Source organism: Camellia sinensis, chromosome 5, assembly GCF_055761805.1.
Source record: "Camellia sinensis isolate YWXY chromosome 5, ASM5576180v1, whole genome shotgun sequence".
Taxonomy (NCBI): Eukaryota; Viridiplantae; Streptophyta; class Magnoliopsida; order Ericales; family Theaceae; genus Camellia; species Camellia sinensis.
In genome coordinates this window covers 99,437,525-99,581,703 of record NC_138965.1, presented here as the reverse complement: position 1 = coordinate 99,581,703, position 144,179 = coordinate 99,437,525, and the positions used below count along the sequence as shown (strand labels likewise).

At 37.2% G+C, this 144,179-nt stretch overlaps 4 protein-coding genes and 2 long non-coding RNA genes across 7 annotated transcripts; 4 read left to right on the top strand and 2 right to left on the bottom strand.

The window, feature by feature from the left end:
* Positions 1 to 67,440: 67,440 nt before the first annotated feature.
* On the bottom strand, positions 67,441 to 67,928 carry LOC145790165 (uncharacterized). The gene is made up of 3 exons (XR_014328813.1): positions 67,823 to 67,928; positions 67,656 to 67,718; positions 67,441 to 67,546 (listed from the first exon to the last, which is right to left on the bottom strand). It is a non-coding gene; the product is annotated as an uncharacterized LOC145790165 (long non-coding RNA).
* A 13,814-nt stretch (positions 67,929 to 81,742) lies between these two features.
* On the bottom strand, positions 81,743 to 94,332 carry LOC114277817 (uncharacterized protein At1g28695). Its single transcript, XM_028219776.2, has 3 exons — positions 94,008 to 94,332; positions 93,038 to 93,418; positions 81,743 to 82,522 (listed from the first exon to the last, which is right to left on the bottom strand). The coding sequence occupies exons 1-3, from the start codon at positions 94,140 to 94,142 to the stop codon at positions 81,980 to 81,982; spliced, it is 1,059 nt and encodes a 352-aa protein (XP_028075577.2). The 5' UTR covers positions 94,143 to 94,332; the 3' UTR covers positions 81,743 to 81,979.
* Positions 94,333 to 95,839: 1,507 nt separating this feature from the next.
* LOC145791558 (uncharacterized) lies at positions 95,840 to 97,338 on the top strand. The gene is made up of 2 exons (XM_082871919.1): positions 95,840 to 96,950; positions 97,037 to 97,338. The coding sequence occupies exons 1-2, from the start codon at positions 95,840 to 95,842 to the stop codon at positions 97,336 to 97,338; spliced, it is 1,413 nt and encodes a 470-aa protein (XP_082728045.1).
* A 1,017-nt stretch (positions 97,339 to 98,355) lies between these two features.
* Positions 98,356 to 101,942, top strand: LOC145790164 (uncharacterized). Of its 2 annotated transcripts, XR_014328812.1 has the most exons (8): positions 98,356 to 98,436; positions 98,833 to 99,160; positions 99,434 to 99,625; positions 99,725 to 99,964; positions 100,193 to 100,292; positions 100,510 to 100,983; positions 101,635 to 101,736; positions 101,855 to 101,942. It is a non-coding gene; the product is annotated as an uncharacterized LOC145790164 (long non-coding RNA). The 2 variants fall into 2 exon arrangements; XR_014328811.1 differs by lacking the exons at positions 100,193 to 100,292; positions 101,635 to 101,736; positions 101,855 to 101,942 and having other exon boundaries at positions 100,510 to 101,017.
* Positions 101,943 to 104,063: 2,121 nt separating this feature from the next.
* On the top strand, positions 104,064 to 105,246 carry LOC145788801 (aspartic proteinase-like). Its single transcript, XM_082867988.1, has 4 exons — positions 104,064 to 104,623; positions 104,744 to 104,804; positions 104,941 to 105,035; positions 105,153 to 105,246. The coding sequence occupies exons 1-4, from the start codon at positions 104,507 to 104,509 to the stop codon at positions 105,234 to 105,236; spliced, it is 357 nt and encodes a 118-aa protein (XP_082724114.1). The 5' UTR covers positions 104,064 to 104,506; the 3' UTR covers positions 105,237 to 105,246.
* Positions 105,247 to 106,258: 1,012 nt separating this feature from the next.
* Positions 106,259 to 106,882, top strand: LOC114305191 (uncharacterized). Its single transcript, XM_028250294.2, has one exon. The coding sequence runs from the start codon at positions 106,259 to 106,261 to the stop codon at positions 106,880 to 106,882; it is 624 nt and encodes a 207-aa protein (XP_028106095.2).
* Positions 106,883 to 144,179: the final 37,297 nt, after the last annotated feature.

Here is a 144,179-nt window from a genome sequence, read left to right as displayed (position 1 = left end):
CTAATTGGAACTCTGACGATGTCGCGGGACGATCATTATCTAGGAAGAAAATTCGTATGTGTTTATTTGACTACGTGCTTATATGGAGTGAATTACTGTTGTCCATTGCCTTAGGACGTGAGTGAGTCAACTTCGGCACATTTGTAAATGTGCTAATCTCTTTTGTTACCTTTATTATGATGTCAGGCGTAGACGTGGGCATTGCAGGCGTGGTAGGCCTAGACGACATGAGGTGCTGTTATCAGATGAGATGTCGGCGCAAGAAGAAGAGGTTGGTCAGGCCAATGCGGACGAACCAATTGGACAGCAAGCTATGGGCACTTTGGCCCATGAAATGGCTAGAGCTTTGCGGGAATCTATAGACATTCTCAAGACTGAGAATCAAGTCCAGGCCCAAGTTGCTGAAACAGGGCCATCTTTCTTGAAGAGGGAGTTCTTTCGGTCCAATCTGGACAAGTTTTTGGGTGATCCTAAGGAGCCATTGAAGGCAGATGAGTAGTTAAAGTAGATGGTGAAGACATTTGAGATGCTTGGCATCAAAGACAATAGGCTGAGAGTGATCTTGGCATCCTTCCAGCTAAAAGGAGATGTGGGTCAATGGTGGAAGTATGAGCGTGGGCTCAGTGGAGTGACTTGGGAGGCCTTTGTCAACGCCTTCCAAGACAAGTTCTTGCCTCCCAGTGCAAAAGAAAAGTTAAGGGATTAGTTTCTGAAGTTCAAGCAATTTAGTTTTTCAATAGCCGAGTTTGAGGCATCTTTCACAAGCCTCTCTAGATTTGCACTAGAACTCATGGCGACTGAAAAACGTCATTGTATCGAGTTCAGAAGAGGTTGAGGACCGAGCTTCTTTTTAAAGTAGCTAGGTTAATGATTAGGGACTACAGACGCCTTGTAGAAACGGCGGCTCATCTGGAGACCTGTGGTTTAGGCAAAGGAAGAATAAATAAGGGGCTCCAGGAAGAGTAAGGAGGTTCAGGGGGAGAGTCAAGATAGTAAGAGGTAGAGGGGTTCCGACCCACAATAGTCCCAGACTGCACAGTCTAGATCTACCTTTCCTGTGCCGAGTTCAGGTTCAAGGAGAGGTAATTAGGGAGGCTTTTCTTGTTTTAAGTGTGGCTAGTTGGGTCACAAATCTCCAGCTTGTCCGTAGAGACGAGGAGGGCAACAGTCTACACCGTCTTCGACTCGCTCTCAGAGCCAAAGTCAGGGGAGAGGGCAACCACTTACCAGTTATCAGTGTGGGTAGTCAGGGCATATGAAGAGGTTTTACCCTTAATTCGATGGCACACCTGGTGCGTTTGGTTCGAGACAAACATAGAGTTTTCAGCCTACCCAGTCAGTACAGGCCTCGAAGACCAATCAGGAAGCCTCTTTGGCTCAGTCAGTGCATCAGACTTATGCTCCAAGGGGTAAGCAGGTAGAGTAGTGACCTACAGGACATGTGTATGCTATTACTGTCATGACCCGAACCCGCCCCTATGGGTTAAGGACACAGCCGGCCAGTAATCCTGAGATTACCTACGGCCTCAGACCAAAAGAGACATAACCCGTCAGAGTAAAGGGGCCAAACGGAAGCAATAAATAAAAACTTTGTCCATTGAGCCGTGCTTATATGCACATCAAACAAACCATACTCAGATACGTTAATAACCCACATCAAAAGTACAGTTTCACAAAAATCATTACAGACAGGATCAACCAAAACGAGTCAACCTATGACAGACTATTTACAGATATACATAAAGTCCTTGCTGGCAAGACAAAACATAATTACATAGCAAAAAGGCAAGGATAGGTCTCAAGAGTGAGACGCAAGGCTGACTTCCTCAAAACTCAGATTTTTCCTAGCGGACTTCACTGGGGCTGGGTTTGGACTTCCCTTGGCTCACCTACAAACACATGAATGAGCGTGAGCGATAGCCCAGTGAATAATATCAAATGCAGAAATTACATAACAATGTAGAACAACATGTTCCAAACGGCCTTGGGCCCAATTCATACTCCTATTCATGGCAAAACGGCCTTTGGCCCATTCACTTATGTCGAAACGGCCTTCGGCCCATCCATTTTTGTCAAAATGGCCTTCGGCCCATTCATTTATGTCAAAACGACCTTCGGCCTACTCGTTCATGTCAAAACGACCTTCGGCCTACTCGTTCGTGTCAAAACGGCCTTTGGCCTACTCATTCATGTCAAAACGGCCTTCGGCCCGCTCACATGTGTCAAAACGACCTTTGGTCCATTCATTTACATCAGGACGACGTTTGGTCCATTCATTTATATCAAAATGACCTTCGGTCCATTCATTCACATCAGGACGACCTTCGGTCCATTCATTTATATCAAAACGACCTTTAGTCCACTTATTTACATCAGGACGACCTTCGGTCCATTCATTTATATCAAAACGACCTTTGGTCCACTCATTTATATCAGGACGACCTTTGGTCCATTCATTTATACCAAAACGACCTTTGGTCCACTCATTTATATCAGGACGACCTTTGGTCCATTCATTTATACCAAAACGACCTTTGGTCCACTCATTTATATCAGGACGAGCTTTGGTCCATTCATTTATACCAAAACGACCTTTGGTCCATCCATTCATTCCTGTCAGACTTTTGTCCACAATCCCAATTAACAACTCATAAAGTTTAAGGGAATAAACAATTGGACATTGACAAGCTTTCGAATAGTTATATTACTCACAGTGGTCGGCTTGTGGATTCGCCCTGGAGCTTGACCCTACACATTCCATGCACACAAAATGGTCATTACAATTCAATCCATTCCTTAATTTACATATTACTCTTTAGGCTTTATTCTTATCTCATTAACTCATTTATAATGTTTAACACACGCCTAAGAGTGATTACAAGTGAAAGAGAACGGAAAACGAAACACAGAACGCATGAGCAAAATTCCAGAAATTAGGGTCCCCGCTCGAGCGTCATCTTAGCCGCTCGAGCGGACCCTTAAGGCCTGCAAAAGTACTGGTTGCATGAAAAATGCGCTCGAGCGTGGAATAGAGCGCTCGAGCTGAAGGCCCGTCTACAAAACTCCACGCTCGAGCGTGAGGTATCCCGCTCGAGCGGACATCCAACTCTGCAAAAGTGCTGGGAGCACGATTTTCCCGCTCGAGCGGACATCAAAATTCTGGGTTTCCCAGATTGTGTTCTTGAGCTCCAAATCGGTTTTCCAGCTACATTACTTGCATGCAATGGCCCAAATTACACATTTACACATGCTAACATGCTACTAATACAAGATTACAACATTATGAAGCTCAATTTCTTGATTTATCCGTATGCATGTCCCAAAATATGTCAAACTCAACATCAATATAACAAATTCATGCATTCAAGCTCATATCTTCTCAATTTGTACATGCATGTGATGAATCAGCCACATACTCAACTTAGATGACACAAATGGTGATCAAAACATGAGTTTCAACTAAAACTCTACATGAATCATGTGTTTCAAGCTCAAACATGCAAATTCAAAGTAATTTCTTACATGCATGAGTTCTAAGACTTCAAACTCAACAAAAATCAACTTATTACAAGCTCTTGATCACAAACAACTCTTGAACTCACCAGATTACAAGTTCAATTCATAATTTCAAGAGTCAATGGCTTACCTAGAAGTCCAATTCTTCAATCTATGGTCCAATTTGAGTTGGACTTCAAGATTCCAAGCCCTCAAGATCAAACACAGATTTCTCTCTCTTCTCTCTCTCTAATGGCCGGCCCTCTCCTCTTCTTAGAGTGTATATCAGCCAAGTGAGAATTAGAGAGGGAGTTTAATTGAGTAGTGCTTATATACAACAAGCCCCACTAAGTCAATATAATAATATAATATAATGGGGTACTTAATTTATTATCTTAATCAGTTTAAATTGACCAGAATCAATTTTCAATTAAATTTCACCGTAGGCTCCAAAAATTATGCCAATCATAATGGCGAAATCAATTTCGGGTTCTGTGGCCGATAAGGCCTCCAATTTAATTTCCAAAGCTGATTATTCAAACAGATATTCCTACGGTGAACAGATAAAACTTTCAAAATCACCTATATTCACATAATGGCACATAAAATCATGGTAAACACATAATCACACTCAATTTAAGGACCAATTAGCATATTACAGAACAGGGGTATTACAGTCTTCCCCCCTTTAGGAAGTTTGGTCCTCCAAACTTAATTTACCTTCGTCGGGAAACAAATGTGGATAGCGTAGACGCATTTCCTCCTCTTTTTCCCATGTAGTATCTGTCCCATAGTGTTCCTTCCATTCCACTTTCACCATTGGAATGGATCTGTTTCTTAGTTCTTTCACTTGTCGGTCAACAATTCTTTCCGGCCATTCAGCATATTCCATATTTTCATCAATAGCAACCCGGTGATAATCAATCACATGCAACGGGTCTCGGAGGTAACCCCTCAACATCGACACATGAAATACGTTATGGATTTGCTCGAATCCCGGTGGCAAAGCAACTCTATAAGCAACTGGGCCAAGCCTCTCCAAAATCTGAAACGGCCCAATGTAACGGGGCGACAACTTGCCCTTTTTCCCAAACCTGACTTGGCCTTTCATCGGAGAAACTCGGATGAACACATGGTCGCCGACCTCATACTCAAGAGGTCTTCTCCGAACGTCTGCATAATTCTTCTGTCGGTCTTGAGCTGTTTTGAGCCTTTTCCGAATAGTTTTGATCTTTTCAGAGGTGTCTTGTACAATTTCAGGCCCAAGCAAAGCTCTGTCTCCGACCTCTGTCCAACAAATAGGTCATCTACACCTCCTACCATACAAAGCCTCGTATGGTGCCATACCGATGCTGGAGTGGAAGCTATTATTATAGGCAAATTCTGCAAGTGGCAAGTAATCTTCCCAACTCCCCTGAAAATCCAAAGCACACATGCAAAGCATATCTTCCAAAGTCTGTATTGTTCGTTCTGACTGCCCATCTGTCTGTGGGTGGAATGCAGTGCTGAACCTTAGTTCTGTTCCCATAGCTTCCTGCAAACTCTTCCACAATCTAGATACAAACTTCGGATCTCTATCCGACACAATGGATACTGGAACTCCGTGTAAGCGGACAATTTCATCAACATAAATAGTAGCCAACCTGTAAGCAGTAAATGTAGTTTTGACAGGCAGAAAATGTGCAGATTTAGTCAGTCTATCAACTACAACCCAAACAGAATCCATACCTCGGGAAGTCCGAGGTAGGCCAACAACGAAATCCATAGTCACATGTTCCCACTTCCACTCAGGAATGGGGAGAGGTTGAAGTAGACCGCCTGGTTTCTGATGTTCAGCCTTAACTTGCTGACACTGAAGGCACTTGGACACATATTCTGCAATCTCTTTCTTCATTTTAGGCCACCAATAGGTTTGTTTCAAATCCCGATACATTTTATTGTTACCCGGATGCATAGCAAATACGGATCTGTGGGCTTCATCTAAGACCCTCTTCTTTAGCTCCGGAATAACTGGAACACATATTCGGTTTTGAAATTTCAACATTCCATTCTCGACACTGAACTCTGCTTTTGGGCTGACTTCAAATTCATCAATTACCTTTCGGAGGAACTCATCTTCTTTCTGTTTCTGCTTGATTTCATCAACAATTGCCGGTTCGGCTGTAATGGCGGCTATCAATCCTCCCGGTTCACATACCACTACCTCAATTTTAGACTTCTCAAAGTCTTGCAAAATCTCCCTTTGTTCAGTAAGCAAATAAGCCATACTCCCTGTTGATTTTCTGCTCAAGGCATCAGCCACTGTATTAGCTTTCCCGGGGTGATACTGAATTTCTAGGTCGTAATCTTTTATCAATTCTAGCCATCTTCTCTGATGCATATTCAACTCTTTCTGCGTGAAGAAGTATTTTAGGCTTTTATGATCTGTGTAGACTTCACACTTTGCCCCATACAAATAATGCCGCCAGATTTTCAAGGCAAAAACAACTGCGGCCAATTCTAAGTCATGTGTTGAATAGTTCTTCTCAAGTGGCCTCAACTGTCGGGAGGCGTAAGCAATAACCTTTCCGTTCTGCATTAACACACAACCCAAACCCTTATAAGATGCATCACTGAAAATCACAAAATTTTCCGTACCTGAAGGTAGTGTCAAAATTGGTGTAGTGGTCAATCTTGTCTTTAATTCATGAAAGGCTGATTCTCTTTCACTATTCCACTCAAATGGTTGTCCCTTACGTGTCAATTGGGTAAGAGGCACAGCTAATTTCGAAAAGTCTTTTACAAACCTTCTGTAGTACCCAGCTAAGCCCATGAAACTGCGAACTTCTGTCACATTAGTTGGTGTAGGCCAATTCACAATTGCTTCTATTTTCTGCGGGTCCACTGAGATTCCTTCCTTGTTGATCACGTGCCCTAAGAAAATAACCTCATCCAACCAAAACTCACATTTCTTTAACTTAGCAAATAGTTTCCTTTCCCGAAGTATTTGTAAAACAGTCCTCAAATGATGTTCGTGTTCAAGTCTATCTTTAGAGTATATCAAAATATCATCGATGAAGACAACAACAAACTCATCAAGGTAGGTTTTAAAAATTCTATTCATTAAGTCCATAAATGCTGCCGGAGCATTAGTCACTCCAAATGGCATAACAAGAAACTCAAAATGACCATACCTCGTTCTGAATGCGGCTTTCTCAACATCTTCTGCCTTAACCTTCAGCTGATGATACCCGGATCTCAAATCAATCTTAGAAAACACCTGTGATCCCTGCAACTAGTCAAATAAGTCATCAATACGGGGTAAGGGATATTTATTCTTTATCGTTACCTTGTTCAATTCCCGGTAATCAATACACAGGCGCAAAGTACCATCCTTCTTCTTTACAAATAACATTAGTGCACCCCAAGGCGAAGTGCTAGGCCGGATAAACCCTTTATCAAGAAGGTCTTGCAACTGTTCCTTCAATTCTTTCATTTCGGCAGTAGCCATTCTGTAGGGAGTTTTAGAAATAGGCTGGGTGCCCGGCACGGTCTCAATAGTAAACTCTATCTCCCGGTCTACCAATTCCCCTGGTAATTCATTTGGAAACACATCTGGGAACTCTCTAACAATGGGAATATCATTCAATTCAACATTCACTGATTGTTCAGTCAATACATAACACAAATAACCCTGGCACCCCTTCCTGATCAATTTACATGCTTTCATTGCAGATATCAAATATGGTGGAGGCACTACCCCGTTTCCCACAAACACAATTTCTTTCTGTTCTGGTGGTTTAAACACAACCCTCTTTGTCACACAATCTATAGTGGCACAATATTTGGTCAACCAATCCATGCCCAAAATTACATCGAAGTGTCTAAAGTTTAAGGGCAACAAATCTACATATAGGGTAGCATCCTCAATATGCATGTCACAAAACCGATATATATAGTCACATAACACAGATTCCCCCAATGGAGCAGACACACACAACAAATATGGCAACAGTTCTAGGGGTCTTTTTAGTCTAGATGCAAATGTATATGTCACAAATGAGTGCGTTGATCCAGAATCAATTAACACAAAAGCATCCTGATTACATATTGAGATAGTACCTGAGACAACGGCATTGGCGCTCCGTGTATCGCCCGGAACGAGTGCAAAAACTCTCCCTTGTCGCACTGTATCCCCAGTAGTAGTAGATCCCAAAGTGTTTCCTGGCTTTGGGATCGATGCAGTGGAGCTAGCAGCTATCTTCCCACTATTCTGATTACAATCTCGGGCTATATGCCCTTGTTTTCCACACTTAAAACAGGCTCCCGATGCACGGTAACAGACTCCACGGTGCCTTTTGCTACAAATGTTGCACATGGGAGCTGTGTCTCGGGAAGAACTTGAAGTAGTGGAGGAGCCCGTGTTTTGCTTTTTCAAAAATTTCTTCTTCGGAAAGAAGCCTTGTCTTTTGTTGCCTTTCCATTCTGTTGTTGGCTTAGCTTGTCTAGCTATGTTAGCCTCTGATATGATGGCCCGGTCAAGCACCCCGATGTAGGTCTCCAACTTCAGGACATTCACTCGCTCTAGGATGTCACTTCGGAGCCCACCTTCGAAATGCCTTGCCTTCTTATAATCAGTATCAATTACGTGTGGTGCAAACCTAGCCAACTCAGTAAATTTGGCCTCATACTCAGCTACAGTCATGCTGTCTTGCTTGAGTTCCATGAACTCTGCCACTTTCTTGTCCCGGACGCACTGCGGGAAGTACTTGTCATAGAAGATTTCCAAAAATTTCGCCCAATCCACATCTCTGTGGTTTTCCCTCATCAACATCCACCATCTTCTCGCTTCATCTTCTAGCATAAAGGTGGCTAGAAGCACTTTCTGTGTATCCGAGCACGGAAACACCTCAAACAGTTTTTCGATCCCAAGAACCCAAGCCTCAGCTTTCAAAGGGTCTAGTCCTCCATGGAACTGTGGTGGTTTCATTTTCTTGAATTCCTTGGTGAGAGCTATTATCCGGTCATCATTTTGATCATCTGGCACGGGTGGTGCCGGAGGTGGAGGTGGCGGGTGTGGTTGCTGCCACTGTTGTTGCCACTCCTGTTGCTGTCTCAAAGCTTCTGCCATTTCTTGGATCAGTCTTTCCATTCTGTCCAGTCTGGCAGTAGAAGATTCCTCTAACTCATCACCTCTGGTCCTCACCATCTGATTAAACTTACATTATATTTCATACAAAAGGTACACAAGTATGCATGCACTAAGAAGCACATATTTCCAGATAATTTGTAATGCAAGTAGTTCACAACTTACACATATAACTATTCCTAACAAAACATTTAAGCATATAACCAACGCTTCCAAACTCGTATTTATCACATGAATGCATCCTAGATCTTATCTAGACGCTTATTGCTCTATTTGGACAAGTGTGTGAGTTATTAACTCGTGCTCTGATACCACTCTATCATGACCCGAACCCGCCCCTATGGGTTAAGGACACAACCGGCCAGTAATCCTGAGATTACCTACGGCCTCAGACCAAAAGAGACATAACCCGTCAGAGTAAAGGGGCCAAACGGAAGCAATAAATAAAAACTTTGTCCATTGAGCCGTGCTTATATGCACATCAAACAAACCATACTCAGATACGTTAATAACCCACATCAAAAGTACAGTTTCACAAAATTCATTACAGACAGGATCAACCAAAATGAGTCAACCTATGACAGACTATTTACAGATATACATAAAGTCCTTGCCGGCAAGACAAAACATAATTACATAGCAAAAAGGCAAGGATAGGTCTCAAGAGTGAGACGCAAGGCTGACTTCCTCAAAACTCAGATTTTTCCTAGCGGACTTCACTGGGGCTGGGTTTGGACTTCCCTTGGCTCACCTACAAACACATGAATGAGTGTGAGCGATAGCCCAGTGAATAATATCAAATGCAGAAATTACATAACAATGTAGAACAACATGTTCCAAACGGCCTTGGGCCCAATTCATACTCCTATTCATGGCAAAACGGCCTTCGGCCCATTCACTTATGTCGAAACGGCCTTCGGCCCATCCATTTTTGTCAAAATGGCCTTCGGCCCATTCATTTATGTCAAAACGACCTTCGGCCTACTCGTTCATGTCAAAACGGCCTTTGGCCTACTCATTCATGTCAAAACGGCCTTCGGCCCACTCACATGTGTCAAAACGACCTTTGGTGCATTCATTTACATCAGGACGACGTTTGGTCCATTCATTTATATCAAAATGACCTTCGGTCCATTCATTCACATCAGGACGACCTTCGGTCCATTCATTTATATCAAAACGACCTTTAGTCCACTCATTTACATCAGGACGACCTTCGGTCCATTCATTTATATCAAAACGACCTTTGGTCCACTCATTTATATCAGGACGACCTTTGGTCCATTCATTTATACCAAAACGACCTTTGGTCCACTCATTTATATCAGGACGACCTTTGGTCCATTCATTTATACCAAAACGACCTTTGGTCCACTCATTTATATCAGGACGAGCTTTGGTCCATTCATTTATACCAAAACGACCTTTGGTCCATCCATTCATTCCTGTCAGACTTTTGTCCACAATCCCAATTAACAACTCATAAAGTTTAAGGGAATAAACAATTGGACATTGACAAGCTTTCGAATAGTTATATTACTCACAGTGGTCGGCTTGTGGATTCGCCCTGGAGCTTGACCCTACACATTCCATGCACACAAAATGGTCATTACAATTCAATCCGTTCCTTAATTTACATATTCCTCTTTAGGCTTTATTCTTATCTCATTAACTCATTTATAATGTTTAACACACGCCTAAGAGTGATTACAAGTGAAAGAGAACGGAAAACGAAACATAGAACGCATGAGCAAAATTCCAGAAATTAGGGTCCCCGCTCGAGCGTCATCTTAGCCGCTCGAGCGGACCCTTAAGGCCTGCAAAAGTACTGGTTGCATGAAAAATGCGCTCGAGCGTGGAATAGAGCGCTCAAGCTGAAGGCCCGTCTACAAAACTCCACGCTCGAGCGTGAGGTATCCCGCTCGAGCGGACATCCAACTCTGCAAAAGTGCTGGGAGCACGATTTTCCCGCTCGAGCGGCCATTACCCCGCTCGAGCGGACATCAAAATTCTGGGTTTCCCAGATTGTGTTCTTGAGCTCCAAATCGGTTTTCCAGCTACATTACTTGCATGCAATGGCCCAAATTACACATTTACACATGCTAACATGCTACTAATACAAGATTACAACATTATGAAGCTCAATTTCTTGATTTATCCGTATGCATGTCCCAAAATATGTCAAACTCAACATCAATATAACAAATTCATGCATTCAAGCTCATATCTTCTCAATTTGTACATGCATGTGATGAATCAGCCACATACTCAACTTAGATGACACAAATGGTGATCAAAACATGAGTTTCAACTAAAACTCTACATGAATCATGTGTTTCAAGCTCAAACATGCAAATTCAAAGTAATTTCTTACATGCATGAGTTCTAAGACTTCAAACTCAACAAAAATCAACTTATTACAAGCTCTTGATCACAAACAACTCTTGAACTCACCAGATTACAAGTTCAATTCATAATTTCAAGAGTCAATGGCTTACCTAGAAGTCCAATTCTTCAATCTATGGTCCAATTTGAGTTGGACTTCAAGATTCCAAGCCCTCAAGATCAAACACAGATTTCTCTCTCTTCTCTCTCTCTAATGGCCGGCCCTCTCCTCTCCTTAGAGTGTATATCAGCCAAGTGAGAATTAGAGAGGGAGTTTAATTGAGTAGTGCTTATATACAACAAGCCCCACTAAGTCAATATAATAATATAATATAATGGGGTACTTAATTTATTATCTTAATCAGTTTAAATTGACCAGAATCAATTTTCAATTAAATTTCACCGTAGGCTCCAAAAATTATGCCAATCACAATGGCGAAATCAATTTCGGGTTCTGTGGCCGATAAGGCCTCCAATTTAATTTCCAAAGCTGATTATTCAAACAGATATTCCTACGGTGAACAGATAAAACTTTCAAAATCACCTATATTCACATAATGGCACATAAAATCATGGTAAACACATAATCACACTCAATTTAAGGACCAATTAGCATATTACGGAACAGGGGTATTACAATTACCATGCCAGACTTAGTACCAGGGCCTTCAGTTGTGAGAGGTACTTTTTTGTTATGCAATTCTATTGCCAATGTGTTGATTGATATGGGTACATTTCATTCTTTTATTTTGTCTTTATTTGCATCGGCATTGGGGTTAGAAGCTCAGTTAGCATCTCCCTTCAAGGTAAAGTCACCAGTTGGTGGTGAAGTTGTTTTGGGCCAAGGGTGTTAGGGTTGTGATATAGAGGTTGCCGGTCATAGACTTCCTTTTTCGTTTGCATTGATTGACATGTCGAGTTTTGATGCCATATTGGGTATAGACTGGTTGTCATCATATCGGATTGTCATAGATTGTTACCATCAGAGGATTACTATATGTACCTCGAGCGGTGATTGTTTTCATTTCATGGGGGATAGAGTCGATAGAGCCTTATTGTTTTGTGTGTGATCCGCGTGGTTGGGGTGAGCTTAGTTTCTTTCTTGCTACATTCTTAGGTGTTGAGAGTGATTTGGTCCGAGTTGAGTTACTGAGGGTAGTTTGTGAATAACCGGATGTCCTTTCCAAGGATCTCACTAGTTTACTACCTCACCATGAGATTGAGTTCTCTATTGATTTAGTGCCTGACACAGCACTGATTTCTATGGCACCGTATAGATTTGCACTTGCTAAATTGAGTGAGTTGAAGATTTAACTCCAGGAATTGCTAGATAAGGGTTTCATCTGCCCTAGTACTTCACTTTGGGGACCACCGACTCTCTGTGCCAAGAAGAGAGATTGGGTTATCACCAATTGAGGGTAAGGGAAGAGGATATCCAAAAAACAACCTTCCATACGCAGTATGGCCATTACGAGTTCCTAATGATGCCTTTGGGGTTAACCAACGCACCGACTATATTTATGGATTTGATAAATCAATTCTTTCGTGAGTTCCTAGACCATTTTGTAGTTGTTTTCATTGATGATATCTTGATTTACTCAACCTCTAAGGAGGAGCACGAGGAACACTTGTGAGTTGTGCTTGAGTTACTTAGAACCCACAAACTGTATGCTCAGTTCAGGAAGTATGAATTCTAGTTGAAAGAAGTTAAGTTCCTAGGCCATGTGGTATCCGAGGAAGGAGTGACTATAGACTTTTCTAAGATAGAAGTAGTATAAGATGGGAACGACCTAAGAACGCCTTTGAGATTCGTAGTTTCTTGGGATTGGCCGGGTATTATAATTAGTTCGTGAAGGATTTCTCTAGATTAGCCTCACTTTTAACCAGGCTTACGAGGAAGGGAATCAAGTTTGTGTGGAGTGAGACTTGTGAGAAGTCATTTCAAGAGCTTAAGGTTAGACTTACCACTGTTCCAATGTTAATTATTCTGTAGAAAGGTTTGGGCTATTCTATATTGTGATGCGTTATAAGAAGGTTTGGGTTGTGTTTTGATGCAAGAGGGGAAGGTAGTAGCTTATGGCTCACGTCAGTTGAAAACACATGCGAGGAACTCTCCTACCCATGACTTAGAACTAGCGGTCGTGATATTTGCCTTGAAAATTTGGAAACATTACCTTTATGGTGAGAAGTTTGAGGTGTTTTCTGATCACTAGAGTTTGAACTACCTGTTTTCACAAAAAGATATGAATTTGAGGCAAATAAGGTGGATGGAGTTTATGGAGGATTACGACTTTAAGTTACACTATCATCCGGGGAAGCCAAATGTTGTGGCCGATGCTTTGAGTAGGAAGTCTATTAACAGTGTAGCAAGTATTGCCATCTGAGAATGGGAGATATTGGGTGCTATTGGCAAGTTTGACTTGCATCTTGGCGAGTCCGTTGAGTCGACAGCATTGTTTTCGATAGTTGCAAAACCTACACTGGTAAACATAGTTATAGAAGCACAAAGGGGTGATCTTAAGGTAAAAACCCTCTGGGAGAATATCCCTAGTGGGAAGGTAGAAAGGGGCAAGAACATGTATTCTGACTTGAGTGTTAGATACCTTGACTGTCTCTTCGTGCTGGAGTCTTGTCGAGAGGAGGTACTCCGAGAGTTTCACCATTCACGTCTTGCGGGGCATCCAGGAGGCACAAAGATGTGTCACGACCTTAGTTGCCAATTTTGGTGGAAGAGAACTGAGAGGGTAATTTATACGAATATTGGGCCGAGCTGGACAATGGGCCGGTATGGGCCACAGTACGAAGGGCTGAGTAAAAAGGCCTCAAATCCAGTCCGGTCCAAGCAGGACTTAAAATTAAGACCGGTCCCAGAAGTGCATTGTTATCTTGGTCTGGGAGAGCGCGGCAGTTCGGTCGCTGGGTCACCACCCTCAGAGTTAGTCCGGTCGCAACATATTACAGTTAGCTTGGTCGTGTCTTCTAAACCGAAGTATGATAAGCCTTCTTCAAGATACTTTTGTGTTAGTTCGGTTCGACACTTCTATGGATAGCTCGGTCTGGGCATGCGAAGCCGAGGTAGAAGCAAGGAAAAGAAGAGCTGGACTGAAAGTTAGATCTGTCATACCTGCATATCTAGTAAGGCAATGGTATTTCGGTCCCATAGAAGTCTGACCATGGTAAAACCATCTCACTTGGTTTAAGCAGTGAGGAGGGTGTTGAAGGATAAGCATTATCTTTCAGGAGTATGAATCCTAGGAGGACTCTGCATGGAGGAGTAGAAGTCCTATTAGGGCTATGCCACACGGAACCCATAAAAGCTCACAAATATCACCTATGGAGAGGTAAAACACAACTTTCATTCCTGAATACACAGAGTTTTTGTCTACTTGTCTATTTTGCTGACTTAGGCATCAGAGAGGTTTCCGGCACATACCCGCCGGCTAGCTCGCGTTTGTGTTTTCAGGGACTAAAGCGACGACGTTTGGAGGAGCGCAGACTTGATCAATAGGATTATACGAGAAGATTATTTCGTGCACATACAATTGGCGCCGTCTGTGGAAATTGCGGACTAGAACAAATCCTCTTGATCAAGCTTTTCCTCTTTAAAAGCAATAGCACACAACGAAGATTTGCCGCAGTCCGCCATTGACGGACAAACACCAGAGGGGGGTGCAAGGTGCGAAGGCCTACCTTCTATCCCTCCCATGGTGGACTTGGAGCCACAACGACAAAATCCCAGGAGGGATGCAAGGGGGAGGAGGCAGACTAACAGCCCTCATCACTCTCATTCACAAAGTCCTGACAGACAAAGGCGAAGAATTGGTCCTCAAGTTTTGGAGGACCGTGTAAAGGAGCAGGACGAATTAATATGACGGATGGCGGCAGACATGGAGATTATGAAATGCCAGATGAAGGGAAAAAGAGTGGCAACAGGAGAGGGGCGCAAAAACAAGACGCCCCCTCGCCGCTCAGAAGACCGTGGAAGGCATTCCACACCATCACAAGCAGAGAGTAGAATCCTCAGTACAGGCGATACTCAGTCCAGAACCTCCAAAACTCGTTACCCCAGGTCTAAGAGAACAAGATCATTGAGGTCTTACATTGAGGGAAGTACCTATCGACCCTCGCACTCGCACTAAACATCATCCAAGCAGACGGAGTTGCAAAGGTCATCCGATTTGCGGATCATGCTGGAAGAAAAGGCACGATGGAAGGAGGATACTAGGGCGCGCAACCCTCACAGGGTATCTGCCCTTCAGCGGTTGGCTCCTCGGACGCATGGAAAGGTCGACGTCGGAATGCCGTTATCACGCCCTGCCTACGAACCAACGGACAAAGCGTTAGCAAGGCTACAGACCTCGCCGTTCATTCCGGCAATTGAAAACGCGCCCCTACCTTCAGGCTTCCTTCAGCCCAAATTCACTACGTACGAGGGGAAGACGGACCCCTACATACACCTAAGCCACTTCTGCCAAGTTGTGGCGGTATATCGGCGAAACGAGGCTTTGATGTGCATCCTCTTCCCATCAAGCCTTGGTGACCTAGGCTTGACTTGGTTCGAAAAACTTCCAGAAGGCAGCATAGCCTCCTGGGCACAATTGGCGGAGGCGTTCGTCACAAGGTTCAGAACAAACACCAAAACCCCAGTGGAAATTGACCAGTTACTCTCCATCGACATGGGTGAAAAGGAGACACTAAGATCCTACAATAGTCGCTACTGGGAGACATTCAACCAGATTGGGGACTGCCCCACCAATCACCCTATTGCACAATACAAAAGAGGCCTTCCAGTCGGAAATAGACTAAGGGACTCAATCACCATGACACCGCCCCTCACCATGGAGGCCTTGATGGAAATAGTGCAGCAGCACATCAGGGTGGAAGAGGATGGCACCCGTGCCAAAAAAAATCTGGCACGACCGTAGTACCAGATAAAAAGACCGCAACAAAGATCAACACGGTAGAACGTTCGAACAAAAACGGACGAGGCAGGCGAGACAATGGTGAGGACCAGGATAAAAGATGGCTGAGAGTCTGCACTGCCATAACCACGGTATTCAAGAAACCGATCTACCAGATTTTGAGTGAAATATGCGATGAACCTTTCATCAGATGGCCAGCTAAGCTAGGAGAAGCACAGAAAGACTACAACGAGAGATCACGATGCACCTTCCACAAAGAAAAGGGGCACCGTACTGAAAATTGCATGCCATTAAGACAGCACCTGGAGGAGTTGATGGCAGCTGGTCACCTGGATAAATACATTGAAGGAGGGATGCAACCAGCCCCCCAGGACCACAATAACCCCAATGGAATGCCAATTGATGCCCCACCTCAAGGAGTAATCAATGTGATACATGGAGTATTAGAACCTGAGCATGTATGCGAGCTAAGAGGGTCGATCAAGAAGGCTGAGCACTTAAGGGAGGTACTAAGTGCCCAACCTACCATAAAAAATGGGAGAACAGAGGCCAAGAACGTCATGTCTTTTTCAGACAAAGACTTGGAAAGAATATATTGCCCTCACAACGATGCACTGGTCGTCACCATCCGCATCAAGGACTACGACGTCAAACGAATTCTGATAGACCAAGGTAGCTCGTGTGAGATAATGTACTACGACACCTTCAAACAACTGAAATTGGAGGACAAAGACCTGGCACCAGCTGTATCCCCCCTGATCGGATTCAACTCAATGCCAGAATGGCCAGTCGACAAAATTATCCTGCCAGTCAGGGCAGGGAGTGTGACAAAACAAGTGGAATTTGGGGTGTTGAAGGTCCCTTTCACTTACAACATAATCTTGGGAAGAACATGGCTCTATACCATTAAATCAGTAGCATCATCCTACCATCAAGTAATGAGGTTCCCCAACGATGCCGGGGTAATTGAAGAGGTCTTTGGAGACCAGATTATGTCCAAGCAATGCTTTGTCATGGTTAATGGCAGCCGCGCTGCCAAGGGATATATACATTCGGTGGAAAAACCTGAGAGCAATGAACTATTCACAGATTTCGGCAAAGCAGCTGATCAAAAAGTGGTGGAAGACTTGGTAGAGATAAGAATAGATAAAAAGAACCCGGATAAGTTCTTTTTGCTCGGTTCGTCGTTGTCCAGCACTGAGAGATTAGAGGTCTTGGAATTCTTGACCTCTAACATCGAAGTGTTCACCTAGACACCCTACGACATGCCAGGCATTGATCCAAACGTCATCTGTCACCAACTCAATGTCCACCCATCCGCCAGACCAATCATTCAGCGCACTCGCAAATCGGCACTCCACCACGCCGAAATAGTGGCAGAAGAAGTGGGAAACCTGCTGGAGGCAGGAGCAATCAGAGAGGTACATTACCCCATATGGATTTCCAACACAGTCGTGGTACCAAAAAAGAATGGAAAATGGCGTGTCTGCGTCGACTACAAGACAGTCAACAAAGCATGCCCAAATGACAGCTTCCCCCTACCACGGATAGATCAATTGGTAGACCTAACGGCGGGGCACAACCGACTTAGCTTTCTTGATGCGTACAGAGGTTACCATCAGACCGCTATGTACGAACCAGACCAGGAGGTCACGTCCTTTACAACTCCAAGTGGACTGTATTGCTACAAGGTCATGCCTTTTGGCCTAAAGAGCGCAGGGGCAACATTCCAGAGAATGGTCACCAAGATGTTTGAGCCGTTGTTAGGCAGAACAATGGAGGCTTACATCGATGACATGGTGGTCAAGAGCAAGGATGAGAATGACCATCTAAGGGACCTAGGTGAGATGTTCTAGATTCTAAAGAAGCACAAGTTGTGCCTTAATGCATCCAAGTGCGCGTTCGGTGTAGGATCTGGCAAATTCCTGGGCTTCCTAGTGACCAACCGGGGTATTGAGGCAGACCCCTCCCAGATCAAAGCAATTCAGGATCTGGAGAGGCCTAACTCAGTAAAAGAAGTGCAGCATCTCACCGGCATGGCAGCTGCACTCAACCGATTCATTAGCCGGTCGTCAGACAGACTACGACCATTTTTTCAAATATTAAAAGACAAGTTCGAGTGGGATGAAGAATACGACCGCGCTCTAGAAAACTTAAAAAAATACTTGTCTTCTCCACCACTCCTTGTCACCCCAATACCTGGAGAAGAACTCTTCTTGTACCTGGCAGTCTCTCAGCACGCAATTAGCATAGTATTGGTCCGTGCGGAAGGAATCCAACATCTGCCCATCTATTATGTCAGCAAGACATTACTGGGCGCCGAAACGAGGTACTTGCCACTGGAAAAACTGGCCTTGGCCTTAATGATGGGCTCAAGGAAGTTGTCGCACTACTTTCACGCCCATACCATAGTCGTCCTCACAGCTTTCCCGTTAAAAGCTTCGTTTGAGAGGGCGAACTTTTCTAGGCAAATCTTGAAGTGGGCAGTAGAGTTGGGACAAGTCGACATCAAGTTCCAACCCAGAACCGCGATAAAGGCCCAAGCTTTAGCAGACTTTGTCGCAGAATTTACCCCGGGAAGTCATCATATCTGCCCAATCGACCTGACTAACACAACCAAACTAGGGGTGGAAGTTGACGCCGGAATAGCGCAACCCCCGGTGCAGGATACTCAGTCGGACCCCAAGGCAGACCAGAATAATGAAAGCAAGGAAAAAGTGAACCATGCTACACCTAGCCAAGACTCACCAACAAATAGAGACTAGGTACAATCAGATAGCGAGGGGCAGACAGTAAGCATGGACCTTGAAGAAAACACCAGCAACATTCTTGACCCCACGACATCATCTGACCCCTCCACTTGTTGGAAGCTGTTCGTTGGAGAGATGTGGAAGCTCTTCGTGGACGGAGCATCCAACCGACATGGTGCAGGACTTGGCATAGTCTTCATCTCACCAGACGGCCTGGTTGTGGAGCAAGCAATCAACCTTGGCTTCCCAGCATCAAATAACGAAGCGGAGTATGAAGCACTTCTTGCAGGACACAAATTAGCATTCTACATGAAGGCCACCGAATTAATGGTCTACAGCGACTCACAGCTGGTGGTAAACCAAATTTCTGGCGACTGTGAAGCAAAGGATGACAGGATGGCCAAGTACCAAGAATTGGTCAGAACATAGATCAAGAAATTTGAAGTAGTAAGGATAGAACAAATTGGCAGGGAGGAAAATAGCAGAATAGACGAATTAGCAGGCTTTGCGCCAATGGCAGGTACATCCATCCCTCATCCACTACTAATTGACTACTTATCAAGACCAAGCATTGAGAACCCCAAAGTAGAAGAGATGTGTTGCGCCGAATTAGGCCCATCGTGGATGGATCCCATTATACTGTTTTTAAAAGACGGCGTCTTACCAGAAGAAAAGAAAGAAGCTAACAAAATTAGAGCAAAGTCGCAGCGATTTTGGCTCTCTCCATCTATGGCATTGTACAAAAAGTCATTCTCTGGACCTTATTTAAAGTCTGTCCACCCCAGCAAAGTGGAAGCCTTCTTGCTCGAAATACACGAAGGAGTGTGCGGAAGCCACCAAGGTGGAAGATCATTAGCCTACAGAGCCATTTCACAAGGATACTGGTGGCCATACATGCAAGTAGACTCAGAGAAATATGTGAAGAAGTGCAAGAAATGCCAGAAGTTCGCACACCAAATACATCAGCCGGCCAGAGAACTCCTACCATTGACTAGCCCATGGCCTTTCACAATATGGGGCTTGGACATAGTAGGACCACTTCCAACGGCACCCGGTAACAGGAAGTTTTTTCTCGCAGTAACAAACTACTTCACAAAGTGGGTGGAAGCAGAAGCATTAGCATCAATCAAGGAAAAAAATGTGAAGAAGTTCGTTTGGCATAATATCGTCACTCGGTTCGGCATACCTAAAGCCCTAATATCAGACAATGGCACTCAGTTCGACGGTAGAATCGTTAGAGGCTTTTGTGAAGAATACAAGATAGAGTTCTACAAATCTACACTGGCATATCCTCAAGCAAATGGCCAAGCAGAAGCATCAAACAAGGTTGTCTTGGATGGACTGAAGAAAAGGTTAGAGAAGGCAAAAGGCAAGTGAGCGGAGGAACTTTCTCATGTTTTATGGGCTTACCGCACCACACCTCGACGATCAATAGAAGAAATACCATTCTTCTTAGCCTACGGCATGGAAGCAGTAATCCCATTGGAAGTTGGCCTCCCCACAATTAGAAGCAAAAACTTTGATCCAAACTTGAATGGAGAAGCCATAGCATTAGAGCTCGACCTCGCCGAAGAAAGAAGAGAAAGAGCAGTGGTTCACATTGCCTCATACCAACAAGAGTTATCCAGGAAATACAACAAAACAGTGCATCCAAGGCAATTCAAGATTGGAGATTGGGTGCTGCGCAAAGTGATGGGAAACACCTTGGTACCAGGAGATGGCAAGTTAGGGCCTAATTGGGAAGGACCTTACAAAGTGGTCGGATTAGCTGGCAAAGGGGCATACCACCTGGAAGATGAGGACGGCAAAGTCATTCCTAGGCCATGGAATACTGCCAATCTCAAACTATTTTATTTTTAGCTTTTTTTTTACGAGTATGTGTAATTTTCCTTTTTCTCAATAAAACAAAGTTGATTCTTTTCAGCATAGTTGTTTTTTGTAAGAGATTGTATTAGTAAGTTAGGGACATCAAAAGCAAGGTTGGCCGGAATAACCAACACCCCTCCTAAGCCCAGGATAAGGATCCAGGCTGCAGGACATTTGGTCAGAATAACCAAACACTTTACTCTAGGATTGGCAGGAAAAAGCAATCTGGAGGTTGGTTGGAAAAACCAACACCCCTCCTAAGCCCAGGATAAGGATCCAGGCTGCAGGACGTTTGGTCAGAACAACCAAACACTTTACACTAGGTTGGCTGGAAAAACCAATCTAGAGGTTGGCTGGAAAAACCAACACCCCTCCTAAGCCCAAGATAAGGATCCAGGCTGCAGGACGTTTGGTCAGAATAACCAAACATTTTATTTTAACTTGGCAGGAATAACCAATTTAGAGGTTGGCTGGATTAAACCAACTCTTAGTACTCTTTAGCCGAAGTAAGGACATCGGCTAAAGAGTGGTTGGCTTGACTAAACCAACTCTTGTACTCTTTAGCCGAAGTAAGGACATCGGCTAAAGAGTAGTTGGCTGGACTAAGCCAACTCTTGTACTCTTTAGCCAAAGTAAGGACATCGGGTAAAGAGTGGTTGGCTGGACTAAACCAATTCTTGATACTCTTCAGCCGAAGTAAGGACATCGGCTAAAGAGTGGTTGGCTGGACTAAACCAACTCTTGATACTCTTCAACCGAAGTAAGGACATCGGCTAAAAAGCGGTTGGCTGGACTAAACCAACTCTTGATACTCTTCAGCCGAAGTAAGGACATCGGTTAAAGAGTGGTTGGCTGGATTAAACCAACTCTTAGTACTCTTTAGCCGAAGTAAGGACATCGGCTAAAGAGTGGTTGGCTAGACTAAACCAAATCTTGATACTCTTCAGCCGAAGTAAGGACATCGGCTAAAGAGTGGTTGGTTGGACTAAACCAACTCTTGGTACTCTTCAGCCGAAGTAAGGACATCAGCTAAAGAGTGATTGGTAGGTGTAGTTGCAATTGTTTGCAAATGTTAAAGACCAATATAAAGTATCTCGGCAAGAAAATATTAGTCTGAATACAAAATAAATGCAAGCATGGCAGCAGACCGAACTGAAAGTTGAAAGGCTCTTCATTCAAAATTCAAAAGTACAGAGAAAAGAGTTCATTCAAAACCAGTTCAAAAGAATGTTACTTCAGCCAGGTTACAATTGTCCAAAAGCAGAAAAGAAAAGAAAATACAAAATCAGTTAAAAAGATCATCTATTTCGGCATCAAGATCAGCATCAACATCAACCAGAAGACCGGTTTCAGACGGGAGCTCGGCTTCGATCGGAAGTATGGTCTCTGTTGGAAGCACGGTATCAGTTGGTTACTCAGTAGTCAGGTCTTCCACTGTGGGCTCCGCCCGAGCTAACTGATCGGCAGGATCATTGACGATCGGGGTGTCGTTAGGCTCGGTTTCATCATCATCTGAACCCTCAAGGAATTGTTGCTGAAGGGTAGCAGCGTACTCCACTAGTGAGCTCGGTATAAAGTATGAAGGAGGATTGAATACCTCGGCTTCAGGTCCATGACCGAGCTGCACCACGGGCCCCCTCCAACCGCATTTGAAGAACAAATCCTTAGCTGCCTCACATTGTTGCATGTAAAGGGTCTCCCCCTCCTTGAAACCTACAGCATTCGCATCATCCGCCTTCTTTTTTAGCTCGGCGATCTCTGCATTTTTCTTTCCTTCGAGCTTGGCCAGCTCACGCAGGTACTTGTCCTTTATCACGGTCAGGGCCTTTTGTTTGTTAGCATTAGCTGAGGTAACTAGTCCGATTAGACGGGCTACCTCAGTCTCTAGCTCGGCTGTCCTCTTTTGGGAGTCTTTTAGCTCGGTGGTTTTTGCTTCAACTTCGGCCATGGCTTGCCTTACTGTTTTACAAAGCTCCAACACACGCTTGTGTGCAATTTGACTCTTTTGCATGGCCTGAAAAAGAATGGAAAGAAACTATTGACCAAACTAAGCAAAAAAGTTGGAAAAATTAAGGAGACCAGAGGGGCTACTTACCAGGATCATTGATTTCGTTGCTGACCGGATAGCCTTGAACTCGGTCAACTGGTTGTGATGCTCCATATCAGGGGGCAGACATACACTCTTAGCCAGATTGAAGGCTAGTATATGGTCTTTGTCAGCCACCACTGAATCAGTATCACGGATAGCGCGGTTTTGAAAAGTCATTTTTGGAGCCCACTTGGAGGAACTAGCCCGGTCAGAACGCTCCGGCTGAGGGCTCGGTGGAGGGCTCGGTGGAAGGATGGTTTCATCTTCATCAGCAAGGCGTTGCTCGGTTTGGGTAGTCCGGGCGTGCTTGCTTAGGCGTGATGAAGAGGGTTGTTGAGATGGAAGGGCCACCACTGTTTCCTGAGTCTAGACTTGTGGCGGTACTTCGGCTCGATGGGTTTTGGTTAAGAGGACCCTTACTCTGTTCCTCTTCGCCATTTCTTTTTCTTTGGCAGTACGAACCAAGTTAATTTGTGGCAAGTTGGGGTCCGGTTCGGGAGAGGCTTCTAGTAAGAAGTCTGTTATTCTGGCTTTACGTCGGCTACTGTATCTGTACGTCAGCTTAAAATTCAGCAGCTTGGCCCAACTTCTTTCTGGATATCGTAATGCGGCGCGGAGAGTGTTCAAATTGGGGTAACTATATAGTGATTGAAGATGGGCTGAATCTGCATAAAAAAGACAACTGTTAGTTCGGTTCAGGAATAGGAAACCGAAATAAAATAGGAGTATGCAAAGGAACCAAAGTAATTATACCGGGTGTTCCTTTATTCCAGTTTATACTGCGGCCTGGGATCTGGGCTTGGTGGTCTTCAAAATTTCCAGATACCCAGAAAAAATTATCATCGTTTAAGTCTTTGTCTGGTGTGTTCTTTATTATTTTCTCATGCCGGCGGCGTATTCTTAAATAATAAACCCACCTGTCTTCTTTTGAGCCTATAGAATATTGGTGAAATAGTTTGGCTAAACCGAGGTTAATACCAGCACGACGGTTTAGCTCGGCTATACCATTTATTATGCGGTATGAGTTTGTGGAAAGCTGAGTTGGGCATATCCTAGTTTGCGTAAGGAATTCACAAAGCAAGGGCTATACAGGGAATCTTAGGCCGGTCTCTACAATGGAAAGGAGGGTGAAGGGAACAAAACCAGGGTTCCCCCAAGGTATGATATCTTGTTCGGCTAAGGTGAGATGGACGTCATCAGGGATGTTATACTCCCTTCAAAATTTGGCCAAGCCACCAGGTGTTTCTACTAAAAACCTATATTTGCCTATTTACTCTTAAGTTATGTATAATTTAACTATGATAGCTCGGTTAAAAAATGACGCTGAGTAGCTCGGTTGAGCATGCGAAGGAGTGCCTGGCAACCTAAGTCTGCAAAGTGAAAAAAGAAAGGGGTTATGCACAGATCGATGGACCGTGCTAAAAAGAAATCAAGGTAAAATAAATGAAGTCCTATCTCGGTTATGTGTAGAACTACGGGTGTTAGCTCGGTTTCAGCAAGGGGTCTGTTAGCTCGCTTTGAGCAAGGCATTTGATAGCCCGGTTGAGCCTCAAGGGGCAGTTTTCTTAGTTCGGTCTGAACTTGGAAGGCTGGTTTTGCCCCTAGATTCAGCTCGGGCATAGTTAAGGATTTCAAGGCTTGACTTGTTAAAACTACAAATATAGCAATAAAGAGTTAGCTCGGTTGGTTGGTCTGGCTAGACTGACATCCACTACAAACAACTTCCTAGTTCGGTTATATTGTGATTTTGGATCAAAACTAGTGTTTTTCATGATATTTCTTGAATCAGAGGGGCTCTATTACTAAATTTTTGCAGAAGATGCATGACAAAGCAGAAATGGAAGTAAAAAATGTTTTGCAAAAACACATAAAACAAATGTTATGGGCTAAAAAAGTGCGAAAGCTAGAAAAATAGAACAGATTTGTGTTACTCACCAAAGTAAGAGGAAGGAAAGGGAAGTAGAAAACAACCACAAACGCAAGCTTTGCAAAATGCAAAACAATGGAGACGTAGGCAAGAGAGAGAACAAGAGGAGAGAAGATGAATAGTGTGGTGAGATTCAAAATGAATAGGTTTGTTTTATTTTGTTGCAAAAACCAGAGGCGGGAACTGTTCAAAATTCACAAAGTACGAAGACGGCGTGACAGCTGCCTTGGGCCAATCAGCGTATGCCACGTGTCATGGAAATGAGAAGGGATTCAGTTGCTGTGATTGAAGAGATGTTTTGACCGGACAAGGAGAGCCCAGTGTGGAATTAGCTCGGCTGGGTAGGCTAAAAGGTTTTAGTTCGGCTGGAAAAGCTAAAGGGTCTTTAGTTCGGTTGAAAGGCTTAAAAACCATAGCTCGGTTGGTAAAACAAGTAATCCCTATCATGCTACGCAGATGGAATTAAGGGGCAATTGAAAGGGTAATTTATATGAATATTGGGCCGAGCTGGACAATGGGCCGTTATGGGCCACAGTACGAAGGGCTGAGTAAAAGGGCCTGAAATCCAGTTCGGTCCAAGCAGGACTTAAAGTTAAGACTGGTCCCAGAAGTGCATTGTTATCTCGGTCCGAGAGAGCGCGACAGTTCGGTCGCTGGGTCACCACCCTCAAAGTTAGTCCGATCGCAGCATATTACGGTTAGCCTGGTCGTGTCTTCTAAGCCGAAGTATGATAAGCCTTCTTTAAGATACTTCTGTGTTAGTTCGGTTCGACACTTCTATGGATAGCTCGGTCTGGGCATGCAAAGCAGAGGTAGAAGCAAGGAAAAGAAGAGTCGGACTGAAAGTTAGATCTATCATACCTGCATATCTAGTAAGGCAATGGTATTTCGGTCCCATAGAAGTCTGACCATGGTAAAACCATCTCACTTGGTTTAAGCAGTGAGGAGGGTGTTGAAGGATAAGCATTATCTTTCAGGAGTATGAATCCTAGGAGGACTCTGCATGGAGGAGTAGAAGTCCTATTAGGACTATGCCACACGGAACCTATAAAAGCTCACAAATATCACCTATGGAGAGGTAAAACACAACTTTGATTATTGAATACACAGAGCTTTTGTCTACTTGTCTATTTTGCGGACTTAGGCATCGGAGAGGTTTCCAACACACACCCGCCAGCTAGCTCACGTTTGTGGTTTCAGGGAGTAAAGCGACGACGTTTGGAGGAGCACAGACTTGATAAACAGGATTATACGAGAAGATTTATTTCGTGCTCGTACAAGAATGGAGAAGGATGTAGCTGTGTTTGTGTCGAGATGCCTTACTTATCAACAAGTAAAGGCAGAGCATCAGAGGCCAGCAGGTTTGTTGCAACCCTTGTCTATAGCTGAGTAGAAGTGGGAGCATGTCATGATGGACTTTGTTGTGGGTCTTTTGAGGACTCAACGGGGTAATGACACCATTTGGGTGGTAGTTGACCGATTGACAAAGTCAACACACTTTGTACCTATGAGCACGAGTGACTCAGTAGATTATCTAGCTGACATTTATATTAGGAACATAGTTCGACTTCATAGGGTCCATGTGACTATTGTTTCAGATAGTGACCCACATTTTATGGCTCGGTTGTGGTAGAGCCTGCAGAGTGCCATGGTGTAGACACCCCATTTTTGACCATCCTCAAGACTTGGACGTCATCGTTTGAACACTCGATGATCATCCATGTTCGTGTTTGTCTTGAGTTCTCGGAGGTTTCGGTCGTGCGCCTTGCCTCAAGATCTCTTAACTTGCCGGTTCTATGCTTGGTTGTGGACCAAAAACTTTTTTTTTTTTTGCTTCTGAGGGCAGAGAATGGCTTGTTGGTCATCCCCACACCTCACCGGCCTTGGCTTGAGGCCACCGACCCTATTTTGTTGCTACCGGCCATTGGTGAGGCCGGTCGGCATTGTTTTTGGTCAGCCGGCCGTTTGTTTGGTCAATCAGCCATATTTTCTGGCTGGGACTTCTTTTTTGCCTTTTTTAGGCATTTTACATGCCAGCTGCGCTAGCTGGAGCACACGTACATGTCCTTCATACACGTGTATGAAGGATTTGCACCCTTTGCACCCTTTTGCTCTAGCTTCTTGAGGAAACTTGAACCCTTTGCTCTAACTTCCTCAAGAAGCTTGGACCTTTGCCTTAGTTTCCCCAAGAAGATTGAACCTTTGTTCTAGCTTCTTGAGGAAACTTGACCCCTTTGTCTTAGCTTCTCCAAGAAGCTTAGGCCCTTTTTGTTCTATAAAAGAGGACCTCCCTTCTCTTTTAGAGGGGTTGAGCAAATCAAAGGTATATATCAGAGATATATATCACATATATATCACTCCCTCTCTATATCTTCCTCTCTCTCTCCATTTGTGTGTGGAATAGTGTTCAAAAGGTGCTTTTGTTCTTAGTTTTGCACTAAAACACCTAGTGTTGCACTATACTTAGGTTACTAAGGTGTTGAGGGACTGGTTTCAGAGCTTTTTGGTTGGTTTTGATCAGAGGAAGGGGCTGGGGTTGGTGTTCTTGAAGTGTTCTTCAAGGGTGAGCATTATTGCTTTATATTTTCCATTTTTGTATAAGCTTTTAACCTATCTTGCATGCTGTTTTGAGCTTTAGGTATAACTGATAAAAGTTCTGATTTTTCATGTTTAAGATGTTTCATTAAGGTCTCTTTTGTGTTTGGGGTTGTCAACCCCCTCTTAGGCCTTGTTTAGCCTTTTTTTTTCTTTTTTTTTTTTTGTGCCTTTCTCTTTGAGCTTTGGGACCCCTTTATTTTGACTTTCCACCACTGAGGATTTTCAGTGGTGGAGAAGTGGTTTTGAGGTCATGCATAGGGGAGGGACACCCCTCTCCCTTTGTGTCTCCTTTGCTTGTGTTTTTGGCTCATAAAGGTAGCATGCATGCTTAGTCGATTTTGGCTCCATTTCAGAGGGCTTTTGGTGTTATTTGATCATATTATACCTCTTTTTTTGGTCGGATTGTTAGTCCATTGCATGCATAATACACTTGCCTTCAATTCCTCTATTTTGCCTAGAAATGCATCATGCATTTAGACCACCATGCTTGCATGTTTTGACTTAGCTTTGTGAAGTTTTTAGTCATGTTTTACCATGTTTAAGCTCTGATTGGTGTCGATTTGGTCATGCTTGCCATGCTTTGTATAGCCACCTTGCATTTTGGCTTGCTAGCCTTGGGTGTGTGAGTCTTGAGCATGCTTCATTTGGGTTATTTCAGTGATTTGGAATCACTTCTCATGCCATTTCAGTCCATGTTCCATGCTCGTATGCTTGCATTTAACACCCTTTTAATGCTTTGAAGAGTTGTTGTCTTATACTCTATGTTTAGGCCATTATGCATGCCTATTTGTTTAAGTCTTCAGGCTGCCATGTCAGTGGGTTTTGGGGCTTATTTTGACTTGTTTTAACTCTGACTTCATTAGTCTAAGTCATGCCATGTTCGGTTATAAGAGGTGTAGTGCATTTGCCCTTTTAGGCCTTGTATGCGTTTTGTTTTGTGCCTTTCTTCATAGCATGTTTTGGCTTTGTTCCATATGAGTTTTAGCTTCATTTTGGTCTGCCTCGGGACTATTTTGGGTCGCCTCGACCACTTGGGGCTTGGTTAACATAGTCATGGTTTAAGTTTCGTAGCTAGCTTTGAGCTTTAACTCCATTAACGTGCCATGTTTGCATTGTGTAGTCGATTTGGCGCCTTTCTTCACGTCATTTCAGAGTTTATTTGCAATCCCACATCCTCATATTTATCACATCTTTCTCATGTTTGAAGGTTGTGCTTCGTGGCCTAAATTGATGGACCAACATGTGTGCATGTTTATCTTGCATTTTGGTGCCTTAATTTTGGTATTTTGGCCACTGTTTTGGGATTGGCTGAGGTCTCCCCATTTCGGTTTAAGCCCATCTTTGCATATAGTTGCATGTTTGACATGTTGCATTTGTGTGTTGTTGCATGCTTGCATTATACCGTGTTTGCGTATTTATTATATTGCATGTCATCTAGCTAATTGCATCACATAACCTTGTTGCATACTTGGTGTGTTTATGTTACATTAGCTTATCTTGCATGTTAGGTCACATTGCATTGCATCATGCATGCTTAGCACATTGTACATTTGCATGTTTAGGTTGTATTGCATTTGGCATGCTTTGCTAACTTAGCCTCATATTGCATACATGAGCCATTTTGCATATTTGAGCCATATTGCATACATGCATTGCATTGTGTTTGGTTTGGGGTGTCAAACCAAACATGAGGTATGAGGTGGGTTCGTACTTAAAGTGACGAAACACGCCTCAATCCTCGGTCGCCGACACTCTTCATCCCAACATGATAGAGTGTGTAGCATTCATTTATTTTTGTTGCATTCATTTTACATTGATTTGCAAACTTGGCACCTTCGGCCATCATGCATCGAAATGTGTGATTGGTGGCCAGAGGACCGAGAGCCAGGCTCCCTTGAGTTCATTGCATGATAGGGAGAGTGGCTATGCATACATTGCCTTGAAAGTACCCTGTCCTCTGCTGCAACAAAACCAGTGTTCTGCTGGAAGAATGGCTGGTCGGCAACTTTCAGTGCCGGCCGATTACAAAAGTCTAGCCGGTGGTTTCACTTTTGGTCGATAACTGTATTTCAATGGCCGGTGGACTTGCATTATGGCCTGTGACATCCCACGGTGCTATGGGAGTGTTCCAAAAGCATCACAAGTATTTTCACAGTTCTCAGAGGTGCAGAACAGTGCTAACAGAGGCAACAGTGGCATGTCGACGGGTTTCCGAGGAAGGCGAATCGAGCATACATCATCCAAGCATTCCGAGGCGGGGCTGTAGCAGCCTCCCTTTGTAACTAATTTGTTAATTAATTTAGGGTTTTGTAATATTTAATTAGCTAGAGTAGTTAATTATTTATTTGTTTTGTATTATTTATTCGGACCCTCTGCGAAAGGGCAATGTTGTAATAAGTGTGTGTGCGTGTGATGTATGTCTTCCAACCCCACGTCTTTCTCCTTTTTATTTACTAGCTTTTGATGGTTAGTTTAGGGCATGTTTCAATTAGCATACTTATGCTTGCATGTTTGCATCATTCATCTGTATTGCATGCACCGGGCTCGGTGCATCATGCTAACTGCATTGTATTTCAATTCCAAGGTTGCATACATGTTATCTGTTGCATTTCATATGCCATGTTTAGAATAGTCGAGCCCATCCTAGTTGCATTTTTGCATGTGTTGCATTAGCCACCTTAACATGAACTAGGATCATGCATTGATTACTAACTAGTTTCTGTTTTGGCTTGGAGTACTAGGTAAGTATTTATGCTTTAGCATCTTGCATGTGTGTGAGTGTTAACATGACAGCATGCTTGCCATGAGGCTAATTGCTTATGTGATATAACTACTTGAATGCCCGTGGGTGAAGGTTGGATTACTTGAATTGGAATAATTCATTGAAATCCGTGTTTTAGCCTACTTGCGAGTAGCAAATTTCAAACCATTTCCAAACAAAACGGATATGCGATGCTTTGTTCCAAATTAGGCGATCTAGTCTATACTTGTATGTTGTACGCATCACATAGTAAATTCTAGCTAATTAACCGGAATAAGAACATATATGTTTTCAAAAAAAAATATCATGCTTAGTACAGGCCGATCTTCGGATCGGGCGAGCGGGGGTGCTCATAGCTGACCTTCCCCAATCGTACCCAAGTTTCCGAGCCGAGGCAACTTTGGTGATGACGGACACGTGGCCTTAGGCATGAGTCAGGGTTTCCTAAATTTCCCAAAATAAAATATTTAGGTGGTGACTCTGTATCTGGCAAAGCAGTCCATGTTTGGCACCTCTTTCTAAAAATCTGTTTTCCAAAACGATTTGCCGGACTTGGACTGTTTGATGATTCATCGGTCTTGCATGGCACTCTGCGAGATTAGATACAGGACCGTGACATTGAGTTTGAACTGTAGTAAGCCCAACGAACAAAACGGGATTCCCTCCCGGGACGTTCAGGGACGTCTACAGTTTCTGGCGACTCTGCTGGGGAGTTAGAGAACTTGACTCGAACTCATGATATCTTGTTTTGATTACACTTATGTGTTTCTTTGCATTGCATTTGCATTGGTGCGCCTAGGACACCGTGTTTGACATCTGCTATTCCTGAACGATTTGCCGGAGGCTCGCTTTGAGAAGCGTGCCATAAGGCTGACCGGTTATTGGCTCTGCCACAATGAGAACACAAACCCCATTTTTTACCGGGGCACCCTTTTTGACCATTCGATCTAGTACATATTCAGAATCCATAGTGACCATTCCAAACTATGACAGGTTGTTTACCCGATTGTAGGTTGTTTGAAACTATTGTGTGCGTAATGAAACCCTAGCTCCTGACAAAATAGGACCAGGAAACCCTGCCCCAACATAGGGGTGTTTTTGGGTCTCACTTGCTTGCTATGTGCTTTTAGAGTGCGTCTCTACAGGAATGCATGTATCAATTTGCAAGTCTGGGCATCAAGCCTGCGGGCATCAGCATCAGTATATTGAGAATCAATTATATCTATAGGTATTAGATTTAGTTTTGGGGGAGTAATTTGGGGAGCAGTGATCAGTGTTCGAGCACAGTCATTCAGCTATGCTCAAATCTGTTCTGTTGAAATTGGGCTGAGATGCTGCATGTTTTCCCTTTTGCTAGGTAGTCTTGGAACTGTAGCTTCAGAAGACTCCAATATCCCCCAAGGTTCATCGGACTTGTGCTGATAGACTTTGTCAGGTCAGAGATTCAGTTCAAGGGAAATTAATGTTCCTTTGCCAGAGGCAGGGTAAAAGGGCCAGTCAGGCACAGATCACCAGCTCAACAATCCTTAGATCAGCGGTCATTATCCATCTCACCTGTGCGCAGTTGGGTTGAGATATCTGCTTTTACCTTAGGGAGATATACCACTTGTTCAGTTAGATCAGTAGTTTTCAGTTAGTATGGAGGAGATGATGCGTCAACTCCAAGAAAGTATGAAAACCATGCAGCAAGACGCTGTTCGTCAAGCCAAATTTGCCAAACAACAGGCTAAGGTCATGGCTCAACAGGCAAAGTTAATTGCCAGGCTACAACAGCAAACCGGAGCATCTGCTTCACACCAGGTTCCTCCCCCACCAAGAGTCTCAATACCCGGGGAGACGGCGAATGTCCAGAATGTCCAGGAGGATACAGACATCTCAGCGGGGCCACCTTCACCCCCGATTCTACCTCAACTATCCAAGGCACCCACGCCTATCAATCTACCGGATTCCCCCTTTGAGTTCGAGGTGGACCCCACGGCATTAAAAGTGAGCAAGCTTGAAAAGCTGTTCAAGAAATCTCAAGGTGTGAAGTCCATTCCGGACATTGAGGATGGGTATACCGATGTTGTCGTAACTTTGCCGGACCGGTTTAAGATGCCACATATTGACCGCTTTGACAGATCTGGGGATCCCATGGTGCATTTGCGGCTGTTTTCGGACATACTAAGGCCGATGGGCCTCACTAGATTACAGAAGCTTTCTTTGTTCGGTCGGACCCTGTCGGGTGTAGCGGCCATTTGGTATGCAAAATTGGAAGATTCCGTCAAAAGGAACTGGGAGGAGATGGCCGAGGCCTTCGTAGCTCAATACTCCTACAACACACAGATCGAGATCATAACTCGTGATCTTGAGACGACTAGACAAGAGCCGAAGGAGTGTTTCTCCGATTTTGTAACCCGATGGAGGGCTAAGGCCTCGATGATGACCATCAGGCCTGTTGACAAAGATCAGATTAGGATGGTTGTGCGCAACCTCCAGCCCAAGCTCATGCAGAAGATGATCGTTCTCCCCCTCCCCACCTTTGCAGATCTGCATGAGATTGGGTTACAGATCGAGGACGCTATGAAGCAGGGCCTCATTGACCAGTGGTGATGCAGCTGCAAGATCTTCTGAAGTGGGCATGGTCACCACCACCACATCAAAAACAGTTATCCCATTCACCGGTGCGTCCGAAAGTAGCTCACAAAAAACCAAATATCCACCTCGAGTCAAGAGGGTTTTTACCCCACTTTATATGCCTTTGTCAAAGGCTCTAGGGGCCTTACTCCGAAAAGGATATCTGAAACCGTGGGAACAACGGCCTCTACCCGATCCTATCCCTCCAAAGCATGACCAGACTAAATATTGTGCCTACCATCAACAAACCGGTCATGACACTGACAATTTCTTTCGTCTTCGCCATGATATATAAGATCTGTTTGACAACTAGGTCATCGCCGCACCAGCTCAGCAAAGTCTATCACCGCTGGATCAGTGAACATGAGGGATAGTACGAATATGTGATCAGGGGATGAACCACCTGCGGACGGCACTCAGTTTACTCCAGATGCGGCGTATGGCACGCACTGCTTTGAGCATTTGTGAATGCTGGTTTTTGTACTTTCTAACTCGGGTATTGAGTCAGTTTTGTTATGCCGTTTAGAGTCTGTCCAATTGTATACAGTCAGACTTTTCATACTGAGTCAGTTGGGTTTGTCTTGTTACACCGAGTCAGTCCTGTTTTGTTGGAGTCGGGTGATTTCGGGGATGTTACCTCGGACATCACTTGCTTGTTTTGTGTTTGTCTTTTCGTTTTCTTTTGAGTCTATTTCTACCTTGGAGCCAGTAATGCCAACAGATTTGAATGAACAGCAGTGATTTGCACACTCTTGTGTTTGCTTCTACCTTGTGCTAGTTGTGCCAGAAGTTCTGAATGAGACGGTAGTATTTGACTAAAAAGCTGTGTCTTTTTTGTGCTTTGAAATCATTACATTGACCTGCATTTTTCAAAACTTTTTGAACATTGTAATGAAAACAAAGAGGAAGGAATTCCTCAGGGTTTGCAAAAAAAATTTTGATCATTTGAAAAGAAAGAGAGGCATGCTAATCCCTTAATGATTGAGATCATGTTTGTTAATGTGAGTACTGAGAAGGATCCTGGCTTGATCCATATTGGTTCTGCACTGTCTTCAGCGCGGGCAACTAGTCGCTTTCTTAAAAGATTTCAAAAAATGTTTTACGCGGTCCTGCGAAGGCCTGTGTGGAATCGCTCTTGAGATTGTGCAAGTTAGGATCGCTCTCAGCCTCAAGACTCAACCCCTTTGTTTCCAAACCTTGAACCTTAATTCAGAATGTTCAACGGTCAACTACAATGTGAGGCCTGTGTGGCCAGATTCGAAGCAGCCCTCGAACTAAGGGCAGGGAAGTCAGATCAAGAAGATCAGATGTCATCAAAAGAAGCTTGCAAAGCTAGATCAGAAGCAGCCCATGAACTAGAGGCAAAAATGTCAGATGCGCTCGAAGAGTCAAAGATCAGCAAGAATGCCAAATCCCAGAAGGGAGAAAAGAAGAAAGTATTGCAGAAGGATAACCGAGTTCCTATCCACAACACTAGGGGCAAATTCAGTCCCCCATTAGATGGACTCCTGCATCGTTAGCGAACAGCAGCCATTCTCCTGGATTCATATGACTTCAAGATCTCAAAACCATTTGACATAGACAAAGCTACACTTTTACCCTTGAGAGGCTCGCTGGGCCGAAAACCTGGAAGGGCGACCCAGGCAAAAGTTAGAGAAAGAAAAAGAACAAAAAGAACAAAAAAAATAAAAATACAAAGAATGAAAAAAAGAATTAAAAAGAAAAGAAGAACATAGCTCGCAAGGTTGAAAACCCAGAAGCGCGGCCTTGGCAAAAGTTAGAGCGCAAAAGGAGAGGTTAATACCCGAGTGTACCTTAACCCCGAACTACATAAGGCTTGATTCCCATGTTTGGGATACGTAGGCAACTTCAGTCTGAAGTCCAACCGTAAAACACTTCAAATTTGATTGTGTCCATGTATTGGTTTTGATCATCTTTGCCTTCTTTGTATCCGAGAGTTCGGTTGTGATCGTCACTCTGAGGACTAATTACAATGCGTTGCGGTGCTATCCAAACAAGGGGCAACTTTTCGTTGCCATACAGTGTGCTGTGGTGCTATTCAAACAAGGGGCAACTTTCCGTTACCATGTAGTATCCTTCAGACAAAGGGGCAGTTTTCCATTGTTTTGGATTTGAGGTTGTGTATCTCAAGAGTAGGTTCCGTGCTTGTCGAGCAATGGCCGTTTGAAAAAATAGTTTCTGAGAATTTTTACTGAGGTTGACTAATTCTCTCAAAAATTATTTCATTCTTCTAAAACTGGACCATTTTCTTGGACCCAAAAAGGAAAATTTTCAGTGCTCACAAACTAACTTGCATGATTTCAAATCAGAACATTGAACAAGCATGTTAATCAAACTTTTATATTGATCAAAATTGTTTCAGTTAGAAAAGCCAAAACAAAAAAAAAATGGTCAAAATGATGAGATAGAGGGCACAGTTGAGTCAGGCTTCCTGTCTTTCCCCCGTTGTCAATGCATTTGCCAGAAAGGGCACCATACTTGCCGGAAACGGTACCCTATTCGCCAAGAAGGGCACAACTGAAGTTAACAACAAAGGGCAGAAAGCTCTCTCATCCTCCAACCAGCGAGGTATCAAGCCAAGTGCGAAGCATGAATTGGAATGGATCAAGATACTCCACTCCTTCATCTGGGGCATCGACTAAATGTCACCGAAGGAAATAGCCACGAGCTGATAACGTTGGGCATTAACCCGCAACTTCTTGTTTATCCATCAACCACCCAGGGGAGGGATAAAAAAATGAGAGATTGAAGAATAGAGAGATGTGCGCTGAGTGAAAAAGTGAGGAAAAGGGCTTTTTTAAAGAAAAAAAAAGAGAGAGCCTGAGGGCCGAGTGATGTGAGAATCACTTATGAGAAAGGGTGGGAAACAATACCCAGAGAAACAGGCTTCCTGTGCACGTTAGAGTGTCGTGTCTTTTTGTTTTATCTCGATTCTTGCTTTGAGTCGTTTCGAGTGTTACTCGATGTGTTTAGGTTGTTTACCTTTTGTTCTTCGTTGTTGAGTCGTAGCGCTGTGTTCAGTCGTAGGCTCAATACCCTGGTCAAGAACTCATCTCTCAATTTCAAAAATAAAATCGTTTGCATTCCGAGTGCCGTGCCATTCTCCACATCTGTGCAAAACAAGATTCGTTCTTTCGTAAAATCGCAGGGTTCAATCCAAGTCATGCGGGAATAGTAAAACCAGGACCTATCTAAAGCTATATAGGTTCCAGACTGCAAAGCAAAAGAAAAGAGGGAAAATGTCAGGTATCTGAGTTTGTTTCAACTTTAGTAAGTTCCGAGACTACATTCCGTGTGTACCTCTTCAGATCTTGTCAACGCTCTGAAGTATGAGTGTGCCTCTACCTCAAGCTCAAGATCAAGTCTGCTTCAACCCAGAATGGCGATCAAAAGTGCTCTCCCTGAGTACCATTCCCTGCTAGAGGCATCTTGGTTGTGTTCGCAATGAGTTCCTAAGAGATCAACTGTGACGGTGGAAACTAGAGTTCGAATGGCTGTTGCCTAGAATGCAAAGGTTCGGGATTTCCGAGACTGAAATCTGGTTTAAATACCCAGAGGCGTGTCCTCGGCTTGAAATCTGTATAGAAGCCCCATAGGTTGAGATAGCGTGTATGCACCTCAATTCTGGATACTGAACCAACCTAATCTGTCACCCCGTTGGAGAATAGGGAAAGTTGTGAATATGATCAGGAAGAAAGGCGGCATCCAAGGTGTTCTACGTGAAGAACCCTTGTCAGCGTTTCAGAACCTTTGTACTGTAAGTTGAAGGTAAGTGTTTGAAGAGCACGAGGGGAGATCCCCGTCAGAGTAGAGCAGTTCATCGCCACTCACCCCAGGAGGTGCTTTCTAAAGCGCCGCTATGCTTGTTTATTGCGTTCCTTAAACATCATGCATTGTATTGCATTGTATCCATCAAGTTTCTTTCTCATTCATGCACGATATTGTATGTACGATTCATTCAAAGAAGTTCCGTTTGAGATCATTTATTTAGTGTATCAATAACACTTCATTCAGTTAGTGTATCAATCACACTTCATTTATTTAGTGTATCAATCACACCTCATTCACCCTTAGTGTATCTATCACACTTACTTCATTCAGTTAGTGTATCAATCACACTCTCTTCACTTAGTGTATCAATCACACTTCTTTCATTTTGCATATCTATCACACACATTCTCATTTTCTGTATCTATCACACACATTCCCATTTTCTGTATCTATCACACATATACTCATTTTCTGTATCTATCACGCACATCCTCATTCAGTATATCTATCATACTTTGTTCACTTAGTGCATCTATCACACTTTGTGTTCGCCTTCAGTATATCTATCATACTTGTTCACTTAGTGCATCTATCACACTTTGTGTTCATTTTTAGTGTATCTATCATACTTGTTCACTTAGTGCATCTATCACACTTCATGTTCACCTTCAGTATATCTATCATACTTGTTCACTTAGTGCATCTAACACACTTCGTGTTCACTTTTAGTGTATCTATCATACTTGTTTTGTCGCGACCCGAACCCGCCCCCATGGGTTAAGGACGTAACTGGCCAGTAATCATGAGATTACCTATGGCCTCAAACCAAACCAAACATATTTTAGCAGAGTTAATGGGGGCCAAACGGAAGCAATTTAAAACTTTGTCCATAGAGTTGTGCTTACATGGCACATCATAACAATCATACAGATACATATTAATAACTCACATCAAAATATGTACTAACACAACCTCTTTACATACAGGATCATTCGAATCTAAGTCAGCCAAGCGAAACTATATACAGACGTAAACCAAAGTCCTCGCCAACATGAAAAAATGACACAAGATAGCAAAACGGCGAAGACGTGTCTCGTTCGTGAGACGCGAGGGCTGACTCTTCAAAACCTTGGTTGTTCCACACAAACTTCACTAAGGCTGGGTTTGGACCTCTCTTGGCTCACCTACAAACAAATGAATGAGCGTGAGCGATAGCCCAGTGAATAATATCAAACAAAGAATTCATACAAACGATATGTAGAACAACATACTCCAAACGGCCTTGGGCCCAATTCATACTTCTATTTAAAATATATATATACACCATTTTAAGTCAAGTGACCGTGGTTCGTATCAGGCAGACCTTCAGCCCATTTATACTTTCATTTATGTCAGAACGGCCTCTGGCCCATCCATTCGTGTCAAAACGGCCTCTGGCCCATTCATTCGTGTCAAAACGACCTTCGGTCCTTTCGTTCGTGTCAAAACGACCTTCGGTCCTTTCGTTTATGTCAAAACGACCTTCGGTCCATTCATTTATCTCAAAGCGACCTTCGGTCCATTCATTTATCTCAAAACGACCTTCGGTCCATTCATTTATCTCAAAACAACCTTCGGTCCATTCGTTCATGTCAAAACGACCTTCGGTCCATTCGTTTATCTCAAAACGACCTTCGGTCCATTCATTTATGTCAAAACGACCTTCGGTCCGTTCGTTCGTGTCAAAACGACCTTCGGTCCATTCGTTTATGTCAAAACGGCCTTTGGCCCATTCACACTTTCGTGTCAAACTGGCCTTTCGCCCAATCATTCATATCGAAACGGCCTCTGGCCCATTCATTCATACTTGTCAAAACAGCCTCTGGCCCATTCATTATTTCTTGTCAAAACGACCTCTGGCCCATTGCAAACTTTCATATCAGACATTGTCCACCATTCAAATTAATGAACTTACAGACTTACATAGAGGTAAGCAATAGGACAACAACATATTCAAACATCTTTTGTTAAGATATTACTCACAGTGACCGGCTTGTGGATTTGCCCTGGAGCTTGACCCTACACATCAAATAACATATATGGGTCACAAATTACTCAATCCATTCTTTAATTCACACATTCCTCTTTAGGCTTCATTCTTATCTCTTTAATTCAATTACAATGCTCAAAGTATGCCTAAGAGTGCTTAGAAGTGAAAGGGAACAGAAAACAGAACACAGAATGCATTTTCAGAATTTCAGAAAATAGGGTCCCCGCTCGAGCGGACCCTTAGGGCCTGCAAAAGTACTGGTTACATCAAATCCCCGCTCGAGCGTGACCTCGGCCGCTCAAGCGGAAGGCCCGTCTACATAGCTCCCCGCTCGAGCGCCAACTTCCCTGCTCAAGCGGACACCATGTCTGCAAAAAGTACTGGGAGCACGTATTTCCCGCTCGAGCGGTAGTTCCCCCCCTCCTCCGCTCAAGCGGACAGCAAAATTTTGGGTTTTCCAGAATGAGTTCTTGAGCTCCAAATCGACTTTCAACCAATTTTTCTTGCATACAATGGCTCCAATCTCACATATATTTGTACTAACACTAGAATACGTCAACATGGAGCTTAATCTCATGAATCAAACGCATGCATGGCTCATTTTCCACCAAACTCATTACCAACATAACAATGTCATGCATTCAACCTTATAATTTGTACATGCATGTGATGATTCTCAACTTAGATAATACAATTGGTGATTACATCATGAGCTTTAACCGAAACTCTACATGAATCATGTATTTCAAGCTCAAACATGCAAATTTAAGACAATTTCTTACATGCAAGCACAATTTAGCCTTCAATTCAACAAAACCAATTCAATTTCATCATACTCAATTAAATTCATGTTCTTTATTCTTATTCAACTCTGAATTTACAAATAGCAAACAAAAACCCATGATTCAAGGGTTAATTACTCACCTAGGAGCCTTAAACACTCAAGTTCTAGCCAAATATTGAGCTTAATCTTCAAATTCCCAAGCTTAAGCCAAAAATCACACAATTCTCTCCTTCTCTCTCTCTACAGCCAGTTCTCTCTATTTTGAGCCCCAAATTCAGCCAAAATGAAGTGAAAAAGAGAGAATAGAGAGTGTAGTGACTTCAAAACAAAACCCACTAAGGCCAATATAATATTAATAAGATAATTGGGCTCTAATTCACCGATTTAATCGATTTAATTTGACCCGAATCAATTTTCAATTAAATTTCACCATAGGTTCCAAAAATTTTGCCAATGCTAATGGCATAATCAATTTCAAGTTCTGTGGCCGATAAGGCCTCCAATTAAATTTCCAAAGCAGATAAATCGAACAGATATTCCTACGGTGAACAGATAGAAATCCAAGACCACATAATGGCACACAAAATCATATTAAACACAATCATACTCATATTAAGGACCAATTAACATATTACGGAACAGGGTATTACAGTCTTCCCCCCTTTAGGAAGTTTGGTCCTCCAAACTTAATTTACCTTTAGCCAAAAACACTTCGGAATACCTTCTTATTCAATGGTTCCAATCCTTTTGATAGTTGTCTACTTAGTTTCAAAATCAAGCAACACTCTGTTCTCAATCAGTCAAAGACTTAAATTTTCCTCCTTACAAGACTTGTATGGTGTCACACCAAAACTAGAGTGTAGGCTATGGTTGTAAGCAAATTCTGCCAACAATGGATAGATCTCCCAAACTCCCCGAAAAATCTACTGCACGTATTTGGAGCATTTCTCCCAAAAGTTCTTTTTGGTTACATTTCGATTTTCGGATGGAAAGCAACGCCGAATCACAATTCAGTTCCCATTGCCTCTTGAAGGCTTGTCAAAATTCAGACACATTTTAGGATTCCTGTCTAAACAGTAGACACTAGGATCCCATGCAAATGAGCAATCTTATTGACGTAAACAGTTGTCAGTCTATAAGCATCATACAAAAATTTCACAGGGAAGGAATGAGCAAACTTAGTAATTCTATACACAATAACCCAAACGGGACTTATACTTGGGCGTCCAAGGCAGCCCCACAACGAAATTTGTAGTCACATATTTCTATTTCCATTCCGAAATAGAGGTAGAGATTGCAGTAGTTCTGCCAATATCTGTTATTCAACTTTGCCTTGTTGGCACCGAAAACATTTAGATACTAATTCAACAATTTCTTCTTCACAATAGGTTGCCAACATATTTATTTCTGATGCTAACTAACTTTACCCCAGAAGTTTGGTTCATTTCCTTGTCACAGAAGTTCAATTCGTTCTTCAATAATCCTGCAATTTACAACCTAACTCTGTACTTAGTTTAGTGACTCATCACAGTCATCCAAGGTCAATCAAAAGTTTTCAGGAACACAAAGTGGATCCAGAAACAGATTCCCGAACCAACAAAGGATAACAATAAAACAATCCACCACACGACATACGTAACTCATATATCCCTATAGAACCAATTGTAAAGCACAAGAACATCGAAGCAGTCAACTTTTAACACAATACATGTGTTCTCAATTCATTCAATTTCCCGTTCCATCAAGTCTCTCCATATTATCTGATAGTTGTCGAAAGCATAAGGCAATTCACATATTAATCCCCATGTTGTCAAAGGTAGTATTAAAAACAGTCAAACACACGTTAAACACAATTTACACATCCTCAAAGCCCCAATTGCAAAATATAATGGCACTGAGCAGTTATTTACACAAGGCGTACTGAATCCACACACTTTCGGATAATCAGGGTTTTTCAAAGCTTCTTTGGATGTTCATAACATCTACATGATCTGAAGAGATGACATTTGGGACGAAGCAAACAAATAATCGCCTCGGGACCAAAGCACACCCGTTCATGACCGTCAGTGGCCGGCCCGAGATCGATTAGACAGACCCACCCGTACAAGACCGTCGGTGGCAAAAGATATATCTCAACAAAGGTGCTACATAGGCTTAACGTCCCCTAGCACGAATGGACGCTCCAAGAATGTCATCAAAACAAACATAATACCATTTACTTTAACCTGATTTCCCAAAATCTGATAACATTGAAACAACTACTCTTCCTTACAAAATATATTCTGATCAGTCAAAGACAAATGTTCAGTACTGCTTATAATCAAATCAATCTGCCATCATCGGTCCCCAGAGCGTCAACCAACAAGGATGGGACAATACACAAGCATCGTTCCTTAAGACACCCAATCACGGGATTTGTACAATTCGGCTCATTTTCAACGCATATGTCCTCGATAGTTGGGGGTTGGTTCTTAATGGTGTTCATGGTTAGATCAATCTATCATAGCCCACAAAAGGTCTTTCAAATAGGTCAAGTACTCTAAACAGATTCAAGTTTTGGGTCTATTAACTTTTCTGCCAAGAATATTATGGCTATTTATTTACAGGCAATCCTCAATCCCTTTTTACAAAATTAAATTAGATAGGGGGTCTTATCAAGCCAATCCCGACACAGGTCTTGCCAAATTAAATCAAACAAAGGTTCTATCAGATTATATCAAATGAGGGTTCCATCAAGACAATATCAGGCAAAGGTTCTATCAGATCGAATCAGACAAAAATTTTCTCAAATAGGGCACATTCAGTTCTGTAAGGCATACTTCGTCTGCTTAGGTACATGGATAATGGTTTCTCAACTGGCCTAAGTTCATCAGTTCTCAAGGTCATATCAGAATCATTCACCACAATAGTTCATATAAAAGTGTTTCAAATCAGGTACAATACGGTATTGTCTACATAAACTCGGGGGTAGTCGCATATACATGCAGTTATTCGTATCGGGAGGTACGTATCATAATTAATATAACAGTTCTCAAATAAGTCTTATATGCAAGAACATGGTGCACAGTAACACATTAAACAGAGTTCCTCAGGTACACATAGTATAGGATTGCTACGCAAAAGTTCCAAATTAGCCACAAAAGCATAGGTTTATGAGTCTAGCCCAGTATAGTCACGTAATCCAGTCAACTTTCTACCAATCAAAATACATGGTCTCACAATTATAGAGTTCATCATTTAGGGTGTTCAACTCGGTCACACGATCACAGAATCATACTTCCAGTGGTTTAGTCATTGAAACAGTAATATAACAAATCACCCTAAGCATAGGTTCAAATGTACATGTGCATGTGCAGAGTTAATCGATACCCCAATATGCATTTCACAAATTTCCCCAAATGGAACATACACATTCAATGAATACGGTCTCAATCTTGTGGGTCCAACCAATCTAAATACACATGCGGCAGATACGAAAGGATATTCCGATTCGAATCAAATAATATCCCAAGCAAAGATGTACACATGTACTAATTCAAAATCAATCAACACCTAAGCATTCGTTTGTAAACAATATAGATACCCGGAATAACAATCACAGTATTCTGAGTGCTTTCTGGGATGAGTGTAATTACTCTATCCTGAGTAGTAATTCCTACCACTGGTACGAATTTAGCTGAGCCAGAACATTTATTCACATTGCTCAGCTCGGGAACAATCCCTTACCATATGGTCCATTTTACCACACCTATAACAAGCCCCCGAAATTCGACAACGACCCCTCGATGTTTCTTACACTGGTGGTGGCAAAAGTTCTTGCCATAGCAGCAACTGACATTGTTATCTTAAGATCTCTGTCATTTCTTGTACCATTCTTTCCAGTCTATCAAGTCGGGCTGTGGAAGAGCTTTCCAGTTTGTATGCCCTTAATTTAACCACCCTCTACACAAACTCTCATTAAACCTTGCCAATTACTGGGATGTCCAATACAAAAATAAACACAAATACACATGGGTACATTCGCGCATAGGCACATTGTTATATTCTCATTTCACATATCGTACGCAATAAATCACATACGTAACAGATAATTGCATACTTATCAAATATCGCATGCTGAACATTTACTAAGTAATTATATACTCAAATCATGTTCATGTTTCACATAGGCACCCATTGGCAGAATCGAATGCACATAAGCAACTTTTCATGGTTCATATGTTCATGTATGTGCACTATAACAAAACAAATTTTATTGTACACAATAGTGTAACAATTCATATCTCATATTCAAATCATGTGTGGTATTTCCTCTAGCGTAACATATCATGTTGGTCAAGCATAACAAGTTTCATAATGGAACCTTCGGTACCGGGTAACATATCTCATTCATAAGCCACGGTATTGTTTCCCCCGGGCGAGGGCTTCCGCTAAGGATACCACAATTACATTCGAAGAAAATTTAGACAGTCATTCACTCATGCAAAAAATAGCATTCAGGGAACTTGTCATTTCATATCATCAGAAAATAATTAAAGTTCACCATTTGATTAAACTTGCATTATACTTTATACAAAAGATTCACAAGTATGCATATACTAGAGAGCATACATATTCCAATGGTTTACAATGCAAGCAATTCACGAATTTATAACACATAATTGTTCATATCGAAACAATTAAGCATATTCTTGATGCTTCTAAGTTCACATTTATCACGTGAATGCATCCTATATCATTTCTAGATGCTTATTGCTCATTTGGACAAGTGTGTGAGTTATTAACTCATGCTCTGAAACCACTCTGTCGCGACCCGAACCCGCCCCCATGGGTTGAGGATGTAACCAGCCAGTAATCATGAGATTACTTACGGCCTCAAACCAAACCAAACGTATTTTAACAGAGTTAATGGGGGCCAAACGGAAGCAATTTAAAACTTTGTCCATAGAGTTGTGCTTACATGGCACATCATAACAATCATACAGATACATATTAATAACTCACATCAAAATATGTACTAACACAACCTCTTTACATACAGGATCATTCGAATCTAAGTCAGCCAAGCGAAACTATATACAGACGTAAACCAAAGCCCTCGCCAACATGACAAAATGACACAAGATAGCAAAACGGCGAAGACGTGTCTCGTTCGTGAGACGCGAGGGCTGACTCTTCAAAACCTTGGTTGTTCCACACAAACTTCACTAAGGCTGGGTTTGGACCTCTCTTGGCTCACCTACAAACACATGAATGAGCGTGAGCGATAGCCCAGTGAATAATATCAAACAAAGAATTCATACAAACGATATGTAGAACAACATACTCCAAACGGCCTTGGGCCCAATTCATACTTCTATTTAAAATATATATATACACCATTTTAAGTCAAGTGACCGTGGTTCGTATCAGGCTGACCTTCAGCCCATTTATACTTTCATTTATGTCAGAACGGCCTCTGGCCCATCCATTCATGTCAAAACGGCATCTGGCCCATTCATTCGTGTCAAAACAACCTTCGGTCCTTTCGTTTATGTCAAAATGACCTTCGGTCCTTTCGTTTATGTCAAAACGACCTTTGGTCCTTTCGTTTATCTCAAAGCGACCTTCGGTCCATTCATTTATCTCAAAACGACCTTCGGTCCATTCATTTATCTCAAAACAACCTTCGGTCCATTCGTTCATGTCAAAATGACCTTCGGTCCATTCGTTTATCTCAAAACGACCTTCGGTCCATTCATTTATCTCAAACGACCTTCAGTCCATTCGTTCATGTCAAAACGACCTTCGGTCCATTCGTTTATCTCAAAACGACCTTCGGTCCATTCGTTCGTGTCAAAACGACCTTCGGTCCATTCGTTTATGTCAAAACGACCTTCAGTCCATTCGTTCGTGTCAAAATGACCTTCGGTCCGTTCAATCATGTCAAAACGACCTTCGGTCCGTTCGTTCGTGTCAAAACGACCTTCGGTCCATTCGTTTATATCAAAACGACCTTCGGTCCGTTCGTTCGTGTCAAAACGACCTTCGGTCCATTCGTTTATGTCAAAACGACCTTCAGTACGTTCATTCACGTCAAAATGACCTTCGGTCCATTCGTTTATGTCAAAACGGCCTTTGGCCCATTCACATTTTCATGTCAAACTGGCCTTTGGCCCAATCATTCATATCGAAACGGCCTCTAGCCCATTCATTCATGCTTGTCAAAACGGCCTCTGGCCCATTCATTATTTCTTGTCAAAATGGCCTCTGGCCCATTGCAAACTTTCATATCAGACATTGTCCACAATTCAAATTAATGAACTTACAGACTTACATAGAGGTAAGCAATAGGACAACAACATATTCAAACATCTTTTGTTAAGATATTACTCACAGTGATCGGCTTGTGGATTTGCCCTGGAGCTTGACCCTACACATCACATAACATATATGGGTCACAAATAACTCAATCCGTTCTTTAATTCACACATTCCTCTTTAGGCTTCATTCTTATCTCTTTAATTCAATTACAATGCTCAAAGTATGCTTAAGAGTGCTTAGAAGTGAAAGGGAACGGAAAACAGAACACAGAATGCATTTTCAGAATTTCAGAAAACAGGGTCCCCGCTCGAGCGGACCCTTAGGGCCTGCAAAAGTACTGGTTACATCAAATCCCCGCTCGAGCATGAACTCGGCCGCTCAAGCGGAAGGCCCATCTACATAGCTCCCCGCCCGAGCGCCAACTTCCCCGCTCGAGCGGACACCATGTCTGCAAAAAGTACTGGGAGCACTATTTCCCGCTCGAGAGATAGTTCCCCTCCCCCCCCCCCCGCTTGAGCGGACACCAAAATTCTGGGTTTTCCAGCATGAGTTCTTGAGCTCCAAATCGACTTTCAACCAATTTTTCTTGCATACAATGGCTCCAATCTCACATATATTTCTACTAACACTAGAATACGTCAACATGGAGCTTAATCTCATGAATCAAACACATGCATGGCTCATTTTCCACCAAACGCATTACCAACATAACAATGTCATGCATTCAACCTTATAATTTGTACATGCATGTGATGATTCTCAACTTAGATAATACAATTGGTGATTACATCATGAGCTTTAACCAAAACTCTACATGAACCATGTATTTCAAGCTCAAACATGCAAATTTAAGACAATTTCTTACATGCATGCACAATTTAGCCTTCAATTCAACAAAACCAATTCAATTTCATCATACTCAATTAAATTTATGTTCTTTATTCTTATTCAACTCTGAATTTACAAATAGCAAACAAAAACCCATGATTCAAGGGTTAATTACTCACCTAGGAGCCTTAAACACTCAAGTTCTAGCCAAATCTTGAGCTTAATCTTCAAATTCCCAAGCTTAAGCCAAAAATCACACAATTCTCTCCTTCTCTCTCTCTCTCTACAGCCAGTTCTCTCTATTTTGAGTCCCAAATTCAGCCAAAATGAAGTGAAAAAGAGAGGATAGAGAGTGTAGTGACTTCACCACAAAACCCACTAAAGCCAATATAATATTAATAAGATAATTGGGCTCTAATTCACCAATTTAATCGATTTAATCTGACCCGAATCAATTTTTAATTAAATTTCACCATAGGTTCCAAAAATTATCCCAATCCCAATGGCGTAATCAATTTCGGGTTCTGTGACCGATAAGGCCTCCAATTAAATTTCCAAAGCAGATAAATCAAACAGATATTCCTATGGTGAACAGATAGAAATCCAAGACCACATAATGGCACACAAAATCATATTACACACGTAATCATACTCATATTAAGGACCAATTAACATATTATGGAACAGGGGCATTACATATTCACTTAGTGCATCTATCACACTTCGTGTTCACCTTTAGTGTATCTATCATACTTGTTCACTTAGTGCATCTATCACACTTCGTGTTCACTTTTAGTGTATCTATCATACTATGTTCACTTAGTGCATCTATCACACTTCGTGTTCACCTTTTGTGTATCCATCACACCTATTCACTTAGTGCATCTATCACACTTTGTGTTCACCTTTTGTGTATCCATCACACCTGTTCACTTAGTGCATCTATCACACTTTGTGTTCACCTTTAGTGTATCTATCATACTTTGTTCACTTAGTGCATCTATCACACTTTGTGTTTACCTTTTGTGTATCCATCACACTTGTTCACTTAGTCCATCTATCACACTTTGTGTTCACCTTTAGTGTATCTATCATACTTTGTTCACATAGTGCATCTATCACGCTTTGTGTTCATTTCCACTGTATCTATCATACTCTGTTCACATAGTGCATCTATCACACTTTGTGTTCACCTTTAGTGTATCTATCATACTCTGTTCACTTAGTGCATCTATCACACTTTGTGTTCACCTTTTGTGTATCCATCACACCTATTGACATAGTGCATCTATCACACTTTGTGTTCACCTTTTGTGTATCCATCACACCTGTTGACATAGTGCATCTATCACACTTTGTGTTCACCTTTAGTGTAGCTATCATACTCTGTTCACTTAGTGCATCTATCACACTTTGTGTTCACCTTCAGTGTATCTATCATACTTGTTCACTTAGTGCATCTATCACACTCTGTGTTCACCTTTTGTGTATCCATCACACTTGTTCACTTAGTGCATCTATCACACTTTGTGTTCACATCTTGTGTATCCATCACACTTGTTCACTTAGTGCATATATCACACTTTGTGTTCACCTTTTGCGTATCCATCACACCTGTTCACTTAGTGCATCTATCACACTTTGTGTTCACCTTTAGTGTATCTATCATACTTTGTTCACTTAGTGCCTCTATCACACTTTGTGTTCACCTTTAGTGTATCTATCATACTTTGTTCACTTAGTGCATCTATCACACTTTGTGTTCACCTTTAGTGTATCCATCCCACTTGTTCACTTAGTGCATCTTTCACACCTCGTGTTCACCTTAGTGTATCCATCACACTTCATTTGCTTTTGTGTATCCATCACACTTTGATTCACTAAGTGCATCTATCATACTTTGTGTTCACCCTTTGTGTATCTATCACACGCTCGCTTTGTGTATCCATCACACGTTTACTTTGTGTATCCATCACACGCACACTTTGTGTATCCATCGCACGTTCACTTTAGTGTATCTATCACTACACTTGCTTTGTGTATCTATCACACATGCTTACTCACTCTGTGTATCTATCACACTTCGTTCACTTTTGTGTACCTTTCACACATGCTCGCTAAGAATTACATAATTCTCTTACATCCTTTCTGCATTGTAATGTAGTTTGGTTTTTTGGCTTGCTTAAAACTATTGCATTTATTGTATGTATTTGCTTCGTTACAGCCCTCTTTGCATGATCATAAGTTATGTTCGGCACCGTGCATTGTTCTTCCATTTTGCCCCTGCCTTCGGGCACATATCTTGCTATCTTGCATGCTGGTCTAAGTCCTCGGCCTTGTCAAAAATGGGTCATCTCTGGGCTTTGACATTCACTCTCGTCATTGTTATGACTCTCGAGTTCTGTCAAAGAGGGAAAACTGTAGACACCCTATTTTTGACCGTCCTCAAGACTTGGACGTCATCATTTGAACACTCGATGATCATCCATGTTCGTGTTCATCTTGAGTTCTCGGAAGTTTTGGTCGTGCGTCTTGCCTCAGGATCTCTTAACTTGCCTATTTTGTGCTTGGTTGTGGACCAAAAACTTGTTTGTTTTTGCTTCTGAGGGCAAAGAATGGCATGTTGGTCATCCCCACACCTCGCCGGCCTTAGCTTGAGGCCACCAGCCCTGTTTTGTTGCTACCAGCCATTGGTGAGGCCGGTCGGCATTGTTTTTGGTTGGCCAGCCGTTTGTTTGGTCAATCGGCCATATTTTCTGGCCGGGACTTCTTTTTTGCCTTTTTCAGGCATTTTGCATGCCAGCTGTGCTAGCTGGAGCACACATACCTGTCCTCCATACATGTGTATGGAGGATTTGCACCCTTTGCACCCTTTTGCTCTAGCTTCTTGAGGAAGCTTGAACCCTTTGCTCTAACTTCCTCAAGAAGCTTGGACCTTTGCCTTAGCTTCCCCAAGAAGCTTGAACCTTTGTTCTAGCTTCTTGAGGAAGCTTGACCCCTTTGTCTTAGCTTCTCCAAGAAGCTTAGGCCCTTTTTGTTCTATAAAGAGGACCTCCCTTCTCCTTAAGAGGGGTTGAGCAAATCATAGATATATATCAGAGATATATATCACATATATATCACTCCCTCTCTATATCTTCCTCTCTCTCTCCATTTGTGTGTGGAATAGTGTTCAAAAGGTGTTTTTGTTCTTAGTTTTGCACTAAAACACCTAGTGTTGCACTATACTTAGGTTACTAAGGTGTTGAGGGACTGGTTTCAGAGCTTTTTGGTTGGTTTGGATCAGAGGAAGGGGCTGGGGTTGGTGTTCTTGAAGTGTTCTTCAAGAGTGAGCACTAGTGCTTTATTTTCCCATTTTTGTACAAGCTTTTAACCTATCTTGCATCCTGTTTTAAGCTTTATGTATAACTGATAAAAGTTTTGATTTTTCATGTTTAAGATGTTTCATTAAGGTCTCTTTTGTGTTTGGGGTTGTTCACCCCCTCTTAGGCCTTGTTTAGCCTTTTTTTTTGTGCCTTTCTCTTTGAGCTTTCGGACCCCTTTATTTCGACCTTCTCACCACTGAAATCCAAAGGATTTTCAGTGGTGGAGAAGTGGTTTTGAGGTCATGCATAGGGGAGGGACACCCCTCTCCTTTTGTGTCTCCTTTGCTTGTATTTTTGGCTCATAAAGGTAGCATGCATGCTTAGTCGATTTTGGCTCCATTTCAGAGGGCTTTTGGTGTTATTTGATCATATTATACCTCTATTTTTGGTAGGATTGTTAGTCCATTGCATGCATAATACACTTGCCTTGCATTCCCCTATTTCGCCTAAAAATGCATCATGCATTTAGACCACCATGCTTGCATGTTTTGACTTAGCTTTGTGAAGTTTTTAGTCATGTTTTACCATGTTTAAGCTCTGATTGGTGTCGATTTGGTCATGCTTGCCATGCTTTGTATAGCCACCTTGCATTTGGGCTTGTTAGCCTAGGGTGTGTGAGTCTTGAGCATGTTTCATTTGGGTTATTTCAGTGATTTGGAATCACTTCTCATGCCATTTCAGTCCATGTTCCATGCTCGTATGCTTGCATTTAAAACCCTTTTAATGCTTTGAAGAGTTGTTGTCTTATACTCCATGTTTAGGACATTATGCATGCCTATTTGTTTAAGTCTTCGGGCTGCCATATCAGTGGGTTTTGGGGCTTATTTTGACTTGTTTTAACTCTGACTTCATTAGTCTAAGTCATGCCATGTTCAGCTATAAGAGGTGTAGTGCATTTGCCTTTTTAGGCCTTGTATGCGTTTTGTTTTGTGCCTTTCTTCATGGCATGTTTTGGCTTTGTTCCATATGAGTTTTAGCTTCATTTTGGTCTGCCTCGGGACTGTTTTGGGTCGCCTCGACCATTTGGGGCTTGGTTGACATAGTCATGGTTTAAGTCTCGTAGCTAGCTTTGAGCTTTAACTCCATTAACATGCTATGTTTGCATTTTGTAGTCGATTTGGTGCCTTTCTTCACGTGATTTCAGAGTTTATTTGCAATGCCACATCCTCATATTTATCACATCTTGCTCATGTTTGAAGGTCATGCATCGTGGCCTAAATTGATGGACCAACATGTGTGCATGTTTATCTTGCATTTTGGTGCCTTAATTTTGGTATTTTGGCCACTGTTTTGGGATTGGCTGAGGTCTTCCCATTTCAGTTTAAGCCCATCTTTGCATATAGTTGCATGTTTGACATGTTGCATTTGTGTGTTGTTGCACGCTTGCATTATACCGTGTTTGCGTATTTATTATATTGCATGTCATTTAGCTAATTGCATCACGTAACCTTGTTGCATACTTGGTGTGTTTATGTTACATTAGCTTATCTTGCATGTTAGGTCACATTGCATTGCATCTTGCATGCTTAGCACATTGTACATTTGCATGTTTAGGTTGTATTGCATTTGGCATGCTTTGCTAACTTAGCCTCATATTGCATACATGAGCCATTTTGCATATTTGAGCCATATTGCATACATGCATTGCATTGTGTTTGGTTTGGGGTGTCAAACCAAACATGAGGTATGAGGTGTGTTCGTACTTAAAGTGACGAAACACGCCTCAATCCTCGGTCGCCGACACTCTTGATCCCAACATGATAGAGTGTGTAGCATTCATTTATTTTCGTTGCATTCATTTTACATTGATTTGCAAACTTGGCACCTTCGGCCATCATGCATCGAAATGCGTGATTGGTGGCCCAAGGACCGAGAGCCATGCTCCCTTGAGTTCATTACATGATAGGGAGAGTGGCTATGCATACATTGCCTTGAAAATACCTTGCTATGCATACATTGCCCTGAAAATACCTTATCCTCTACTGCAGTAAAACCAATGTTCCGTAGGAAGAAATGGCCGGTCGGCAACTTTTAGTGCCGGCCGCTACAAAAGTCTAGCCGGTGGTTCCACTTTTGGTCGATAATTGTATTTCAATGGCCGGTGGACTTGCATTATGGCCGGTGACATCCCACGGTGCTATGGGAGTGTTCCAAAAGCATCATAAGTATTTTCACAGTTCTCAGAGTTGCAGAACAGTGCTAACAGAGGCAACAGTGGCATGTCGACGGGTTTCCGAGCAAGGGGAATCGAGCATACATCATCCAAGCATTCCGAGGCGAGGCTGCAACGGCCTCCCTTTGTAACTAATTTGTTAATTAATTTAGGGTTTTGTAATATTTAATTAGCTAGAGTAGTTAATTATTTATTTGTTTTGTATTATTTATTCAGACCCTCTGCGAGAGGGCAATGTTGTAATAAGTGTGTGTGCTTGCGATGTATGTCTTCCAACTCCACGTCTTTCTCCCTTTTATTTACTAGCTTTTGATGGTTAGTTTAGGGCATGTTTTAATTAGCATACTTATGCTCTCATGTTTGCATCATTCATCTGTATTGCGTGCACCGGGCTCGGCACATCATGCAAACTGCATTGTATTTCAATTATAAGATTGAATACATGTTATCTATTGCATTTCATATGCCATGTTTAGAATAGCCGAGCCCATCCTAGTTGCATTTTTGCATGTGTTGCATTAGCCACCTTAACATGAACTAGGATCATGCATTGATTACTAACTAGTTTCTGTTTTGGCTTGGAGTACTAGGTAAGTATTTATGCTTTAGCATCTTGCATATGTGTGAGTGTTAACATGACAGCATGCTTGCCATGAGGCTAATTGCTTATGTGATATAACTGCTTGAATGCCCGTGGGTGAAGGTTGGATTACTTGAATTGGAATAATTCATTGAAATTCGTGTTTTAGCCTACTTGTGAGTAGCAAATTTCAAACCATTTCCAAACAAAATGGATATGCGATGATTTGTTCCAAACTAGGCGATCTAGTCTATACTTGTGTGTTGAGCGCATCACATAGTAAATTCTAACTAATTAACCGGAATAAGAACACATATGGGAGTGTTCCAAAAGCATCACATATCCGTTTTGTGGTAGAGCCTGCAGAGTGCCTTGGGTACTAGGTTGACTTTTAGTACCACCTATCATCCTCACTCTGATGGGCAGTCAGGTTGTGTCCTAGACTTTAAGGGGTCGTGGGAGAGGCACTTTCCTTTAGTGGAGTTTGTTTATAACAATAGCTTCCAGTTGAGTGTTGGTATAGCACCATTTGAGGCCTTGTACGGTCGACTGTACAAATCTCCTGTGTGTTGGGCCAAGGTAGGTGATGCACCTATGATAGGTCCAGAGTTAGCTCGAGAAACGACGGAGAAAGTTGCATTTTTTCGTAAGAGGTTAGTTAAGGCTCAAAGTCGTCAGAAGAGTTATGCTGACTATAGGAGGAGACCATTATCCTTTGAGGTGGGAGATTATGTTTTCTGGAAGATATTACCTAGATGGGGTTTGATGAGGTTTGGGAAGAGTGGAAAGTTGTCTCCTAGGTTTATTGGGAAGGTAGTTTATCGTTTGGCCTTGCCGCCACAGTTTTCTAGGTTCATGATATATTTCATATATGTATGCTCCGAAAGTATGAGCCGAATTCTTTACACATGTTGGATTGGACAGAGTTAGAGGTAGACAAGGATGCCTCATATGTAGAGAGACGATGAGAGTTTTATACACTTGAGACGAAGTCTTGCAAGGCAAGACGATTCCTTTGGTAAAAGTGTTGTGGCGACACCACGGTGTTGAGGAGGCCACCTGGGAGCGTGAGACTGAAATCCGTGAGGAGTATCTAGACCTATTTGTTGATGTTTGAACATGTAGTGAAAACTTTGTTGTGCTAATGTGATATAAATATTGTATATGTTTTGGGAATGTGAATTGTATATTTAGTATTGAAAACTCATTTATCATGTTGATGAAAAAGGATAACCGGTGATGAATTTAAATTACTCTCATTATTGTAATTGGTTTAAACATGGTTTTAATGTTTGGTTTAAAAAAAAAATTCGGGAACAAAATTCATTAAGGGGAGGAGATTATAGCGATTCTAGTTTAGACCCGACCCATTTGATGTTTTGGATTCGACTTTCATTGTCTTATATAGTTATTCATGTCCTATTTCTCCTTATATCTCTTTGAGTTTAACTATTGGAATGTGTTGGTTACGATTGTAACAGGTTGGTAGCTTGTTTTCAAACCGTTATTGCCCAGAATTTTGTTTTTTTCCCCGGGCGACACTTCTTGCACTCGAGCAGTCTTTGTGAACCTCTAATACTTTTGCAGGTCTGCAGTGATACTGGAAATTGGTATTCTTCACCCGAGCGGTCCTTATTGCGCTCAAGTAATGATTGCTTGAGCGGTGCTTCTTGTGCTCAAGCATGGGTCTTTTGTCTGTAAAACTTCTGGGAGTTTGTATTCTTTGCTCGAACGAAGCTTCTTGACCTCGAGCGGTGCAACTTGTTGTGTTTGGTCACTCAAGCGACACTTCTTGTGCTTGACCAATTTGCATGTATATCAATTTGTAAAGTCACTTTTCTGAGTCACTTTTTCATCCCTCTCTCTCTCTAAACATTTCAAAACCCTATTTTCTCTCATTCTCTCTCTAAAACTCATATATTTCACTCAAATCCCCCTAAATCTGTTCATCTTTTCACTATGTGCCTTTGTTAAAAAGATAAAACTCGACGAGGGCTTCGTTCTAATCAGAGCAAAGTTGGTTTTCCGCATCTTGAGTTTCCTACTCTCTCTCTCTCTCTCTCTCTCATCTTCTAAACTTGAGGTAGGGATTGTTCGCACTTTCTATGAGTTTTAACTTTGTTATTTGCTATTTCTAAACAATAGGTGATTTTGGGGATTTTCGAAACAAACCTAGGGTTTTGGGTTAAAGATTAAAAGAGGGGCTTTCAAATGGATTCTTAGAAATGATTGTGGTGTTGGAAATAAAGATGAGTTGTGATGAAATTGATGATTTTGATACTTGGTATTGATGTTAGAAGAAAAAGAGATTTTGCCCTAAATACCTCAAATGTTAATTTGATATAAATAATGAAATTGATGTTGGAAAAGTGGAATTGGGTTAATGTTGATGAGGACGGTGGGGTTGGATATGAATTATCTCTCACGTCTTGAAAATTTGGAAAGTTTATTCTTATTGAAAATTGTTTATCTGTTTAGAAATATCTATTTTGGGCTATCGGTGGAGGATAACAATGATTGTCGTAGAAATTGCATAACAATTAAGGGAACTAAAACTATTTTTTCATTCATTTGCATTAAGCATTATCTCACACTTACACATTGGAAATGCTTACTGTTTTGAGAAAAATGGGTGAATCTAGGAAACATGGCCCCGTTTGGTAGAGCTATGAGAAAGTGATTATAACTTATAGCCTAACAGCTTATAACTTATAGCTGTGAACATAAGCTGATTTTTGACTTATAAATTAAGTTTCTTCTCCCTCACTCAAAGAATAAGTTGATTTTTGACTTACAAAAAGCTATAAGTTGTATTGTTAAGCTGAACCAAACACATCAAAATAGCTTAAAGTAAGCTAAAAGCTGAAATAAGCTAGAAATATGCCCTACCAAACAGGGCCCATGTATTGTCTCATTGAAATAAGTTGGCCTGAATGTCCGTCGTGAAAGTCCTAAAAACCATGCATATAAATGGGTGTCGATCCCACAGACATAATATCCATAAAATGGCAATAGTAGTGCTTGTATAGCCTACGTTTACGTGGGTGCCGATTCACGATTTTCCTGCAGATGAAATTTTCGTGAAAGGTTGTATTGGTTTTAAGATTCCCAGAGTGTGATTCACTGTTCTATTTTCTATTGTCAAAGAAATGATTTGTGAACTATGATATTAATGTGGCATTACATGGTTTTGGAAAGAAATGTAAAACATTTTGGCCCGAGCATTGCATATGCATTCACCTTATAACTTTTTTAAGATTAATATACTGTGTTGGATTATTTCTACTGGGCTTTGGCTCACCCTATGTGGAAAAAACATTTTCAAGTGCTGATGACATACCTCTGCCAAGGCAATAGCTTGGGAGGACTTGGAGCAAGAGCTTCATTTTTCCTTGTTAATCGTTGTATATGTTTTGTACAGGCTAAGGGCCTTTCACTGTATTTGATTTAAATCCACTTTTATTGTAACCAAGGACTGTCTTGGAAGGTTGTAAGCCTTTAGGGCCTTTATTATCTGTTTTACTTTCATATCTTATCTCCTGTTGTAACAAATGCTATAGATTCAGGGTTAGACTTGTGAATGTATATATACATATGTTACCCTTTTGTACAAGTAATTGGGATTAATGGAAGATCACTATTTCATCACATGTTATTATGTAATTAATAATTGTGGATGGTTTATAGTAATTATTTCAGGGCATTACAAAGACATGATCATATATTAATAAGCATATTCATGAACACAAGAGCATAAAATAACAATGCAAAATAAAATTTCCAGATTCAGTACCACTTAAAGATTAAACTGAAAAATGCTATTTTAGATTTTTTCCGAACCTAGCCTTCCTATGGTTCATAGAGAATTTTATCTAGTTTTTAGAACATGTTTTGGAAATAGAATAGCTTTTCTGGATGTTTAGTTATTTAAGAAAGACTCTAATGTTGTTCAAATTCGTTGACCGTTACCAAAATTCAATTTTCTTACAAACCGCTTACTCTTGTTCAATGAAACCAATTTTCCTAAAATTATAATTCTTTAAGGAAGTTTTTGACATAAAATAGAGGTTTAGATGATTTTTCTATATTTTTCGAGAATTTTCAAAAGTTGGCTGTAAAATAGATTTTTCATACACAATACTCAAAATAAGAAGATTGGTGGGAAAAAAAGCCAACTAAGGGAAATTTTTCACTTATTTTGTGATAAAAACATACTAAATAATGTGGCAATAACTCAGATTTTTAGAGTGATGGTATGCCTTTGGAAATAATGTGAGATATGTGAAGAAAAAGGTGGTTTTGCATCTATTAAGAGGAAATACGAATAAAAGAAGGTTTAAAGCCCAATCCATCAACTTTGAACACATGAAAGCCATTACAACACATATGAAAATATGATTTTGAATCTCTAATAACATGTATTTGAAAAAAGAAATAGAAGGAGAGATGGTGATGTGGCTTACTTGAAGCTTGGTTGGTTGGCTAACAACACTTTCTCTTTCTTTCCTTTCCTCCACCAAGCTCACTCTCTTGACCTCTCTTCCTCTCAGCCGAATGAAGTGTTTGTGTGTATATCTTTGTGTGCAAAATGCTAGGGGAGGGGTTGTTTTTATAATAAAATTGATGCAAATGGTCTAAAGTGTCCATTGGTTGGAAATGGATTGGACAATTTGGATTTACATGGAATCTAATGGAACAGTGAATGATTAGAGACCTTAATTATACAATTAATCATGATCTAGTTAGGCTTTGGTTAGGATTAGACTTAGGGAGGAGGCATGGTTCCATGTTTTAGGGGTACTAGCAAACTTTTTTCCTTGAATTCATAGATATGGCTTTAAAAAGTTGTATATACTCATCTTCCCTAGGGTGACTGGCCATGTGGGCTGATTTGAGGAAATTATTTTATTTTTTTCTTGTGTACAATTGTTGAAAATTTTAAAATATGGTGTTGTAGACACCCCATTTTAACCGGTCCTAAGACTTGGGCTCTTTCTTTTGATTACCCGATGATGAAAATAAGAATATGTTACCTCACAAAATTCTCAATCAAAAGATGGAATGTAAACTTTAATCTCAACCTTACATCCGTTTTTGCCAAATTATTTTAGATCTATTCTCTATTTTCTTTTAATTTTTTTATATGTAATATTATATTATATTTATAGTATGTTATATTATTATATATAATATTTATTAAATTTATTCGGTGTCATGGTTTCACCCATGCACCATACTTTGTATAGATATATACATATATATATATATATATATATATTAAATATTAAATATTTTATATATTAATATATTTTATATAAAGGTATTATTCCTCCTTTGAAAAATCCACCACACTCCCACCGTTTGCTTTTTTGTCTTCTTTTACTTTAGACCTGCTTTAGTCAAATTATGTTACATATTTGGCTTGCTAAAATATATTTTATTAGTCCATGTATTTTGTTATTTTATAATTTTACATATTTGTGTGTGTTTTTATATATTTTTATAGGTATTTGTACATATATTTATTGTAATGATACATTTTATATATTATTATATTATAAAGTTATTGTGCACCTTTTGAAAAAGCTTTTCTCTCCACCGTTTATTGTTTTGTTTGTTTGTGTTTTTATTGCCTATAAAAGAGACAGAGGGAAGGAGAGGGATTTGAAGGAGAAGAATTGAGAGAAAGAATCAGAAAAAGAGAATTGAGAGGAAAAAGATCAGAAAGAAGAAAAAAAAATAGTTTTTTTAAGAGAGGGAAAAAGAAAATATTATATATTTTATTTTTCCGAACAAAACCTTTCTTTCCAATACGTCCAAACCAACCATTAAAGTTGAAATTCCGAATTTTGAATTGATAATTGAAAACACATTCTACAACTTTGAGGGTAATCAAAAGAAAGTTTGTGAATCAAAAAATTCATCATATCCCCGAAAGGTGAATTTTCATAAACTTTCATTTAATTTAAAAATGTGATATAACTTGTTTAAATACTTCATTTATTACTTTTCATAACTGTTTTGTATTGCTTTAACGGGAAGGCTCCACCACCCACATATCTGTTGTAAATTACTTATATATATATATATATATATTATTTTTTATCCATTATAAATGGAAGGTTGCACCACCCACATATCTGTTATAATTTACTATTGTTTTTTTATATAACTGTTTTATTGCTTTAACGGGAAGGCTGCACGACTCACATATCTCCTGTAATTTACTGTTGTATATAAACTGTTGTAATTTATTTCTTTAAATAAAATGTTGTAATTTACTACTTATATATAAACTGTTGTAATTTTACTACTTTAAATGGTCGGTCGAATCACTTAATTTGGTAAAGATGTGACACCACCGGATGAATAGTGATCGGCGGTGAATAGTAACCCTATGATAAATAGTACTTCCGGTGATGAATAACAACCGCGGACGAAAAATACCCAATAAGATGAATAATGACCAAAGAGGGTGAATAGTAACTGCTTCGGTGAATAGTACTTTTGACAATGAATAGTGCCCCCGAGATGAATAGTGCTCCCGCAAAATTGAGTTTTTTTTAGCAAAATAGAGCAATCTTCCTGCATGGAGCAGAATAGTTTCCGATGGTCTCCAAGGCACATGAAGCTTTTGTTTTCTTTTTTAGTTTGAGAAAGTTGTGAGGTTTTTATTTTGTCGTAATATTCTCCTCTCTCTTTCTCACTCATTTGGTTTGTAATAATTTATTCAAAGTGTTGTAATAATTTCCCGCCCCACTTTTTTCTATCTCGTTCTTTTACTTGCTTTCCTTATTTGTGGATATGCATCATGTTTTGTTGCTTTTTAGTATATCCTTGGTTTGCATCTATGTTTCATGCATCTTGATTCGGCTAATTTTGCATTTGTGGATTTAATCAATTCCTATATGATTATGTGCGCTACCTTATGTTCTTAAGATGATTCACATGTCATATCTTAAAAGCCGAATCTTTAGTTGCATCTCATGAGTGAATTGCATTAGGATTTTGCATACAAGATCGTGCATGTTTTACTAACTTTGTTTTGTAATTATTCGCGGACGTCGGTAAATATGTAAGTTTTTATGCTTTAGCATCCCGCTTGTGTGTGTTTTTTATGTTTAAGCATCCTACCATGTGGCTACTGGCTTACTTGATATAACTGTATGAATGCTAGTGGATGGAGGTTGTGTCGCTTAATTTGGAATAATGTTGATTTTTCATGTTTGTAAACTCAATTTATTTGGGTTGTACATCTTTAAAACTCTTTCAAAATACATGAAATCAAATTATTCCAAAATAAATGACATAATCTATACTTGTATGTTTCACATAGTAATTTTTAGGATTTATTAAATAATCGGAATATGAACATATAAAGTAAATAAAATTCATATCATGGTTTAGTAAAGGTCGATCTTTTGATCGGGTCAGGAGGGGTGCTCAATTAATGACCTTCCCCTCTCATAACTAAGGTTCCGAACCGAGACTACTTTGGTTATGACGAACAATGGCCTTGGAACAAGTCATGGGTTTCCTAATTTCCCAAAATATTAGGTGGCGACTTTGAGATCTGATGACGCAGTCTATTTCTAGCAAAAGATTTGCAATAAAATGGATTTTCTAAAATTTGCCAAAACTGGACTCTCATCTATGTTTCACATTGCACTTGTGAGACTAGATCAAAGAAATCAAGAGTCCGAACTGTTTAACGCGCACAGGTACCCCCCGGGGCATGTTACAGGTGTATAAAATAGATTTAAAGGTACAAGTGTATTTATATATATAATAGTACTTGTTTGGGGTTAATTAGTGATTTAATAAAAATGTGAGGGTAGTGGGTTTAATTTATGAATTGGAACATTTATTTAGTGTAGAATTAAACTAAAATTAGGGTTAGAGAATCTAATTCAGTTTGGATTTCTTCTTTGAATAAAAAGGCTATCAATTGACGAACGTGATAAAAATCGAAAAGACCTAGGGTTTTCAAGTGGTAATTCCATATTTAGGGAGTCAATTAATTACTATTAGGGTATTAGAAATGATTTCTAAGTTACCGAAATTGAGTAGGGTTTGCGAGTTTTCAGTTGGCGCATGTATTTTGATCCTAGGGTTAAAATTGCAATTACTTAAGAAATTGAGGGACTTCAAAGAAATAATTTAGAAGTAAGGGACTTTCAAGAAAATAAAATTTTCAAGGGCCTCACATTGAATCTCCAAATATCTAAAACAGATTTGAAAAACAACTTCAAACATAATTCTCCACTCTATTTCAAAACAATCTGGTTTCATAATCTAGCAGTAACATCTAAAACAAATTTGAAAAACAACTTCAAACATAATTCTCTATTCCATTTCGGAACAATTCAGTTTCATAACCAATGTTTCAGAACAATTTTGTTTCATAACCAACTAACTTTAAACATAATTTTGTACTTTGTTTTGGAACAAATCTGGAGAAATTTTGTTTTATAACCCAGTGCTTTTAAATCAAAACATAACAGTACACTCTGCTTTAGAACCAAATAGATGGTCACATAGTCTCTCGGTGAACTCTGTTTCACTCTGGTGATTTTCCAAATTTGCTCCTGTTCGGAGGGTCTCCAAACCCATCCGAACAGTCACCATGGAGCCTATAAATTCAACAATTATTTCATTCGATTTTCGCATTCTTCCCTTGCATTCTTTTGCATATTTCCTGCTCTATTTTTGCATAAGAGTGTTCAAAATTTTTTGTTTGTCAAACCCAATTTTGTAGTGCTACGTTGTTGGGGTATAGTCATTGCATCTTGGGAGGCTGGCGTCATTTCTTCTCGAGCACCGTAGCAAGAACATAACAATCTTAAGGAAAGTATATCCAACACACAACTCGACGTTTCTTTATTTCTGCATTTTGTTTGACCTTGATTCTGTAAGTTCCTCTATTTTATTGAATTCAGTTTATAGTGTGTGATCTTCTTCTTGTTTTACACTTGAACAACAATTTATTTGTTACTTTTCTTTTTCCAAAAATAATTTTTACCTAGTTGTTATTTTATTATTTTAAATACACACAATTTCCATGTTTAATAAATAGTTTCGTACAACTTAAGATGACCATATTATTATTTTTATTATTTATTAGTATTAGTGTGTGTATTTATTTATGTTTCGAAATTGTGAAGTTCATAAACATGTCAACGGATAGTGCTGAGACTACTTTGATCGTGACCCCAACCGTCCCAATACCATATATCATACCGCCAGTGATCCCTGTGGTGCCAATAACCTATGGAGAAAAACCAAAAAAATTCAATAAAACAGAGTTTAAGAGGTGGCAGCAAAAAAAGTTGTTTTATCTTATAATTTTGCATTTGGCCCAGCACATCCGTAAGGAGGCCCCGAAACAGACAGAGGGAAAGCACGCTGATCGTCAACTTGTCACTGTGGTGGATGCCTGAAATCAAGGCGACTTCTTGTGTTGGAACTACATGCTAAATGGGATTGACAATTCTTTATACAATGTGTATTGTGTAAGAAGACGACAAAAGACCTGTGGGAATCTCTTGAATTGAAGCACAAAATAGAATATGTCGGTGCAAAGAAATTTGTTATCATACGTTTTCTAGACTTCAAAATGATAGATTCTAAAATGGTAGTTAGTCAAGTCCAAGAAATTTAGTTGCTCCTACATGATATCCTTGTCAAATGAACGATACTAAGTGAATCAATTCAAGTTGCTGCTATTATTGAAAAACTTCTGCCAGCATGGAAGGATTTCAAAAATTACCTTAAGCACAAGCGCAAGGAAATGAAGTTATAAGAACTTATCACGCGACTAAGGATTGAAGAGAACAACTGTAAATCTGAGAAGAAGTCTAGGAACCAAGTCATGCAGGCTAAGGCAAATGTCGTGGAACAAAGATAGAGTTCGAGGTCCAACAACAAGAAGAAGAGAAAGCATGATGGCAAAGGGTCCAAGCAAGGCTTCAAAAGTGAGAACAACAAAAGATTCAAAGGTAAGTGCTATGTGTATGGTGGTGATGGACATCGAGCAAAGGATTGTCGACGCCGCAACGATGGAGCAAGTTCCAACAAGAAACCAACACAAGCCAACATAATCAAAGGTTACGACCTTTCTGAGGGATTGGCAGACTTCAACCTTTCTGCAGTAGTCTCTGAGGCTAATATGGTGGGTGGCTATTGGAGCAGCCCGCCATATCTATGCAAACAAGAAGATATTCATAACCTACAAAATGGTGGAGAATAGCAAACAACTTTTCATAGGAAACTCCTCCACAACAACTGTAGAAGGACAAGGAAAGATAGTGGTGAAGCTGACCTCGAGGAAGGAACTCACTCTTAACAATGTACTTCACGCTCCGGAAATTTTGAAAAATTTAATTCATGGTTCATTGTTGTTCAAGAACGGGTTTAGGCCAGTTTTTTAATCTGAAAAAATTGTACTTACTAAGGCTGGGGTATACATGGGACGTGGATATATTATGGATGGGCTCTTTAAGCTTAATGTGTTAATCGTTGTACCAACTATTGCTTCTAATAATAACACATCTTTTGTTTATATTGTTGATTCTTCTCATTTATGGCATGATAGATTAGGACATGTAAATTATAGTTCTTTGCGTAGACATGTTAATCTAGAATGTTTACCTAATTTTAATTTTGATCCTAATCATAAATGTGAAGTATGTGTTGAAGCTAAAATGACTAGCATATCATTTAACAAAGTCAAAAAAAGTACTGAACCACTAGCTTTAATTCACACTGACATTGGTAATTTAAAATTTGTGCAAACTAGAGGTGGCAAAAAATACTACATAATTTTTATTGATGATTGTTCTAGATATTCTTATGTGTACTTATGGCGAAGTAAAGATGAGGCCTTCAAATTTTTTAAGCAATATAAGGTAGTGGTTGAAAATTAACTTGACAAAAATATTAAGATTGTAAGAAGTCATAGAGTCGGTGAATATGATGCACCATTTGATGAGTTCTGCTCAAAACTTGGTGTTATTCACCAAACCACTGTGCCTTATTCTCTTTAGTCAAATGGAGTTGCTGAAAGGAAAAATTGCACTCTTAAAGAGATTATGAATGCCTTGTTGATAAGTTTTGGTTTAACCACTACAACAAAAAAGGCCTTTGGTGACAGACTAATTTTGTCTCCAAACATCAAATTTTCGTCGCTAAAGTGATCAGTGACGAAAAAAATTTGTCACCACATTTGTTGCCGCCTATACGTTGTCGCTGAAAGTACTTGGTGACAAAAAACAGTTTTGTCACCTATTTTTCATTTTTGGCAACGAAATGTTTCGTCTCCAAATGTTGCATTTTTTGTCCTCTATAACATCAATTTCGTCACCAAAACTAAATAATATTTTATTTTAATTGTTTTTGGCGACGAAATATTTCGTCACCAAATAGATTTTAGTGACAAAAGTTTTCCTCACCAATAATATGGATTAAAATGACAAAAAAAATCATTACTAAAATGAGCAGAAAAGCAAATTCTTCAATGACAAAAAATATTTTGTCACCAAATTTTTCAATTTAGCGACGAAATATTCAGCAAATATGACGAAATTATTTTTTTGGTACTATATCATTAGTAACAAAATTATTCGTCATGTTTTTTTGAAAACTAATAGCGACAATTTTTATTTCGTCACTAATAAAAATTAAAAAAATTGAAAATGGGGGTCCTATTTTCAAATTAAATTTAACCTGTTCATCCAAAAATTCCCTGTGCATTTCAATAACCTGTTCAACAAAATATCTATTACAAATCAATACAAAAACTCTTCATTTTCATAAACATGACAATCGAATTTCAGAATTATCCACAAAAATACAATATGAACTGCATGCGGATTATAAACATGTCTCCTAATATCTACAAAAAACATGTCTACTAATATCCACAAAAATATAATATCAACCGCATGCGGATTACCAAACATGTCTCCTAACATCCACAAAAAATATGTCTACTAACATCAACAAAAATAAAATATCAAGTGCGGATTATCAAACATGCCCTGTAATACCAACAAAAGTATAAATTTTACAACGCAACCAAAATACATGTAAGGTAATATGAACAAAAACACAAAATGAGCTAGTTTCTGCTCTTCAAATTACCAAATATGTCCATATCAAATCTCCAATCTACAAAAAAATAAAACACAAAAAAAGAAAAAAGAATGCAAGTTAGACAATTATTATCTTATCAATAAAATATACAATTTAACATGCATTTTTTTACTTAGTGTTCAAATCGGGAGTCCGGTGCTAGTTCCGTAAGTTTCCACAACTTACATTGGTCCCTCCCGAGGTGTTTGAGGTGTTCCCCAGGCCTTTCCATGACTGTTGTACGATTTTGGGCCCCGATGGCCTATTTTCAAGCTTAAGTATGAAATAGTGCATTTTTGGACTTAGTTTTCAAACCGAGAGTCCCGTAGTAGTTCCATAAGTTTCCACAACTCACATTGGTCCCTCGCAAGGTGTTTGAGGTGTTACCCAGGCCGTCTCGTGGCTGTTGCACGATTTTGGGCTCCGATAGCCTATTTTCAAGCTTAAGTAGAAAAAAGTGAATTTTTGGACTCAGTTTTCAAACTGGGAGTCCCGTGCTAGTTTCATAAGTTTCCACAACTCACATTAGTCCCTCCCGAGGTGTTTGAGGTGTTCCCCTGGGCCGTCTCGTGGCTGTTGCACGATTTTGGCCTCCGATGGCGTATTTTCAAGCTTAAGTGTGAAAAAGTGCATTTTTGGACTTAGTTTTCGAACCGGGAGTCCCGTGCAAGTTTTATAAGTTTCCACAACTTACCTTGGTCCTTCCCGAGGTGTTTGAGTTGTTACCCAGGCCGTCTCATGGCTGTTACACGATTTTGGCCCCTGAAGGCCTATTTTCAAGCTTAAGTGTGAAAAAATGCATTTTTGGACTTAGTTTTCAAACTGGGAATCCCGTGCTAGTTTCGTAAGTTTCCAAAACTCACATTGGTCCCTCCCGAGGTGTTTGAGGTGTTCCCCCGTGCCGTCTCGTGGCTATTGCACGATTTTGGCCTCCGATGGCCTATTTTCAACCTTAAGTGTGAAAAAGTGCATTTTTGGACTTAGTTTTCGAACCGGGAGTTCCGTGCTAGTTCCGTAAGTTTCCACAACTTAATTTGGTCCCTCCTGAGGTGTTTGAGGTGTTACCCGGGCCGTCTCGTGGCTGTTACACAATTTTGGCCCCCAAAGGCCTTCAAGCTTAAGTGTGGAAATGTGCATTTTTGGACTTAGTTTTCAAACGGGGAGTCCCGTGCTAGTTCCGTAAGTTTTCAAAGCTCACATTGGTCCGTCCCAAGGTGTTTGAGGTGTTACTTGGGCCATCTCGTGGCTATTGCACTATTTTGGCCTCCGATGGCCTATTTTCAAGCTTAAGTGTGAAAAAGTGCGTTTTTGGACTTAGTTTACAAACCGGGAGTCCCATGCTAGTTTCGTAAGTTTCCACAACTCACATTGGTCCCTCCTGAGGTGTTTCAGGTGTTCCCCGGGCCGTCTCATGGTTGTTGCACGATTTTGGCCTCCGAAGGCCTATTTTCAAGCTTAAGTGTGAAAAAGTGCATTTTTGGACTTAGTTTTCAAACGGTAGTCCCGTGCTAGTTCCGTAAGTTTTCACAACTCACATTGGTCTCTCCTGAGGTGTTTGAGGTATTCCCCGGGCCGTCTCATGGCTGTTGCACGATTTTGGCCTCCGATGGCCTATTTTCAAGCTTAAGTGTGAAAAAGTGCATTTTTGGACTTAGTTTTGGAACGGGGAGTCCTGTGCTAGTTCGACAACATACTTATAACACTACTATATCCCATGATTCCAAATATCACCATTTCCAGTATAAGTATCTTTCCATAAAATGGACGATTAATCAACTACTGTTCTGATGACTCTAATAGTTCCAACATCTACAAGAAGGTAGATTCTGGCAAAAAATGTGCACTTATTGATGGAGCTCACAAGTGGATGGTTCTCACACTCCACAGTTGCCATTACAAAAGATCAATTTAGATGATAATATTTAGCCATTATGCAATTCTTTTTATTTGTGCACATCAATTTTCATCCCATGAGTCTCTTCCGATTCAATCTCCCCATCACTCCAAAAGTTAAAGAACAAAACCAACTATAGTGTGAAAGCATTTTCTAATATGAATTTAATTCTCTTTCCGCATACCTGCATATCATGGAAATCCCTTCCAGCATGCGGGTTAGCTTCAAATAACGAATGCAGATACAGATGTAAAAAGTATCACACTTATTCCCCGCAACCAAAAGTTATGAAACAACTTTAGATGCAGTGATTAAGTCTCTGTGCTGGGTTAACAATGGTACTACATGTTTGCAATCTATCATCATCAGTTGGACAACCTACACATTCATAGATTACAAAAGAAAGTGTCAATAAAGAAGTTTCAGTGTTCTCTTTGAATTTTTCCTTGCTAGGTAACAACTGATAATGATTACAATAACAACAGCAGAAACAAAAAGCAAATCAAGGAAATAGGCAATTTCAAGCTTAGATATGATACGAACCAAAAAAAAATCACCTAATGTGGTAACATACACATACCTTTTCACGAAGAGCATCATGTAAGTTATGTTTTTCAAGAAAGTCAAATATATCTAGCTTCATAAGCTGAAGAATAAAAGAAAATTAAATAGTAAGGAAACAACCAAGTTAATGCCAAGAAACTAGTATAGCCAGAGCTTGATTTTGCAGAGCATCATGTGAGTGTATTCAGTAGTGTAACTACTTTAAGCTGCCGCTAGTTTTCTGCGTAAACTATGCAGGACTCTATATAGAGCACTTATATCAGCATATAGTGCAAAAGCTTTCTCATATCGTCCATTAATTACATACAACTCTGCTAGTGCCTGACATGGTAAAGTAATTCATAATGGAAAAGATGTAATAATAACCAAAATTCGTAATCAATATCAAGATAACAATGTTCATACCAACCTCTCCTAGTGCATCAATCATGGATGAAGTATTAAGTTAAGGTTCTATGGCTGAGATAACAGGCAAGGCAGAATAAATTACAGGCGGCCAAGATTTGACAATTGACAAGAGATCCTCGTGGAAAGATGGATTTGTTATCAGAGCAACAAGAGCTACCTGTAGATGATTAACAAAAACCGCTAAGACCTTTATTTCTAATTTAGCAAGTCCAAAGAGCATATGAAGTATCAAACTAAGTTTTCAGGAAATGTCAAATATTGCACACCTCATAAGCAGTATCACGTAACCTTGGGTTTTCAGTTGGTATGTATGGAACCAATACAAGAAGCTGACGAAGATGAGCATAGTGGAAAACCCATATGTGAGAAATAACCCACTGCTAGTTATTAAAAATAAATTTACAGGAGAGTCATACTTAATAGTATTTAGTACCTCTCCCATGTTGAAGCCGATCCTCGCAACAATTTGGGACATAATGATGTGGCTTCAGTATATTTCCTTTCCACAATCAAATGATCAAGATAGCTAGACCCCACCTGCATACATAGTGGACAAATTGAAAATGTATTACTACCGATACTATAATATAATATGGAACTGCGGAAAGAAATATATAGCAAAGTTTAGTTATTGTCCACATGTACATGAAAAAGATTTTGCAATTGAAACAATCAAAACTGACAACAGGAGATAGTAAAAATAGCCATACTATGGCTACAAAAATGACTGTCCGAACGTCATAAATAGAAATGGCATATATAACCAATTGTCAAGGACTACGCACCATCTTTTATCTAGAAAATGACTAGATTTTAATTTTAACCACCTCATACTTCGAGGGAGTTGGAATGCCTAATGTGGCTCTTTTATTTTTTAGAAGCACAATGCCCTTAAAAGGCTTTAATTTGGAGCCACAAAAGAGGCATGAATTTTGGTTCGTAAAGTTTTGGTGCATTGAATTATTTATGCTATGGAGGGATTTCAGTGGGTTGATCATTTTCTTGGCTTTGTTGCTGAATAAGTATTTAGGCCATAAAGACAATTGTTTTGAATTTCCAAATGTTAGCATTTGGGAAGGCCATTATTTTGAATTTTGAAATGTTGGGCCTTAGACAAGTATCCAGTGCATTGCATTGAGCTAAGAAATATGGTCTTCTGCATCCCTAGCAATCAACAAGAAATTGCATTTGTAAATCAACAGAGTTTGTGATTTTTAATATGGCATAGGAGATGATATAATGGCAAAACAAACAATGCGAGCAGTAAAGGAATCAAAATTATGCTTTTAAATCCCACAATTTTTTCTCTCAAGGTGAATTAAAATTTAAAGCATTCCATTTTCAGGCAATTCACTCATCATATTAAGATGACATACACTTAAATTCGTTAAATAAAAAATTCATTGAACTCACTAAAACTAATGGATGAATTCTACACTTGTCTGCTCAAGCACCCCCCCAACCAACTAGGACACCTATCTGCTCATGCACCTTCTTAATTTGTTTCACCATTTTCTTATTTTTCAATAAGAACTTCCAAATTTTTTTCACTTCTATCTATCTTCTCACAAACTTGAAGTATTCAAATTTAGATATCCATAAATGGTGAGGAGCCTATGCTTAATTGGAATTCTAAAGATACTGCATTTGGTGAGCAGACATATGAAAAAGATGAGAAGCGGGGGAGAACTTTAAACAGATAACTCCTAATGTTTGCATAATAATCATCTCATGAACTAAACTTGACAGATAGCATTAAGCAGTGATTGGATTCACAAGTGCGAAAAAAGTGTCTTCTTACTTTATAGATAAGATAGCATATAGATTGATATAATTAACGATAATGCTAAAAACAGCCCTTAGGGCTGTTATTAGTGTTGAAAAATGTGTAAAGTGTATTGAAATATGTAAAAAGTGAATAAAAAAATATGAAAGTATTTTGGATATGTGAAAAGTGTATTCGGATTATAAATATTCTGGCCTTTTGTGCTGTAATTAATTATCAATAGGAAAATTACATACTGACATTCTATTAAAATAGAAACTAAGGAAAGATAAAATTGAACTAACCTAGGTTTTGCAATAACTACATCCTTTGGGGATACAATATAGTATAATGGCTCACCACCAGCAGCCCACTGCCCACCTGCATAGCTGCTACCTACATAAAAAGGCATAAGTATTACCACTGTTTGAATGCAAATTCATAAACTCTTGGACACTTTTACCTGAGAATGGAGCATGAGCAAGGGCATAGTCCTTTGCCTTGTCATGCTCAAAGCCATGGACAGGTAGTGCATCTGTTACAAGCTCATCATTGTTTCATGTGACCGCACACACTTCCGGTCTCTCAACATTTCCCTACTTACAACAAATTTCTACATCTTAACACTTATCATGTAAACTATTGACTTCTACCTATCTATATTTATATAGAAATATGACAGTGTTCTAGTACTATAGAATAAATTGAATAAAGTAATAGAACTAAACCATAAAGGTTATTAGAGGCTTAGACAACATGATAGTCCATGATTCAAAGGGTCAATGAAGGACAATATGCAATGTCATAGAAAAGAAAAAAAAGTTGTCAGAAGAAGATTTTGAGGCATAAAAGGGTTGTAGAAATCATAATACTAAATAGCTCTGAATAATTAATAGATGAAAAGCACAGAAAATTACTTCGTGAAAAGGAATAAGGATAGACAATCACACAAAAAATTGGCATTCCATGGGCAGAGATGCTGAAAGAAAATAGACATATCAACAAAATATAGCTTATAAACATCTCAAAAAAAATTCCCAAACGTAACAATAATGAACTCAATCAAATATCCTATTACTTCATCTACAATCTTCACATCCTTCGAGCTTACTCTAAGATGAGTTTTGGCCTCTCTTCTTTCTGAAGGCAAATGTAATAAATAAATAAAAATAATAATCAAATCCCCTAGTTAACAGAAGCATTTAAAAAAGTAAGGTTAATTAATTAAACAATCAGGAAAGCCAATGGATTAAATCTTGGTTCAATACACAAGCCAATAAAAAAAAAATTCATATAAAGAATTGAATTTCCAAAACAATGGCTTTAATTGGATTTCCAAAAAGAGAAAAAAATTCACATACAAAGAAAGATGAACATTGGCTGTTGAAGTTATATATATATATATATATTATATGTATCTAGAGCATATACAACAGAGAAAGAAAAAGCAACGGACGAAATTATTACACAGAGAGAGCAACGAGAGAGAGAAAGAGAGAGAGAGAGAGAGAGAGAGAGAGAGACTAACAGTGGTGGTGGTGAGCCGATCGGCACAGCAGTAGCAGTGAGGAAAGGAGAGGCTAACGATCGGCAGCAAGGGAAGGAGAAACCAACGGCGGCGGTGAGGAAAGGCTGTCGGCGGTGAGCCGATCGGCACACCGGCAATGTGTGTGAATCGATGAAATGTTAGCAGCGGCGGTGAGGAAACTCAGTCTTGTGAATGAGTATAAGGTATGTGAGTGTGTGTGTGAAATTAGGTTTGATTGTGAAATTAGGTTTGATGGAGAAATTATTGTGTGTGTGTGTGTGTATGTGTGTGTGTGTGTGTAAGGTCTGTGTGTATAACCAAGCATAACAGGTCTTTTTTTTTTTTTTATAAAGAAGAACAGATTTGCTTCTATGGGCGCCAATATATTTTCATTTCCCTCTAAAATATTTAGCAACTAAATCATTTATTGGTGACAAAATTATTTCTTCACCAAAAATAAAAATATTAGCCACAAAAATAGTTTTGTCACTAAATGATATTAAAATATTAAAAATTATTGGTGACAAAAATATATTCGTCATTAATAATTTTATAATTGGTGACCAATTGTTTCGTCACCAAAAGTCTCAAAATTTTGATGCCCTCCGAAAAAATAGCAGGAAAATCTTCGGTGACAAAAAAAATATAAATAATGACGAAAAATAATTTCGTCACCTAATTTTTTTATTATGTATTTAGATTGGTGACGAAATTTTATTTTTGTCTCTAAAAATGGTACACTTGGAGACGAAATATTATTTTCGTCATTAGTTTTCATCTCTAAAGACTATTTTTGTTGTAGTGACCCGAGAACTTGTGGGAGAGGCTATTTTATTAGCAAATTATATCTTAAATAGAATACCTCACAAGAAAACTAATCAAATACCCTATGAATTATGGAAAGGTCATCGACCTTCTTATAATTACTTAAAAGTGTGGGGATGCTTAGCAAAAGTGGCAGTCCCTAGTCCTAAAAAGACTAAAATTGGACCAAGAACAGTTGACTGTGCGTATTGGTTTTTGATATTCAAGTTGAGTATTCCTAATATACACACAAATACTATTATCGAGTCGAGAAATGCATCATTTTTCGAACATATCTTTCCTTGGAAAAAAGATGAAGAGAATCAAATTCTTGTAGATACAGAGACAATGGCTGAACAAGCGGAGTCATCTGAATTGGAAGAGCGGAGTTCTAATAAACGCACTTTTAATGACGCCATGAGAGGTGGCAAAAACCAACAAGAAGATGAACCTAGATATGAGACTAAGGACATTTAAATCTTTTGGTCCAAATTTTCAAACTTTTCTGTTAGAAAATGAGCCTCAAAGTTTTAAGGAAGCGATGTCAGGTTCTGAAGCACCTTTATAAAAAGAGGCTAAAAATGGCGAAGTTGAATCCATTCTACAAAACCATACTTAGGAGTTGGTTGATATTCCTCTAGGTTGCAAACCACTTGGATAAAAGTGGATTTTCAAGAGGAAGATGAAAACAGATGGTTTGATTGATAAATACAAGGCTCGCCTTGTGATTAAGGGGTATAAACAAAAAGAAGGTACGGACTACTTTGACACATATTCCTCTATAACAAGAATAACATCCTTTCACATGTTGATTGCTATTGTAGCTTTGTATAATCTTGGTGGAGTTTTTTTTAAGTTAAAAGTTGATAATCATAAAGTAGAAGCTAAAAGCATCCCTACCCCAGCTTTTAAATAATCAGTGCTTATTTAAGCTAATTTTGCCTAATAAGCTACAAGCAAAAACTGCACCAAACAGTCTAGTACAAACTCCCAAATCAAAATAAGCTATAATCACCCATCAAAAGCTGTAACAAACAGTCCCAAATGTTAAGACCACTTTCTTAAATGGAGATTTAGATGAAGAAATCTATATGGAACAACCTGAGAGTTTTAGGGTTCCTGGCCAAGAGAAGTAGGTTTGCAAACTTGTCAAATCCTTATATGGATTAAAGCAAGCCCCGAAACAATGACATGAGAAATTTGATCATACTATGATTTCGAATAGATTTAGGATAAATGAGTGTGACAAATGTGTCTATGTCAAAAATACAAATAGAAGTTATGTCATCATTTGTCTCTATGTAGATTATATGCTCATCATTAGTAGCAATATCAAAATGATAAAGTCTACCAAGAAATTGTTGAACAAAAGGTTTGACATGAAAGATATAGGAGTAGCAGATGTCATTCATTGAATGAAAATTTCAAAAATATCTGATGGATATGCCTTATCTCAGTCTCACTATGTTGAGAAAATTCTAGACAAATTTGGGAAGCATGACAACCATTCTGCTAAGACACCTATAGATGCTAATGTTCATTTATTAAAGAATACAGGTGAAGGCATATCACAATTAGAGTACAGGTTGATGTACTTAATGAATTGCACACGGCCTGACATAGCATATGTAGTCAGCAAGTTAAGTAGGTACACAAGTAATCTAGGGAAGGATCATTTGACAGCTATAATTAGGGTACTTAGATATCGAAGACATACCCAAAATTATGGATTGCATTATACAAGATATCCAGTTATACTTGAAGGGTACAACGATGCGAATTGGGTATGGGATACTAATGAATCAAAATCCACGAGTGGATATATCTTTACCCTGAAAGGCGCAGCAATCTCTTGGAAATCCTCCAAGCATACTTGCATCTTAAGGTCCACAATGGAATCAGAGTTTATCGCTTTAGATAAAACAGGAGAAGAAGCATAGTGGCTTCAAAATTTCCTAGAAGATATTATGATATGGTCAAAACCCATGCCAGCTATATGCATACACTATGACAATGAAACAGCAATAGAATAGGCATAGAATCATATGTATAATAGTAAGTCTCGACACATTCGTTAATGACATAATACTGTTAGGCAGTTGCTCTCAAATGGTATAATTATCATTGACTATATATGGTCTAGAGATAATATTGTGGATTTGTTAATAAAAGGGTTAGCCAGAGAGCAAGTGTTTAATTTATTGAGGGGAATGCGATTAAAGCCTATTAACTTAGAATCGCTATAATGGCAACACAATCTAAAAGATTGGAGATCCCATGTGATATCTCAGGTCCTAGACTTGATCAGTATTGCGTAGTTAGGTGGTTTGTTTTACTTTTAGCCTTTTGATTTTCGTATTGGGTCGTTGAGATTTCAATTTCGCTCTTACTTAACCTCTCTTAACGTTTTCGAGTTAAATTTTGAGTTTTGGGCGTTGGAACTAGTATCGGGGTGTGGAATCAAATTTTTGGCTTTGGCTAGCAAAACCACTCGTGTGGATTTGGTAACCGCTCGAGCAGAATCACTTAGGATTTTGGAAACTTTTGGGCAGAAAACCGCTTATGCAGATTTGAAAACTACTCATGTGGATTTGGTTGAAATTCAAGGTTTTTCTCTAGCTCGAACTGCTCACAGGAGGCGTGTGAATCTGCTCATGCAATTTTTGACGCGTCTATCTCAAATTTTGAGTTCTTTTCCTTAAATCTGATGCCAAAAATGTGTTTTACACACTTTTTCATACATCTCTCTGTATATATTCATCTTTTCTGCTCCATCTCTCTACAAACCCACCCAAACTCAAACTTCTCTCTAAGATTTAGCAAAAACAATTAAGATTTTGATAGGGCTTTTTACACCAAATTGAAGAGGGCGACGAAAGCTATGTTTTTACCGATCGAATCAAGATTTCATCAACGTTGGATTTTAGGGTTCTTCTCTTCTTCCTCTCTTAAGCTTGAGGTAGGGACATTCTTAGGGTTATATATCTTTTTTTGTAAGTCTATGCTTGTTTGGAAACTTTCTCTTATATTTTGAACTATGATTTTGGGTTCATGAGCTCTAAATGATTTTAAAAGTGGATTTTCTCTATATTTTCCTAACTTTTTGAGAGTATGAGCTATGTTGTTAAGTGTGAGTGTTGTTTTGAAAAAATCCTTTCAAAAATGGAAAAAATCTAGCTTTTGGTGGAACCCTAGAAATTTAGGGATTTTGGAAAAAAAAAATGTTGAGTTATTAGGAAATTCATCATTGATAAATTATTATGGTGAAAAATTGATGGAGGGATTTCTATAATTGTATCTAATGAGGAATTCCATGAAAAAATGAGAAATGTTTGATTTTGAAAATTGATGAATACTTTATTGTTGGTTTGTCTTGAAAAGAGCAAGTTTGAAAATATTGATTAACATATGGAGAATGCATGTAATATGGTATTGTTATTTATCCCTTGGATGATATATTGTGGAATTACATTGAGAAGAGACGTGAAAATTTTGATCACAATGGAAGATTGTGTGGTAGAATTAAAAATGGAACTATTATAATGCATTGTTACATGTTGCATTGCCATTTCATTTCATATTCGTTATTATTGATTTCGAATTTGCAATTGAAAATTATTGCTTTGAGAAAGGAATTGTTTTGTGAAACAAGATCATCTTGAATTGTTTTGGGATAAATACGTTGGTAAGTTCAGATAGGGGGTGTAGTTTGGTATTGGTTAAGTTGGCCTAAGTTTCCATGGTGAAAGACTGAAAATGCGTGTGGAGGAGATACCACGTGCCTTTCGGTTAGAAACCGGTAAAGTGGTGATTGGTAGTGCTTGATATGCCTATTTGTAGACGCTAACCTAGAGATTACCTGAATCGTATTTACCGCCCCTTGAATTATATTGAAATTATTGAATTGTTGTGTTTTCAAATTTGCATCATGCACAAGATTTTCAAAAGATAAAGATATATATATTTTGAGCATGACATGGCATACGGATTCATCTCAAGAGACTATATAAAATGTATATACTTTGTTAAGATTTTCCTACTGAGCATTGTATTCACCCTAGTGGATTTTGTGCAGGAAAAGATGTAGTGATCTCGCCGAGTTAAAGGCGTTGAGTGTATTTTGAGGGAACATGGCTTTTTTCTTCCTATTGTTATTTTGACAAGCTGAGGGCTCTACATGTATGGGTTTCGATAACCATTTTGTGTAACCAGGCATAAGCCTTGGAAATTGAAGCCCATAAGGGCATTAAGTTGTATTCAACTTGTTGTACCACATGCTATAGATTTATATTCTAGGAAATGTTGAATGTATAATTGCATGTAGAATACTTTTGTTAATCTTTATAGTATAATGAATATAAATGTTAGAGATTTGATGATGATGTTAATGATGAGGCATTATATATCGTTTACATTTATGAAATGGAAGTTATTAAGTTGGGAACAAGATCATGTTGTTAGAAGAAATTTGAGTTGTTCTTATGATAATATTTTGGGAGCGCTACATCCCAAGAACTAGGTTCAATGAGACAACTGAATTATGGAGATTCCTTGATCACTACAGCGGTTCACTTTTCTACCCATTTCGATGATAAGAAGAGTGATCTCTATAGCGTTTTCAGGATAAACTTTTAATGATTTTTATATCTTGGTTATCCTAGTGGAGTGTGGCAAGACACTTTTAATGAGAATCACCTATGTGAGTGTGAATTGGGCCGATTCTACGAGAATTAACAAGGCTGAATTCTCTAGAGTAGTCACTGAACCAGGTATTGTTTCGGGCCAAAAGGGACACAACTGTAGAACAAGACTATGTCTGGTACTACTCTGTGTGTAATCTATTATCTTGGCTTATACCAACGGCTGAACAGTTCAAGGCATCATGTCCATTGGACAGCTAGTATGTCTAATAGGTACTCACTAGGGGAGGTTCAAAGCCAAAGAAGCTACATATCCCGAAGTATGGTATCTCCTTAATGTATTCTCTTGCATTTTTTTTCATATTGTTGCATGTCTGTTTCCGTCAACTCCATTCATGTGGAGGATTATTGGAAATTTGAGTTTTTTAGGCTTATTTTTAGGCAATTTTGAGCCCAAATTTAAGCGAGACCTATGCGCCTTTTGAGGTGGTCCAAGTGGTGACGTGTTCCTTGCCACGTGGTGAATCATGCCTCGAAGATGGTTCGTCAGAAACATTTCCAAGTAAATAGGAAGTTGACGTCACTTTCGGGTTCATGAAAATAGAAGTTGAAGAGACAAAGTGAGTTTGCTCATTAATGGCTTGTCTCACATTGAAATAAGGAAAGGATTTATATGAATATATAAACTCTAGATTGGCACACTTGGGATGGGCTCCAAAGGGCACCCAAGTTTTGTGGAGGAAAGAGTTATAAATCAAGTATGGTTTGAACCCAACACCACACACACACGCCGCCTCTACTATCTATCTCGACTCGGCCGAGTGCGGGTGCATAGTGTGGGTTGTGGGTCGGATTCTAACTTTAATTTTTTTGGATAAAATTTATTTGAATTTTTTTTTAAAACTTATGCGAGAAAATTCAAATTTCTGAATTGATTTGATTCAAATTTTTGCAAGAAAATTTTTTAATTTGAATTTTTGAATTCAAATCGGAAACAGTGCCTTCCCTTCCCTTCCCTTCTTTGGTCATATCTCTTCACTTTGGCAGTTTTCTAGATTTGCACCTGTTTGAAGGGTCTCTGAACCCATTTGAATAGTCACCATGGAGCCTATAAAGTTAGACCTTGTCCAAGCAATTCTTTCATTCGATTTTTGCATTCTTCCCTGCTCTGTTTCTGTGTGTGTGTGTGTGTGTGTGTGAGAGAGAGAGAGAGAGAGAGAGAGAGAGAGAGAGAGAGTTCAACACATGCTATTTGTCAGACCCAAATTCATAGTGCTGCGTTGTTGGGCTATAGTCGTTGCATCCTGGGAGGTCGGTGTCATTTCTTCTCGAGTACCATAGTGAGGATGTAACGATCTTAAGGAAAGTGTGTCCAATACACACCTCAACTTCTTCTTCTTCCTCTTCTTCTTCTTCTTCTTTGTTTTTTTTTTTTTTTTTGGCATTTTGTTTGACCTACATTCTGTAAGTTATTTTATTTTATTTACAGTGTGTAATCTTCTTCTTGTTTTATACTTGAACAAGAATTTCTTTGTTACTTTTGTTTTTCCGAAAATTATTTTTGAGAAAATTATTTTTACACTTTTACTTTTATTCTAGTCGTTATTTTATTATTTTAAATACACACAATTCTCTTGGTTAATAAATAGTTTCCTACAGATGATTCATTCATTATGTGGAAAGAAGTTGTAGAACCGAATTCAAATTATCTTTCTTGGGCTGAGTTTGCTTTCCCAGATGATGAAAATCCTTTGAATATATTGAGCTCTGAGAGCGATAATTACCATATACTTCAATAATCTCTATTTGTATCTTCTTGTGCGTTATGGCTTTGATGTAGTCTCATCTTACTCATTTAATTGATTCTATCACAAAAAATGATATTACTATTACACTTTAATATCTATTCAAATAGATGCCTCTAAAAGACAATTTCTATTAGTCCTAGAGACAATCACCGCAATATAAAAAGATTTTAGGGATCAAATTTTTGTGCTTGAAAATGAAAATTTTGTTACAAAAAAATTATGAGACCAATTCGTATCGTTATGAGAATCATTACTAAAAGATCGTCTCAAAAAATAAAAATTTTAGTGATAAAATTTTGAAAATTTTGCTAATAAGTGCACTTATAGGGGACAAAATAATTTCAAGTTTAGACTTAAAAATTTAACAAACTTTAAAATATGTTTAAATTTAATTTGTTTACATATATGAGATAATCTCAAATGAACACTTAACGAGTCGAACATGATTAAGTTTAGTTCATTTTATAGTCCTTGGTATAAGCATACAAAAGACCTTCGACATTATTGCAATAAGTAGTTTACCTTTGTATTTGAATCCACATTTTAATCTTAGAAAAATAATAATTCAACACTAAATGTCGAATTTGTTGCTAAAAAAATAATAATGATAAATTGTATTACCCTATCCCACTCATTGAACACGCAACTAACCCAATTTAGTTGGTTGAACAACACTCGACTCCATTGAACACTCAATTCATAACTCACGAACTCTTAAAATAATAATGTTAAGATTATATTTTCTTATCATAATTTGTTTATTATCTTATGTGTCAATTACGTATTAGTTTAATAAATATCACTAACATGATTGTCACTAATATAGTATTAATGCATAAGATGATAAATAAAATATAATAAGAAAATGTGATCATTAATATTCTTAATATATATATATATACAAGTGTATGCCTGTACCTGAAGGTACGATGTGAATGAAAATAAGTGAACAAAGAGGAGAAAATAAAAATAAAAATAAAAATAAAATAAAAAAACAATTAGAGAGAAAAAAAAAAGAGAGAGAAAATAAAAATAAAAAATAAAAAAGAAAAGAGGGAGGAAGGTGGGATCATGAGATTATGGAAAGATGGGTGATAAAAAGAAAAGTAAGAAACAGAAACAGAAAAGTAGAAAATGTACATGTATGATATTTTTTAAAAAATATATCTCAGTCATTGTTTTATAATTTGAACAAATCTGAGCTATCCAAATGTCTTAGTAGGATAAAAATATATCGAAGATTTAAAAACCGCTCTGTTTTATTATATAGATATGTGTGTGTGTGTGAGAGAGAGAGAGAGAGAGAGAGAGAGAGAGATTTAATTTTATATATACAAATTCTTCTTTGTTTTTGTTTATTCTCTCTACTATATATAACTTTTTTGACAATAATTCAGTATAAAATATATATCCGTGTATTTTATTTCTTATCTAAAATTTTATGCCTATTTTTGTTCACAATTTATTGACCAATCAAAAACTTATTTCATAACTTACTGACTCTATGAAAAACAAAAAATAAAACAAAACAAAAAACAAAAAACAAAAAGGTCTGTATCGACATTTTGGCCATGTTTGTTTTGATTTTTCAAAATTATCTTCAGATTTGTTTTTTCAGAAAAAAAAAATTTAGATACTAGCTTAACAAAAATAAATATCAAAAAGATATTTTTAAATTTTTAAAAATTATTTATGCCTTTCCAAAAGGTAAGAATATATAAAAATGATAAATGTTTTTGAATTTTTTATTTTATTTTTTCCACGAAATTAATTTTTAATTTTTCAAGAAAAAGTTCTAACAACATATATTCTGAAAATCAAACTAAACTGTTTTTTGAAACAATATCAATATATTAAAATTTTATTTATTTATTATGTGTAATTTGAAAAGTCTAAATAAGTTTAAATTTTTTAATGTCTATCTTAAAAAAATTCTTAGAGTTGCCACTCCTTGGGGTGTCTCAAACTTGACATTTTAGATTTTATTGTCAAATTTTTTCCATTTGGTCAACCTTTTAAGTCCCGAGTTATAGTGACAAATACAAAATAAGTGAAGAAATTAGTTTAGGAAGCCATGCCTTGAGCAATCTAGGGGACTTTATGGAAAACAAGAAGTCAGAAAATTGTTTAAAGAAAAATACTTTGTGACCCGAATTTGTGTGGTTCGAATGGTTCGAATGTATCAAAACGATATCGTTTTGAATGTTTCGAGTCATTCGAACCATGAATTTTCGGACCACCTAACATTGTTATTGTTGAAAATAGACAAACAGTGTGGTGCGAGGTGGAGGAGTTGGTTAAAGTCAGAATTGCATATTGGGTGAAATCAAAGGCAAGGATCAATGAATACCCCTGTTACTGATTTATGTGTCCCTTGGAAGGTGTATGCAATATGAAGATCCCAAAGTATAAGAGAGATGTAGGATGAAGTATTTTAGGAACCATTTCTTGGAATTGGGAGCTCTTTGGAAATGTTTGTACCAGTTTGGTTTTTGTAATTTTAATTGATTTAATTTTGATCATTAATTTATAATTTTATTTTAATTTGGTCAAATTGATTTCAATTGGTAGCATTTTTTTTTAATGAAAAATATGTAAATAAACAACATGCAACATACTTTTAGGGGAAAGTTATAAAATTTCTCAACTCGATGAGTTAATCTCAACCAACTTAACGATCATTTCCGTCAAAAATTCTCAACAATTTTATTAATTGGGCAAACTTGACATAAAATCTAAAATTAAGAATCAAAATTGAATCAATTAAAAACATAAAAATCAAAAAACATAACGAACAAAATATAAAGACTACTAATGTAATTTGTCTTTTTAATTTTTTTTATGATGGGTGGCTGAGGATTCTCTCCCTAGTAAGGATTGTTTTGCCTCAAAGTTTTTGATATTGAGCCACATGAGTATTGACAAATCAAATCCCAACTTTATCATCCACATGCTAGGCAAAGTATAATGAAATGGTTGGTTTTTTACAAAGCCAAATTAAAATTTAAAACAACTTGATTGAGAAGCCAGCGTGGCTAGTTACAAGTCTCATTTTGATGATTTGAATTCTTTATTTTATAAGATTTTCAGTATGAATTATCTATGAAAAAAATTAAATTAATCTAATAATTATAATCTTTTCATTTTGTCATATTTGTTTCCAAAAAAATGAATGATTTATTTTAAAAAATATATCAATCTAATTTGTTTTTATATATGATATATATATATATATATATACAAAGACTCTTATAAAATAAATAGTTTGGATTATCGAAATGAAATCTATGGTGAATCTCACGAACCTCTCAAATTTTTTCAAGTTCAAATTTCAACTTGACTCATAATAAAAATCAAAATGGACCATTCTAAAAACAAATTTTAATAACCAAAAATTAATGTTAAATAACTTTAATTTATTCAAACTCAATAGCCATAATGTGCTACTAAGAAAAATAAAATGTAGTACTACTATTCTAAGACTTTGTTTGGTTCATAAATTTACGCTATTTTTGGTTTGAGAATTGGTGAGAGATTTGGAAAGAGAAAGAGAAAAAGTATATAAAAAATATATATAAATATATTTTATTCACATTTTACTTCTATTTTTCATTTTTTTTTCTAAATCTCTCCTCAAATTTCTCAATCAAACACAGCGTTAGAGAGAGGTTTAAAAAAAGAAAAGAAAAATGTGCGTGTGAAGTGTAATTATATTTCATTCACGTTTCACCTATTTTTTCTTTTTCTCTTTTCAAATCTATCCACAAATTCATGAACCAAATACAACCTAAAAAGTTAAGAAAAACAATTGTATAAATTGATTTTTATTTCCATTTAGCTAGCAAATGAATCGACAACCTGCCATTCGTAGATTGTTTGCATCCTAATCCTAACTACCTTCAATGCAAGAGTACCACTAAATTGGCATCGCATCACACTTATTGCCGCTTCATACTGAATGCAATGCCTGGGTTCGACTCTCATCGCTGACAAGCATTACCCCTCCTTATTACCCCCTTCCAAAAAACGAAAAAAAAAAAATTCCCTAAACTATTGGCTTGTTTTGTTGGTCCCATGACTTCCAACAGGCAAAGTGTTCGGACATCCATCGAAAGGACTGTGTTCCATTATTAGCAGCAGTTGTTGCTTCACCAACCGCGGAGGCCTTGAAATCCTTCCAACCGCGCAGGATAGCCATAAGATCAGAGACCTTGGCACTAATACTCCGACAACAGTTAGCATGGACAGTCGTCACTGCTTGGATATCTTTTCTTTTACAGCAAAACCCATTAAAATAGAGGGTGTCCAAGATCCTCACGCGGAGCCCTAACCGTCCAAACACGCCCTCATTTCTCAATCGTACCAAAACATCCTGCTCTTTCATGCCTGTAGAATTGTCTTTCATAGCATACCATGTCTCAAACAGTGAAATTGTCTTGTTGTTTGATCTGATATAGTAAAAGCCAGTGTTGATCAAGTCTTTTGAGAATGGACTGTCAAAAACATCAGTACTTATTTGCAGATCATCCACTGTTCTATTTGTCATGAGCCTTGGAAATGGATTCCTAAGCCACATTATATCTGTATCCTGTCAATATAAATATGAAGTCACATGAACTATACTCATTAGGTAATTTCAATATTTATGTTTATTTTGCTAAAAGCTAAGGGAAATTTACCCATAAATCCCATATGTTAGTCTTATGATCCAATTGGTTCCATTTATTTTCTAATGGTCTGTTTAGTCATATGTTAGTCTTATGATCCAATTAGTCCCATTTATTTTCTAATGGTCTGTTTAGTGTGAAAGGACGTAAATGCCACTAATGTGAAGTCTAAAATATGTGTTGACGTCTCTTTTTTTTTTTTTTGCATGGGAGGTGTCAAAATCTCTCAACTTCTAATTTTTTGAAATTCATTTTAATTTATAGATTTTGAATTCAATTATACAATTTATAATGTTATTTTTTTGAAATAAAATGATTGTGTACCATCACTTCTAATATTATATAAAGGTAATATCTAAGTTGATACAGACAATGTAATTTTTTTTTTCCCAAAATGCCCATAATAGTAGTAACAAAAAAACAAGGGCAGTTATCTATCATCTGCTTTAATTGTAAATTTCATAGCACATACATGAACTTCTCAAGTGCACATGTTATTGCTCTGTGTTTTGTATTTTACTAGACTCATACAACTAGGATTTTACGTGTATTGGGGTTGGTATACATAGGTTTTATTAATTGTATGAGACAAGAGTTTCTAAAGATAATATAATTAGATGCAAAAAACATAAATATATAATCTATGTAGACATCAAATATTCTACTAAATACTCACATAGGTGCAATGCAAGACTCATAGATTTTATGTAATGTAGGCCTCACACCATATAAGTATTGTGCAAAATATTTATTGATTTATTTAAAATCCGTAACGTTGCTCAACAATCTATATAGATAATCTAAATAGACAACTAGATAATCTCTATAGAAACTCCTTTCTCCTCCTCACTTGCTTCACCTTAATTATTAATTGAATAAGTAAAAGTTCTGTCTTAGTTGGAATGGGGATAACTGGTACACCTCATACTCAATCTAATCAGGTTTTTAATGCAGGTGGAGGAAAATTATTCACTTTATCAATTCTTTTATATGAACATAAATTGATTACATAATCGAATACGATTATCTTACATGAATGTAAAACTCACAAAGAAAATAAAATTTATTTTAAGATTGTGTTATCAATTTTTATACTTAAAATTTTTGTTTCACTCCAATAACGTGGAACCCACACCAATAAAAGGTGTGGATGCTGTGGCTGGAATGCCAAGGCATGGAATAACTTCACAGTAGAAGCGAAAAAAGTCCTGGAGGGAGAGCATGAAAACAATAGGTGGGGAGAGAGAGAACATGAAAACAAGAGGTGGGATGGGTAAATTGGAAAGGCATTTTGTCAATTTAGGTAAACGATAGTCCAATTGTAAACCACAAATTGACAACTCTCACAATCACAGTGTCGTCATTGAGTTGTACATGAAAATAACACCAACAAAAAAGTCGAGGGTCACTCACAAAATTTGAGGAAAGTAGAAATAGTTCATACTTTGAAATAGTTGTACTCTTTTTTCAATAAAGTTGAAGTAGTTGAAATTATTAGAATGGTAGATGAATGCTGAAATAAATAAAAATATATGTTTTTTTTTGTAAAAATATATGATAATATTATATTTTTTTATTCGTATGATTAATAAATTATTGATAAAAAATACTCTAATACTGTGTTTGGTTAAGGGATTTAGGGAGAGATTTGGAAAGGGAATGGGAAAGGGAAAAAGTGTGTGAAATGTAAGTATATTTTATTCACATTTCACCTAACTTTTTCCTTTCTCTTTCCAAATCTCTCTTTAAATCTTCTAATCAAACATAACGTAATTGTTATGTGAATTAAAAATTCAAGAGAGGCCAATGTAATTATGTCAAAAGTGTGCTACTAACTATATATATATATATATATTTTTTAAATCTCCGAAGAGGTGAGTGTGATTTCCCCTATAATTCTTTTTATTAAGTAGTTATTAAAGCACCTTATAAGATTATTTATATAGTATTCCAAATCAAAAACACAATACAAAATTTTATCAATAAAACATGCTGATTCCTCTTATTAGATAGTTGAAAGGTAAATAATAATTCACTTGTGTGTTGTAATTTTTTATTTATCAAAATTATTATGTAAACAATACCATAAGATACTGTAAATATATTTAATAATTTTCTGACAAAAGGAAAGTACATAGAAAGACAGAAAACATTCACCTACCATTCTTAAGTCGAAATGTCAAAAAAAAAACAAAGAAAAGTACACTAATTTTGGAGTACATTTTCCAAGTAAATGTTTTGTGTCTCGGCATTTTAAGTTTTAATTTTTTTCAATTTTATTCTTTTTCTTTTTTAAAAATTTGAGTCAAATTACTCAAATCTCAAATCGGTGATCTCAATAATAAAAAACACATATGATTCATAAAATATTTATTTTATATTGGTGTGGTCCCTAGATTCTGTAATTATCATTGTAGTCCTCAAATTTGTAAATTTTTTTCAATTTTGTCCATTCTACCTATATGAAGAAGATAAAACATAGCCTTATAATGTACAAAATTGACAAAATTAAAAACTTTGTGAATCAAATAGACACGAAACCTATATTTTAAAAATCATGTGTCTTTTTATTATATTTTGTTAATGATTTAGGTTGTTATTTAAAATTGGGTCAATTTGACTCAAATTTAAATTTAAAGATGATATTGATAAAATTGGATTTTTAAAAAGTTGCTCAAGATGTCAAATGATGCAAGTTATTTTTTTTTTTCACTCAATTGGAGAATATTTACAATTATGAAGAGAATTACATTTAAACATTTATAATGCAACAATTATAAAAGAGATTTTTAGTTTAAGATCCCTAATATTAAAATTTTATAAGATAAAGGACATGTAACATTTTCATAATAGTTAGTGTCTCTCAATATTTTCATAGAAAAATTTTGACAGAGAGAAATTTCTCTTTACAAAGAAATTTCAACTCTTCGAAGAGAAATTCTAACTTGTCATGAATTTCTCTACGATGAATTGAAATTTCTCTAATAATATTATTGAGAGACATTAACTAATAAGAAAAAAAACATATTGAACCTCTATTACTATCAAAAGTTAAAGGGAGATGTTTTACTAATTTTCTCATTATAAAAAAGCCTCAAAACAAAAAATAAAATAAAATACAACCAAACTAATCTGTATATTATTGTATAAAGTGTGGAATCTATTTAGGCTGGTCACTTTGTCACAAACTCTTTATCTTTTTCTTTTTTTTTTCCCCCTTCAAATGTTGGTCCTCGATTTTGCTAAACACTATTTTCAGATCTAACTTCCTCTAACTTGGTAACTGCTATTATTTATCAAACTAATTTACGCATTCAAGTATACAAAGTGACCAACTTAACTAAGCTATGGTTAGTTCAAATGATGCAAGTTAAAACACTAACAAACTATTCTGAAAGTAACTTTAATTTTTTTTCAAAACAGTTTTTACAATTATTTTAAACCATTATTAGTTACCATCTATTGTTTCGACAATGGCACTAAGGAAATTTCTTTAGACAAACTAAATAATCTCAATATACACTATTTATATAGTTTAGATATAAATTTTTAAATAAAATTCAAATGTTTAGACATAAATTTTGGAACAAAAAATAGGTGTTTGAACATAAACTATCAAATGGAATTTATATTTGTACAATTCATTTATTTCCAAAAATTCATGTCTAAACATTTAATTTTTAATCCAAAATTTATATCCCAACAACACAACTATTATACATTGAAATTTTATGAAACGTGCAAATATAATTTGGTCTTCGTTTGAGATGTGGGTTTGCTTTTAGCTTTTTGACTATTTAGCCTAGAGCTAAAAAGTCTCGTTTTGGATAAATTTTTTGACTTTTTGACTTTTGTGAGAGAAAAAATGAAATTATTATAGTTTAAATATGATGTTTTGTCTTATTGGCTTTTTAATCTATTTTATCTTTTTATAACTATTTTAGCCTAAATTTTTTATGCCAAACAAAGCCTTATTCTAGAACTAAAACCACATGATTATATATAGTAACTTATGTATACGCAATTAGTTAAGACCTTAATTTAGTATCAAGTATGAAGTCTCTGAAGTGTGGGAAAATCAGAATATGTACATCTCATCTGGAACATATTGACAAATTGGTTATTCTAGAAAAAGATGGTAGATCCTACCCTGTTCGAGTAGTTGAAGAAAGGGATTTGTTAACAACATCCCTGGATAGGGGTGACCATTGCTCTGCAACTCACCATGCAAGCAGGAGTGAAGGTGACGACGCAGGAAACATTGGGGCTGACGTGGAGAGAAGCCTCTACATGGCACATAGTAAGAAGTCTAAGGAGGCGGTGGTGGGAGCAGGACACAAGCTCACGTGTCCTTCAGACTCTGTTTCGGTGGTTAACGAGACAGGCGTGGAGATAGAAATTCGCAACCATGATGCTGTCCACCCAGCACTCAATGTCAGTTTGCAGGCACCATTAGAAAGGGAGGTTGACAGGGGTGAAAGACGAGGAGGTGGGATACTAGAGACACCTAATGGGCCTCATGGGCTTATAAGAAGTTTAAGTTCAGAAGATGTCAATAGGCCTGCTATAGCTCTGAAAGTTGTATTGAGTAAAGCCCAATTTGATGGGAATTGTCTGGGGCCTAATAAGGCAAAGATCAGTTCTGTTAAGGAGGCTAACCCAATAGAAGAAGGTGAGGCTTCTGATAACATCGAAGATGAATCCAGCCCAAGTGATGAAGAAGAAGAAATACATCAACCTGGTGCTTCTGTTTGGGATAGGAAAGCAGAGGCCCAGCTTAATGAAAGCAGGGGGTTTGGAAAATTCTGGAGAAAAAAGGGACAGAAAGGAATACCATTTAGGAATGGGTTTCAACGAGGAGCCCTTGTTCGAACAGCTACAATGGCATCTTCATCATCTTTATCCATCACGAATGCCTTACGAAAGCAAAACAGAATCAGAAAGGAAGCAGAAGCTACGGTACAGTTGGGAAAGTCTTTGGGTCTGGAAATGAATGGGCAAGAAGCAGAACTTGTGGACCGAGTAATACAGATGGAAATTGAAGATATGGAGAGAAGGAAAGCAAAAGGGGTGGCGCCAGATGCTTAATAAGCACTTGGTAGGAGGCTTTAGTGTGTATTTATATTTCTATGAAGATTCTATCATGGAACGTTAGAGGTTTGGGAAGGGATGATAGAAGGCGAAGAGTAAAGGAATTTCTGAGGCAGAAAAATGTGGATATGGTTCTACTGCAAGAAACAAAAAAATCAAACATTGATGATAATGTGATAAGATCTCTGTGGCCTAGTGACTCGGTGGAGTATATGGAAGTGGATGCGGAAGGAAGTGCAGGAGGAATTCTGTGCATCTGGAATCCCATGACTTTCTCACTACAGAAGTGTTGCTGCTCAAGAAATTTCATCCTTTTGGCAGGTATCATGCATTCTTGTATTAACTGTGTAATTGGTAACATATACGCCCCTAATGAAGATATGAATAGGAGGAGGTTATGGGGCATCCTATCCAATTTGAAAACTGTCTTCTCTGATCCTTGGTGTTTAGGGGGAGATTTCAATCAAGTTAAAAATATTTGTGAAAGAAAAGGGTGTATTAGGAGGGATAGAGGCATGGAGGAATTTGGTACTTTCATTAGCAATCTCGAACTGGTGGATATCCCAATGTTAGGCAGGCAATATACTTGGGGTAATTCTCAAAGTTGGAGCAGAATTGACAGATTCTTAGTTAACCCTGAGTGGCTAGAATGGTACAGATATAAGGTATGGGGGTTACCAAGGCTCTTTTCTGATCATAGCCCCATTTTGCTGATGGAAGATGATAGGAACTGGGGCCCAAAGCCTTTCAAGTTTATCAATGCTTGGATTTTACACCCTAAGTTCCTTCTTGAAGCAAATAAAGTATGGGATTCAACTTATGCACAAGGTTGGGCTAGTTTTATAATTATGGAGAAGCTGAGGGCTTTAAAAGTAGCTTTGAAAAAGTGGAATGCGGAAGTGTTTGGTGATGTAGAGGCAAAGTTGAAAGAAGCTGAAAATGAGTTACATTCTATGGATTTACAATCTGAATTGAGGGTGCTGACTGAGGTAGAAGAGGGTCAAAGAAAGGAGATAAGGGGTTTGATTTGGAAACTTAGCAAGAGAAAGGAATGGATGTGGGTGCAAAAATCGAGGATGGACTGGGCGTTGAAAGGAGATAGAAATACTCGATTCTTTCATATTATGGCCACTAAGAAACACAACAGAAACCTGATTGCCTCTATTGTGGTTAATGGGGTTGAAGTGGATGAACCTTCAGAGGTCAAACAAGCAGCTTGCTCTCACTTCCAAAATCTGTTTTCTGAACATTGGAGGAGTAGGCCAAGTATTGGAGGTGTTTTTAAGAAGATTGATGCTAACCAAATAGGCAATATTCTGGAGAAAGAATTTACAGAGGAAGAAGTATGGTCTGCAATAAAAGAGTGTGACGGAAACAAAGCCCCAGGCCCAGATGGGTTTAATATGTTATTTTTTCAGAAAGGGTGGAAATTCTTGAAAGGTGACATTATGAAGTTTATGGAGGAGTTTTTCAGTAATTGTAAATTAGGGTATGGGGTAAACTGTTCTTTTGTTGCTCTTATCCCTAAAAAGGAGAATCCAACCTCTTTTCTCGATTATAGACCCATCAGTCTAATAAATTCCCCATATAAAGTGTTGTCCAAAGTCTTGGCTAATCGAATGAAACAAGTCCTGCCCGCTGTGATTGATAAGGCTCAATTTGCTTTTGTAGGGGGAAGAAATATTGTAGATGGGGTGCTTATAGCCAATGAGGTTGTGGATTGGTGGAAAACATCAAAGAAGAAGGGTATTATTCTCAAACTGGACTTTCAAAAAGCATATGACACTGTTAGCTGGATATGTTTGCTACAGATGTTAGATAAATTTGGTTTTGGTTCACGTTGGATTCGATGGATAAAGGAATGTGTAGAATCTGCTAGAATTTCCATCTTAGTAAATGGCTCTCCTACAACTGAATTTCGTCCGCAAAAAGGGTTAAGACAGGGAGATCCCCTTTCCCCTTTCTTGTTCAATGTTGTTGCTGAAGGACTGAATCTCTTGTTGAAAAGAGCTAAGGAATTGAGAATTATAAAAGGGGTGGAAGTGGGTTCTAGTGAGGTTAATGTGTCTCATCTTCAGTTCGCGGATGACACTATCATATTTTGCGAGGCTGAGTGGGCTGAAATTGTGGCTATCAAACGAATTTTAAGATGCTTTGAAATGGTCTCAGGTTTGAAGATAAATTTTCATAAAAGTTTGATCTGTGGGGTGGGAGTTGATCATGGGCTAGTTGAGGAGTTTGCAGAAAGACTTAATTGCCAGAGTCATAAATTACCTTTAAAGTATCTAGGGTTGCCTCTCGGAGCCAACCCATGTCGTAAGCAAACATGGCAGCCAGTAGTGGATAGGTATAAAAAGAAATTATCAGGGTGGAAGCGAAGGATGCTATCCTATGCTGGCAGGGTCACCCTCATCAAATCTGTTCTATCTTCCCTACCTGTTTATTATATGTCTCTGTTCAAGATACCTGTGTGTGTGGCTAAGGAACTAGATAGGATTCAAGCAAGGTTTTTATGGGGAGGGGACGAGCTTAAAAGGAAAATTCATTTGGTAAAATGGAAAGAGGTGCAGTTGTATAAGAAGCAAGGAGGCCTGGGTATCAGAGACATCAGATTAACAAATGACTGTTTGCTTCTTAAGTGGTGGTGGCGATATGCCTTGGAAGATGACGCTTTGTGGAAGTCTGTAATTGCTGCCAAGTATGGTGTATCGGGGGGCCAATGGTTTCCTTCAGTGCATGCCTCGGCTTCTGTTTCGTCTACATGGAGACAGGTCCTTGATGTGTCATTGTTAAATCCTCGGCTGCATAATTTTTTTCTGGATAATGTGGAGCTTCGGTTAGGTGATGGGAATAGGATTAAATTCTGGCAGGACAATTGGCTGGGAACATCAAGCCTTAAACTACAGTTTCCAAGATTATACCAGCTGAGTTTAAACAAGGAGATAACATTGAAGATGCAAAGTGATTGCAGAGACAGTAGCAACAATTGGTATCTTAATTTTAGAAGGCCTCTATTTGGATGGGAGGAGGAAGAGGTGATCAGGCTGCAATCTCTGCTGGAAGGAGGTCCATGCTTCATGGCTAGTCAAAGGGATTCAATTAGGTGGAAGGCTGAACAGTCAGGTATATTCACAATTGGGTCCGTGTATAGCTGGTGTAAAGAAAGTGTTGAACCTACCCTAAGTTACCCAGATTTGGTATGGAACAACTTTGCACCTCCTAAGGCGAAATTCATTACTTGGCTCGCTTGGAAAGGTAGGTTGAAAACATCAGCATTTCTCAGCAGAATTTGAGTATTGAGAGGTAATAGGCCTTCATCTTGTGTGCTGTGTAAATCTGAGGAGGAAACCTCTAATCACATTTTCCTATTCTGCTCATTTGTATGGCATGTCTGGTCAACTATCATGGCCTGGTGGGGAATTCAATGGGTGTTACCAGGGTCTTTTGAAGGCTTAATGCAATGGTGGTTGGGATGGAAGATCAGGAAAAAGGAAAAGAAAGTGTGGAGGGCTGTTTTTATTTCTACTATTTGGTCCCTATGGTCGTATAGAAATGACTGTTTATTCAATAACACGCAGCCTGATGCAGATGTGTTGTGTGAGCTTATTAAAATTCGAGTGGCCATGTGGCTGAAATCTGTTAATGTGGGGTGTTGCCTCTCCATTCATGAGATTGTGTCAAACATAAAAGAGGTGAGGCACTTTATTTGAGGTTTATAGGAGGCGCTGCTGGTTATGGTAGTTGCTGGGACCACTCTTGGGTTATCAGGAGGTCTGAGGGGACGGAGATATGGCTGGTTCATCACAGTAGGCTGCAGGTTGGAAGTTCTTCAACTTGGGTTCTGTATCTTTGTGGCCTGCTCTGTGGGTCAGTGTGATGCTAGTTCAGGGTTGGGGTTAGATCTGGGTTGAGTTTGCTGTGTTTGGTGCTGGGTCTGCTGTTGATTGCTATGCATAGATTGTTGCTGTGAAGTTGCTGTCCAGATTTATCAGAACAGTGAATTGGTCTCAATCTGAGTGCTGCATTTTGCTCTGAATCTGTGTGGGGATTGGTATAGTTTCTCAGCAGTGGTAGTGTGGAATGGAACTTCAAGCCCAGATGGTGATTCTCTTTCTGAGCAGGATGGTTCCCTCTTTTGGTGTTTTACCAATAGTGTAGATTGGTGCTTATCTGTCTCCTGTTGTAGTCTGCTTCTTATCTGTCTCCAGTTGCAGTCAAGAGTTATTTTATGGTTTAAGGCTGCTTCAAGTGACTGTCTCTACTCAGTGCAAGAGCTGGTGTCGAATTTGCAGAATGTTAGGAAGATGCTAAGCTAGAGGTTGATTTAAGTGCAAGGATTAATCTGCATTTGCAGACTGTCTCAACTCATGCTGCTGTTGTAATCTACCTTCAAGGTCTAGGTGTGGCTAGCCCATTGGATGGAATGTGCCTTGCTACTACTATGCGGTTGATTTTGGGTTGAGCGGATGCTTGTTTGATGTGGCTATTGGGAGTTCATTTTAGTTGGCTGATATTGATCTGTCTAGGCACAATGGACCTGATCTGATGTAGTGTGGAATGCTGAAATGCTGTGGTGTCTGTCTTACTGTGTTGATCTAATTTAGTATGCTGAACTGATGCTGCAGTGGGCTACTGATAAGAGGAGTAATTTTGGTATGTTTTGGTCTGTTTTGTGCATCTGGGCTACTGATATAGGAGCAATTACTTTGGGTTTTGGTCTGTCCACTTCATTAGTTATTGTTGGTTGATAGTGTGGGGTGTTGGGTCTGTTTTCAGGTTTGGTTAGTTTCTTGAGTGGATTCAGGTTTGGGTAGTTTCTTGTGGTTGGTTTCTCACCAACTGGCGATGGTGTGCTAGCATATGATTAGGCGATCTTATTGGTGCCAACCTAGTTGGGATTGATTAGATTCGCTATGATGCTTGTTGCACTCATCCTCCTCTATCTTTTATTGTTGTAATAGTTTTCTGATTCATCAATAAATTTCCTTTTCTTTGCTGATCAAAAAAAAAAAAACATACAGAGCTTACGACCCAAAGAGATTAAGACGTATCACTACTTAGGGGTGTGCATGAAGCGGTTGGGTCGGTTTAAGAGTAAAATTATAAATCAAATAGTAGATTAACAAATCATAAAATCATGGTTTGGGTAGTTTGGGAGAATTATTCGATCTTATAAGAACTTTAATTAAGCTGGGTGCCTTTTCAATTCTATTCATTATTTTATATAATACAGACAACAAAAAATAAGAAATAATAAATATGTAACTAATAGTAGAATTGTAATGGTATATTTTGTAAAATATAAGACCTATGTGATGATTTTTCCCATATTAGAGGTACCGTACCGTGAAGATGAAATTATAACCACGCTTGAGCACATCCAATAGGAAGAGAGTTCTCCTCCACATCATCTTGATGAACTCATCCGACATGTACACCTTCTCTCCAGTGAAATCCACACCTTCCGTTCCCAATTTGTAACAGTGCAATCTTCTGAACTCGCACCGATCGTACGCTGTCTGATCCACCGCAACGAATAACAAATGATCAATCAACGGCCTAGTTTCCTCGCCCAACCAAAAGCTTTCTAGAAAAAGATCAAGCATTGAAGGGTACGTGTCGTCGTGTGATTCCGCGTAAGCTTTGTTGACTACAGTGATGATCACTGTCTTGTTGGCCATTGAAGCTCTGCTTAAAGCTGCTTCAAGCTTATCTGTTGGGACACTCTGGAACAAAGAGAAAGAAACAACAATTTTATGTGTTTATAAACTCAAAAGATACAATCATGTTTTCAAATAACAGTATTGGAAGACGTAGGAGTCATGGTGAAATGGTATTGAGACGAAGAATTAGAAATCAAAATGAAAAACCCAAAATATATAGTAGTTAAATTGATCGTATCAATGGATTATGAATCAATATATATTAGGAACTGACCGATAAGTGTGATTTTTGTTTCAACTAGTGGATAGGACTTAGATAATCTGTCTTTTTTTCTCTACCATGATTTCGTTGTGATTACATGTCGACAAAAGAAAAAATTTAATACTTCAAGTTTAAAATTAAAATAAACTAGTTTTATAACACTATCTTTTTTTTATTTTAAACAAAACATCCTAAAAATGCCAAAAGACACTTTTTTGTTTCAATTTTAAACATCCATAGTTAGATTATCACAACAAGATCATTACATCATGATCCTGATCTATCGAAATGACAAAAATATCGATGGATATGTATCGGGAGATAGATACAAAAGTGTGACTGTGAAATTGAAACTAATGTAAGAAGATAAATTAAAGAAGTGATAGTTACCGAGTATGATGGAGGAGAAGGGTTGGTTTGGATTGAAATTAAGGATTTGGAGATGGGTTGAGTCCAGATGCAGAGATAGATGATGGCAAAGAAGATTAGAGAGAGAATTGATAGATTGGCAACCACTGTACTCATGGTGTAAACTATGTTTTATTGCTGCTTTAACTGAAACTTTTGAGGGATACTATTAGTAAAGATAAGGAATATATTGAGGTCGATAACTTCACAAAAAGAGAGTGCTTTGCCGTTGTGAGTAGGGAGATCATGCAAAACATCTGAAGTTTTGAGGCATTATTGTTTTGGAAAACTGTATTTATATTGAGGCACTATTGATTTGGAAAACTACATTTATATTTCGCTTTTAAAGTAAAAGTTCACGTTGAGTTGTATCACCTTCATTTAGGTCAAGTTTGACAAGTTAAAAAAAAAAGTTAAAAAGTCAAAAAATTATTTAAAAAGTTAAAAAGTTATCATTATTTACTAAAAATCAAAAATTACGATTGCACAACTCTCAATCCTAATTTTCTCCTACACACTAATTTATACAATTTTTTAATACACATTTTTCCATAAAAAGTCAAAAAGTTAACACAAACATCCATATTTTTTTCGTCAATTTTTTAGTCCAAAAAGACAAAAAAATGTACTTATTTAGGACATCCCAAACAACCTCTTAATTTTGAATTTTACAAAATAGTTTTTGAGTTCTTAATTTTTTTTGTTTTTTTTTTAATTTTTAGTGAATTTTTATTTTTATTTTTATTTTTTTTGTTTAACTTCTTTTTTTTTTTTAATGGACACACCTAATATAAATATATTTAAAAATTAAAAAATAACATATCTATAAAGAATTCAATAAAGACAATATATATATATATATATATATTTGGTTATATCTAGTGAATTTTTTAAAGTTTTTTTTTTCCCACAAATTTTGTATTTATTAAGCGTGTAGATTAAGTAGATCTAAAAGCTAAAAAAAAATGATTAAAATATTTTTAAAAATTCATGGAAAATCAAACAATAAATATTGAAAACTTGAAAATTATTTTTGAAAATCCAAAATCAAATATTGATTTGTATTTCATTACTCTATTATTATTGAATTTAGAGTAGTACTAATACAAACATAAAATTCATGCAAAGAATTAATATAGAGTGACATGATAAATTTTAGGAAAAATTATCAGAAAGTCCTATGTACCAAACTGTTACTCTTTATGGTCCTAAATTTAATCTTTTTGATTGACAAGTCCTATTTTACACGTTTGGTAGACAATTAAGTCCCATTTCAAATTGTGTGAGGTGTGGGGAGACTGATTTGCCCTTTTTTGTTATGGCATGTACGTCTATTATGGGATTCATTGAATATTTTGTGGGATACGTTGCTCTGTCACGTTGGCAAGTTGGATCCTATGTTTTGGGGTGTGATAATTTCGTGGGTCGGGCTAAAGGCTTATTGTGAGTTAGCAAAGTAGGGATTCATTGTCTTCTTGCTGGTGGTGAGAGCTGTGTGCAATCGTCAACATTGGTTATCATTGCAGGTACATAATACGTTTATATCTTTTTCATAGTTAACACGCCATTGCCCTGCAGATGACTTGTGCCCATGACCACGTTTTTACGTCCTTCGCACTATCCACATTTGTTATATTTATGTTTCATTGTGATGTATCTGCCTCTGATTTTTATTCCCCCCTACACCGTTCCTGCGGGGTGAGAGGATTCAGATTTTTTTTAGTTCATTATTGTATTGATTTTGTTGGTACTTTTTTTGGTTTTGTTACATGTATAACATGTGTTTTCACCCATGTCAGTGTGTGCTCGACGGTATGGAAGGGAGTTTGATGTTGTTGTGTTCTTATCGTAACATTAATGCAGCCTACAATCTCCGGGATCATGGCACGTTTGCCGAATTAGTTGATTTTCTGTGTTCCAAGTTTAGCGGGATAGGTCCTCATAATGTGGGATTGTCGTACAACATTCCAGGTTTGAGCAGTTTTACTTTACAAGATGATGTTGATTTGAAAAACCTTGGTAGTTTTGCCCGATCGTTCGGGTTGCAACACGTTTGTGTGTTGGTTGATCAGCATAGAAGGTTGGATAGTGAAAGTGCGGCCACCGAACAACATAATATGCAACCCAACCCAATGTCCAGAATAATCGTTAATGACCAAGGACAAAGTGATGACGAGGTTGATTTGTTGCTTGATTTCTGCCCCCACAAAAACAAAGTACTACTGACTGAATCATGGGCGCGGGGGTTAACCCATGTCGGTCAATGCTTTGAGGGGGGTGCACACGAATTTCGTACAGTTTTGTGCAAGTACGCCGTGGAGCTCGGGTTCAATTTCAGATATGTTAAGAACGATTCCGTACGGGTCATAGCAGTCTGCTCCATGTTGGAGGATAAGGGATGCACGTGGTCTGTACATGCTCGGGTGTTGAAAGCGAATCAATTTTTCTACATTCGCAAATTGAACAGTGTGCATAGTTGCGGTGTATCCGTCCGGACATCAAATCATCCAAGGGTTGGATCTGATATGGTTGCTGACATTATCGCAGCTCGTGTTCGGGACAGACCACTCACACGTCCAACTGATGTCGTCTTAGATTTGAAAGATGATTATGGGTTGGACGTCAACTACCGAGTTGTGTGGTTAGGGGTTGAGAAGGCAATGAGGGAATTGTTCGGTGCCCATTCCGTATCATTCGACCAATTGCGTTGGTATCGTGAAGCCATCATGCAATACAATCCTGGGAGTTATGTTGACATTGATTACGATGAACACAACTACCGGTTCCGCTATTTTTTTATTTCGTTCAAAGCATGCATTGATGGGTTTCGTCATTGTCATCCATTACTTTTCCTCGACGGAACCTTCTTGAAAGGCAGGTTCAAAGGGTTTTTCCTAGCTGCCACAGCGAAAGACAGTAATCAAGGTGTGACCCATTTAAATTTCAAAACAATTTTCTTTTATGGTTTGATATATTGTACACGCTACTCATATTCTCATCATTTATAATAGGTTTGTTCCCTCTTGCTTATGCCATTGTGGACTCTGAAAACAACATGAATTGGGGTTGGTTCTTACAACATCTTGCCAACGTGGTACCCAGTGACAGGACACTCACGTTCGTGTCTGACCGAAACGTGGGACTTATGGAAGCAATGCCTACATTTTTCCCTACATCTCACCACGCATTCTGCCTCCAACATTTACAGAGAAATCTACGGGACAAACTACGTTATGTGAACAGCATGCATTGGATTGGGGTTGTCAGCAAATTCCGTAAGTGTGCATACGCACCCACACTACAGGAAATATGAGTTTTGACGACGTTTTTTTTAACGGCGTTTTATGAAACGCCACGTTTTATAATATTTAAAGACGTTTTTTAAATGCCATATTTTTTAATATCAAAACGGCGCGGTTTCAATATTTGAAGGCGCTTAGAAAAGCCTTCAAATATCCTCTCTCTTATATAGGCGAGCTGGAGAATACCCTAATCACTTACGCACTCATCTGTTTATCGTTCAGTCTCTCGTTCGCTCTCGCTCTCTCTCTCTCTCTCTAGACTGAACGATGAACAATTAGTTTATGTAACCTCAATAGTTAGTCCCTAATCTCTTCCAGCAGAATGCCCTAATCTCTTACTGACTCATCTGTTTATCGATTCATCTCTCACTGATTCATCTCAGAATGATGCAGTCTCAACAGATCGATTTCAATTTTGATTTCGAAGTTCTCTCTCTCGATTTCGATTTCGAAATTTATGTTTCGGTGATTCTCTCTCTCAATTTCGAAGCTTATTTTGAATCTGAGAATAAAGCCTTTGTAAACCCTTATTTTGAATCCTCACGCCTTCTCTGATTTCGATTTCATCTGAATCTCTGATTTCGAAGCTCCATCGCCACCACCATCTGCATCGACGAGGTAGGTGAGCTCTCTCTCTCTCTCTCTCTCAACCCTCTCTAAACCCTTATCATTCGCAGAGATTCAGATCGATCTCAATGATTTCATCTCAGAGCGATTTCGATTTCGAAGCTCCACTGCCTGCACCATCGTCTACTAAGGTGAGCTCCACTGTCTCTCTGAAACTCTTCATTTCCGTCTCTCTCTCTCTCTCTCTCTCTATTTCAGTGATTGATGAGTTGTATGTGCTCTGTTTAGCAATGTAAATTTATATCTATGCTCCTCCTTCATATTTTAGCAATGCAAATTTATATCTATGCTCTTCCTTCATATTTTAAAAATTATTATCTTTGAATACATATAGCATATAATAATTATTTATCCATATATATGATATATAATAAATATATAAAATTATAAACTTTGCCCAAGTTTTTAACTTGATTAAATTTGTTCTCCAGGCACTTGGCATTCCCATTCATAGGCTTGTGCAGGCTGCTGATTCAGTTTCGGTAGGGTTACATGGTGACTAACATTCTAAGTTATATATATATTTTGGTGTTGTGTTTTTACAACTTAGTTCTTAGTTGGACCTATTTTTTTTATTTGAAGCTTGCATGAAGAAAATTAAATTACATAATTGAACAAGTTATCTTCTCTATTTTGTTATATTACATTATTTCACATTATGTAATCTATGTATGTCTATCAAAAGGATTGGGCGCTCCAGCTGGAACTGTCATTGTTGGTTCAAAAGATTTTATTACTAGGGTATTACTGATATTTTTGCAACAATTAAGAATTCTGTTTTTCTCTCATTGGAGAAACTTGATACCTATCTCTCTCACTCTCTTTCTTCTTCTTCTTCTTCTTCTTCTTCTTCTTCTTCTTTTTTAATGGTTTTGTAGGCAAAGACTCTAAGGAAGACCTTAGGTGGTGGGATGAGACAAGTTGGCGTCCTTTGTGCTGCTGCTTTAGTTGCAGTGCAAGAGAATGTTGGAAAGCTCGAGAGTGATCACAACAATGCTAAGTTTTTAGCACATAAATTTTTTCTCCTGTTTAATACATTATCATATACATACAGTGGTAGACCCATAAATTCATGTGTTATTTTGGCTGATGTTTCTCTTTTACATTTTTATAAATTTGGTTTTCAGAGGACTGAATAGAATTGAAGGACTAAAAGTGGATGTCAATTCAGTGGAGACCAACATAGTAACCTGAAATTGACATATGGTAATATACAATGTAGAATAAGTAGTTTGTTTGGTTAATATATGCATATCTAGAGACCATTATTTCTTGATCCGATTTACAAAAGAAGTGGAGCTACAAAATGTCAAGAAAATAATTTTCCAGTGTTTATTTTTTTCTTCATATAGTATTTGTATGGTGTTTAAGTGTTCCATATTATCTGCAAGAGTTCCAATTGGAAAATAAATGAACAATTGTCTACACATGCAATGCGTTTTTTTAATTGTAACACTGACACAGCTCTTGAATCTGCAGCACTGAGTGTAAATATTGGACATAAGACTAGCAGTTTATTGTTAAAGAGATTGTATATACATCCTCCTGATGCTAGTCGTGTATTACTACCGGATGGTAGACACTTGGCCTATCAGGACCAAGGTGTTCCGGGCGACAGAGCTAGATTTTCTATCATCAGTACACATCCTTTTCTTTCATCCCGACCTGCAGGTACAATAATCTCATCCTCAAATCTTCTGGAAAAGTAACTAAATAGGGGAACTTAATAGCTGATGTTTTGCACACATTTATTTGTTTTGTGCAAATAAGAATACCCGGGCTTAGGGCTTCACTACTGCAAGAATTGGCATTCGCCTGGTAACTTATGATCTTCCAGGTTTTGGGTTAAGTGATCCCCATCCCAACAGGAATCTTGAGTCATCAGCTATGGATATGTTACAGTTATCATATGCTGTGGGGGTCACTGACAAGTTCTGGGTGGTAGGATACTCAGGAGAGAGCATGCATGCTTGGGCTGTACTCTCAGATACATTCCTGACAGAGTAATAGGTATATTGGTCTCTCTCTCTCTCGCTTATTTTATTTTATTTTTTAATTAGTAAATTTCTCTAAATAAGATGTTAGCCTTTAGGGACCCATGACTTGCAATTTAGAAGGCTGTATTCTGACTAAATGTTCTACCCCTGGGGGTTATGTTGGTTTTTTATCTGCATTTTCTCTTCATTGTGAGTAATTCATGTTCATGTCTTGATTATGTTGAACATTGGTCTGCAATAGTCACTTTGGAATTAGGAGGAGCTGAAACTAATAAATCCTCGAGGAATTGGACTGTTAACTAGCTGTTTTCAAACAATCTGATATGACCACATATCAAATGGTAATAATATGTTATTCCTTTATACTGAGATTCAAATATCTATGAACATACATGACATTGTGCAACTGCACGACCATTATTTGCCACTGAAATACTTATGATATGTTTCAGAAAGTATTGTGATGCTTCAGTGTCACCCACATAATAAATAAAGAGGTGAATATTTTTGTTCTGTTGATGCTTTTTATCTCTGATCCATCCTTGGCTGAATTTTCAGGTGCAGTCATGGTTGCTCCAATGGTTAATCCATTTGAACCAAGCATGACAAAGAAAGAAAGATATAGAAGCTGGGGAAATTGTACACCACGAAGGAAACTAATGTACTTTTTAGCTCGGAGATTTCCTAGTTTTCTTGCTTACTTCTACCGGCGAAGCTTCTTGTCTGGAAATCATGGTCAGATAGATAAGTGGCTATCATTATCGCTAGGAAATAGGGCAAGTCATGTTGCCAAATGCCAGTCAATCACTATTCCTGCTTTGATCTCAAATATTTTCTTTAAAATTTAGATTTTTGGCTATTTATGATTCAGATTGCGATGTACTTAAGGATTGATTGATGTTCATTATAATGTTGATTTAGGATAGAGCTTTGATAGAGGAGCCAATGTTTAAAGAGTTTTGGCAAAGGGACGTAGAGGAATCAGTCCGACAGAGAAATGTAAAACCATTTGTGGAGGAAGCGGTATTGCAGGTTTCAGATTGGGAGCCAATGTTTATTATTTTTTTCTTTTTCCTTCCTTTTTTCTGAAGTCAATTCTTGTTGTTAACTTCAATGAAATTGTAGTTTTCTGTCCCTCCTTTCTGCATTTTGTCAGGACTGAACTGCACAAATATGGTTGTTTGAATGATCAATTTTTCTTAACTTCATCTGTATTTCCTTCTAAAATGCACCTCTTTTTCTATTTGATGGATTATTTTAAACTTTGTTCTGGCATTGTTCAACAATTATGCATATTTTGTCCTCTCATTGGTCATATATTTGAAAATAAGGGGTTGGAATTGATGTCTTATGTTGCATCTTCACTACTGAAGACAATGAGTAGCTGATGCCTTATGCCAAAACATGTTACTAAGGAAAATATGTTTGTGACATCATGTCCTTTAGCATGCTCTATGTATTTCTCAATTGAAGGAAAATGACAGATTGAAATAGCAGACCTAGTAAGAAATACAAGAGGGTGTATCCATTTTGGCCAGTGAGCTCGTAGACTATGTATTGTTTTCAAAAGTTGGGATTCAACTACCTATTTTTAAAAACCATGTTATGGAACCTTTCCCAGAATTCATTAGTTTACATGTGTTTTTTATTGGGACCAATCCTTCTTTATTTCTGCTTTCTCAGGACTCTTCAGATGTTTCTTCAAGAGCTGGCATTTCACCACCATTTTGTTTCCATAGTTGCAGACATGCTGCATAGTGCCAATTGGAGGCACATGTGACGAATGTACACATATAGCTTCTCATTATCCTTATATTATATGCTCTATGGTAGAGGTGTTTTTATTATTATATTTTTCTTTTTTTTAATTTCTGACATGCATAACTTGAATGCTGTATTGCAGTGTAAAGATCCTCACTTCTGAAAGTAAATGGCGATGATGTGCTTTGAAGTATTCACTCTACATGTAAGAAGAAGAAGAAGAAGAAGAAGAACTAACAAGGTAAAAGTACTAACATCACTAGTTTAAGCTGATAATAATATTCATAAATCAATAGTGTTAAAGACATGTTAGGAAAATGCTTTTTTGAGTTGAGAATGATGTTATTCATAAATCATATACATTGTTTTTAAGTATCAAGTGGTTTTCACAAGTATGGTTTATTCTTCTTCTCCTACATTGTGTTTGGAAAGTGTCTAAGAAAAAGAAACAGTGTTGTGAGAATGTCCAACACACATTAGCAAACATGGTACTTATTGCATCTTAGTTTTAAATTATATAAAAACAAACATGTTTTATTGTCAAGTATTTTCAGTTTTAAATTATCCAGTCAAGTATTTTCAGCAGGCATTATACTATTATCCTAAATATCAGTATAATGGAATTATTTTAATACTGAAAATACTTGAATTGGTGGTCCATTCATGAATTGGTTGAATACTGAAAATTATCCTAAATACTGAAAATTGGTTGTCCATTCATGAAAATAATACTAAAAATATTTTCAGTATGGACAACTAATTATAAATACTGAAAATTGAATTATCCTAAATACACCAGTTTTGAATTGGTTGTCCATTCATGAAAATACACCAGTTTTAAATTATCCTGATTTAAAACAATTGGGACCAAGATTTTGTTGAGTTGAATGGCACAAACTTGCAAACATTGCATTGTACATGCTTATCATTTTTTAATCCATTTTATATCTCTGCAATAGTGGACGCATAACGGGCACTTTGCTAATTGAAATTCTTGGCCTCAGTTTGAGGGTTTTCATAAACATTTTGGTGTTTATTTCCACCTTTTGATAAAACCAATGTGCTTTGCTACTCAACTTTGTTGTGTAATTGACCTATTAAGATGCTAAACTTTCCTTTTTATTTTTTTTCAAACCTTATGCTTACAATGCAGAGATCAAATTCTCATCAATTTACATCATAATTCGGCTGTTGGTCTGCCAAAACGAGCAGTGAGTTTCATCTTCTGCATTTGTTATTAGTTCTTCGTAGGTTAAATTTGGCTTGCATTATTTAGTTGATTTCTAATCTGCCTACACAGCCAATCAAACTTTGGAAGACTTATGCAATGGATATCTAGAACTTGAGTGAATTTATTCTCATTCTAGAACAGATGCTTGGACTTTGTATTTTGTTGAATCAGTGGGGTTCTTTCCAGGGATTTTTGGAACATTCACAAATAACTGAAAGACATTCCTCTTTTGTGCATACCATTCAAATGTTACCTTATTTGAATTATTTTGATGTTGTTGACTTGCTACTTTTCCAGGGCCTTTGGTACAAATAACTGTAAGTGCTGAGACATTTGCTCACTTTTTGATTTTGTTATCCAGAAAAATGCTGCTTCTCTTAGAATTGGGAAATGGTGCAAGAATGCCACTTTCATACTAGTGTGTACTAGATTCTAGTAGCAAAGAATTCTTGTGTTACTGCAATTGAGCTGTATATTGAAGATATCCCTAGTTTGCTCACTGCTTAGATGAGAAAGCTAACCAAATACTTTTCCCTCGACTTTTCATTTCTTCCCTCGTCAAGACAGTCCCTTCTGTTGACTTTAATTAGAAGAGAATTCCTGCGGAAGCATAGGGAAGTCTTCTACTCTCTTCTCTAATCTTACATTGGTAAGTCCAAAGGAAGACTGCAACTTGTTTGTGAGTGAGAGCAGAGACAAACTGAGCCAACCAACCAATGCTAGCCCATAAAGAATTGTTAAAATAATAAAACAGGCCCACACATAGAATACAGAACTATTCTAATGCCCCTTGTTGTATCGCACAGGTAAGGTGCACCAGACTCGTAATTATCATGATCTATAAAACAGTGTCAACCAATGATAGCCCATATGTACGCTTAGGCTGGGCTGTTGAGCTTTTAGTTATCTATCTTTGCTAATATGTTTATCATCTTGTGTGTATAATAGAATGTAAGTTACTATTTTGTGCATGACAAACTTTTCTGTATCTCTTGTACATTTCTCTAATAGATCTGTGACAGTTTTTGAAGTGCTCAGCATAGTCAGAAATCCACAATTCAAACAAATAAAAAGAGAATAGAAACTATTGATTTCAATGAACATATAATGAATAAAAAAAGTGCATAAAATAATTTTTTCCTCCTAATATCTATATACAACTCCATAATAGAGAAATCGGTGGAACTGTTTGTCAAAAGGTGTGAAAGGGACCTCAATAGCAGGCTTCCTCTATTCAATTTCGTTGAACTTTGTTGTATGTTTGTAATTATTCCATTTATTTTGATTTTTTTTTCTTGAATATGAAATCAGAGCACTAGTGAGAATGGGGAACAAACTTCTATTAACTATCATCTGCTTATCGGATTTGGCTTGCATCTTTGGTTTCAATGTTTCCTCGGGTTAGTGAGAATTGGTCTAAAGAGACGGGATTTGGACCTTAACAGTATATATGGCGTAGCAATCATCAGAGGAGAGGTTATCCATGCCAATGGTAAGGGCAACGATTCCAATAGTAATTGTGTTGACAATTTAAAAGATGATGTGGTGTATTTGAAAAATTTTATGGACACCCAATATTACGGAGAGATTGGCATTGGTTCACCTCCACAACACTTTGCTGTTGTCTTTGATACCGGCAGTTCCTATCTTTGGGTGCCATCTTCGAAATGCCACTTTTCTGTGAGTTTTTTTTTTTACCACTTGAGTGCCTAGTGTTGTAATTGTAACACTTGTTGGGTTTGGGTAATATATATATATATATATCTATAAATTAAATTATAATGCAATAACTTCATGCAGATTGCTTGCTATATGCATTCTAAGTACAGGGCAAAGCTATCCAGTACATATACTGAAATTGGTACATTACTTTCAAAAACTCGTTAAACTTCTCATAGAGTTGTATGTTTTTCCTATGTACATAATAAAGCTAGATTCTGGTGTTGTGCATGCTGATGGAACCATAATATCAGGTTTCTTGTTCCATTCTGATATAGGAACATCTTGCAAAATCCATTATGGTTCTGGATCTATATTTGGCTTCTTCAGCCAAGATAATGTGAGAGTTGGAGATGTTATCATCAAAGATCAAGTGCGTGATTGTTTGTATCAAATTTCATGTTGTATTATTACTATATTCTTATTATTATTGTTGTTGTTGTTGTTGTTATTATTCATGTCATGGCAACATTGATTTCATGACATTTAGGTGTTCACCGAGGCTACAAAGGAAGGATTATTTATGTTCTTGCTTGCACAATGCAGAAAATTAACCTCTTATAGATTGAGGTAGGTGATATTATTATTGCAAGCAATTCAACAGGAACAGGTGTCAGAGAACAAATTTCCTTTCAATGCAGAAAATTACAAATTATATGAAGAAGTTGGAGAAGGTGTCAGCGCCACTGTTCACCGGGCTCTCTGCATTCCTTTGTGTTGACTGGGATTTGGGAATGTATCCTGCTCAAAATTGTCTTTGTTGTACATGAACCTATTTTGATTAATTGAATACGAATCCCTATTCTGCAGTGTAATGATGTGTAATATGCTTGACTATCCCATTGCATCTGCATGTGCAAGCAAATGACTTAACCTATTTTTTCTTTTTATTTTTTGATTGTGTTTTTTGTTTGATTTTGGTTCAGACACAATCATGTAATGTTTATTTAGTCAATATATTGAAGTAGCTGTAAAATTTTATTCATATTATTGTTATTTTTCAGCTTTATTAAAGGTATGTTTTTTAGTTAAATATAACAGATTCAGAACAATTTTTTTTTTAAAAAAAAGAGCTATAACTACAGTGCCAACGGACATTTTTTTAAAATAAAAAAATCTATCACGGCGTTTTAAAAACGTCGCTAAATATTGGATGACGTCATTTTATCATTATTTATCGCATTTAGCGGCGTTTTTAAAAACGCCGCCTATACTAATTTTACGACGTTTTTAAAGCGTCATAACCTTATAGCGACGGCCGCGTCCTCGACGTTTGGTGATAAGCGTCACTAAAGGAATTAGCGGCGTTTTTAATACATATAGCGGCGTTTTTAAAACGCCGCTAAAAGTCATTTTTCCAGCAGTGCCACCATAACAATATTTAATCAAAAGGCCAACGACTTCCAAAAATCTGGAAAAGCCATTGCCACAAAATTCCTTGCGGATGCACATCCACAACACTGGGCGAACGCATTTTTCAGGTATGGATATTTCCGTTACGCGACGCAAATGTGAACATACCCAACAACAAACGAGCATGTTTCATTCTTTACAATTTTTCCCCTTCGGCTTTGCAGAGGTAGACGATACGGCGAAATGAGCTCCAACGCCGCTGAGTCATTCAACTCTTGGATTCGCGAAGCACGAAATTTACCAATCACCAGAATGGTTGACAACAATAGAGGTCAGATTATGCGACAAATGGCGAAGCGGAGGTTGTCGGCCCACACATGGACAGGCGCAATTTGTCCCACAATGGAATTCCGCTTGGAAGAAGCTTACAACAAAAGTCGGTCATGGAAAGTGAGTCAGGCGAATAACGACGTGTATGAGGTCCATTCATTCCCATCTGTTATGATGGACATTGCCACCCGTACATGTTTGTGTTTTCAGTGGCAAATAAATGAGTTCCCATGTGCGCATGATATTGTCTCAGTGCGAAAAAGCGGGAAAAACCTTGATGACATAGTCGTACCTTGGTACCATGTGTCTGAATACCGTCTAACGTATGCACCCACCATCTACCCAATACCAACAGTTGAAAAACCACCATTCAACCCCACTGACTACGTCATTTACCCACCAAACGTCAAATGTTCACCCAGGAGGCCGAAGAAGAAGAGAATACCGTCTAAACGTGAGAATGTGCAACAAATACGGTGTGGAAGGTGTGGTCGTATGGGAAACCACAACAGGAAGACTTGCAAAGAACCTATTTAGACGTAATCCCAATACGTCTGACATCCCAATTTATATTTAGTACGTTTTAAGTAGTTGTGTACTTCGTGCATACCATTAAGTAAGAATATGATAGTCACATACAGTTTAGTATTTTAATAACTTATTAGATGAATGTTTGTGTTCGCCTATAAGTACAACTGGCTTACAGTTTTTGTTATGTTTTATTTTTTTTCTCAAATATATTCTACGTACCTTTGCTTAAGCCATATTTTAATTTTATAAAAGTTTTTGTGTTTCAACACATGAATGCAGACCCTGCCTACATGTACTGTGCGTGTAAGTTTACTTACATATAAACGTACACACAACGAAAAAATTATGAAAACGTGGCCTCCCTAACTTCAATAAGCAGTTAACGAAACTTTCATTCACACCACACACCCCCACATCAACATCACCACCGTCGACGCTAACTACTTATAATTTACCAAACGCATACTTATCATCGTACTACATATACATTAAGTCAAATAACAGCATCCCACATCACACTAAACGCATCATGCAGATAGTCAATCCCTTAAACTCATTGACACCTAACTGATGTTCACTCAACAGAATGGACTGGAATGTGTGGCTTATTTAACTAGTAAACCAATGTCAATCTGCTTTGGTTGACACATTACCCATCAACCAGTAACATTCTAGTTTCATACACTTGTTTACCTTCGAGTCACACACAACTTTTTGTATCGTACATGACATCCCATAATGCGAAAAATACACAACTATGTAACTTACGTACAACATACATCCCACATAAAAACCGATGCCTCCCTAACTCCAATTAACAGTTACTAGAACACCCATTTACACCACACTCCCGCAAATTAACATCACCACTATTGCCAATAACGAATTACAATATGCCACCCGTGTACTCAAAGTCATACGACATACACACTACCTCAAATAACAGTATCCCACATCACTCTAAAACCCTATCATGCATATTTTTAACCCCTTCCACTCATGCACACCTGACTGATGTTCATGCATATCTCAGAGAAATAAAACAATCAACATACTTTGCAGACAAGCACATCATTCATCACAATACGCATATATTACACAGAATTGCAAGCAAAACATATCATAATATTTCCCCAAAAAATATTCCAGCTAACTTCAGACAGAATGTTGTGCACGCCCGTCACCCGTTAATTCACGACCAACCATCCACCAAACTAAACTACCAATATGAACAAACCATAATATGTGCTAAATAATATAATGTGCATAACCCAAAAGATAAACATCTGCGCATCATAGCGTACACAATCTGGAAAACCCACATTCTAGCTTCCTAATATTATACCCAAAAATAATTGTATGTGCGCCCTTACACACTGTGAACACGTCATATGTGCGTAACCCTCACTCAATCCAGATCGTTCTTCATTCCACGCAGCGGGTCATTCACAAAAGACTTCACCATGATCGCCCGCAACACACTGCAGTCGCCCCCATGTAGCGATCTTCTAACTTTCACATGGCGCACATACTAGCGCATCACAATACACACAATGATAGCACAGTCAAGCCTGTCTAATAATTTCACATCATATGTTATTAATGTCATAAGTACAAATAAAGACAATTCATGTACTGTACCAGGGTTTGTCGTTGAGAAAATTAAAATGTGCTTACGATTCGGGACGTTGTTGTGGACAATCCGCAACTGACTCCAACGGCGGGTCATAGTCCTGGGTATCAATCGACTCATTTCCAATGGTTTGCCTCTGCACCTCTGACACAATGTCTTTCTACACCACCGCATACATAAGTCAACCAATACAATTGTCATGTGGACACACACACCCATACAATTTAACATGTTCAAATCTTACCAGAGAAAGTGCCTCCATGTAGTGTACGTCCACAATTCCGTTCCTCGGCCTCATCGAGTTAAAATGCTTCCAACTCCCATCCTCAGTGTCATACACGACCAGCGTCCAGTGTGAGTCTTTGCAAAGCGGGAAATGTACGTAACAGAAGAGCTTAGCTGCACGCAGGTTGTCCAACGCATACCTATTCCTTGACCGTACGTTGTTGTTCTTCATCATGTCCTGCATCACCATGCGAACATGTTACACATTATTACATCGCATAAACAAACATAACATTCACAGTCACAAACTTACTAGACATATACTACTGAAGAAATAAGATTTTTCTCCAGCATCAACGCCCTCATTTATCCTCTCTTACTCAGAATTTAGCAGAACAGCATATGCATCGATCACCTGTGACATTTTCACATGTTGGATTATTGCATGGTTAGAAAAAAAAAAAACAATAAACATCAAACAGATTGAATAAATCCCCTTGTATGTAACTTACATTCCCCCGTATCTCAGATTGACGCACAAGTGATTTCACATCGGTGAAATACACAGCAACACCATGACCCTGCCCATCCCACATCACAGCACTGCATACAACACACAACACACGTCATCACACAAAAAAACGTATTACATTAGCAACAATAAACCTAAACATTTACTCTGTACATACTTATCACCATCACTATTGTACGCGTCGGTTACCTTCTTCTTCTCCGCAGCTGTCATCATTTTCCACACCGCGTGTCTGTTGTTAATGTCAAATCCTGACTTCTTCTTTGGTTTTACGTCAACATCGTCCACCTCAATTACATCCGTGCACCCAGTATTACTGGCATTGCAGACTACATTACTAATGGATGAAGGAAGATGCACCACATTCGATTTGCTCGTCTGCCCACTTTTATCCACGCACTCAACCCTCGTCAGTGTAAACCCCTTCATTTCTTTGCGTTTGACATCCCACATAAAAGAACTTTTCCCAGCATTCAACCTACCACCTTCTGCCATGTTTGGACTGATAACCACCACCTCTGTTCCAGGCATTACACCATGCTGCATTTCACTAACACTGTTTGTTTGTTCCCTTACCGGTGTGACATCCCAAACTAGAACTGCATCCCCATTTACTGCAAACACTCTGTTGGGGGTGGCATTGTTTGTTAGGTCTGCAACATGTTCGTTTCCACTCAAACCATAATTCACACCTTCTACATTCATGTCTACATGACGAAAAGCTTATGTCACATTATGGACTTCGCGGTCCGCAAGCTGATCCTCCAAAACATTGATTGCCCTTTGCAATTCAGCATTTTGAGTGTTGAGTTTCTTCACCTCATCGTTCTGTGCTTGCATCAAGCTTCTAAAACCTCCAACAAGATGCAACGTTTGCACCTCATTCGCCTGCCTCAGTCTGTCCACTTCTGCACGCAACTCTGAAATCACAATGTCTTTCTCGTTGATTTGCATTTCAAGCTCCACAATTTTCTCCGTAGCGTAGCAAACGTGTATCCCAACATCCATTACATGCTTGCCTGCATTTCGTAGAACATCCCTGGTTGGTGTCTGAAAACGGACCGAAGACGAACCCCTTTCTACATTTCTACCATAAATTCCTTCGTCCATACCCTCCACATTACCATCCACTCCCATATCAACAAAATCATCCTCATGCACACCACCACTGAATTCCTCAATTGCATTTCCAACACTCCTACCGCAGTTTACCCCATCCACCTCAAAAAACTTAACGTCGTAGTCTTTCTTCATCAATCGTCCAGCATTCACCTGTAAACACAACATAACAAATATATGAACAATTATGAAACCATGTCCCGTATAATACAATCATAACTACAATTTACTATTACCTGAAAATCCACATGCCCTGATAGATTGACCCCATGTGCCGTTGTTACTAATGTGGTAACATCCCACTTTAGGAACCTGGGAAACGCGACTGTAGATTTCGGTGATATGATCGTTGAATGTTCACAGAGCCAATACTGTACCCCACATCACACACAAGTAATACGATCCATATTAGCTACATGACTACACTGTGTACAACATATAACAAATCACTTGCAATTAATGGCACACCCAGAGGAAAAAAAAAAAGAAGCAAACTTACAATCAATGCGACGACACATCCGGTGACTTTTTCAGGTGTTCGATAAAATTCCCTCACTAAACTCATTAACGAGCTACGTATTGCCCCCGTCCAATCGTAGGTTTTCATTGCATCCAAATTATCCACATACCGAATTAGAGCCCAGCTGATTGTTTCCCCAGAATTTGAGAAGAATAATTTCCCACAAGCATATAAACATAGCAACTTCACAGTGTCTTCCACATCACAAGCAGTGCTGCCCTCCGCAGCTTCGACTAGTAGGGTCCGTATCAGTTTTGAGGTTATTCAACTAGTGTTAATACACCTACGTTGTACGAAATCTGACGGTGGCTTAGGTCAGGGGGTCAAATCAAGGCAACCAAACCCACATTGTATCCCAAATGTTAATTTGATGTCTTCATCGCTTACGCACACGCTTCGTCCTCCAATGCGAAACATCCTGTCCCGCGCATTGTACGCCCGGATGATATTTACCACCAAGTCGTCCCCTTTGCAGAAGTTCGCGTGGTCAAGTTGATTTACCAAAATTGCTTCAAACATCACCCAGAACGGTGTTTTCTTAAGGTGCACAAGGTGTTCGTCTCGCAGATTAAGCACGTATACTAACTTCACAAAGCCTGCAATGTTCGACCGGAAGTTGAGCCTCGTACGGTTAAGCTTTGGTGTCACACTTGGACGATTAACAATTTTTGTCTGTTTGAACAAGATCCGTCCTTGTCTACGTACCGCAAGTTCGTTTGCCATTGTTTTGCTGGCTGCATCTTGACGTTTACGCTCACATGAACGCGTCCATGGACTGTTTATCCTCCTACCACCTGCATTTAAAAAATCAAATCAAATATCAGTTTCAAAAGCATGACTTTCAAAAGAAAAAAGTTTCGTAACTACCTTACACTATTATAACACGTCAACACCACACACACAGGGTTTACAACAAAAAGACTCTTCACAGTAGCAGGTAGTTATTAAAAAAAAAAAAACATTGGAGTAACCCTGTCCAACCAGTAACAATAACAACATTACGATATTTTCACAAAACATTTTATATTAAAGTTTGACTTTATAATGTACGGAAATTACATATCACACAGTTATAACGGAATGGACATACCAACACCAACCTAACGTAACACATCGTATTTTCAAAATGCCCACATGCAAATAACGACGTAACCCCACAATATTTTTCCCTTCACATGAATACAAATCTAATGTGTGACGACAATCCCTTACCGTTCCAACCAACGCAACATTGACATCCACACAACTACGTAGACTGATGCCCAACACACATCTCAAAGACAATAAAACATTTTAACTACAACCACATCAAAAAAATTGGAAGGCCCACATACACACACACTACATTATTAACACACCCCACCACTCTCAGCGTTTTAATAGGAAATACAGTTGGTCTTTATGATTGCGACACCACACACCTACCCACGTAAACAACTACGCACTACAACCTTCTAATTTTGCCCAACATAATCAGCACTTAAACATGTCATACGTAACATATATCAACCACCACAACGGTAGAATCCACTCATCGTCGATGACTGTGAACAAGTTTTGTAAACACGAATCAGAACATAAATTATGTAAACAAAATCATGTAATTAAGTTTACCAGTCATCGTTGACGAGTGTGAGTAAGATACTCCTCCGCCGTAATATTCCCATAAACGTCGCACGGTCGGCACGTCGCACCAGTCTTTACGGTTTATCACAAACCAAAGACTACAAAAACACCAAAGCGAATCCAGACGCAACGTTTTGAATCTCCAAATCTTTGTAAAGCCACACCAAATCTATAACGTGGGTTACAATTGAATGAATTTGAATTTTGAACCACCGATTTTCACCCCTCAATTTTAGGGCAATATTCATTTACATACCAAATTGAGTGGTGTTTCCAATTTGGGGGATTTGAAACGTTAACGGGTTGGGGCACGTGGGTCTGATTCCCATATTGCAAAATCCATCAACGTGACACCCAACCACATTCATCCGCTATGTTAGTGAAACCCCCACACGGGTTTGAACTTAATGGCATTATAGTCATTCAATGTACATGGGGACCAAATGGTGCATAAGAAAACATTTGGCACCATCCACACCATAAGTTCAAAAAAGGGGATTTACCAGTCAATTCCCCAAAATTTTAATTTTATTAATACTAAATATTCATAAAGATGACTTATATTTTTAACAATGCCACTATCCATCATTTTTATCATAAATTGTATGTAAAAAATTTGTAAGCATGTCATTTTTCTTGATTTTAATATTTGATGAGAAAAAATTATTTTTTATGTGATCTTACTTCATTAGTATTCTCAAAAATGCCAGTTGACTTGTGGAAGGGATTTTTTTAAAAACAATAATTATAGTGATTCTAATTTAGACTTGACCCGGTAGATGTTTTGGATCAGGATTTCATTGTCTTATACAGTTGTCCATGTCTTGTTTCCCCTTACTTTTATTTGAGTTTGGCTATTGGGATATGTTGGTTGCATTTGGAAAAGGTTGGTAGCTTATTTTTCCTATTGTTGCTGCCCAGGGCTTTACTTCTTTGCTCGAGCAGCACTTTCTTGTAGAGATACTGGGAATTGGCATTTTTCACTCGAGCAGTCTTTCTTGAACTCGAGCGGTGTTTGCTCGAGCGAGCCTTCTTGTGCTCGAATGGTGGTCTTCTGTCTGTAAAACTTCTGAGAGTTGGTATTCTGAGCTCGAGCGAAAATTCTTGCGCTCGAGCGGTGCAACTTATTGTGTTTGGTCGCTCGAGCGACACTTGTTGCGCTCGGGCGATCTGTGCATATATCAGTTCATAAAAAGCCACTTTTGAATCACTTTTTCATTTCTCTCTATCTCTAAACATTCCACAAACCCTAGATTTACACATTCTCTCTCTAAAACTCTATTTCTCTCTACCGTGTCCCTTTGTTAAAAACGTAAAGCACGCTGTGGGCTTCCTTTAGATCCAAACAAAGGGTTTCAACGTTTTTGAAGTATCTCCATTCTCTCTCTCGCCTTCTAAGCTTGAAGTAGGGATTCTCCGCACTTTCTTATGATTTTAACTTAGATATTTGTCTTTATAAAATAACATTGTGATTTGGAGGAGTTTTGAACAAACCTAGGGTTTGACTTGATTTCAAAAGAGGGGTTTTCAAATACTTTGTTGAAAATGATTAAGAGAATGTAATTATTGTTGAATTATGATGAATTAGTGGATTTTTACCTTTGAAATTGGTTTATAAAGTAATGAGGGTTTTGCCCTAAATGCATTAAATGCTGATTTTAAAGGATAAATGAAATTGGTGTTGGAAATGTGGAATTGGGTTGATATTGATGAGGATGGTGGAGTTGAATATGCATTATCACTCACATCTTGAAATTTGAAAAGTTTATCTTTATTGAAAATTGTTTATTTGTTTAGAAATATCTGTTTTGGGCTATTGGTAGAGGATAGCTATGATTGTTGTAGAAATTGCATGAGAATTAGGAGAATTGAAACTATTGCCTTATCCATTTGCATCGAGCATTATTTCATATTTATACATCGGAAATGTTTATCGTTTTGAGAAAAATTGGTAAATATGGGAAGTAAGTGTTGTCTTGTTAAAATAAGTTGGCATGAGTGTCCATGGTGAAAGTCATAAAAATCGCGGGTATACATGGGTGCTGATCTCGAGGACGAATTTTCCATGAAATGGCAATAGCAGTACTTGTATAGCCTACATTTACATGGGTATCAGTTTACGGTTTCCCGCAGATGAAATTTTTGTGAAAGGTTGAATTGTTTTGAAATTCCCAAAGTGTGATTCACTACCTTGTTTTCTATTGTAAAATAAATAATTTATGAATTACGTTATTAAACTAGCATTGCATGGTTTTGAAAGGATATATAAAATGTTTTGGCACGATCATTGCATGTGCACTCACATTATATCTTTGTTAAGATCCATATATTGTGTTGGATTATTTCTACAGGGCTTTGGCTCACCCTATGTGGGAAAAACATTTTCAGGTGCTAACAACATACTTCCACGAAGGCAATAGCTTTTGGGAGGACTTGGAGCAAGAGATTCATTTTGTGTATTTATTGTATTTATTTTTGTAGAAGCCAAGGACTTTAACTGCATTGGATTTGAATCCACTTTTGTTGTAACCAAGTATTGACTTGAAAAGCTGTAAGCCCTTATGTAACGCCCTCAAAATAATATCATAAATCCAACTCATAAGGGAAGTAATAACAGAAATGATATGCTCTCATTCATCAGAGTTCGTATTACAAAAGATAATACATGCAACATACATTTATAAATGTTTATCCTAAATCTATAGCATGTAATATCAGTTAATAATCACAAAATAAATGCCTCACGGGCTTACATCTTTCCAAGACATTGCTTGATCACAACAAAAGAGAATCATAAGCTTTGTACATATAAAGTCCTAGGCTTGTACAAACATTAAATACGAAATAGCATAAAAAGAGCCTTCAGCTCCTAGGTCCTCCCAAGATACGTCCTTGGAGGAGGCATGTCACCGACACCTGAAAATGATTCCCCAAATAGGGTGAGCTAAAGCCTAGTAGAAACATACTAACACAATATATGAGCATTAACAAGATATACGTATAATGCACATGCTCATCGTCCAACGAGAAATCTTTATAACTCTTTTCCAAAGCCATATTAAACCAAACTTATGTCTCAATTTGTTCATTGTGGTTCAGTAGATACATCCATTTCATTTAATCCACCAAACAGAGGATACACCTCACAGGTTTCCAAACAGATAAAAATCATCACACAATACATTCACTTTTATTTGCCATTTTACGAAAATTTCGTTTGCGGGAATCGGCATCCATGCATACAAATATTTTTCGGAACTTTCACCCTGGACACACAGGCCAACTTAGTTCAACGGAGTCCATCCCCTTTCTTCTTCTCAAAATATGGAGTGCATCCCCTTTCTCCTCCCAAGAATCATACATATACAATGTATATCATTCATAATCATATTCAATGATAATGGTTAAAGGATTAGTTTCAATTTTCCTAATCCATATGCAATGTCTACAACAATCATGACTATCCTCCACCGACAGCCCAAAGTAGTTATCTTTAAATAGATATGCAATCTCTATAATAGATAAATCATCAAATTTCCATAGGTGGGTGATTAAGCAAATCCAATAACACCATTCATGTATACATCCTCCCAATTTCACATTTCTTATACCAATTTCATTATTTATACAAAATAATTATTGAAGACATTTTAGGGTAAAACTCCCTATTTTCCAAATATTAACCCAAAGGCCAAAATCAACTATTTTGACACAAGATAACCTCATATCCAAACCCCATAATCATTTATACAACGCCCACATAGAAACCCCTCTTTTTAAACTTGAACCCGAACCCTAAGTTTGCTCAAAACACTCCCAAATCGCAACATTTTCATACAACAACCTATAACCAAGTTAAAACCCATATTAAGACATAGAGAGTCCCTACTTCAAGTCAAAACACTCCCAAATCGCATGAAACTCCAACGACGCCGAAACCAAACTTCAATCGGATCAAAATAAAGTTCTCAAGATGCTCTACCCTTTTTCCAAAGACACTAGGGCGGAGAGATCAATGGATCTAGGAGAAAAAGTAGAGAGCGAGAGTATTTTAGAGAGAGAGAGAGAGAGAGTCTCACTTTAGAGTTTTTGAAAGAAAAGATTTGAAAAAGTTATGTAAAAAGTCATTTCCGCGATCTGATATACACGCAGTCCGCTCAAGCACAAGAGTTGGTGTAGACGTCCCCGAACGCCCCAGAAGGATGTCCCATTCTGTTCATTTGGGCTCACTACAGTTCGGACTCTCAAATTGTCACGGTTCTAAATCTGAACCAAAGAGTCCAAACCCGGCAAATCGTTTTGAGAAAACAGATTTTTAAAAAAGAAGTGCCAAACATGGACTGCTTTGCCAGATATAGAGTCGCCACCTAAATATTTATTTTGGGAGAATTTAGGAAACCCTGACTCGTTGCCTAAGGCCACGTGTCCATCATCACCAAAGTTGCCTCAGCTCGGGAACTTGGTACGATTGGGGAAGGTCAGCTATGAGCACCCCCGCTCACCCAATCCGAAGATCGGCCTCTACTAACCATGATATCTAGTTTTGAAAACGTTATGTGTTCTTATTCCGGTTATTGGCCTAGATTTACTATGTTATGCGCACAGCAAACAAGTATAGACTGGGTCGCCTGAATTGGAACGAAACATTTCATGTTTGTTTGTTTGAAAATGGTTTGATGATGCTACCCATAAGTAGGCTAAGACATGGATTTTGCCACCCTCAAGTGGGTTTAGAAAATATGGTTTTGCCACTTCCAAGTAGGCTTAAAACTCATAGTCAATGCATTATTCCAATTCAGATAACCCAACCTTCACCCACAGGCACTCAGGCAGTTATATCACATAAGCATGTAGCCTCATGGTAAGCATGCTAATATGGTAACACTCACACGCATGCAAGATGCTAAAGCATAAGAGCTTACCTAGTACTCCAAGCCAAAACAGAAACTAGTTAGTAATCAAATGCATGATCCTAGTTCATATTAAGATAGCTAATGCAACACATACAGAATGCAACTAGAATAGGCTCGGCTAGTCTAAGAATGGCATATGATGATGCCACAGCTAACACGTATTCAACTTAGAATTGAAATGCAATGCAATTAGTATGATGCGCCGAGCCTGGTGTATGCAATACAGATGGATGGATGCACGCATGCAAAGCATAAGGTATGCTAATTTAAATATGCCCTAATACTAACCATTGAAAGCAGTAAATAAAAAGGAAAGAAAGACGTGGGGTTGGAAGACATACACACACTCACGCACACTTATTACACAATTGCCCTCATTCGGAGGGTCCGAATAAATATTACACAACCAAATGAATACTACTAAATTAAATATTACAGAACTTCTAATTAATTAACAAATTAAATGCAGAAGGAAGGTGGCCGCAGCCCTGTCTCAAAATGTGTGGATGATGCATGCTTGACTCGCCTTGCTCGGAAACCCGTACCATGCCACTATTGCCTCTGTTTACACTGCCTTGCTCCTCTGAAAAATTATGAAAGTTTCCAGAACTGCTTTGAGCTTCCTTCTAAGTGTTGTGGAGTGCTACCGGCCAGAACAAAAGGCCACAGGCCATGGGAATGGGATTATCGGCCAAAGCTTGTGTCATCGGCTGGACATTGATGGCCGGTCGGCACTAGAGATGGCCGGTCGGCCATTTAATCCTGCAGAATCCTGCAGTTGACAGCAGTAAAGGGCAAGCAGTGTATGGCATGGAATTTTCAAGCAAATGTGTGCATGGCCAATCTCCCAATCATGTTATGGACTCAAGGGAGTGTGGCCCTCGACCCTCGGGCCATCAATTGCGCATTTCGATGCATGATGGCCTAAGAGGCCAAGTTTGCCGTTCGATGTAAATGCATGCAACAAAATACATGAATGCCAACAACCTATCATGTTGAGATCAAGGGCATCAGCGACCGAGGAGTGAGGCGCGTTACATCACTTCAAGTACGAACGCATCCTATTCCTCAGATTTGGTTTGACACCCCAAACCAAACCTAATGCAATGCATGTATGTCATATACAATGCAAAATGATGCAACTTAATGCAATGCAATATGAGCATGCTAGCCTAATACAATACAATACTACCAAGACATGCAAGCTAATCTAATGTCACATTAGTATGCCAAGTATGCAACAAGGTCATGTGATGCCATTAGCTAAGCAATATGCAAAAAATGCAAACAAGATATAATGGAAGTATGCAACTAATGTAATGCAACATACATCATGCCAAGTATGCAATTATGTACAAGGGTGGTCTTAAACTGAAACGGAAGGCCTCAGCCATGCCCCAAAACAGTGGCCAAAGATGGTGCAAAAGAGCACCAATTATGCATGCAAACATGCACACAACAAGGTTCATCATCTAAGTATGGAAGGGGACAACTCTAGGCACACTTGAAGGCGATATAAATGGACGTTAAACGCTCATGTTAAACTCTGAAAAGCATGCGAAGAATGATGCCAAAACATGCTTGGGAATGGGTGCGAAATAGAAGGCATTCAAGGCCACAAAAGAGAGCATTGCCCAACACCTATCCCAAGCAAACATGGTATGGACTATGCAACCAAAAACAAAGTTACGATGCACCAAAACAAGTCCCAAAACCCACTGTTATGGCAGCTCAAATGACTCAAACACATAGGCATGCACAAAAACCTAAACACGGAGCATGAGACCACATCTCTTCAAGGCATTGAAAGGAGAACAAATGTAAGCATGTAAGCACAAAACATGGACTAAAATGACATAATAAGTGATTCCAAATCACTAAAATAGCCAAGGTAGTGCATGCTAATGACTCACACACCCGATGCCAACATGCTAGAATGCAAAAGGACTATACAAAGCATGAAAGGTATGACCAAATAAATACCTAACAGTCCTCAAGCATGATGAAACATGACCAAAAGCTTCACAAAGCTAGGCAAAAACATGAGAGCATGGTAGGCTAAATGCATGATGCACCTCTAGGCAAAATAAGGGAATACAAAGCAAGTAGATTAAGCATGCAAGGGGCCATTAATCCGACCAAAAACAGAGATATAATATGACCAAATAACACCCAAAAACCTCTGAAATGAAGCCAAAAGCAACTAAGCATACATGCTATCCTTATGAGCCAAAAATGCAAACAAAAGAGAGACAAAGGGAGAGGGGTGTCCCTCCCCTATGCAAGACTTCAAGACCCCTTCTTCACCACTGAAAATCTTCTAGATTTCAGTGGTGGGAAGGCCAATACACAAAAGGATTCAAAGCTCAACAAAGAAGGTACAAAAGGGCCAAACAAGGCCTAAGAGGGGGAGGTCAACCCCAACACAAAAGTGACCTTAATGAAGTATCTTAAGCATGCAAATACAAGAATTTTTTCAGTTATACACAAAGCTTAAATCAGTATGCAAGATAGGTTAAAGACTAGTGCAAGATTGGGAAAAATAACGCAAAAGTGTTACCCTTGAAGAACACTTCAAGAATAGCAAGTGCAGCCACCTTCTTCTGATCAAAACCAGCTCAAAACTTGAAGAACAAACCCTCAACGCCTCCAAATTCGAAGTATGGTGTAATACTATGTGTTCTTGTGCAAAACTAAGAACAAACTACACTTTTAGGCCCTCAAACACACACAAATCAAGAGAGAGAGGGAGATATATAGAGAGAGGGAGATATATATCAGAGATATATGTAATTAGGTCTGGTTTTCCTGAACCCCTTCAAAGGAGGAGGAAGGTCTCCTTAAAATAGACAAGGCAAAGTATTAAGCTTCCAAGAGAAGCTAACAAAATGGGTCAAAGCTTCCTAAAGAAGCTAAGGCAAAGGGGTTAAGGCAAGGGGGCCAAGGCTTCCTTAGGAAGCTGAGACAGGTGTCCAAGCTTCTTGAGGAAGCTAAGGCAAAGGTCCAAGCTTCCCCAAAAAGCTAGACCAAAAGGATGCAAAGGGTGCAAATTCCTCCATACACGTGTATGGAGGACAAGTCCGTGCACTCCAGCTGGCACAGCTGGCATGCATAATGCCTGAAAAAGGCAAAAAGGTGGTACTGGCCAGAAAAGGAGACCATCGGCCAAATGCATGGTCGGCCGACCACACAAAATGCCGATAAACCTCAGATAAGTGCTGACCGACCAAACATTTGGTCGGTAGGAAAAAAAGAAAGGCCGGTGGCTTCATGCCACGGCCGGTGGGTTTTAGGGGTGGCTAACAAGCCTCTTCCCACCCTCAGAAGCACAAGACCCATGTCCCTGGTGCAAAACCAAGCACAAAACAGGCAAGTTAAGAGATCCTGAGGCAAGGTGCGCGGCCGAGGCCTCTGGGAACTCAAAACGAACACGAACATGGATGATCACCGAGCATTTGAACGGTGATTTCCAAGTCTTGAGGACGGTCAAAAATGGGGTGTCTACAGTTGGCGTTCGAGCGTCAGACACAATAAGTTGTTTTGCTCGAGTGCAAGAAGTCCCACTTGAACGCAGAATACACACCTCCAATACTTTTGCAAATAACAGGGAAACATCTCGAACGCAAGAAAGACTGCTCGAGCGCCCACCCGTTCGAGCGTAGGAAATGCCGCTCAAGCGTGGAAAACACCCCTCTAGTACTTTTGCAAATGCACAAAGTACTGAGAGTTTGCAAATCCTGCTCGAGCACAAGAAATGCCACTCAAGTGGAGACCAAAATTCTGGACAACACAAGGTTTGAAAACCAAGCTACCAACCTGTTTCAAACGTACTCAACACTCCCAAATAACCAAATTTAAGGTGGAATAAAGAGAAAAAGACAATGAACAACATTCGGAAACCATAAACCCGAGTCCAGACCACTACAAGTGTCGGGTCAAAACCGAGATTGCTATACCTTGGGGTATTTCTTATCTGTTTAACTTACATTCTATTTCTTTATTTTGCAACATATGCTATAGATTCATGGTTAGACTTGTGAATGTATACCCGCATATGTTATTCTTTTGTAAACTCATTTGAACTTAATAGAAGATAATTACTTCATCATTGTTGTTATTTATTATTGTTATGGATAGGTTATTATTTTTATTTTCGGGACGTTACAATAATAATATTTCACAAATTTTAATAAATATTATTGATGTTTGTGTCTTCATATGAAATTATTTTAATTTTTTTTATGATATATGCAATTTAAAAGAATAATTTTCAACCTTAACATTTTATAAAATTGGGTAAATTACACTTACCTCTCATGTGGTTTTTGACAAATATAGAGACCTTTCTTGTGATTTTAATAATTACATAAATTTCCCCTACTTTTGCTAAAAAAATCAAGATTCCTCCAATCCGTTAATTTAGCACGAATGACGTTACTTAGCTATCCAAAATAACCATATTACCTCTTTGAATTGAGCAGGAAGAGATGAAAATTATCAAATCAATCAATAAGCTATTTAAATGAAAATTTTCACCTCCCTCTCCTAAGGTTTTGCATATATATATATTATTAAAGACTTTTGCTTATTATAACATAAAATCCTGATAATTTAATATAAGATTTTAATAATTAATATAGTACTTATAAGACTTATTTCACACTACATAACCATGAAAAATTTATCAATTTTAATTAATGCATTTATTATTTAAATTTATTTTTTATTTTTTATTTTTAAGTTGAAATAAATGGATTAATTTTTTTCAGCAATTTTTTTTTACTTATTTATTCATATGTAAAATAATTATTTATGAAATATTTAATGGAGAAAAAATTAATTTTTATTGATAAAATCTTTCAAAAGAAATAATCTATCTAAAATTAATGTTAGATAACACCATAACAATTTAATGTGTTTATTATACTTTCTACCCCTAAATTATCGCCAAATTGTCTACTTAATCCATGAACTATCCATTGAGTTGTCATTTAGCAATGCACTTTTTAGTTGGCTTTTTGACTATTTTAGCTTTGGATTAAAAGTTTGTTTGATTGGCTTTTTTTGACTTTTGTGAGAGAAAATGTAAATTATTATGGTTTGAATGTAACATTTTGTCTTATTGACTTTTTAATCGATTTTGTTTTTTTTGTGACTAATTTAACCAAAAAGCCTATTGCCGAATGATGCCTGAGCCTACTCAATCTCTAAAGTATATAAATAAAAATCTATTTAATTCCTAAACTATTGATTGTTTTCTTTAAGTCTCTAAAGTATTTAATTGAAACATATTTAGTTCCTAAAAATATTATAAAAATAAAAGATATGCCCATAAGTATTATAAATTAGTAAAAGATCTTATCTAATTAAAATTTTATTACAAAAATCTTAATTTTTTTTTCCTTTAGAAAGTGCTTTTTTCGTTGTGTATTTAAATTAGTATTAAAGACTGATTTCTCAGTCTTGCGAATAAAATTATATGAGAAAAATTCATCAATATCGTAGTGTTTTTTACTACTAATTTATAATATTTATGGGCTTATTTTTTAATTTTTTAATTTTTTAGGGACTAAATAAGTTTGAATTAAATATTTTAAGAACTTAATAGATTCAATCTATAGTTTAGGGACTAAATAGATTTTGATTTACATACTTTAGATACTAAGTAGATTCAATCAATAGTTTAGAAACTAAATAGATTTTTATTTATATAGTTTAGGGACTAAATAAGTAGATAAATTTTTTATTTTTTTTTTGATAACTCAGGGTGTCTGGGTCAGCTTGCATGCATCTCGACTAATATCCGGGAGACCAATCATATCGTCTACTAGCGGGGGGGGCCATTTAAAACTAGAGCAAAGTTCCGTTTGGATTGGCCCAACACAATGATTGATAGCACCTAAGAAGTTTTGAACCTGAGACCTAGAGATGAGCAAACTCTTAAATCCCAAGCCTACACCACTACGCCAACCCTTGGGAGTTACTAAGTAGACAATTTGACGATAGTTTAGAAGTATAAAGTATAATAAACACATTAAATTATTACGGTGTTATCTAACATTAATTTTGGATAGATTATTCTTTTTAAATATTTTATCAATAAAAATTAATTTTTTTCTATTAAATATTTTAATAATATCTTAACAATTCAGATATAAATAGTTTTTTTACGTATGAATAAACAAGTAGAACAAATTGCTAAAAAACAATTAATCTATTTGTTTCAACTTTAAAAAAAATTAAATAATAAATGCATTAATTAAAATTGATTAATTTTTCGTTGGTTATATAATGTGAAATAAGTCTCATAAGTATTATATTAATTATTAGGGTCTTATATTAAATTATTAGAGTGTTATATATGTTAAAATATACATGAGTCTTTAATAATATATATGCACAACCTCCGAAGAGGTGAATGAAATTTTTTATTTAAATAGCTTGTTGGTTGATTTGATAATTTTTATCTCGTCGCGCTCAATTTAAAGGAGTAATATAGTCATTTTGGATAGCCGAGTAATATTATTTGTGCTAAATTAACGGATTGAGGAAATTTTGATATTATCAACAAAAGTAGGGAGTTTTATATAATTATTGAAACTATAAGGGAAATCTCTATATTTGTCAGAAACCTCAATGGAGGTACACTAAAACAAAAACACATTTTAGTGACAACATACTAGTGACATGTTCTTAAAAAATGTCACAAAAAGAATATTTTGTGGCATTTTTTAGAAAAATGTCATAGAGCCACAAACATACAAGGCTCTAGTGGCATTTCAATTAAAAAAAGTGTCACTTCACTACAACAAAAATGTCACTACAACAAATTTACACTTTAGTGGCACTACACTAGTGGCATGTTTTTAGAAAATGCCACAAAAATAAAAATTGGCATTAAATGTTTTAGAAAAATGCCACAGAACCACAAACATATAAGGCTCTAGTGGCATTTCAATAAAGAAATGTTACATCAATTTTATGGAATTTTATAAAATAATGACACAAAAAATTATGTTCGTGACATTTACCAACAGATGCCACTAAACTTTAGTAGTAATGGCATTTTTTAAAAAATGTCAGGACACTAGATAGGTGCAAATTACTTTTTATGGCACTTAGGTGAAAAGTGTCATAAACAAATATTTTATAGTATTTTGAGAAATGCCACTAAGCCAAAAACTTTCCAAGCTTATAATGGCATTTTTGAAAAAATGAAAAATGTCAATATATTTTCTAAATTTTTAAAATGCAGTAAATGATTAAAAATAAATAAATTAAACTCAATATACACTACAGGAAAAAGCACATTCGGTGACTAAATTTCCTGACCAAAAAAAATTTGGTCGCTGAAAGTATAGCTTTCAGCGACCAAAACAACATTAGTAGCAAAAAGTAAAGCTTTTTGGTGACTAAACAATTTTAGTAGCCAAAAGTCTACAATTGGCGACTAAAACTAAGTTTGGTCACTGATTATATGGGTTTTAGTTACTAAAAAAATTTTAGTAGCCAAAAGTAAAGCTTTTTGGTGACTAAAAAAATTTAGTAGCCAAAAGTCTACAATGGGCAACTAAAAATAAGTTTGGTCGCTCATTATATGGGTTTTACCGACTAAAAAAATTTTAGTAGCCAAAAGTAAAGCTTTTTTGTGACTAAAAAAGTTTTAGTAGCGAAAAGTCTACAATTGGCGACTAAAAAATAAGTTTACAATTGACGACTAAAAAATAAGTTTAGTCACCAAAAGTGGTCATTTTTAGCGCGGGAGAACTAAAATCCTAAGGCGAGAATTATATTTTTTTGGCGACCAAAATTTTGGTAGCTGATAGTGCATCTTCGCCGACCAAATCCGATTTTGGTCAGCAAAAGTTAAGTTTTTTAGCAACTAAAAAATAATTAGTCGCCAAAAGTGGTCTTTTTTTTATTTTGCTAGTAAATAGTTTATTTTACATAAATTATGTTCAATAAAATAGTTATGTTTATACATATACTTTTATATTAATATAGATATATGTACTATATAAATAATATATCTTGCATATATAATCATGTGGTGCTATAGAGGTGTAGTGGGAAGAGTGTGGTGCATAAGGTTTATGGTGCGGGAGGTTGGCTGTTCGAATCTCCGCAAGAGCGAATCAAATTGTTCTACAACGAATTATCGTCACGAATGGCACTTGATAGTGTCACGAATAGTGCCTACCTTGACATTAAAGTGTTACTGAAAGGCTTTAGTCTTGATGGTGTAATGACACTTATAAGTGTCACTAACTCTTTTTTTAATGATGCTTGATAGTGCCACAAATAATATCTACCATGACATCAAAATGTCATTGAAAGTTTTTAGCCATGATGGTGTAGTGGCACTTGCTGTTGGAAAAATTGGATTATTATGGCATATTTTGGGCAGACTTTAAGGCCAAAATTGAGTGGGCTCCAAACGTCTTTTGGGGTGGGTCTGAAGAGATGACGTGTTCCTTATCGCATGGCAAGTCACACGGTGAAGACGGAACGTCAAAACCATTTATGAGTGAATGGGAAGTTGACGTCATTTTCAGGTCTAACATTAATTTCTTAGATAAAATTCTTTTGAATTTTTTCAATAATAATTATTGTGGGAATTTAATTTAATTCAAAATTCAAAATTTGGGTTCCTAAGTGGTTTACTAAAGTTTGTAATTGTGGGAATTTAATTTAATTCTAAATTCAAATTTTGGGTTCTTAAGTAGTTTCCTAAAGTTTGTACCTCTTCCTTTATTTATTAAACTATTTCAATAGTTTAATATATATATATATTCAAATAGTTTAATATATATATATATATATTTTAAATAGTTTAATTAATAAAGTTCCAACAGTTTGAAACAGTTCCACTAACGGACCACTTTTCAATTGTTTGAATTTTAGTGTTCCTGTTCAAACGGTCAAAATTGTTTGAATTAAAAAAGTGCATTTGTTCATTCAAATGTGTTGTACCTGTTCGGGTTATTAACTGTCACTATGTTGCCTATAAATAGAAAATCTATTCCAGCAGTCTACAAACTTAGAGAAATCCGAGAAAGTTGAGTCTGCATCCTATATACTGCTGTCCATATTTTTTCTCTTTTGCATTTTATTACTCATTCTAGCTTTTTTTTAGAGATATTTTAAAGAGAGTATTAGAACACAAGGTTTGGTTCGCCGTACAAATTTGTTTGGTGTGCTACAACAATTTTGTGAAGGTCATTGTATCTTGGAAGATAAACGCCACTCAACCGTAAGCACCGTAGCGGGGCGAATCTGTCTTAAGGACAGAGTGTCACACATTCGACTTGGTCTTTTAATTATTTATTCGGTTCTACAAAATAAATACTATAAGTTTTATTTTATTTTGTTTGATTTAGTTTCAATTTATTTTATTTACACAGAAGATTGTTCCAACAATCTTAAGACAGATTCGAATTTATTCTGTTTACAGAAATTTTTTCGTTTGTTTCCATTTCTCTTTCTTCGTTTATAGAAAATTATTTTTTGTGGATTTACAAAATAATATTCTGGTTGGAAAAACAAATAGTGATTATATGCTATTTGACAGATAGTAGTAATATACTATCTATTTTGTTTGACAACTAGTAGTACGATACTGGTGTCATTAACAATTCAGAATATATTTTTATGGAATTTTGTCAGAAAATTAATTTTGATTTTTAGAATTTATTTTCTGAGTTTTCATTAATTAAAATTCTGTTTCAGTATTTTAATTATTGGAGTGTTACAAGAGATTTAAGTTTCTGTGTGAAATTAATTTTGTTAAATAAAATTTTATTTTATTTCTAAATTAATTGACAAATAAAAGTTATATTCTTATTTCTTTTATTTTACAGAATTTAATTTCTTGTGTGGAATTAATTTGGTTAAATAAAATTTTATTTTATTTCCAAATTAATTGAATAATAAAAGTTATATTCTTATTTCTTTTATTTTACAGAATTTAATTTTCTATGTGGAATTATTTTGGTTAAATAAAATTTTATTTTATTTCCAAATTAATTGAAAAATAAAAGTTATATTTTTTATTTCTTTTATTTTATAGAATTTAATTTTCTGTGTGGAATTAATTTGTTTAAATAAAATTTTATTTTATTTTCAAATTAATTGGAAATAAAAGTTACATTCTTGTTTCTTTTATTTTTTATAGAATTTAATTCTGTGAATTTGGTTTAATTTTCTATGTAGTGTAAATTCTAATTATAATTTTGTTTTATAAATTTGAATTGATGGCTACTGAAACTAATGCCTAAACAAGTACAACTATGGTGGCTGCAATGACGCCAACCCCCTCTCCTGTTGTAACAGTACCGGTAAATCACGGTGAAAAGCCAGAGAAGTTCTCAGGAACTGACTTTAAAAGATGGCAACAGAAAATGTTGTTCTATCTTACAACTCTGAACCTGGCTCGTTTCCTCCGTGAAGATGCTCCTATCTTGAAAGATGATGAAATCGACCGGCAAGTGGTTGCTGCGGTTGATGCCTGGAAACATGCTGATTTCCTTTGCCGAAGCTACATCTTGAATGGACTTGACAACACATTATACAACGTCTACAGTCCTATCAAGACAGCAAAGGAACTTTGGGAATCTTTGGAGAAAAAATACAAAACGGAGGATGCCGGCTCAAAGAAATTTGTGGTTGGCAGATTCCTAGATTTTGTAATGGTTGATTCAAAAACTGTGATCAGCCAAGTTTAAGATTTCCAACTCATTCTGCATGACATTCACACAGAAGGCATGTCTTTCAGTGAATCCTTCTGAGTTGCAGCCTTAATTGAAAAATTACCAAATGGCTAGAAGGAATTTAAGAACTACCTCAAACACAAGCGCAAAGAAATTTCTATGGAAGAATTAATTGTGCGTTTAAAGATTGAGAAGGTTAACCGGAATTCTGAAAAGCGGGCTGGTAAGCATCCTATGGAGTCTAAGGAAAATGTGGTGGAACATGCTTCAAAAACCAAGAAACGAAGGTCTTCTGGAGAAAGTTCATCACAAGGCTCTAAAGGGGGGGGGGGGGAAATAAAAAGTACAAGTTTAATAGCAAATGTTACATCTGTGACAAAGAGGGACATCGGGCCAAAGATTGTCGTAGCAAAGGCAAAAACAAAAAAAAAAAAAAACAAGCAAGAAGCCTGCTCAAGCGCACATGACTGAAGTGGACAATATTTCCAGCGGTGTAGATGACATCAATCTTTCTGTAGTTGTTTCTGAGGCAAATCTTGTCAGAAATCCTAAAGAATGGTGGGTGGACACTGGTGCTACTCGCCATATTTGTGCCGACAAAAAGATGTTCACATCTTATTCTTCAGCGGACAATGGTGAACAACTTTTTATAGGCAACTCCTCAACTTCCAAAGTTGAAGGAAAAGGAAAGATTGTTCTCAAAATGACATCAGGAAAGGAACTCACTCTCAACAATGTGCTGCATGTACCGGACATTCGCAAGAATCTTGTTTCCGGATCTCTGTTAAGTAAGAATGGGTTTAGGCTAGTATTTGAGAGTGATAAATTTGTACTTACTAAGAATGGGATGTATGTAGGAAAAGGTTACATGTCTGATGGCCTTTTCAAGTTAAATGTAATGACCGTTGTACCCTCAATTATTAATAATAATACATCTTCTTCTTACTTGCTTGAGTCTTCAAATTTATGGCATAGTAGACTAGGACATGTTAATTATGGATATTTGCGTAGATTAATTAATATGAAAGGTTTACCTAAATTTGATATTGATTCAAATCATAAATGTGAAATTTGTGTTGAGGCAAAATTATCTAAAACTCCTTTTCATTCAATTGAAAGAAGTACGGAACCACTTGAATTAATTCATAATGACATTTGTGATTTTAAATCAATTCAAACTAGAGGTGGGAAAAAATATTTTATCACTTTTATAGATGACTATACTAGATATAGTTATGTTTATTTAATTCGAACCAAGGATGAAGCTTTGGAAACTTTCATTCAATATAAGAATGAAGTTGAAAATCAACTTGGTAAGAAAATCAAAAAAATTAGAAGTGATAGAGGTGGTGAATATGAATCACCTTTAGGTGAGTTTTGTAAAGAACATAGAATAATTCATCAAACTACTGCTCTTTACTCACCTCAGCAAAATGGAATTGCTGAAAGGAAAAATAGGACTTTAAAAGAAATTATGAATGCCGTGTTAATAAGTTATGGATTACCTCAGAACTTATGGGGAGAAGCAATACTTTTTCCTAATTATATACTTAATAAAGTACCCCGAAAGAAAGTGAATCAAACACCTTATGAATTGTGGCATGGAAGAGTACCATCCTACAAATACTTAAAAGTGTGGGGGTGTTTGCCTAAAGTGGCTATTCCTAGTCCTAAAAAGACTAAGATAGGTCCTAAGACCATTGATTGCATTTTCATTGGTTATGCCAAGAATAGTAGTGCATATCGGTTTTTGATTCATAAATCAGAACATTCTAAAATCATGTAAATACTATTATTGAATCTCGAAATGCATCTTTCTTTGAACATGTATTTCCAAATAAGACTGGACAAGAGACTAGTAACAATAAAAGATCTCATGATGCTATTACTAGTCAGGATCAAGAACATGATCAAGAACAAGAGTTAGATCAAAATGAGGAAGAGGAACCTAGGCGTAGTAAACGTGCTAGAACCTCAAAATCTTTTAGTCCAAATTTTCTAACATATTTGTTAAAAAATGAGCCTTTAACTTTTAAAGAAGCTATGTCCAGTCCTGAGGCTCCTTTATGGAAAGAAGCTGTCAATAGTGAAGTTGAATCCATTTTGTAAAATCACACTTGGGAATTAGTGGACTTACCACCAGGTTGTAAACCTCATGGATATAAGTGGATTTTCAAAAGGAAAATGAAAGCAGATGGATCAATTGACAAATACAAGGCAAGACTTGTGGTCAAAGGATTTAGACAAAAAGAAGGTCTTGATTACTTTGCCACATACTCACCGGTTACTAGAATAACTATAGCGATCCCGATTTTACCTTCATTGTTTAATTGTAATATATGACAACTTTTCAAAGATTTTGCATGATTATACTAGATTCATCTCATTAGTAAGATACATGTACATCAATTAGATGGTGACTAATCATTGATACCTATTTATACAATGTATAGAAGACTAATGCTAATACATTGAATGTGATGGATTTATTATGAATGAATCTTAGAGATGCATTATGTTTCTATTATGAATATGTAAGATACATTAATCTATCTAATGAATTCATTAATATAGAAGATGCATTATGTATCATGAATGTATGAGATACATTAATCAATTTAATGAAATTCATTGAATGAATAACTTGAGAGTTTCTCTCTCTAGACTACATCTTCTCTCTATAAATACATCTAGTTCTAGTGATCTTCTACCCTAGTTCCTTTGTATTGAGTGTGAAGCTTCCCTTGATCTTCATTTTAATCTGAAAGTTTGGCGATTTGGAGCACTTTGGTTTTTGGCCTTCATCTTCTCCATTTGAGGTAGGGATTTCTTTGTTCTTTTTCAATACTCCGTCTATAGATAGACATGTGGTAATTTTGTATTGCATGAAAATCATATCCGTGTTGGATTTGTTTTAAAATCATGAGGGGAACCTAGGGTTGGTTGTTTGAGAATGGTTTTGTTATCATTGACTGTGGTTTGGACTAATTAGAGAATAAAATTAGCATGTTATTATTGAAAGAAGAGAAAGCCCTAAATTATATTTTGATTTGGTAAAATAAAAAGGGTTTATGGTTGAACAATGTTGGTAAATTTCTATTGTTAATATGAGTTGTGTAGAAGGTGTTAACAGTTAAAGGATTAATTATGGTATTGGAGTTATTTTGAAATGAACGTATTGAATCAAGTTGGGTTATGGCTTATTATCCATGGAATTGATTTTGTAAAATGAAGATAATGTAATTGGTTTTGTGAAAAGGGAAAAGTGTTTTTGGAATAAGTGTTGGAACATATTGACTTGAAAAATTATGAAAGTTGATCTTGAAAATGGTAAATGAAATGTTAACTCTATGTGAGTCTCAGAAAATAAATTTGAGAATTGAACTATTTTATCATGAGTGTTGAATACACACATTTGGGGGTTTTATCCTTACCTATCGTACTAGTGTCGTTGTTGGGTTTAAGGATTGCTTCAGAGTTAAGTCCCTTTTATTAGGTGTACTGAATACATGCATCTAGAGGTTTTGTCCTTGGTCATCGGTGGAGGATGACATTGTTGTGTTGAATTGTGATGTATGCGTTACATTTGTGTTGGGTAAACATTATTGAATGGTTTATGTGTATGTATTACACTTGTTATTTATGCTTTGTTGTATTGAGGAATTTGTACATGATAATCGCTTATATACATTGTTTTGTGTGGGAGGAGATAGGGGATGTACTCCACGATTTAGGGGAAGATAGGGGATGGACCTCTAAACCGGATTTTGTTTGGGAGGAGATAAGGGATGGACTCCATTAGCACCACTATATGTGTGCTTATTGATATTAGAAGTGTTTTTGTTTGATGTTGATACTACACTAAAATGTGTATCATTTGTGAAGTATAGAAGTGCTTTTGTTTGATATTGATACAGCACTAAAATGTGTATCATTTGTGAAGTATGGAAGTGTTTTTATCTGAGATTGATATAGTACTAAAATGTGTATCTATTATGAGGTATGAAATGTTTAAAATGAGTTATTATTTCGCTTATCGCTTGGCGTATCCTTAGCTTACTGTGCATATAGCCGGTAGAGCAGAGTTTTAATTGTTATCGTCAGTGTATCTAAGTATGTTATGGGTTGTGATGGTTACAGTTTTGAAAGGCCGAGTTGCCTCATTTGTGGATTATATACATGTTGATGATTTGTTATTTCCCTTTTATTTAAGGCATGCATGTATTGATATGAATGTATTGGGAACAAACCAAAATGCCATTTTGAGATTTTGGAAAGTGTGAAGGAAAATGGGGTATTTGTGAACATGTTTTTCAAAAAAGGTCATTTTGTTGTAAGTACGGAAAATGGGAGAAGAGTAATGGGCTTGGTGAAATTATTTTTTTTCTAAAACTGTTATAGTCATGAAAGTTTGGAAAAATGGGTAATAAAAAGGAAAAAAAAGGTGAACCGCTTATAGCGTCGAATGAAATGGCTGTTTTCGAGAAAAGTTCATACTTATGTATATTTTGTATAAACTGTCACATTACTATTCTAGTATGAGAATGAACATTCATGATCATAGCTATCTGTAAGTTGTTATTGTTGGAGATCATGTTGAGATCCCTACTGGACTATATGTTCATCCCACGTTGTTGAATCTTTTTCAGGTGATAGCCAGGATGTTCTACAAGGTTTTAGATCTTCTTATTTGTTGGCCACGGGGCCTCTTTTGTGTTGGCGGAATGCCATTTATGTAAAAAGGGTTATACCCTTCTTCTTGACTTTTAATGATGCAAGCCCAAGGGCAATTTATTTAGTGTACTCATGTTGTATTTACTTGCATACGAATGAGAGCAATGTTATTCACTTCTACAAGTTGAATATACGAGTTTATTTCCGCATGTTATCTCTGAAATGGAATTAAGTAAATGAAATTGGTAATACTTTGAGTAATAAAAAGTGGGGCGTGACAATAACATCCATTAGAATGCTAATTGCCATTGCATCTCTATACAATCTAGAAATTCATCAAATGGATGTTAAAACCGCTTTCTTAAATAGTGAGTTAGAGGAAGAAATTTACATGGAACAACCAGAAGGTTTTCTGTTCCAGGGAAAGAAAAGAAAGTGTGTAAATTGGTTAAATCATTATATGGTTTAAAACAAGCGTCAAAGCAATGGCATGAGAAATTTGACAAAGCAATGATGTCAAATGGATTTAAAATTAATGAGTGTGACAAATGTGTTTATATTAAAAACACAAACAATGGTTATGTCATTATATGTCTTTATGTGGATAATATGCTCATCATAGGTAGTAATAATGATATGATTACAACTACCAAGAAAATGTTGAATAAACATTTTGACATGAAGGACATGGGCATTGCTGATGTAATTCTTGGTATGAAAATTACCAAAACATCAGAAGGTTATGCTTTGTCACAATCTCATTACGTTGAGAAAATACTTGACAAATTCAGCAAAGATGATGATCATCTTGCTAGAACACTTGTACATGTTAATTTGTTTCTATCTAAGAATGTATAAGAAAGTATTTCTCAATTAGAGTATGCCCAAATTATTGAAAGCTTAATGTACTTGATGAACTGCACTCGCCCAGATATAGCTTATGAAGTAAGTAAATTAAGTAGATATACGAGTAATCCGAGAGTAGAACACTGGAAAACAATTATAAGGGTTCTATGATATCTCCGATTCACTCGTAACATTGGGCTTAATTATACTAGATATCCAGCAGTACTTGAAGGATACTGTGATGCAAATTGGATATCGGATACTAGAGACTCAAAGTCCACCAGTGGGTATGTCTTTATCTTGGTGGGGCAGCTGTATCTTGGAAATCTTCCAAACAGACTTGCATTGCTAGATCTACTATGGAATCAGAATTCATAGCTTTAGATAAAGCAGGGGAAGAAGCAGAATGACTTCGCCATTTCCTTGAAGATATTCTAATATGGCCTAAACCGGTGCCTGCTATATGCATACATTGTGATAGTCAATCAGCTATAGGTAGAACACAAAGTCATATGTATAACGGTAACTCACGACACATTCGTCGTCGACATAACACCGTGAGACAACTACTCTCTAATGGAATTATTTCCATAGAATATGTTAAGTCTAAAGACAACATAGCGGATCCACTAACCAAAGGGTTAGGAAGAGAGTTAGTTGAGAATTCATTGAGGGGAATGGGACTTAAGCCTATTAAATAAGAGTTACCACAACGGCAACCCAACGTAGTTGACTGGAGATCCCAAGATCTAGGTTCAAAGGGACAACCGAGTTGTGAATGACTCAGAAGGATCACTGGGGAGTCTAACTCCTACCCATTTCTATGATGAAATAGTGATGTCTGTAGTGTTTTAGGTTAAGTAAAACTTTTAATAATTCTTATATCTAGGTATACCTAGTGGAGCATGGCAGGATACTCTTCATAAGAATCACCTATGTGAGTGTGAACTAGGCCGGTTCTATAAGATTTGTGAAGGGCTACAAGTCTTTAGAGCACTCATGAATGACCAGGTTGTTTAGGGCCAAAATGAACACAATAGTGAGAACTAAACTGTGTCTGGGGATATACTGTTTGAGTTCTATTGTCTTGGTTTACACAAACAGCTGAACAGTTCAAGACATCATGTTCACTGGTTAGCTAGTAAATCCGATAGTGTCTCATAAGGGAAGGTTCAAAGCCAAAAACTACCTATCCTTTGCAGAATATTTCCAATTTCTGTACTCTCTGTAATTTAGATCATGTTGTTGCATTTTCTCTCCGTCAAATTCCTTTCATGTTGGGGATTGTTGGAAAAATTGGTTTATTATGGCATATTTTGGACAGACTTTGAGGCCAAAATTGAGTGGGCCTCAAACGTCTTTTGGGGTGGGTCCGAAGAGGTGACGTGTTCCTTGTCGCGTGGCAAGTCACACGGTGAAGACGGAACGTCAAAACCATTTATGAGTGAATGGGAAGTTGACGTCGTTTTCGAGTCTAACATTAATTTTTTAGATAAAATTCTTTTGAATTTTTTCAATATTAATTATTGTGGGAATTTAATTTAATTCTAAATTCAAATTTTTGGTTCCTAAGTGGTTTCCTAAAGTTTTTAATTGTGGGAATTTAATTTAATTCTAAATTCAAATTTTGGGTTCTTAAGTGGTTTCCTAAAGTTTGTACCTCTTCCTTTATTTATTAAACTATTTCAATAGTTTAATATATATATATATATATATATTCAAATAGTTTAATATATATATATTTTAAATAGTTTAATTAATAAAATTCCAACAGTTTGAAACAATTCCACTAACGGACCACTTTTCAATTGTTTGAATTTTAGTGTTCCTGTTCAAACGGTCAAAATTGTTTGAATTAAAAAAGTGCATCTGTTCATTCAAATGTGTTGTACCTGTTCGGGCTATTAACTGTCACTATGTTGCCTATGAATAGAGAATCTATTCCAGTAGTCTACGTACTTAGAGAAATCCGAAAAAGTTGAGTCTGCATCCTATATACTGCTGTCCATATTTTTTCTCTTTTGCATTTTATTCCTCATTCTAGTTTTTTTTAGAGATATTATAAAGAGAGTATTAGAACAAAAGGTTTGGTTCACCGTACAAATTTGTTTGGTGTAATTTGTTTGGTGTGCTACAACAATTTTGTGAAGATCATTGTATCCTGAGAGATAGACGCCACTCAACCATAGGTACTGTAGCGGGGCGAATCTGTCTTAAGGACAGAGTGTCACACATTCGACTTGGTCTTTTAATTATTTATTCGGTTCTACAAAATAAATACTATAAGTTTTATTTTATTTTGTTTGATTTAGTTTCAATTTATTTTATTTACACAGAAGCTTGTTCCAACGCTTGCAAGTATCTACCGTGGCACGGATACAAATGACACTTGTTCAAAATGCCACAAGACTAAAAAATGTCATTAAACTAATAGTTTTGTAACACTTTCAAATGTCACTAAATTAAGAAAATGTTGTAGTGGTAAATGTCATTTACGGTATAAAATTTAACTTAAAAAAATATATAAGATGATTTTATAATCTTAACATAGTATAGTAACACTCAATTTGAAAATAGAATAATGATTAAATTGTATAGAAAATTAATAACCTAAAGTAAAAGAATAATTCTAAATATTTTATTATTGAAGCTACGTAAAAAGTATTTTAAAATAATAAATAGAAAATATATTACAACATTTAAATAATTCAAAAGAAAAATCTTAGTCTTATTGTGTTGTGAAATTATAACATTAACAAATATGCATGAAAACCTTTTTAACTCATTTAAAAAATTCAAAATTTTATAACTTTTTATCTAAATCTCTAATTTAAAAAAAAATTATATTTTTAAAATCGTCTCATCAATATCTATAAAATAAGATAAATTATGAATATAAAATTCTAAAAAAAATAAAGTTGACAAAATTTCAATAACCTAAGATAGGTCAATGAAATTTCGATCACCAAGTCAGTCTAAGTCAATGAAATTTTGGTTAATAAGTGAAATTTTGGTTAATAAGTGAAATTTTGATGAACAAGTTAGAGTCGGTGAAATTTCAGTTGGTTAGTAAAATTTCGACGATGAAGTCAGTGAATCAGTGAAATGTCGGTTAGTTAGTAAAATTTTGACGACCAAATTAGTAAGTCAATAAATATATATATATTTTTCCTTCATAATTTCAGATTACTTCGATCTTGTTTGAAATATCTTGTCAATAGAATTCTAAAAATATAAACTTAAAAAAAAAAAAATTGGAGATGTAAATCAAAACTTATTAAATTTTAAAATCACTTAAACAATGTAAAAAGGCATAGGAGAGAGAGAAACAGTGTTATGAAAGAAAAAAATTAGAAAAATTAGGATTTTTAAGATTATGTGGGTATTTTGGACCATATATGTTAAAGTTTGTCATTATTATATTAAGATTTCAATTCTCAAAGACTTTACTTTAACTCTTACACAAACTTGTAAAGGGATGCCTCCTTGATTTTCCCATGAAACTATAGCATAGTAAAAAGATGAATAAATTAATTAAATTACTTCATTGATTAGTTAAGAAATATAAATTTTTAAATAAAAGTTAAACATACAAAAAGAATAGTTGTGAGAGTGGAGTAGGATGCAGAAACATCCGAAATACCATGGGACTATTATGTGTCATATGTATCACATGGCTAAGTAATATAGTGATTCTGGTTTAAGACCCGACCTATGTGATATTCTGGATTCAGGTTTCTTGGTTTTGTATGGTTGTTCTTGTCTTATTCATCTTTTCCCTCCTTGAATTTGGCTATCCGGTTATGTTGATTGTGTTTAGAATAGGTTGGTACAGTGTTTTTCAAAAACCTTGTTGTCCAGAATTTTGCTTTCACGCTCGAGCGTCACTTCTTGCGGCCTTTATGAAATCTCAGTACTTTTATAGGCCTGCAAAACTACTAGGAGAGTGTGTTCTACACTCGAGCGGTAGTGCACTCGAGCAGTCATTTTTGTGCTCGAGCAATGGTCTTCTGTCTGTAAAACTACTGAGAGTGTGTATTCTACGGTCGAGCACCACTTTCTGTGCTCGAGCGGTGATGTCCTTTTTCACTATGTCTTGGCGATGGAATTTCACTTCTTACGCTCGAGCAGTAATTATATTTGTGTCTGGGCGCTCGAGCGGACTATGCGTAGATCAGTCCGTAAAAATCATTTTTTACATCACTTTTTCATCTCTCTCTCTAAACTTTCCAAAAACCCTAAGTTGAGACTCTCTCTCTCTCTAAAACTCATCTTTTTTTTTTCTTTTTTTTTTTTAAAAAACACTTGGATCCATTGATTTCTCCATACTCCTCCCTTTGTTAAAGGTCTCCCTTTGTTAAAGGTAGAGCTCACTTAGAGTTTCATTTTCATCCGAATAGAGTTGGGTTTCTGCTTTATTCGAGTTTCATTTGTGCTTACCTCGTCTTCTAGCTTTGAGATAGAGATTCTCTACACCTTTTTATGAAATAATTGTGTGATTTGGAAGATTTTGAGCAAACCTAAAGTTTTGGTTTGAAATCAAAAGAGGGGTTTTCAAAAGGATGTATTGAAAATGGTTGTGGGGTTGGAAATGAGGTTAAGTTGTGATCAAACCATTGATTTTGATACTTGGGTTTTGGAGGAAAAAAAGGGTTTTACCCTATATAGCTCAAATATTTATTTTGTATAAATAACTGGAATTGATGTTGGAAATATAAAATTGGATGGGTATTGATATAGATGGTGGAGATTGACATATATTATCACTCATCTTGAAATTTGGAAAGTTTATTTGTATTAGAGATTTTATATCTATTTAGAAATATCTGTTTTGGGCTATCAGTAGAGGATAGTTATGATTGTTGTAGAAATTGCATGAGAATTAGGTGAATTGAAACTAATTTATCATCCGTGTGCATTGAATATTGTTACTCATTTAATACATTGCAAATGTACGTGATTTTGAGAAAAAATGGGTGAAAGTTGGAAAGAGGTGTGTATCACCAAACTAAGTTGGCCTGTGTGTCCAGGGTACAAGTCTCAAAAAACACGCATATACATGGATACCGATTCTTGCTGACAAAATATCCGTAAAATGGCAATAGAAGTGCTTGTATAGGCTACGTTTACATGGGTGCCATTTGACAGTTTCCTGTGGATGAAATATCCGTGAAAGGCTGTACCGGTTTGAGATTTCCCCCTTGTTTTCTACTGTAAAAAACATGAATTTGAACTTGTGATGTAAACTGAACATGGCCTAATTTTGGGAAAGAAAGATAAAATGTTTTAACATGAGCATTGCATATGCATTTCACCCTTATATCTTTGTTAAGATTCATACATTGTGTTAGATTATTTCTACTAGACTTTGGCTCACCCTATTTAGGAAAAACCATTTTCAGGTACTGGGGATATGCCTTCACTAAGGACTTAGTTTCGAAGTTGAAGGTTTAGTGTTGTTTTTTGTTTTCGTTTTTTTGGTTTTTTGTTTTGTTTTTGTTATTTAATTTTGTACAAGCCTAGGGCTTATATGTATTGATCTTAAGACTCACTTTTGATGTATCCAAGCATTGACTTGGAAAGGTGTAAGCCTTTAGGGCATATGACTATCTGTTCAGCTTTTATTTATTTTCTCAATCTTGTAACACAAGCTGTAGATTCAGGATATACTGTTTATGAATGTATATCGCATGTATCACTTTTGTATATCAAACTCTGATTAATGAAAGCTTATCAATTCATATATGTTGTCGCTTCTCGATTGGTATGAGATTGGTACATTGTATTTATTTTGGGACGTTACAAGTAAATTGAAACTTTCATCATACATTCAAAATATAAGTTTTTTATTTTTTATTTTTATTTTATCTTCTAAATATAAACAACATAATGAATAATATTTTTTAGAATAAATTGCATTGATTTTTTTTCTTTTTTTCTTTTTAAATTATGAAAAAAAAACAAGTCATATAGTTTTAACATAATTACCACAAACTTCTCTTTTAATTAAAGAGACCAAAACTAATGTAAATAATATGAAAATATAAGAATAAATAAAAAAATATATATTTCAATATTAATTAGATAATATATATATATATATATTTTCATTCATATGGAACCACTCATTTGTGTTGTAGAGTAGGAAAATGAGGTAACAAATAGAATTATATATAGTATAGTTGTGTCTTAGAGCGGGAAAATGAAGTAACAAATAGAATTATATGTAGTATTTTTCATAAATTATTAATGATGGAGTTAAGTTTATATGAATAATAACTTTAAGGAAACCCAATTTAATTAGGAGAAATTAGGGAGACATTATAACATTGCAACCTTAAACCTTCTTACATGCTTCAGATTTGCCATCACCACCGCCATTACCATTATCAATCATAGCATCGTCTTTTAATAGTATTTTCACCATCCACTACCGCCATCACCCGCTATCATTATCATCGATCATAGCCACCGTCATCACCGTCGTCATTGCCATTGCCATTGCCATTGCCATTGTTTGCCACCACCACCATCTTTCAACTATCATTCTATTCATATCTCCATCAAGTTTACTTGTGACGATGAAGTTCCTTACATAATCTCTTTTGATTTGTATATGTTTATTTCTTTTTTTCTTTTCCTTCGTACTTCTCTTTCTCTCTTTTACATTTTTCTCTATTCTCTCTATATCGCACAATAAAAGTTCACTCTTTCAGTTAGATTTCACTTAGAGAAATTTCTCTGAGATAATAAGTGAAATTGTACCTAAAATTCATCATTTTAGAGCACTCAATTGAATTTTTTATACATAAATTTGAAATTAGGGACTTAATTTTTTGTAATTGATTCTCCAATTTATGATTTATAATTTATAATTTTTTAATAGAGATTTCTCTAAGTTTGGTTAGTGAAATTTTCATTGTGCAAAAGTTAATAAAATTTTATTGTGTTTTCATAGACTTTTTCTAGTGAAATTTTATTATTTTTTTTCAAAGATTTTACATATTTTTAAATCTTATTTAATAAATCTTGACGAGATGATTATAAAAATATAAATTTGGCAACAAATAGAAATATAATTCGAAAATTATTAAATTTTAAAGTTTTTGAATCACTTAAAAAGTGAAACATGGTATTGGTGGGGGTATTTTCGTCCAACACATTTTTTGAGGAACTAGATTAGTATTGAAAAGTTTGTTGTCATTATTCTTTCACAAACTTAGAACAAGGGAGCTGAAAAAAAATCCCCTATTTAATTATGTCAAAATTATAAAGCTTGTTATATTTTTTTTTTTGAAATTTTAAAAAAGACTAATATAATTTATTTTATTTTTTTAATAAAGTTACTATCCTAGAAAAAGTATTAATTATTTTTATTTTTTTTTTCCTTCCACAATTGACAAGTGTAGTGGAGATTTGGGGTGTTTTGTGAAGTCTAAACAAATTTATTCAGTTTTTAGAATTAGATTTTGAGTTTTCAACTCATATTTTTTATTTTTAATAATTTTTTTTAATATATTGATTATTTTTTTAAATAAAAATTCAATAAATTTTACAAAAAATAAAAAAGGTACATTTTTGTAGTTTTTGTATCTATTGATTTTTTAAAGGTTACTTCACAAATATTTTACCTTTTAGTACATGTAGATTAGATACATCTAAAAAATAAAAAAATTAGATCAAAATATTAAAAAAATTCACTAAAAATTAAAAAAAAAATTACAAATTAAAAGTTGGATAATAACCCAACATATAGTCTATATTTCTTAATAAAATTATGATTCCTCGTCGGTGAGAGATAGTACTTAAAAGGTATGACTTAGGTCCCGTTTATTTGGAGAGTTAGAGGGGGGATTTAGATTGGTAGTGAGGTAGGACCAACTAAAATTGTGTTTATTTTGAGAGATAGGGAGGGGATTGATAGTGAGCTGCAGATTATGATGGGCCTCCTCAAAGGGATTCAGATGGGCCTCCAAGACTTGGTCTTCGAAAAATAATCCACCGGACTAGAAATTTTTTATTTTATTTTATTTTTTACATGTTGGGCATTTTTTTTGAACATTAATGTTTGATTTTTTATATTTTTTGTTAAGTAAAAATTATTATTTTATTTGTTTTATTTTTTTCTGGAAATTCTTTATATATTTTACTTATCGGACATTTTTTAAAAAACATTAATGTTTAGCATTTTTATATTTTTTTATTATTTTATATTTATTTTATATAAAAATAATTTAATAATTTCTATATGACTGCTATCATCAAAATAAAAATAATTTTATTTAACCACCTCACAATTAATTTCCTTATTATCAACGCGCTTCAATCTTCCTCTCAAAACAAACGGCCTCATAATCCATGCGGGAGTGAGAGACTTTTGGTTGGGAAAACAGGAAATGCACGTGAAGTTTCTAAGTGGTACGTTGATCTGTCGGCGGAAGCTACTTTACATAAATCTTTTCTATAATTAAAAAACATCGAAAAATTTATTCATAAATTTTATACGAAGGAATATTAATTTATTTGATTAAAAGAATTATATATATATATATATATATAAATTAATTAATTTTTTTATTTTAAAAAGTTGTATTTATTTAATTTGGTGTGATTTGAATTTAAGTGAATGTCCTTTTATATTTTATTTTTTAAAATTTTGTGATTTGTTTTTTGGGACAGAAATAAAAATGTGAGATTTGAAAAATTCTTTTTAAGGGGAATGATAGCTAAAGTGTTGATTGTCGAGTGTGCAAACCTATCCATTTAGTTTAGTTCTTGAAATGAGTTTTAAGTTGTATTTTGAAAAATAATTTCTTGAAAAGAGTTTTAAAAGTTAAAAATATGTTTGGTTATAAGTTTTGAAAATAGTTTTGGGATGATTGTAATTATTTATTTATTTATTTTTTAGTTGAATAGATGTGTGTGAGAGAAAAAATTTGGTTAACTGATGTGTAAAATGTAAGAAAATAAGAGAGGAGAGAGAAAAAAAATTGATTAATTTATTAACAATAAAAAAAGAGGAGAGAGGAGAGAGAAAATTGAGTTTTGAACGGTATTCTAAAAGTTTGTTAACCAAACAAATTTTTTTCTTTTTTGATCCAAATTATGTTTTAAAAACTAAACCAAACATTACCATAAGTAGTCCTATAATTTTAGCATAATTATATTGAGTTCCTTTTCAATAAGGTGAAATGAAATGAAACTAATGTAAATAATGTGAAAAATCAAGAATAAATAAAGAATATATATATATATATATATTTTAATGTAAAAAATATGATAACATTATTTTTTTATTTATATAATTAATGAATTATCAATAAAAATATATTCAATATTAAATTAAAGCATTAAAAAAATTCAATATAATTATTTAAAAACTATGAAATTTATTATATTTTTATCAAATTTCAACAACAATCAATATAATTTACCTTTAAAATTATGTCGGGTCCACAAAAAGATCATTGCCTAACTTTTGACAAACAATGATGTGATTATGTATAGTGGCATCATTTTCCATGATAATATAGAAGGGCCATTCAAATCTAGCTCTTCAATTACAATAATGAGTATGATAAAGTGGTGTAATACATACAACACAATGAAATTAGCGTTGTTTATGAATTATAAAAAGAAAAATTAGCTTTTTGATGTCCAAGGGCAGGGTGCGGGAACGAAGGAGGTAGTTTTACTTAGGGTTCAGCTTGTTTCAAGTTGAGGTTAAGATTGGATTCGTTCAGTTTAATTTATGGGGTCTATTTTTTGGGTCCGTTTTAATAATCTGAACCATTCAATGTGTAGAACTCTTCGACTACTACATGTCTGTAAAAGATCACGATAATCGGATATCAATAGTTATGTGATCAAATCAGTTTTGTATAAAAAAATGGACGGTGAAACAATTAACGGTTGATAAAAAATTATTTTGTTCACATAGCTATTGATATCCGATCAACGTGATTTTTTATAAGCATATACTACTCGACGAGTTCTACACATTGAACGGTTCGGATTATCAAAACAGGACCCGTGGTGGTCCCCCACGGGCCCAACAGCACGGTCCAGTCCGATCTTGGACTGGACCAAAGTCACTGCCTTTTACTTAAGTGCTTAGTGATCGAGGATTTAAGTTCAAGTAATGGACTGGATGCGTGCTCTCAAGTGGATAACACCTTCCTAGTTAGTGTTAAGCTTCGGTAGGATGAATGGGTTGTGGTGGCTATCCCTAATCAGCCACAAGAGTCATACTGATCATCAACTTGAATTGTTAGAGGTTGGGGCGTCCCCTGACAGTCTAAATCTTATGACGGTTGTGTAAAACCCATCGTCCTATGGTGCTTTTTTTGATGGAAACAAAGAATAAAGAGGTTATGCATGAGAGGATTAGACATAGTGTTAGACTTATTTATTTTGATAATTTATTTAATTATATTTTAATTTATTTGAAAGAGAAAAATAGAATCAAAATTTATTTGTCTCATTATTTCTCACCTAAACCTTTAT

Coding starts and splice junctions, on each gene's coding strand:
- LOC114277817 (XM_028219776.2), bottom strand. CDS start 94,142: ATGAGTACAGTGGTTGCCAATCTATCAATTCTCTCTCTAATCTTCTTT. Junction 93,419..94,007: donor CTTCTCCTCCATCATACTCG/GTAACTATCACT, acceptor TCTTTGTTCCAG/AGTGTCCCAACAGATAAGCT. Junction 82,523..93,037: donor GTTATAATTTCATCTTCACG/GTACGGTACCTC, acceptor TTATATTGACAG/GATACAGATATAATGTGGCT.
- LOC145791558 (XM_082871919.1), top strand. CDS start 95,840: ATGGAAGGGAGTTTGATGTTGTTGTGTTCTTATCGTAACATTAATGCA. Junction 96,951..97,036: donor AGCGAAAGACAGTAATCAAG/GTGTGACCCATT, acceptor CATTTATAATAG/GTTTGTTCCCTCTTGCTTAT.
- LOC145788801 (XM_082867988.1), top strand. CDS start 104,507: ATGGACACCCAATATTACGGAGAGATTGGCATTGGTTCACCTCCACAA. Junction 104,624..104,743: donor CTTCGAAATGCCACTTTTCT/GTGAGTTTTTTT, acceptor AACTTCATGCAG/ATTGCTTGCTATATGCATTC. Junction 105,036..105,152: donor ATGTTATCATCAAAGATCAA/GTGCGTGATTGT, acceptor CATGACATTTAG/GTGTTCACCGAGGCTACAAA.
- LOC114305191 (XM_028250294.2), top strand. CDS start 106,259: ATGAGCTCCAACGCCGCTGAGTCATTCAACTCTTGGATTCGCGAAGCA.